At 42.8% G+C, this 144,179-nt stretch overlaps 1 protein-coding gene across 1 annotated transcript; it reads right to left on the bottom strand.

The window, feature by feature from the left end:
- Positions 1–24,034: 24,034 nt before the first annotated feature.
- Positions 24,035–139,820, bottom strand: FER1L6 (fer-1 like family member 6). Its single transcript, XM_058564900.1, has 41 exons — positions 139,784–139,820; positions 136,317–136,402; positions 133,339–133,459; positions 130,652–130,706; positions 130,424–130,555; positions 127,358–127,420; positions 123,734–123,812; positions 122,306–122,462; positions 121,512–121,698; positions 120,317–120,509; positions 117,541–117,893; positions 112,305–112,413; positions 111,063–111,243; positions 106,637–106,757; positions 104,305–104,414; positions 100,866–100,956; positions 97,627–97,746; positions 95,710–95,862; positions 88,508–88,685; positions 83,099–83,223; positions 77,569–77,703; positions 74,542–74,691; positions 66,331–66,441; positions 65,900–66,061; positions 64,529–64,709; positions 62,042–62,268; positions 60,419–60,541; positions 59,113–59,152; positions 57,763–57,878; positions 56,609–56,740; positions 55,565–55,690; positions 52,099–52,226; positions 48,252–48,422; positions 45,590–45,750; positions 43,105–43,247; positions 40,775–40,863; positions 40,214–40,312; positions 37,773–38,014; positions 36,344–36,507; positions 26,773–26,873; positions 24,035–25,427 (listed from the first exon to the last, which is right to left on the bottom strand). Exons 2-41 carry the CDS (start codon positions 136,393–136,395, stop codon positions 25,244–25,246), a joined length of 5,592 nt encoding a protein of 1,863 aa, XP_058420883.1. The 5' UTR covers positions 136,396–136,402; positions 139,784–139,820; the 3' UTR covers positions 24,035–25,243.
- Between the last annotated feature and the right edge of the window lie 4,359 nt (positions 139,821–144,179).

The raw sequence follows: 144,179 nt of genomic DNA, 5'->3' as shown, positions 1-144,179 counted from the left end.
GCCCCTTTCTTAATCAGATTGGTGTTTTTGTTATTTTTTAATTAAAATTTATTTTGAGATAATTGTAGATTCACATACAGTTGTATTTTTTTCATTGTTGAGTTTTGTGAGATCTTTTTATATTAACCCATTATCCAATATATGGTTTTCAAATATTTTCTCCCATTTTGTAGATTGCCTTTTCATTTTGCTGATTGTTTTTTTTTTGCTGTGCAGAAGCGTTTTAGTTTGATGTAGTCCCACTTGTTGATTTATGCTTTTGATGCTTGTGCTTTTGTTGTCACATCCAAAAAATCATTGTGAAGACCAACGTTAAGGAGCTTCTTCCTTATATTTTCTTCTAGAAGTTTTATGTTATCAGGTCATAGGTGTAAGTCTTTAATCTATTTTTTGTTAATTTCCTTCTCCTTTTTGTAACTGTAAATTTCCCTCTAGACACTGTTTTAGCTGCATCTCACACATTTTGATATATTTTTTTCTCATTTGGTTAAAAAGATCTTCTAATTTTACTATTGACATATGGATTGTTTAGGAGTGTGTTTCTATTGCCAAGTACTTGGGTGATTTTCTAGAAGACTTATTGTTATTAATTTCAGTTTTGATTCCATTTTGGACCAGAATATACTCTGTAAGATCTTAATCTTTTAATATGTGTTGACTCATTTTTTGGACATGCATATGGTCTTATCTTGATGAATATTCCTTATACATTTGAAAAGAATGCGTATTCTGCTGTTATCAGTTGGGTTTAAGTTCTATAAATGTCAATTATCTCAAGCTGGTTGATAGTATTGATAGCAGTTGATAATTGTATCAACTACAGAGAGTTAAAAATCGTTAAAATTGTGTTAAAATTGCCAACTATGATTATGGATTTCTCTCATTTTTCTTTTAGTTTGGATTATTTTTGCTTCAAGTGTTTTTAAACCTTTGTGATTAGGTACATACTCATTTAGGATTGTTATGTCTTCATAAACCAATACTTTCATTGTTTACAAGTGTCCCCTTTTATTCTGGCAATACTCTTTATCTTGACATCTACTTTGATATTAATATAACCACACCCGCTCTCTTATGCTTAGTTTTTTCGTGGTGTATCTTTTTCCATCCTTTTACTTTCAACCTACCTGTTCCTTTGTGTTTGAAATACATATCTAATGGACAGCATGTAGGTGGATCTTGCTTTTTAATCCTGTTTGACAATCCCTGTCTTTTAATTGGAGTGTTCAGTCCATTTTTATTTAATATAATTATTTATGTGGTTGGATTTAAGTCTGACAGTTTGCTATTTGTTTTCTCTTTGTCACATTTGTTTTTTGTTCCTGTGTTGGAACTTTCCTAAACTAAGCTAAGGGCAGATCAGCTTAATCAAATCAGGTAATTAAGTTATTAGAAACTTCAGTCCTTGGGAGGAATATTCTATTTTCCATTTACTGTTACCCCTAAGTGGCAGCCCTTCTTATTCTCCAACTAAAAGCCTTGCATAGTTTTCAAAGCCTCCCCTCTTTGGAGGACTGTGCATACCACTTTAGTTCCATCTAGTCCTTTGAGAATCCTAAAAGCCTTACTCATCTCGTTAGGCTCAGCTTTTGCTTTTGGAATCAACAGTCAAACACAGCAGTAAAGGATTTCCAATTCTGGCCCCACTACCCCTAGCTTTGCCAGACCATGGCCCTGTCAATTCTCGTTGCCTTGGGAGCTTTCTGATGCCTTCAAATGGGCATTCTTTTTATTTTTTCCAGATTTTCTTGTGGTCCTCAGAGCTTATGTTGGTTGATTCAACACGACCTAGTCAGTCATTCTTGAAAGCAAAATTCACTGTTATTATTTATAAAAAACCCATTTCAGAGATGTCACAGCCTCATCTGGAAGTCTAGCCTGTATAACTTACTGCTGTATGATCTGGGTAAGTCATTGTCCTGCCCTGAGACCTGAGTTCCACCTCTGGCCAAGACCTCAGACATATCTTGTCCTTCATATGTTTTGAGGGGCCTTGCAGGGGTTAACTCTGAGAAGAGTTTTGTTGTTGTTCTTGCTTGTGTGATTTTTTTTTTTTCATTTCTGTGGAATGAACCCGCTTCATCAGTCATTATGTAATTAAGTTTCTGAGACAGTTAACAATTTTTATTGTCAGGAAGGGTCAATCCATTTGATTTAATCACAGTGTGTTATCAACAGCAAAACTTAATTCTGCTCTGTGCCCATCTCTCTCCACAAATATCATTTATTTTTATTTTAATTTATTTTTTCATAATAATGATTTACCCAAGCCTCTAGTGACATTTTCAGGACATGATTTTAAATGTCACCTGTGATCATGTCCTGTCAGTTTGTTATATTTATATTGTTGTTTTCTCAGGGTTGGAAAGAGTGACATGTGGTAATTTACTTATTCATTTATATATTTTTAAAGAGTTTGTTTGGGGAGACTTACACAGGAAATATACAAGTAATTTTTGGTTTCAATCACCCTAATCTAACTATTTATCATTTTGTGGACTGAAGTTTTTATTTCTTTTTATTAAAAAAAAAAAGGGGGCTGGCCCCGTGGCCTAGCGGTTAAGTGCTTGCGCTCCGATGCTGGCGGCCCAGGTTCGGATCCCGGGTGTGCGTCGACGGGCCACTTCTCTAGCCATGCTGAGGCCGCGTCCCACATACAGCAACTAGAAGGACGTGCAGCTATGACATACAACTATCTACTGGGGCTTTGGGGGGGAAATAAATAAATAAATAAATAAAATTATTAAAAAAAAAAAAAGGAAAGTGATATAAGAAAACAGCCAATGAAAATAGAAGCCAGAGGGAAGGATGGGAGGAGAGAAGCTGGTTGGGAGGGTGGAGGATGCAGTTTGAACGGACTTTGGGAGATAAAATTTGTCATGGAAAGGGCAATGGGCCTGGAGTTAGGAGACTTAGGTTCTAGACTCAGGGCTTCTCCTGACTAGCTGTGAAACTTTGGGTAGGTCTCTTCTGCCAATAGGAAGCTCAGGAAGGTCAGAGTAGGGAGGAGAACAGTTCTGAGCAAGGTCCATATCCAAGGGAGGTTGGGTAGCTCTCTCCTCGGCTAACTCTGAGGGAACTTTCACACAGTAGCTATGGCATGCCTTCTTGGAATGTACTCGAAAATCAATCTACCGGTAACTTCCTACTGCTAGTCTTTAGTTGTATATTTGTGAAATGAGGAAATTGAAATCAATCATCTCGAAGGCCCCTTCTTGACCCTAAAATTTGAATATCTTGAAAGAGATTTTTAAGGCTTGACTCAGCTTTAGGAGCTCTGGGAACCTTCTGAAATTGGTGCAAAATTTCATGTGTTTGTGTGTGTGTGTGTATAGAAGTGCATTTTTCTGGCAAGAGGATTCTTAATGTTGTTATTCAATTCTAGGATGCTCCATGAGTGCAAAAATATGAAGAAACAAATGAGTAATTAATTTAATTATAGTAATTCATTTAATCATAATAATCTAACAAGCATCTTATTGAATATCTTTCCTGTGTTCCTGTGAGCATGTAGATGAACAAGAAGCATTTTTGAGAAATGTTCAGTCATTAACAAAAGTTGTGTTATTTCCCTTGGTGTGTGTTGAATTGGGTCAATGTCAGAAATTCTGGATTCTAATCCTACCTCTGGTACCTGGCTATGACTCTGGCACTCAGTTTCCTCAACTGAGCAAGAGCTTTAATAGAACACATCCTGCTTCTCAGGATTGTTCATTCTGTTGATAAACAGATAAAACATGGCCCTGTATGTTACGTACTGTGCTAGGTACAAGGGAAACAGCTGTGAATGACACTGACAGCCTGCTCCCATGGAACACACAGACTAGTTGGTAAGCTATGGATTTGATTTTCCAGGGGTAAATATGCTACAGTGGGGTTGAGAAGTGGGAAACATATACTATTATTCATCTCAGATAGGAAGCTGTACACATGGCTTTATTTCCTCTCTTTTTCTTCTGTATATATTCAACTGAACCAAGGGCATAAAGAAGCATCTAGACAAATCATGTGCACACCATGCTTCCTGAATACAGAGAGATAAGAGAAATGATAACTGTAGGATTTCTCTAAGGGAGAACCGTGTGAGTTTTGCAGATTGATCTCTGGGCTTTTGGAGATGTTCTGAGACTGGTTTCCTGGAGTCGATTCCTGCTGGGAATTGAAAAGGATTGAGAGCATATGCTCAGACTTCTCACTCAAGATGATGGATTGCGCATGGGAAAAGTGCCCTCATTTCAAAAGCATATAGAAATAATCAAAATATTTTTAAAATGTTCAAAAACATATAGAATCAATAAAAATAAAAAGTAAAAATATGTAACAGCAAACTAAAATAAGATAGGAAAATCTCTAGAAACCAGAAACAGGGACAAATCTCAAAAATCAGTAAACCATCAGCAGTGTGTTTATGGGGGTAGGGGACAATAACAACCTCTAAGAGATAAAGGAATGAGTAAAATTCATTGATTATTGAATAAGAACAGTGATCATGAAAGAAGAATAGGCAGTTAATTTGTTCTTTTAACAATTACACCATTTTGGAGATGGCTGTATGATTAAATATGAAAAGATAAAGAGGGAGAAAAGATGACAGGAAAGATAAGAATGGAGAGAACTGAACAAGAATATACAACATACTTTTAATAAGAATTAAAAAGGATAAAATACTGTTCTGGAGAGGTGACATTTGAAGGTTTTTTGCCTGAGAAGTTCGCAGAACAGAAGAGAGACTTAAGCTCTCAAAATGAAAAAAATCTACCAACTGGAATAAAAAACAAAAACCGAAGAAAACCCCAGATAAAGAAACAAAACAAAACTTAGACACAACGTAGCAGTGCTTCAGAATAATGAGTAAATAAAAAGAAAAAATTAACGGTACCACAGAGGAGAGGCAGATTACCTCCAAAGAGGTAAGAATCACAGTGATACCAACTTCTTGGTAGCCGCATCAGATGCCAGGAGACAATGGAGGATCAACCTCAAAGTGTTGAGGAGATGTTCCTTTAAACCTGAAATTCTTTATCCAGCCAAGTATAAGTGGGGATGGGGGAGCAAGCTGTTTTAACAAGCCTTCTGGGTGATTCTGAGGCACACTGAAGTTTGAAAACCACCCAGCTAGAGCATTTTCTAGATCCATCTACATCCTGGAGAGGGCTTCTCCAATCTGAATGACTCACTGTTAACTCCTTTCTTCCTGCAAATGCCTGGAATTTGGCTTGCCTAGTTTTGCCCACTTTTACCAACACCTTGACTGGGTTATATAACAGGTAAACCATCGTAACCTAAAAGAATGAGATTACAATGGGGTTGAGTTTCAGATATTCATAGGCAGGTTAAGTAGGACAGGAGGGGCTTAGCTAAGATGTGGTATTTGGGGAGCTGAGTGGCTTTCCAGCAGCCACCACATTACATGGGGTGTTGCCTACTTGGAAGATCTGATCCATGGGAAAGTCATCATTGTCTTCCCTCAGCTTCAGTCCCCTTGGAGTAGAGGTTCCTCTGTCTAAGTGTGTATCTGTCTATGTGTGTTTATCTCTTTGCTCCAAGACAGAGCTTGAACTGGAGTTTTGCAAAAATCTGGTATGAGGGGAATGGGACCCACCTGCTCTGTTTTTCAAAGGGTTTATTTTCAGCCTCTCTAGTGGATGCCCTGCAGAAGCTCTTTAGAGAAGATCTTTCCTCCCTGCTAGTTCTAGTGTTTACTGTCTGTTTTTTCTAGGTCTGAGTCTTGACTGAAGGACTTTTGTCATTTTTAAAGTGTTTACTTTTCCATTTGGGTAAAAGGAAAGGAAAATGCAAGTTTCTATCAGTCAGCAGTGGAGAAGTGGTTGAGAACTTTGCTTTTCAATCCTAGTAGACTTGTCTCATTAGGGTCCCATTATGGTCTCAGAGCCCAGAACTAAGAGGGGTGGGTGGAAGGTGGTCTGGGAGCCTGTAGTATCACTGTATAGCATACCTCTCAGACTCAGTCCCAGGTCGGAGACTACCTTATTCATCTCCAGCTCCAAGCACAGAGATGATGGAGGTGACCAGAAAATGCTTTCTGGATAAATAACGGATGAATAAATTTCTCTATTTTCTAGTCGAATTGGTTTCTATGTTTCCCGGCACCTGAGGCAAAATGTCATTCCCTTGATACTTTGCTGCAAATCTTTGGACAGTATCCTACAGTGTACAGAGCACTTCCACGCTCACTGTTTTTGATCGAGCCACCCTGGGGGACTCTGAAGCTTGGAGGAAAAGTGCCTCCCAACTCCAGTCTTTGGATGAAGAACCCGAGTCTTGGATATTTAAGGCCATACATTCAGGAAGTAGCTGAACTGAAACCAAAAATCCGTCTCTTTAGATTTTCCCCTCCGTTAGGCGGGTAATAGAGTAAATTGTATCTTCAGCCATGCTTGCTCAGAAGGAAGGAAATGCTACTTAAATGGAGAGCATAAGATTAAATCACAATTTTAATTCAGAGAAAGTATTTGGGGAGGAATAGTATGACATAGTCTGTATTTTGGGAGAATCCAGATAAGTACTTACAGTGGATGATGACTGAGAAAGGGAGAGAAGTGGAACAGACACTTCTTAAAAATTGCAATACTACCACTGGGTAATCCGAAGATCATCCAGGATAAATTTGGAAAATAGTTCTCATTTTTCTTACTCATTGTTCTGCATCAGTTGACAAATTAGCTTTGCCTCTCAGAGTACACCTCATCTGGGGTACAGGAGAAAATGACCAAAGGATGACATTTTAAAAATGGGTTTTATGGGCCGGCCTGGGGGCATAGTGGTTAAGATCTTGTGCTCTACTTCCGCCGCCCTGGGTTTGCAGGTTCAGATCCTGGGCTTGGACCTATGCACTGCTCATCAAGCCATGCTGTGGCAGGCGTCCCACATATAAAGTAGAGGAAGATGGGCACGGATGTTAGCCCAGGGCCAATCTTCTTCAGCAAAAAGAGGAGGATTGGCAACAGGTGTTAGCTCAGGGCTAATCTTCTTCACCAAAAAAAAAAAGGGGGGGTTTACACATAGACACAGAGACCAGATTGGTGGTTACCAGAGGGGAAGGAGGTTGCGGGGAGGGTGATAGTGGTAAAGGGGCACATGTGTATGGTGACAATGGCAATTAGACTTTTGGTGGGGAATACGACGCAGTCTATGCCGAAGTTGAAATATAATGATGTACACCTTAAATTTACATAATGTTGTAAACCAATGTGACCTCAATAAATAAATAGGTTTTATTATTTAAATTACTGGTCTTTTCTTATTCCTTTTGCTTAAATATAATTAGTTCTTTTTTCTGATGACCATACTACCAATGTTATTATAGAAAATTTGGGAAAAATAGAAAAGCATAAAAAACATAAATATCACCAGTAGTCCCACCACACAGCAGTACTGTTAAGGTGGTGTTGTATTTACATCCCAAATTTTATCCCTACACCTTCAACCCAGTCCACTTATGACTCCAGTTGGCATGAACCCAAGGGTGCACTGGAGCCACTGTAGGGAGAAGCCCTTCTCTTCCTCTCTCCACAGTGCTGTCCCCTCTTTAGCGAGGACACATTTACCAGGGCTTGAGGAAAGTATAAGGTGACCAACTTGTCCCAATTTGCCAAGGACTTTCTGCTTTTCTTAAGGAAAGTCTCATATCTCGGGAATGCTTCGGTCTCAAGCAAACTGGGGTGGTGAGTTTATCTCTGTCTCCTCCTCCCACCCCATTAGCAGAAAGGAAGAGCACTGACTCATCCACTGGAGAGCGGGTGAAAGGCTGGGCCTCAGTAGCCATATTGCTCTGTTGGGCAAGGTTAATATGCTAAAGTCACTGCTCATTCATGTCAGGGCTCTTTCTTCTTGTTGGATCTGTCCCCAGGCACAGTGAGCCTCAAGAGCTCACCATTCTCCATCTTCCTTAGCAGCACCTAACACAAAGAAAGCAAGTGGTGGATTGGTTGATAAGTCAGTCCTGCCATGCCGGCCAATTTACCTTCCATGCAGGGCAGCGGAGGGAAATGGTTTACTGGAAAACCATGACCTTAAGCAGGTTACAGGAACCTTGCTGCTATTGATAAAACTAATTCTCCAGTTCCTGTTAGGCTCCTTGTGTCTATTGTCAACTGGTTACAGCCCAGAGAGAAGAGGAATGAGTAAATCTCCAACACACCAGTGCCTGGCTGGGAAGACCCCTTCAAAGTGATGAGAAGACTAAGGTTCTTGGTGTGGATGCTAGGTTGGGCTTTAGCAAAATTTGGCTCATTATATTATTATGTATAGCTGGTATTCCTGAGCGTGAACTGGGTGCTTTGTGCATTGTGAAATGGGAAATATGAGAAAGATTTTTCTTTGTAGGGGAAGCCAATTGGAAAATAGTGAGTTGGGTTAATGACTTTTGATGCTTGGAACCAGTTGGTGAATTTCCTAAGGGCAGGGAGTGACTCTAGTTGGCAGCGCTGGCTCAGTGAAGGCTGAATCAAGGTCAGTCATTCGAAGATGAGGTCTCTAATTAGACCTAGCCTTGGCAATTGCGAAGCAGGTATGTCAGTCTTTACCATCTTCACCTTCTACTTGCCCTTCTTTTGCATCTTTGGCTCCACCACCCTCCTTTTACCCTACTCTTTATCTAGACACCAAGCACCGTCTTTTGAGGAGCTCTCGTGTCTGAACAACTCTTCCCATCAAATTGACTCATCCTTGGCAGTGTCTTACAACACTAAACATGCTCTTCCCATATGACCCAGCAATCATATGCCTTGGTATTTACCCAAAGGAGTTGAAAACTTATGTCCACACAAAAATCTGTACACAGATGTTTATAGCAGCTTTATTTGTAATTACCAAAGCTTGAAAGCAACCAAGATGTCCTTCAGTAGGTAAATGGATAAATTAACTGAGGTACATCTAGATAACACAATATTATTCAATACTAAAAAGAAATGAGCTACCAAGCCATGAAAAGATGTGGAGGAACTTAAATGCATGTTACTAAGTGAAGGAAGTCAATCTGAAAAGGCTATATACTGTATGATTCCAGCTATATGACATTCTGGAAAAGGCAAAACTATGGAGAGAGCAAAAACATCAGTGGTTCCCAGGGGTCAGTGGGGAGTGAGGGGTGAATAGGCGGAGCACAGAGGATTTTTAGGGCAGTGAAACTATTCTGTATGATACTATAATGATGAATACATGTCATTATATATTTGTCCGAACCCATAGAATGTACAACGCCAAGTGTGAACCCTAATGTAAACTATGGACTTTGAATGATAGTGACGTGTGAATGTAGGTTCATCAGCTGTAACAAATGTAGTGGGGAACGCTGATAGCGGGGAAGGCTGTACATGTGCGGAGTCAGGGAGTAGACAGCAAATCTCTGTACCTTCCTCTTAATTTTGCTGTGAACCTAAAACTGCTCTAAAAAATAAAGTCTATAAAAAAGCAAAGAAAGAAACAAGCAGAACTGACCCATCCTGAGGTCCCTTCCTTCATGACAAAAGGCAAAGATGGATTGAATCCACCCACCTGGATAAGTTCAGTGTCTCGGCAGCTCCTGCCTGTACCCAAGGTTCCCACCCTCCTCTAAGAGCCTCAGCACTGACACTTTCTGAGTAGGAGTTTCTCTGGGTTCTGACTCCCACACTACGCCTTGGCTCTTCTTCCTCTGTCTGGTCTCCCCATAGTCCATCCTTTTGTCTCCTTCTGTGTCTGGGAACCCTTCGGATTCAGGGTCCAGTTGGATGGTCTTCCTGACTTTGATTTTCGTCTCTACTCAAATTTCTATGAGTCTTTTTCTCCACCTCACACCTCCTGGTTTCTGCTCATGCAAATGTCAAGGACCACCAAAGTCAACAGCCCCCGGCACCAGAGAATCCAGCAGAAGCCCAGCTCTGGCAGCCTTCTCAGCCTGCCTGTCCTCAGAGCAGAGAGCAAGGAATTTGCTTGGTTTCCAAGGCAACCATTCCAGGTCCAGAGGGGGAAGCTGTTGAGGGACAGAGCAGTAGGTTTGCCAACTCTTACCTCCCGCAGGGGATGTTGTGGGTCGAGAGGTGAGTCCTAAAGGAAAGGCAGATGTGGATCTAGCTCGTGAGACCCAATAACAACCAACATTTTCCTGCCTTTCTACAACGCAGAGAGCAGCTTCACGTCCATAGTCTCTGTGTTCACACCAAAGCCCTGTGGGCGGGATAGCGTGTCAGCCCCACGGGGAAGGGGATGTTGCCGGCAAAAGAGCCTCAGCTTTGAATCCAGCCATTCAGGATTCAAATTCTAGCCAAGCTATTCCCTAGCTAGGTAACTTCGGCCAGTTACTAAACCTTTAAACTGGGGAAAATGCCTTAGCACAGGGTTAAGAAGATTAAATTATATCATGTATTAATACCCCCAGCAGAGTGAGTGGCCCATTAAATAATAGCTGTCGCTATTATTTTTCAGATGAAACAAAATCTTTAAGAGGTGAAGTCACTTGTCTAATGTCACATAGCCAACTGGTAGTTACGCTGGAGCTCAAATCCTTGTCTACTGATGTCTTATGTTCTTGAAAAGGAAGGAAGGAAGGAAGGGAGGGAGAAAGGAAGGAAGGAATGAAGGAAGGAAGGAAGGAAGGAAGGAAGGAAGGAAGGAAGGAAGGAAGGAAGGAAGGAAGAAGTAATGAAGGCATATAGGTTTTAAACTCTTGAAAAAAGCTACCAATATCCAGTAGATTATCACTCAAGACCCAAGCCACAGGTCCAGGTTTAACATCCTTTGTTGAGCACTCACACTGTGCTAAGAATTTGACTTTCTTATCACATTTATCCTCATGGATGACCCCCCAGTTTGGGACTGTTATCCCCGCCTTACATCCCAGAAGGAAGGTAAGTGTTGATGTAGATCAGGTTTCTGTGCTGTCAATGCCCAGGCTTGTTCTTAATCACCAGGCTGCATGGCCTCTCCCCACAGCCACGGGTCTCGTCCCGGCAGGATTTATGATACAAAGCAGCAAAATGAGACTAAACTCGGAAGGAGACAGAACCCTGGTCCCCAGCGGAGCCAGGAGGCTGGGGGAAGTGGGGAGAGCTGCTCTGGAAGGCCTGGACCCTGTGGAGGACACATTTCTGACCTTCCTACCTCCAGTTTGCTTGTTCTTCATTCATTCTTTCCTGCAGTCCCTGGTTTAGAGGATCCACTTCTGGGGAAAGTGCCAAAATATGGCTGCCAAGGCTGGGGCCCTGCGTCTCAGGCTCCAGATCGGATGAGAAGGATTTGAGCTGAAGCCCCACTAGACAGTTCTGTGGTGCCCTCTACTCCTGGCTTCAGTCACGCTGCCTGGATTTCACTGTTGCCACCCTCCCTCATGTTTTCCAAAGCAGCGTTTCCCCACTGAGGAGTGACATCAGTGACACTAAGGAATTGAACAGTCAGTTGCCGCTTGCTTTTTTATATTCATTCACAGAAGAAAACTTTAGAACAAAGACAAACCATGGGCTTTGTGGCCACAGAGAACGAGATGTGAACTGTGATTCTGCCACTGCTATTTGCTGTGTGACTTTGTAAAAGTTACCTAACCTCTCTGACCATCTGTAAAATAGGAATAATCAGGGAAGTGGGGCTGAAGCCAGGGAAGACCACGCCGTGGTACCACTGTCATCCACTACATCCCAGGACCTGATTCTTGGTTCCGAAGGCCCAGGGAACAGTCGTCGGTGTCAGGTAATAAGGCCTTGGAGACTGTCTCATGCTGATTAAAGCACACACCAGACTGAGGCAAACACCAGAATCCTGATTTATTAGTTTAGAATGAAAAATAGTCCTGTCACATGGACTAGAATGCTCATACTAGCATGATTAACAAGTCACTTGGGAAGTCAAATCTCCAACAGAAGGTTACTTTGGTGAGTATAAAGCAGAGAAGGCAAACTTTGGATAACTTGGGGACAAGATCACTGCACTAATGTAATAAATATTTGTGATGCCTGCTTTATGCCTGTTGTGGGCTGACTTGTGTCCCATCCCCACAATTCATATGTTGAAATCCCAGCCACCAGTAGCTCAGAGTGTGACTGTATTTGGAGATAGGGCCTTTAAAGAGGTGATTAAGTTAAAATGGGGTTGTTAGGGTGGGCCCTAATCCATTGTGACTGGTGTCCTTATGAGAAGAGGAGATTCGGACACAGACACGCACAGAGGGAAGACCAGGTAAGGACACAGGGAGAAGACGGCCATCTGCAAGCCCGAGGAGAGAGGCCTCAGAAGGAACCAACCCTGCTGACACCTTGGTCTCGGATGTCCAGTCTTCAGGACTGTGAGAAAATAAATTCCTGTTGTTTAAGCCCCCCAGTCTGCGGTGCTGTGTTAGGGAGCCCGAGCAGACTAAGTACAACGCCGGACCCTGGTCTAGAGACTGTGTGTGTGTAAGGTGACATATACCTTCACAGAACTGCCATTCTCACGAGGGAGAAATGAGCCCAAAGCAAGAAAACCAGAGCGTCTCTCTGAGGAGGTGACACACGAGCTAAGACTGGAAGAATGAGTAGGAGCCAGTCACGGAGCGAGCAGAGAGACAAATATCCCAGGAGGCTAGAGGCGCGAGGGCAAAGGCCCCGGGACTGCAAGACTCTGATCAAGGTCAAGGAAGAGGAAGGAAGCCAGTGAGGCTGCAGCCAATGAGCAGGGGGAGGGGCTCGAGGAGGGGGTCACGGAGGGTGCAGGGCCAGAGCGCGCAGAGCAGTGAGCCAGCGTATGGAGCTCAGACTTTCTCCTCAGAACAATGAGGAGTCACCGAAAAGTTCGAAGCAGACCAGCAACCTGACTGGATCTATACATTTAAAAGATCACCCTGGCTGTCGTGTGGACACCAGGTGGGAGGTCATCACTGAAGCCCCGGCCAGCAATGGTGGGGGAGAGGAATCGGGGACGAGCAGAAGGATGTGGATCTATTTTGGCGGTCTACCCAAATTGACAAGAATTGCTGATAGATGGAATTTGGAGGGTATGGGAAAGAGTAGAATCAGTCAAAGCTCTCAGGATTTTGGCAGATGTGTACACGGCCGTGTCATGTATCCAGACGGGGAATTGGAGAGATGAATAGATTTGGGGATGGAAGACAGGGAAATCAAAGGTTCTGTGTGATATCTGTTAAGCATGAAGATAACTTTGCCAATGGGAGCAGAATACGTGAAGTCAGTGAGCAAGTCTTCTTCCTGAAGAGCTCTCTGGGTACTCAGACCAGGTTTTAGATCTATCTGACTCAAACCAGCTTAACACAAAACACGCTGGCTAAAGTAACTGAGAAGCTCAGAGGTCGGTGTGTCCTTCAGGCATGGCTGGATCCAGTTCTCTCCTATCTTTCTCTCTCTCTTTCTTTTCCTCTCGGCTCTAAGACGCTTTCCTCTGGGCTGATGTTATCCTCAAACAGGTGCTTACCATAGAATTTCCTTCTATTAAAAAAAAAATGAGGGTCGGTGGTAGTCCCAGGAATGACTCTTATTTACTTGCTTGGGTCACACGAACAATTCTGAATGAATCACTGCACCGCTGGGTTTGAACACTCACTGGCTGAGTCTGGGATTCACGTCTGAGGGGAGGGAGGTAAAGTTTTCTCCACCTAAAACCACATGGACTGAAGAAGGAAAAGAGATGGTTCCCTAAAAGAAAGTGATTCAGAGCAGGTAAACACAGTAGCAGGTGATTATGACCATGTCACCACAAGCCTTGGGTCAAGATTGACTTTATTTTGTTTCAGCCCAGAGGTCCCACCCACTTCTAAGCTGGGGCTGTGGCTGGCCTGTTGCTCAGGGCAACCAGTTTCCTACAGTGGAGGATCTCGCGCAGTTTAATTCTTGAAGGTCTATTTTATCTTCCTTATCCCTGTTTTCTAGAAGGAACTGAGGTATCTGTAAATGAAGAATCTGGCTCCGTGCAGGCCCACAGTAGGCCCTCCATAGAGGGAAGTGATGATTACAGAGATTTATTCCGTGAGCGTCTACTGGCCTCTTGCCACATGCAAGGCTCTGCTCTGGGCACTTGGGATTTGCATTCTCAGCTTGAGCCTCAGCTGGGGGTCCAGTATAGCAAGGCACATCTGACAAATCATGGCTCACACCTGCACGTGGTTCTTTCTCAGGGGACTAAGAAGCCTCCCGGGAGAGAACGTAACTGGGCTCAGAGGGGCAGCACGGAGAGCTTGACCAGGATCACAGCAGCAGTCCTCAGAGGGGGCTGGGTGCAGGTGCAGCGCAGGCCTCTCCGTAGGTTTGTCTCAGAGCCCGACTCCAGTGGCTGGTGCCTGCACCCTCCAGAGAGAGTGGGAAAGTAGACAAGCTGCTCCTCCGCTCAGACCTCTGTTGCTCTGGGACAGAGCAGCCCTCTCCCTGGGCCCCTCCTGGAGCACACAGTGAGCAAGGAAAGGGCCATTGTCCCCTCCTAGCCAGGCCACAGCCCAGCTCTGGCCAGAGGAGCACTCAGCTATTGTAGGAGGGATGGCAGCCCTGGGAAATGGTGGTGGTTCCAGCTGAAAACAAAGGCTTTAAGTCACTTTGCTGAAAATCAATTCACTGAAAGCTAATTTACTAAAAGCCAATTCACCAAATGACCAAATCCCTGAATTATTGGGGAATTTTTATGAAGTTTTAGTTTCATTCTTGCTCCAGCTCCTGCCCTGGCCCCTGCTTGTATGTGAGTGTTGCTGATGGAGGGGAGGGAGGAGGTTCTTTTTTTTTTGCTGAGGAAGACCGGCGCTAAGCTAACATCTATTGCCAATCCTCCTTTTTTTTCCCTTTTTCTCCCCAAAGCCCCAGTAGATTGTTGTATGTCACAGTTGCACATCCCTCTAGTTGCTGTATGTGGGACGCGGCCTCAGCATGGCCAGACAAACAGTGAGTCGGTGCGCGCCTGAGATCCGAACCTGGGCAGCCAGTAGCGGAGCGCGCTCACTTAACCGCTAAGCCATGAGACCGGCCCAAGGGAGGAGGTTGTTAAACGTGAGCTACCATAGTCTTTATTCTTGTGGACCTCTGTCCTCCCTCTGCTCCCAAATCTCGCCCATCCCTGCCTCTTGCCCTGCCCTTCCTCCACCATTTCGACTCAAATGGGTGTGTTTTTCCCTTAAAAGCAATTTAAGGTCATCGGTAATTTTGGAGACATGTGCCTTGTCATTCTGTACCAGTTAAGATTGCTATTGATTGCAAACCGGAGAAAACCTGACTAACAGATTAGCGGTTGTTTTTTCCAGTGTAACAGGAAGACTGAAGAGGACCAGTGCAGAGCCAAGTCTCCTTCATGCTTCTTGATGCACTATCATTTACCTTGGCTTCAGTCCTCCTGTGGAGAGACGGCTGCTGCACCTCCAAGCATCACATCTACATTCCAGGATGAAATCAAGGGATAGGATAAAGGGAAAGAGCTGTTCTACTCCTTTTGTCAGGTAAACCAGAGCCTTTCAAAAGCCCCAGCCAGCAGACTTCTTAATATCTGTCATTGGCCATTACTTGTCACACAGCCACCCCAGTCTTTGCCTCTACCCACCTATCTATTCCTGCTCCTGTAGCTGGAGATGAAATGAGGGTAGGTGAACTGTCTTAGGCCTGGTTTAAGTTTTTATTTAAAAGCTTCTGGGGCTGAGTGAGGGAATAAGACTTTTTAGGAGGCCAAGAACCTATAGATCAAACTGGGTCAAGAGAGTCCTGACTTTGGGGTCATTATTGTTACTATAATCCCATTTCTACCCATCAGTCGATAGGACCTGAGGAAACTCAGTATGCAGGGAGGAATAAGGCATGGTGACGAGTATGTATTGATTCTAGAGCCAGATAAAATGCGTCCAGATCATAGGAGGTTACGAACAGAGAGCACTGGGGCCTGCAGAAGGAAAGGAAGCTCCCCACCCTCCCCGGGGGAGGGCGGACAGGAGCAGAGCATCATGTACGTATGTCTAATGCTTATTTTTAAAACTGACGTCAATGCATTGTAAATTGACATCAGCGCAAATTTATTTCCACTTAGCGGCCACTGTTGCTGCCTCTGCATGCCTGGATCCTAACTGCTGAGACTCCGGCTGAGCTTCCTGAGTGCTGAAGGAAGAAAAGGCCGCTTGGGTGTTTCCTAAGAGCCCCACGTGGATTCTCAGGAGCTGTAAGTGATTCTGATAATGGAGCTCAGGGAAGCCATAAAAATGACGCACCACAATCTGAATTATGTTGTTTTATTGAAAACCAGTTGGCTCATAGTTAGAAAGCAGTTTCATTAAATCATCATAAACATCACAAAAACTGGTAGGCAGAAAATTGGATAATTCTTTAGGGAGAAAAGAGTCTATATCCAGTATATTATAATGGAATAGCTACTGTGTAGGGAATAAGCATGGTTTTAAAACCAAACAGAACTTCCTTATAATTAGCTATGATACTCTAATTTTTTGATCTGTAAATTGGGAATAATCATACCCACATGTGGAAAGCATTACTATTATTCACCAACATCAGCCTCTCCTCTACTTCTGAGCACATGGGGGGTTTGCAGTTCCCTGCTCTCTTGAAGTTGGACGTGTCCACGAGACTTGTTTTGGCCAATGATACGTGAGTGGAAGCGTCCTGTGTTACTTCCAAGTGGAAGCATTGAATCGTCAGTGTTGGAGTCCCACTGTTCTATATTCTCTGACCCAGAAAATGCAGAATTAGTGTTGATATGGACAGTCCATATGATCAAAGAAGCCTGGAATCCTGGGCCAACATGTGGAGAGTTGCTCAGACCCAAAAGCAAATCTGTAAATGAAAAAACTATTAAGATAAACATCTGAGATTTGGGGAGTTGTTTGTTACTACAATATATCCTAGCCTAACCTGACCGTAGACTCTTCATAAGGTCATCATGGGGATTAAAGAAGATTATGAAAATACCTAGCCTTCTGGCTGCAATAAAGAGCTGCTACTAATAGTGGTATGTATTAATGAAGCACAGAAAAACATTTAAAAGGTGATGTTTTCAACAAATGGTGCTGGGAAAACTAGATATCCACATGCAAAAGAATGAAGTTGGACCCTTACCTTATACCATATACCAAAATTAACTCAAAATATAGAAATTTAAATATAAGAGCTAAAACTATAAAACTATTAGAAGAAAACATAGAGGAAACGCTTCATGACATTGGATTTAGTAGTGGTTTCTTGGATATGATACCAAACGCATAGGCAACAAAAGAAAAAAAAGACAAATTGGAAAAAAAAAAAGACAAATTGGACTTCATCAAAATTGTTAAAAATTGCGTATCAAGGGGCACTATCAACAAAGTAAAAAGGCAAGTCACAGAATGAGAGAAAATATTTGCAAATCACATATCTGATAAGGGGTTAATATCCAGAATATATAGGGAACTCCTGAAACTCAACAACAAAAAAACAAACAACCCAACTTAAAAATGAGCAAAGGACTTGAATGGACTTTTCTCCAAAGAAGATACACAAATGGCCAATAAGCACATGAAAAGATGCTCAACATCATTAATCACTAGGGAAATGCAAATCAAAACCATAGGATATCACTTCGCACTCACTAGGATGGCTATTATGAAAAAAAGGAAAAACCCAGAAAAATGACAAGTGTTGGTGAGGACGTGGAGAAATTGGAACCTTTGTGCACAGCTGGTAGGAACATAAAATGGTGCAGTTCCTATGGAAAACAGTATGATAGTTCCTCAAAAAATTAAAAGTAACATTAGCATATGATCCTTCAATTCCACTTCTGGTATATACCCCCCCAAAATTGAAAGTAGGGTCTCAAAGAGATATTTGTACACTCGTTTATAGCAGCATTATTTGCAATACCCAAAAGGTGGAAGCAACACAAGTGTCCATTGATGGATGAATAGGAAAACAAAATGTGGTACATACATACAATATAATATTTATTCAGCCTTAAAAAGGAAGGAAATCCTTACACATGCTACAACATGGATAAATCTTGAAGACATTATGCTAAGTGAAATAAGCCAGTCCCCAAAGGCAAATACTGTATGATTCCACTCATATGAGGTGCTCAGAGTAGTCAAACTCATAGAGACAGAAAGTAGAACAGTGGTTGCAAGGGGCTAGGGGAGGGATAATGGGGAGTTAGTGTTTAATGGGTACAGAGTTTCAGTTTTGCAAGATGAAGAAAGTTCTGAAGATAGACAGTGGGTGATGGTTGCACAACAGTGTGAATGTACCTAACACCACAGAACTGTATAATTAAAAATTGTTAAAATGGTAAATTTTATGTTATGTATAATTTACTAAAATTAAAAGCAAGTAATTTTTTTTAAAGTTGAGATTTAAGAGAAGCTCAGGAACAAAAGAGAGAACCTTCACTTGGAAATTCTAACTTGATTTGGTCCTCCAATGCAGAGGCGCCTCATGACACCTCACGAAGTTCTCCATGGGTTTCAGCTCCAACACGAAGGAAGATAAGATGTCTTCACAAAGGGACTAGTGATACCTGGACCTTTGTTGGTCTGAGGTGAGGTGACTCAGATAAGGTACTGGAAGAAACTGGCTCCACTTCTGTAAGGTCAAGGAAAGCTTCTATGTATCAGTTTGAATTTGGTTCAGCTGCATGTAACAACGAACATCACCACCACCGCCCCAAGTAACTGTGGCTTTGGAAAGATGGAGGTTCATTTTGCTCCCATGTGGAAAAGTCCATAAGTAGTCCATCTAGGAGTGGTTTGGTGACTCCACAATCAGAGGGATTTATGCTCCTTCTATATTTCTGCCCCACTATCCTTTGTGGTGGTTTCCATAGTCAAGGTTGCCTCATGATCCAAGGTAACTGGTGGAGCCCCAGTCAGCACATCCACGATTCAGGTGGGACGAAGGTGGAAGAGGAAATGGCATAAAGGGTCTGTTAGCTGAGTGAACCCCCCTTAATGAGGTTTTCTCTAAGCCCTACCCTCTGAGCTATGCTCACACAGCCTCAGCTACCTCCAATAACAAGAGACTGCAAGATGCGCTCTTTGAGCCCAACATATTACTGCCTCCAGTATAGCTGGACTTCTGTTACCAAGAAGAAAGCAGAAAATGGAGGCTTGGTATGCAGCTAGCAGTCTCTGGGATGTCACGTGCCTTCTACCCTGTCTGCTTCTTCACATAACTAATTTCCAAATCTAAATTCCATGCCTGACTTATAAAGAGCTCAGTTAAATGTCTGTGCTCCAGAGGTTGTTTTCTGCACTGGGGATGGGAGGATGGATTCTCATTACAAGAAGTGACAAAATGAGAAAAGAATGTCAAAAAGATCTGGGTAGCATGAATGGGAGATGCCTTTACATTCTCTTACCAGCAAATGCAGCGGTTCAAGTAAAAAAAGAGATTCAAACACACATCCATGGTGTTGTGTAAACACATTTGAAATGTTTCAGGGGTTGTGGCTGAATCCCTAAGACATGGATGAACCTTAAACAAATCATTGAGGAATCTTCTGACTGGAGGCAGCCCCATCCACCTTTAGTTAATCATTAGGCAGTTAGGGGCAGGAGAGAGGGGTCTGGGTTTGGATCTTAGATCTGTTACACACGAGCTGGGTGGTCTTTGAAGTCCCTGGAACTGTTTCTTTGTCTACAATGTGGGGCTGTTGGGAAATTTGGGAGAAAATATGTGTATTACTTTGTAATCTATAACAGCACTCAGCAAATATTAGTTGTTTGTTACTTAAATAGTAAGTGATCATTAATTTGGATACTATGATATAGAAGACAGTACACTAGACACTTTATAGATATTCCTCTGCCTCTATCCCCAGTGGAGGACAACCACCCACCAACATACATGCCCAAACACACACAATCCTATAAGATGGGTACTATCTTCATTTTATATATCGGAAAGATAAGATTCAGAGTTGTTGAGTAACTTGCTCAAGGTCACACAACTAGTATCTATGCCCAAGTTTCAACGCATTTATCTCAGCCTCCAAAGCCCATTTTCTTTCCACTATTACAACGATTCCAAGAAAAATAGAGGGCTCTTTTCTCAGATTGCCCTTTATAAACTAAGGAGAGCAGAGACACATGTTTTCTCTTGATTTGGAAGGAACTGCTGCTGCATTAAAGGAAAGATGAACTTGAGAAACTTATTTGGAAACTCCTGAGGCGGGAGGAAATGGCAGAGTCCTTTCACAACCAGCTCTGAATGTGCCTCACTGCTGTGCCTGAGAGGATTTTAATGAGTCAGGGAAGGAGGGAATGGATCCTTCCTTTTTCCTGAGACAATTGAATTGTCACTTGAGAGGCTGAATAAAAAATGGGAACATTTTGTTCCAGAGAGAAAAGTGTCTGTGAAGCCTCCTTCTTTTATATACGTAATCATCCCACCAACTTTCAAAGCTCTATTGAAATGACTTCCAAATTGAGCTGAATTACAATTCCCGTGTGATGCTCAGTGTGGTACATAGAATAATGCCTCCCTCTGCCAAAAACAAACAAACAAACAAAAAACCCATATCCTAATCCCCAGAATATGTGAATATGTTACATTACAAGGCGAAAGGGTCTTTGCAGGTGTGATTAAGTTTAAGGACCTTGAGATGGGGAGATTATCCTGGATTATCTGGTGGATTCCATGCAATCATATGGGTCATTAGAAGTAAGACGTTTTCCAACTGTAGTCAGAGGGAGACATGACTACAGAAGAAAGGCACAGAGAGATGCTGGCTTTGAAGAGGCAGGATGGGGCCATGAGCCAAGGAATGAACGCAAGTCTAGAAGCTGGAAAAGTCAAGGAAACAGATTGATCCCAGAGCCTCCAGGAAGGAAGGCAGCTCTGTTGACACCTTGATTTTAGCTCAGTGAGATCCGTATTGGTCTTCTGACCTACCAAACTAAGCAATGATAAATTTGTATTGTTTTAATCCATAGTGTGTGTTGTAAGCTCTTACAGCAGCAATAGAAAACAAATGCACTCGGGAGTGTTACTGGTTGAAAATTTTCTTAGTCCTTGTGCCAGAACATTTCTAAAACACAGATCTGATCCTCTTTCCTCACTTCCCATGTCCAATTAGATTCCACATTCTGTTGATTCTACCCATAGAAATGACACTTGTGACACTAGCTACTATCCCTTGAGGACCAGCTTCATGCGGGCACACGGTAGACACTTGACATAACTTTTCTTCGGTCTTCACAACTCTTGCCAAGTAGGTAATAATTCCGTTTCATCAGATGAGAAAATTGAGACATTGAGAGGTTCAGTGACCTGTTCAGATAGAAATGCTGCAGCCAGGATTCAAACTTCCTTGTCTTCTCTGGTAGGCATCTCAGGTGTTGGGGGGTGGAGGGGTACAGATGTGGGGGGACCTCACCAATGTTCTGGAATCTGGCTCTTCCTCTCCATCCCGATGGTCATGGCCCTGGCACAAGTTCTCATCTCCCACCAGGGTTTGGGCCACTGCTTCTAAGATGTGCCCCTGCCTCTGGATCTCACTCCCCTCAATCCATGGTACACTGTAGGCAGAGCAACTTCTGTAGTACACAGATCTGTTCTTGCCACTTCTCTGCTTAAACCCTCCAGGGGTCCCCACTTTCTGCTGCATCAAGTCCAGCCTTCTTAGCATGGCATTCAAAGCCCTTCACAATCTGGCTCTGACTTCAATCCATCCCTTCACACTCCCCACGTTACAGACCCATCAACACGTTAGCTTTGCATCAGAATATACCATGGACTTTTCATCACTTATATGTATGAATTTTCTCATATGACAGGCAAGGAAACTGTATCAGAGATATAAAGTTAGCTGCCTTAGATCACACAGCTTGTACGAAGCAGAGTCAATACCAGATCCCATATTCCTCATTACACTACCCAGGAGGCTTAAAAAGATAATCTCTGATCCCTCCACTTCCCCCTTCTGCTGCCCTTACTGAGTGAAAACAACCATCCTCTCCTGTAGGGAGGACTTCGGTACCTCCAATCTGTTCTCCACATGGAATAAAAATCTAATCAAGCCTCTCCACTGCTTAAAAATCCTTCACTATCTATTGCCCTTAAAATAAAGACCCAAACCCTTAAGGGTGTGGCCCTTACTTGACTTTCCAGCCCCATCTCAAGACCCTCTGCCTCTTGCTATGATACTCACCCTCTTTCAGACCCGTCCACATGCCTTGCTCCCTCCCACCTCAGGGCCTTTGCTCATGCTATCTTCTCTGTCTGGAGTACTCTTCTTCCTCTCCATCTTTCTTCCTTATCCTTCATCTCCCTTCAGCCATTACTTCCCCAGGAAGACTTCCTGACTGTCATACTGGGTGTGGGCCCTCTGTTACAGGCTATTTCTGCTCCTAGTACTATGCCCCTGTTGGGTCCATCAGTCTGTAATTATCTATGTGCGTGATTATTTGATTTATGTCTTCTCTTTGTCAAACTTTATGCTCCGTTAGAGCAGAGATTTACTTTATCTGATTGTGTGCTTTTGTGTCCCCAGTGTTAATCACAGCACATGGCACAGGGCTAGAGCTCAATCATTATCTGTTGAATGAATAAACACCAACAGGCCCCAGCTGTGAAGTGAATCCTGTGATTTCCATTTATGTGTCCTTTAAGGAAAAGAGCAAGGAAGATACCAAAAGTTTCAGCTACCAGAGACAAAAAATTGGATATCCTATCCTGTAGATTGTTTGTTGTTGCTGCTGGTATTAATTTTGTTTTTGCTTAATTTGGGGGAAAGGATTCAAATGTTGTAAAAAACATAAACAAAACCACTTGAAACAGATTTAAGCTGCAAGAAAAACTCTAATCTGTCAAATGAATAAATTTAAATTAATTTTATTTAAGAACACAAGTAGGCACTCATGACAACTTCTTGGGAAATGGGTTTTCTGCTTTTTAAATTTTTTTATTTTTAAACTGTAATATCTTTAGAGCCAGGCTGCAAAATTAAGCTGAGAACATTATTTTTTTACACGCAGGACAGACCATAAGCGATAACTTATGTATAGAACACCAGACATAGCTGATTCCGAAATTATCCTTGCTTACGACTTCTACTCACACATTCTTATGATGCCATCTCATCTAAAAGTGTTTCAAATGCTTCTATTCAAGGATTTTCAGCATTTGGACATCTTTTGACATCAAAGCAAAGCTGATGAGCTCTATCTAACTTTGAAGGATTTTCAGTTTTTTGCTTGTTTTTATTGTGGATTTGAACAATGTACATTGTTTTGTCGAGAATTAACTTGTTATTTTACTCTCTAGAATCCAGCAGAAAGTATAATACTTTACTTACAAATCTATCCTAAAATAATGCTGTTCTTTTCCTTTTCAACAACACCACAGATGTATGTTGTGTTTTTTCTTAAATCTCGTCCATGAAACACATTCCTTACTCAGTGCTCTTCTTGAACGAACTATAATTTGAAGATAAAACACCTCAAGGAGCTACTGAAATGCAAAATCCATGGTGATGGGGGGCCATGTTTGTCTCTGCTATATCCCTACTGCTCAGCACGTAGGAAACACTTCATAAATATTTTTAAATGAACACATTTAAACTTATATGTATTTATTAAACTTTTTACGTTAAAAGTAATACACATTTTAGAAGAAATAGAAAAACAAGAAGGAAAAGAAAAGATACTGCTACTTAAAGATAATCACTATTAACATTTTGGCATATTCCTCCAGACATTTTATCTATGCATGTATATATATTTTCTTTTTTACATCAAACTGTACAGAGTTTTATAACCTATATATTTTTTTACTTACAATGTATTCAATGTATATATTCCATGCCATCAAGTATTTTTGACTACATCATTATTGGTGGCTGTGTTATTTCACAGTAAGAATGAACCATAGTTTATGTAACTAATTTCACTAAGAAACATTGCCAGTGCTATAAATGCTCAATTTTCCAGCACTTCAGGAAAACATTACAGTTACTGGGGAGTACGCATCTGGGACCAGAATCAATGAACGACACTGTCCAAAATCACACAGAACATGCTTCAATCTTTCTTTGATGAATCAGGAACATTCTAGAATGACTTTCCTTGTGGAAGTAAACATCCTTCATTTTAGAAGAGTTACATATGTACAAGGCTATCTAAAGGAAACTGTAGACGCGGTGCTTCTGGTGTCGAGAGGGGAACCTCCTCAATATCACCAAATGGCCCCTCCTGATAGGAAAAAGTGGTTGCCCTATTTATTTGAGGCCAAACATCCCAATTCCTTTGTTTTCTTATTTTAACTGAGAACACTAGCCCCTCACTTCCACTCCTGCTGGATGGGGTGGCAGATGGAGACTCTACGACTTTGAAGATTAAAGGTTTGCTTTCAAGAAAAACTGACCCCATCTGACAAGTGCATAGAATATTGTTTCTAAGACTGCTTTTGAAACTAATGCATGCTTGAGACCCATGATAGAACCTGCCACGCATTGTGGTAAGCTGTGTTGAATAGTGCCAGGGATGGTCATTCATATCACGGTCTATGGGAACACCATATTTGGTGGGGCCTATATTATCTGGCTTAAGAGAATTCCTACTGGTACCATGGAGCTCTACCCTCGCGCCATACACACATACACAAAATTACATTTCATATTTATAAAATTCCCACTTGGAAATTGCCATAGAGGACAAATCCAAACAGATTTCTCCAGAACCCATTCCTACTACTGAACACATTCTACAAGTGTTGACTTTAATAGGAAACCAGCAACATCTCATCTCTAGACGGGAATTTCAACATTGAAGTATTTTAGGTGATTTATATGAAGTTTTCTCCAATCTACTTTTGCAACCTAAATAAGTGAATATGTTCTGTAAATTGTTAGGTTGAAACAAAGTTAAGATATACGGGACAGGTTAAATATCTAGTAATTTGCTAAGATGTTTTCAATTTATTTGCCGTAAAAACTTTATTTAAAAGAAAGTACTTCCAATAAAATCTCAGACCCAGAATTAAACCTCTTAGAATAAAACCCATTACAGAAAGAAAACATTCACCTAAGTCAATTTGATGTCATCATTGATTACTCTGAAGCAAAAACGTCATTGTTTCATGCTGCCCATGGGCAAAAACATGACTGAAGGCTTTTAAGTTTGTCAGGAGTTGGGGTCGGTAGGGAACGCTCCTTTCCCATCTCCTCCAAGAAGAGCTGATCTGTACTTAGACACAACGCCTTTGGGTTTATCTCCTTAGCACCCCGTACAGCGCCTGCACAGAGCACATGCTCATATACATTTACAGATGAGGAAGAAGAGGGTTAGTAGAAAGGGAAGGTCCAGGTCCTCCATGATCCTTTATGAGCCCACAACGATCCTTCGGCTGATAGCTCCCGGCAAGGTATAGATGAAAAGGACCAGAAAGATGATGAGGATGATCAGAATGAAAGCGATGATGATGTACTTCTTGTAATTCTTCCAGATGAGGTGGTACAGGCACTTGAAGGGGCTCAAGAACCAAGAGAAGGAGGTGTTTGGGCGGCTGAAAGGGAAGCAAGAGAAGATCAGAAAAGGGGCTGTCAACACTTAGGCTTCTCAAGACCTCAGGAAGTATTTCTGACCCCACTTTCTGGAGGCCCACTAAGAGAGGCCTGAGAGCAGGAAAAGAAGACTATGTTGCCTTGAAGCAGGAGCAAGCTAACATTTTGGGCCGTAATGATTCCTCATCATTTTAAAGGTTGGTCTAGAGGAGGGCAAGAGTCTAGTTATAACTCAGCCAGAGGTCTGAGTGCCCTCTGTCTATCTAACCCCAACCAGCTCAATTCCCACCTCTTCCATGAAGCCCACCCTGACCACCCCAGTCCATGATGATTCTCCTCATTCTGAGTTCCAATCTCACTTACCACTTAGCCCCTTTTTGAACCTAACATATTTGTCTTCTACACTCTAGTAACTATTTTATGAGTCTGTGTGTTCTCCCTAAACTGATTGAAATCTTCTGGAAGGCAGAGTTTTTGTCTTATATTTCTTTAAAGTATTTTTTCAGTAGGTACACATTGTAGGAGCTTAATAAGTAATTTTGAATTAATGAATAGCTAAACACCCATTATGCTCCTAATACTATGATCTATGAAAGGTAGGTACAGAGAAGGGACCACTCATCTTGAGACACTTAGGGTCTGGGGAGGGCTAGGACATGTACAATTTGAAAGAGTATTTTGTATACATATTTCATATCTACATATATTTAGATTTTAATCGATATGTAACCATGGCTTAAAATGAATAGGGTAACCCTTTCTGCTAATAATTCTACTTCTGGGAATTTATTTTAAAGTAACAATTTATAAAGGGGAAAGATTTTCATCATATTATAATAATGGAAAAAAGGTAGAAGTGAATTAAATATCCAATTATGTGATGTCAACCAAGTCAACTATGGGCATCAAGTCTATGGAATATTCCGCAGGGATGAAAAAAATTCTAATTATGGCAACAAAGCAAAACTTTTCAGCAAAGGATAAATGAAACATTAAGACAATTTTTTATGCATGATTAGAGAACGAGTAGAGAAAAATTCATGCGTAATTCATATTCACATGAAAAGAATACGTAGAAAAAAATATGTGAAATTATTCTAGAAATGCTTCTGTGGTAGTGTTATAGAAAAGTGCCCTCTCCATTTGCCAAACACCCTGTAATGTTTTTGGAATATTTTTCAATTATAGAAACAAAAAGATACATAGATTGGATGGTGCCTATTGTCTGCCTCCTCGCTTCTCAGTTCTCCCAGAGGGAACCTCTGGAGAAATGCCCCGCATCCTCTGATATGGGGACTGCAAAGAGCCCTCCCCACATCTGACGCTCCCCTCCCTGATTCCACTCACTTGGGTTTGGGCAGGGGCTCTGGTTCCTTTCGGGCTTTCCCAACAGGAGTTTTCTTGGCTTCTTCTTCCGTAACTAGGTGAAACTCGGCTTCGACCTTGCCCTGCGCAAAGACAAAAGTTGCAATTTCTAGCTACAAAGACCTGCTGGGGGCAATGCCAATCTTCTAGAAGAAGTGTTATCATGTGGGAGAACGCCAGGAAGTATTTTGACTATCCTGCTGCTTTAGTTTGAGAAATATTGTTACCTTTCTGTCCTGGGAGAAGTCATTTTTATGGCGAACACTGAAAGCCCTGAAATGATGTTACTGTTGAGTTTTGTGAGAAGAGTGGGTCCTACATGGACACAGACACACGCGTATTCAGTCACATGTACTATTTCACTTGTAATCATTTAATACCTGAAGAAATAATATTAATTATAGGAACTTAATAGTAATCAGAAAGGGGATGAATTCCTTGAGTAGTAGTACCCTTTTGAATCTGCTACCATCTTCCTTTTCTCTGTCAACCATTCTCAAGAGAAAATTGGTGGGTGTGGCCCTACATTTGCCAAATGGCTCTTCTGTCATCCTTCATTGTTTTTGTTGCCCCCATCAATTGTTTTAGAAGCATCCTTTTATTCTAGCACTTCCTCTCTCCTTCTCTTCCCTCAATAAGAAATAGCCCCTGTAGCTTGAAAATTGTGAGTTATGTGCTTCTTCAGAGCACTGTGCCAAAGTTATTGGCAGTGATGTAAGTCTTGGGTTATCAAAGGATGAGACAGGACCTCTGCAAAAGGTAAGAGTCATTCCGTCTTGTTTGTTTATTCATTCACTACTTTGGGGGACCCTCTGTGTGTCAGGCACTGTTCTAGGCTCTGAGGACTTAACAATGATTAAGAAAAATAGGATTCTTAAAAAAGAAAAATAGGATTCTTGATCTCCTGGAACTCCTGTTCTTGGTGGAGGAGACTCTCTCTCCTGCCTCCTTTGGTTTTGTGGATTGAGATTCAAGGTGATAGGAGGGACACAGAAGTGGTATGGGACTGGAGCATCATTGAAGTATTTTAGCACCTTTGATCACTGTCAAAGCTTGTCTTTCTGAATCACACATGAATGGGGCACTACCTGACTTTGGAGGCATGGTTGACTTCTTACCCCAGTGAAAAGATCTAAGATTCTGATGAACCAATAGTCTTGTCTTAACTTACCTATTCACCCTGAAAAAGCCAGAACTTTCAAATAAACAGGTTTGGTTGCTGGCAGCCATGAAAATGTAGACATGGGACACATTAGAGAAGTGAGTATTTGGGGTGAGGTTGAAGCCAGAGAAGAGAGAGAGTGGCATGGCTGTCTGAATTAGTAAAGAAGTGTAGTGGGTTTTTACTATAAGTGAAGTCATGTGTTCTAAGTGGTCTCATCCATTCTTTAGACTAGAACCCTGGCCCAACTCAGAGTGCATTAAATGTCCTATGATCCAGAAATGTTCTTTAAAAATATGTATATATGGAGTCTTTTATTCCTATTGAGAAATCTTGGCCCTATGGGCAATGACTTGCACATATAGGCACTCAGGAAACACTGGAAAACTGGGAAAGAAGGAATAAAGCTTCTGTAGATGCTAGTCTACATAGCAACAGTGGAGTAAGTGTAATATAACTCTAATTGTAATTGCAATGCTTTATTCAATGCCTGTTTTTGTCCCACTTTTGTTTTATCTATCTATTTATCATCTATCTATCTATCATCTATCTATCTATCTATCTATCTATCTATCTATCTATCTATCTATCTGTATCTATCACAGCAATTTCTCCTTTTTATAGATGGAGAAATGAAGCCATAGAGGTCAAATAACTTTCCCAAGGTCACTCAGCCAATAAGCCAACAAAGTGGAATTTGAACCAAGGTCTGTATGATGCCAAAGTTCATGTTCGTTCCATTATAGCAGGCTACTTCCCAACTTAGTCATCCATTTGCCAGATAATTGGACTAGAAGTTTTACAAGGACCTTCCCAACTCTAACATGAGATGATTCTATGATTGTCTTCATAATCACAATGTAAAAGCACTTGTCTTCTTGGGCCTCAGTTTCCTCATCTGTGAAATGGCCAGATGCTCTTTAAAGCAACTTCTGGCTCTAACTTCTAGGTTTCATGAAAGGCAGAGTTAAAGTCCAAGGAGCCCCTGCAAGACGTGATGGCTGGAAGAAACCCAAGAAGCTAGCACACAACTCATGGCAGAGGGGCTTCCAACATGCAAAAAGGGCTTATTTCCAGAGGTCTTTCAGAGGTGACTTAAGCTCTACTGAGCAGTATGGTTATATGGACACTAGGAGCTTCATCCAACTCCTCTATACTTGAAGGAGTGTCAGCTTAAGACTTGCTAACCAGTTGCTGGGCTCCAGAATGTTTGGAAGAGAGGACAAAATCATCAGAGAACAAGTTAGGACCAGAAAGAAAGGATCAGAGCTGCCTCTTGGTTCTCCACCGCTTAATAATAAGCTCAGCTTATCATGCCGTATAACTCGCCCAGTGCTTCTCGCCATGCGTTATTCCATTTAAACCTTTTGACAACCTGGCAAAGTAGACAACATTTTTATTCCCATTTTACAGTTGAGAAAACCAAGGCTTGATGATGTTTGTTAAGTCATGTTACAAAATCAGAATTTGCACCAGGTCCTCTGACACCAAATCCCATCCTCTGCTCTTTTATGTGTCCAAGTTGCCCCCTTTTGTGGAAGAAAAGAAGCAGGCTATTTGTTTAACAATGAATAAATATGCCTGTGACCATGGGCCCTCTAGGACCAGTTCAACTGACCCCATCTTGCCAACAGAATAATTAAGAGTGGTTTTTCAGGAACTGAGAAATGGCCCTTTGTCCTGCTCAGGCTGGTTGAGACCACCAATCCACCAACTGGGCCTGTGCAAATGCCTGATAAGTCACCCTTTTGATGTCAAGGGGCTGAAAACTCCACCCTCAGGTCATACTAACACCACCATTTTGTGACTATGCACCCTATGAAGAGCCATGAAACGTGACTACACTCATGCAGATCATCAATTACCTCACTTCTCTTTATCTCTGATCGTCCAGCTCCATACTTCAGACCACCCTGCCCTTCATGTGACAAATTTTGCACCAAGTCGTGGGTCAAGGAGACTGATTTGAGAGCATTGCCTCCTATCTCCTTGCAGGTAGACCTCGCCATAAAGCTTTTTTCTTTTCTCAAAAGCTGATGCTGAGGGGCCAGCCTGGTGGCGTAGTGGTTAAGTTTGCACACTCTGCTTCTGGCGACCTGGGGTTCACAGGTTCAGATCCCGGGCAGGGACATACACACCGCTCCTCAAGCCACGCTGTGGCAGGCATCCCACATAAAGTAGAGGAAGATGGGCATGGATGTTAGCCCAGGACTAATCTTCCTCAGCAAAAAAGAGGAGGATTGGCAACAGGTGTTAGCTCAGGGCTAACCTTCCTCACAAACAACAAAAAAAAAACAGCTGATGCTGTATTAATTGGCTTTTTATGTGTATTGGGCAAGAGAAGCCCAATCTTGTGTGGTAACACGACTTTTCTGAAATGTTCAAGAGGAGCCCACAATCATGGCCATGGCTCTGGCATTAGAATATGTTTTTGACTTCCATCTAAGGGCTGGCCTTGGATGGCTTAAGGAATATTATAGCATAGCGTAGCGTAAGAATTGAGTGATTAGGATTTGGTGTAGACAGATTTGCATTCGAAACCAGACTCTCCCACTTACAAGCTGTGTGGCCTTAGGTGAGTTACCTGCCCTCTTTCAGTCTCACTGTTTTGAGGATGTTAATAGCATGTCCCCCATAAGGTCGCTTTGAAAAATAAATGAAATAACACACACACAGTGCTCAATCTAGTGCCTGATAAATAGTATGCTCTTAAAAAATTATAGTTGTTACCTTCAACACTATTTCATAGACAGAAACACATAATTTAATGAGAAACATATTCTGCCCGTACAGAAAACACCCAGAGAAGTCCCAAGGGCCATATTCCCACAGAAAAAAATGCAAAGAAAAGGGAGGCAGAGAACATATGCCCTTGGCATAGGAGCCATCAGTTATTATCATAAAGAGCCTTGTCCCTACTTCACTGCCCTGCCCGAGAGGTCGCAAATCACTTATCTGGTATCCCAAAGGCAGCAGGAGGAAGGTATTTATGCACGTATTTTGATAAACGCTGCCCCTCATTCCATATCTCTCCACACAGAGGGTTCCATGCCCTATTTCAATCATCAGTATCCAACCAAGCACCAAGTAGAAGGCTTAAGCTAATAATATCTTCTAAATGTAATTTTAAATCAGAGCAGCTAGAAAAAAATGGACAGTTTGAGAGTCTATCTATTAACCTAGTGACATCCATGGATGGAAAAAAATGATAAAGAAAGGTCCTGAAAAGACTAGATTTGTTGTATTGCGCATGCTATTTATGGGCTTCAAACTTCACCAAGCCTAGAGAGTGGATGCCAGGGCAGGCTGAGAAGTAATTGCGTTCAGGTCGGACGTGCCTTCTTCAGCAATAATTATCGCTTATTAAAACACAACTCTCACTGGTATGAGATGAGATGTTCTCATACATTATTGGTGGGAAAATGTGCTGGCAAAATCCTTTAGGAAGAGGAATACACACATACATACATATTTACATACATGTACACATATACACATACACACATATATATACATCCATACATATGTATGTACATGTGAGTATGTGTGCATTATCTTATTTACTTGTACTGTGGACCTAAGAATTCCCTTCCTGGCTAGCTAAATTAAGGAAATAATTCAAAACTCAGAAAAAGCTTTATGCACAAAGCATAGTCATTATTCTTTTGGATGTTCAAAATGTCCTATTTGTCACAATGTGAGGTCCCAGACTCATTTTGTGTTTTATCTGCCCTGGCCCTGGCGTCAGCCATTTCTCCAAAGATGCCTGGTTTCTTTTAGTAGAAGCTGGTATTTAGAAACCACGGTCCAGGTGCTAGAAGTCGTCTTTGCTACTGGGTGATTTTGCTTCTAGGTCTTTTCACTGAACAGAGTTAGAAAACATATTTTTAAATTCATGAGTCCGTAGTGACACCAAGAAAAAAACACATTTACCACCATTAAAGGTGACTCTTACACCAATTCTTGATTCAAAAATTTGGTAGTTAATGGAGAGAATTAAGCACTTATCTTGTCTTTTTTTTTTTTTTTTTTTTTTTAGGGGAGGTAGTGACTGTAATATATCTCCATTTGATGAGAGAGAACTCTTCTTAAAACATGAATGTTGGGGCCCGCCCAGTGGCATAGCAGTTAAGCTTCGGCGGCCCGGGGTTGGCAGGTTCGGATCCCGGGCACGCACCAATGCACTGCTTGTCAAGCCATACTATGGCGGCATCCCATATAAAGTAGAGGAAGATGGGCACAGATGTTAGCCCAGGGCCAATCTTCCTCAGCAAAAAGAGAAAGATTGGCATCGGATGTTAGCTAAGGGTTGATCTTCCTCACGAAAACAAAAACAAAAACAAAATATGAATGTCAACTAATAAATGGAAAAAGAAGGATAGAATTAGATAGATAGACAATAATAGATAATAGATGGATGGATAGAAAGGTGGATAGATAGATAGACAGATAAATAGATAATAGATAGATAGATAGATAGATAGATAGATAGATAGATATGGATGGATGAATGAAAAGAAGGAAGAAAGGGTTAGAAAAATCATTTGCAACACCAAAGAAATAATTAAATTAATCAAGATGATCACTGGTTGAAAGGCGGTAGCAGAACAGGAATTTCCCACAGTGCCAAAGTGTCACTCCACTGGTTATTTGTTAGTAGCAAAAGAGAAAACATATCTTTATAATGAAGAGATCTCACCAACGTAATCAAGTGAGCAAACACAGCATCACTAATAATGAGGCCATCTGACGGAATGTGCCTTGCCAAAATGATTCAATATGAAGTAAACAGTATCATGTAGTGAGTATTTTTGCCAAAAAATGCTTAACCTGAACGTGATAAAGCTGTTGTACCTAACTTGCAGTTCACAGGAAATACGGAGTATAGAGAACAAGATAGGCTACCTCATGAGAAAACCAGACAAGTCAGGCCTAGTCTCATCAAATAGTTAATGTCATAGGGGAAACATGGTGGGGGACTGTTCTAAAATAAAATAGACCAAAGACGTAGAACCAAAAGCAACACATGAACCGTGACCGAATCTTGTTTCAAAAAAAGAAACAGCCGTAAAACACATTTTGAGGGCAATAGGATATCCTTTTTATAGACAGAGAAATAAATAGGGTGTGGATATCAGATTATATTAGGCAATAATTATTAGCTTCTTATATGTGATGATGGCATTGTGGTTATGTAGGAGAAGGTCCATATTCTTAGGAGATGCGTGCCTAAGTATTTAGAGATAAAATGTCGAATGTCTACAAGTTACTCTTAAGTGGTTCAGCCAATACGTATGTCTGTGTGGGCTATATCCATATACTCACATATATAGACAAAATAAATATAGCAAAATATTAACAAGTGTTGAATCTAGGTGGTAGGTATATGGCTGGTCATTGTCCTATTCTTTCACCTTTTCTGCATGCTTAAATTTTTTAAATGAATAAATGTTGTGGAAAAACACAATGATTAAACTATAGCATTTCTACTTTGAGAATACAGAGTTAATAATAACATTGATAATATAATACAGGGGAGTCCTCATCACAACACTGAGTAAAACAAAACGAATAAGGCACTATTTTAATATGGAATGATCCCTACTATGTAAAAGAAAATCTACACAAATTGGAGATAACCAAAACATCAGCAATAGTTTTCTTTGGGTGGTGTGCATACGGGCACTATTTCTTCCTTTCTACATTTTTGTGTCTCTGAAATTTCCTATAAATGCATATTATACCCTCTGCCTTAAAAACAATCTTCACAGGAAAATACCTCGCCCCTCTGCTCCTGGAGAATCTGACTTTGTCACATGCTATTTAGATGATCTGTCTGTCTACCAGGCTCCTCAGCTAAGCTGTGAACTTCTGGATGGCAGGAATGTGTCTTATTCCTTGTTGAACCTTTAACTCCTAGTGTATGAGTGTGTAGCCATAGTAAATGCTGACAATTGTTTTTCACACTAAACTGGAGGCACTGAAACCTCCCTTTTAATTTCAGTTGTCGATGCTCTTGGGAGTTACCTGGGCTACCTAACTGTCGACTTGTGCTATTAACACGTAATAGAAACTTCCTGATCTCCATCTCCTAAAGGAGTGATTTCTTTAAAGGTTGCTTTTAGTAGATAACACATATAAAATGCATAGTGCAATGCGTCTCATGAAGAACATGTTCAATACGTATTCCCTTTCCTTCTCCCAAGGGTACTCATTCGTTTGCAATCCCACTGGAGCTGTTTTTCACTTATCTGAAGACAGCCACATTCCATACTAGGAGCTGTGGGGTACAAATGTCTAAAGTATGCTGCTTGGGTGGACAGACAGGCAGCTTTAAAAATAAGCCTGGCCGGTGGCAGTGTCCACGGACAAAACTCTTCTGGTTGCTGGTGATTGGAACAAGAGGACAATGACGCTCTGAGTGCTCGTTCAAGGAACAGGAGGGGAGTTCACGCCACAGAGGTGGCTCTCTGTGCATTTGTGTGTGCATGGTTGGACTGTAAGCTCTGTATGACTCATATATTATTCCCAGGGCCTATCATTTAATAGATGCTCAATAAATATTTGTTGAAAGAAAAGGAGAAACAAATAAATGACATGGAAAATAAAGAGTCAAGTAGGATCAAATGGAATAACGGGAGGGGCCTGAATATTTGGCAAACCATAAAGGGCTATAAAAATGTAATGGATGACTGCTATTATGTAACCATGCACACATAATCATTTTATAGAAACAGGAATTATGTCAAAAGGTAGGAATTTGGATTTTGGGACTTGGCAAACCCCATTTCCCAACATCATACTACATTCTGGCAACTCTGACCAGCGGGTGGTTAGCCTTTCACACGGGGATATTTTGTGCCTCCGTGCTGTGCTCAGCATGGTTCCTCCTCTTGGAGTAGAAATCTGCCCTCTTCCTCATCTAGAAAATGCCTTTTCATCATCCTTTGTTCTTGAAAAATTCATGCCTTACCCTCAGAGAGAATTAGATCTCTCCCTCTGCTCTCTTCCTTCCCTGTGTCATTTACACTGACTATTTCAAGCATGACTAGATTGTTGATACATCTGTCCCTCTCATTGAGCTCTGAGCTGGTTGAGGGTAGAGGCATGCTGACTTTATTTCTGAATTCATCCATTCATCAGTCAGTTCACTGATGGAGCATCCATTATGTGCTAAGCCGTGAAGCCCGACACCGAGCACAGAGGCCGCCATGTAGTAAACCCTCAGTACGTACTTGGGAAGACCGGGAAGAGCGAGCCTGCCTGGAGCCTCGTTCTCTTTACCCAATCTCAGCAATCAGGGGGGATTAAATAGAGAAGGGAGGGAAGAGAAGAACTCCCAGAAAATATAATAAAACTAGACACCATGGAGTCAGGCTGGCAGCTGCCATTTACATAGTCAGGTTCAAAGGCAATCCTTGTCTTGTACCTACCAGGCCCCTAGATCAGAGAGAGAAAAACAGGTCTCTATTCAGACTTGCTACCAGAGGGTCCTGGCACGGGTGTGCTTTTGTCACTGGGCACAGGAGCAGAGGGGGGAACATGGGCTCCCCAAAAGAAGGACAGCAGCAGAGAAAGGAGGTCACCTATGCAGCCTCAGTCCCTTTTCTCAACCTCACCAATCACATAAATTGTCCCTTCTCCTTACAGAGGAGCAATGAGGGGGCTGAAAGAAAGGGCAGAAGAAATTTTCTTCCCAAACGTGAAAGGTCGGAATTCCTAGGGTGAGTGCCACACAGTATGGACCAATCTGGTGATGCAGGGCAGGGCTACATGGCTCTCCCTGCCATCACTCTGTCGAGGAAGTGTTTTTTGGTGAGGAAGATTGGCCCTGAGCTAACATCTATGCCCACCTTCCTCTATTTTGTACGTGGGACACCACCACAGCATGGCTTGATGACGGTGTATTGTCCGCGCCTGGGATTCAAACCTGCGAACCCCAGGCTGCCAAAGCGGAGTGTGGAAACTTAACCACTATACCACCGGGCCAGCCCTCGAAGAGGTTTTAAAAGGATGGATCACTTTTTAAATTGAGTCTTACATTTGAGGGTAAAAGGATGAGGCAGGTACACTGAAATTATACCTTAGTCAGGACTTTATGCATAATTTCAGAAAATGTTGAAAAAAAATTAATGCCAGGGGCATAATTTTTTATGCCAAGAAGTTAGAAAACCACCCTGACAGAGATAGGTATTAAATCAAGTATGCTGAAATATAGAAGGCTTAATGCATTTATAAAGTTTTCAAAGTCCTTACTTCTCAGCGAAACCTTTGCCTTAAAGCACTCTATGTCATGTCAAGACACTTGACTTGAAATTCAAAACATGACTCATTTAAAGAGCATGATGTCCCCTGCCTGCCCCCCACCCATCTCCTACAGCTGTCACTTACTGTGAGTTCTTTACTTTTAGCAAAAGGCCACCAGCCCCGCACACGCTTTTGCTGAAAGATGGAGATTTTACTCTCCTCACTTGCATCTTCAAACTTGGAGAGATCACAGGCTTTGGCAGACTTGGCTGCTCGGGGAAAACTATTGAGGTTCATTTCCAGGGAGCCTGTGAAGAGATGCCCATGACAGTTACGGAAGGGCTTTTAAAATCAATCACCACCTTCATTCACCCATTCATTGATTGATTCATTCATTCACTATTCGTTCAATCAGCACCACGTTGGATCACCAGCACGTGTTAGATATTGGGGTACAAATATGACTGAGACATGTTTAGTGCCCTCAGAGCATTAAAAACGTGGTAGCAGGTAGAAGACAGGGCAGAGCTACAATAGGTAACTTTCAAGCCTTAGTTTCCGGTGTCATAGCTGCTGGGCATCTCTGCTCCCTGAGAGCAGTCTGGATTACTTGTCTATCCTCTGAGCTTTCCCCTGCATTAGCATAGATCACCCCATGAGAACTTCCTCCTCCCACCTTATGTCCCTCTCTGAGTCCACTAAATTCGTCCAGGCCAGGGCCTAAGTCTTACTCTCTGTATAGCTACTCTCCAGGACAGAGCTAACCTAAGATGCTTTTTCAATGAGTGAATACAAGGCAGCATATGATAATGCTATGAGAGTGTTATATATATCTCTCTCTCCTTAATAACTTTTCCCTATTAAAAAACTAATGTTTGTTGATTATGAACATTTAGAGCATGCACACAAGCAAAAAAATAAGAATGGAAAAATTTTCCATAATTCCATCCCCAGAAGTTGACCACCGCTCTAAATATTAGTTCTTATTTCTATGTCAGTCTTTCTCTCTGTCTCTTTCCCTCTCTATCTTTTTCTGCTATACATATAAACACATATTTTACAGAGAGGAGATTTTCTTCTATACTCTTTTTTCACTTAATGCATCCTGTATAACCTTCCAAGTCATTAAATATTCTAACATTTTTAATGGCTTCAGGGTTACACCTATTGAAGTGCTTACTATGTGTGAGGCACTGTGCTTAGTTTTTAAATTATCTTATCATATATATAGCTCCCAACACCCTCTACAGTGTGTAACATTACTATCCCCATTTTACAACTGAGGAAAACTGAGGCACAGAGTGAACCAGTAATTAGCTCAAAATTTAACAGCTTCTTAGTGGTAGAGCAAAGATCAATTTAAGTCTGTTTGAATATGTATCTTCCACCGTATGGATGCGTCATAACTGGTTCAGCCAGTCCCCTATTAGTGGCTGTTCAGAGTGTTTCCAATTTTTTGCTGTCATAAATAGCACTCAAATTACTATCATTACAGCTAAATCAAACCAAGCTCTCCAAAAGCTGAGACAAACACCTTCACATTAACATGAGCTGGATGAAGCCACTGGCTTACCCAGAAAGTCATCCGAGGACAGCCTTTCGAAATCCCAAACCTGGAGCACCAACACAGCTGGCGTCTTACACTCCATCTTCTCTAAGGAAAAGATATTCTCCCTCTTGGTGATGACCATTTGCTTCTCAGCCGGCAGATACTGGAAGGGAAACAGGAAGCGCCAGTTGAAGTTCCCCTCCCCAGTCAGGGAGTTGTAGTGCACGTCCGTCTCCTGCTTGTCGTCTTCCAAACCCTTTATCCACCTGAATAAAGAGAGAGAGAGAACTAAGCACTCAGAGTACCTTACTCAGGCATCAGTATGATCAAGAGTGATTTAACTAGTTTCAATGCGGTCATAGTTTTAAAATCATGATGTAGTTAGATTCACATAGAAGTTTCCATTGAATCTGAAAGAGGAAAATAGGGTCAAAGAGTCTGAAAGAGAAACAAGAATCTCATTCCAAGCCAGGTTGGGGAAGTGATCGTGTAATCAGTTTCCTCTCACCCTGGAGGCTGTCTTTGTAAGGGGTGCCAACTACACCTGAGTGCTAGAACAAGATTACCCACTACAGGAAGGTCTCTAAAATTGGCCTGCTTTAGACCTGTGATATCAGGCCTGTGATTGGCTGCCTCTTCTCTGGGTCTGGGCCTCAAAAACCCAGGAGGCCTATGTCAGTACGGCATGGAGGATATGAAGGTTGCCTGCACCCAGCTGGGTTCCAGTCTGAAATTTACTGCTTACTAACTGTGCAGCCGTAGATAAGATATCTAACCTCTCTGTGCCTCTGTTTCATCTGGAAAATGGAAGCACTGATAGTACCTTGTTCACAGGATTCTTCTGAGGAATTATATAAGATAATATCTATACAGTACCTAGTGTACTCCTAATTATATCTAATGTTATTTCTTCTTAGTATTATCTGCTGTTCCTCTTCCATCCCCAGAATAAAGTAAGCTACAATTAATATATTTTCCCCCTAGTACTTTATCTATTAATTATTGAGAAAATAGGTACTTTGGATTCAAACTAATTGATAACGCTAACCCACTTGCTTTCTGAAAGCAGACATCCCTCCCCCTGGGGCTGAGGAGGATAAAGACCCTTGTCCCCCAGCAGAGCGGGTATGGCAGCTTAGAGCATGGAAGCAACCATTTAGCTAAAGATGGTGCTCACTCAACCAATACATGTGCGGCATCCGTTACGAGGCAAGGAGTGAGCTAGATGCTAGAGCAGTAATGGGGAGCAAACAGAGAAGATTTTTGCCTTCATGGAGCTACAGCTATGGAGGAAAAGGGATAGAGGGACATGGGTGGGGTGGCAGAAGTTACCAGAAAGAGATGTGCAAAGGCCTGATGGAAGAAGAGGTGATGACACATTCTAAGAAGGGAAAGAAGCTCGTGTGGCTAGAGAGCAGAAAGTGAGGGGAGTATCAATCCAGGGAGATGAGGCTGGAGAGATAGGCAGGGGCTAGTGATATGGGATATTTTAGTACATATTAGGGATTTGACCTTTGTCCAGAGAAAATAAGACGTGATTAAAGGGTGTTAAGTACATACTGACATGATCAGATTGTGTTTTGAAAAGGTAACTCGTGTTTCAACAAAAAGAACAAATTATTGGAGGCAAGAGGAAATATGGAAAGATGAATTCATATGATATTAGGATTTCAGTGGCCCCAGCAGGAGATGATGCAGGAAAAGATTATGTGTTGGTGTGGTGGAGATGGTGAGAATGGACATGCCAATAGCTATTTGGGAGGTAAAAAGGACAAGATTTAATGGCATGCTAGAAAAGGGGGAGTCAGTGAGGAAGAAAGTTTCTTGTTTGGGGAAGGCAAAGAGCCAGATGAGGCTGAGATGAGTTTACTACTTCTGAGATGAGTTTTGTCTGAGGGTACACGTTTAAATCACTTTTGCTTCTGATTTTCTACCACTTCATCCCCCTCCCTGACCAGGGACTAAAAGGAAGCCTACAAAGGCATCTGTATCACAGCCGAGATGTAAGAAAGAGCTACAAAATATTTAGTTTCCTGAGTCCCAGGTTGGTATCTTTTTTATCAGTAGAACTAGCAAAGGGGAAGTTCTAAATTTTAGCTTTTGTATTAGTCTTACAATCTTCTTAAGACAATCTTTCATCAACAGCATTACATCTTTCTACTTCCTTCAGTGTAAAGGTATTTTGAATGTCACTCAAAAAGTTTAGGTATCTAACATTTATCTGAAAGAGATGTTTATATAATAAAATTTCCTTGCAAAAATATTTTCATAAGATAACTCTTATCAAAATGACCAAATAAGACAAATATTTCACAAAGAAAGTGACCTTAGCTAACAAGGTGAGTGAGATGGACTCCTTTTGTGGGATGTGGGTGGAGTATCTTTTATGAGGCATAGGTTTGGTTAGGGGTTAAAGAGGTGAGGAGGGGAAGGGAAGGGAGGATGGAGTTTGTTGATGACCTTACCCTTTAACATAAATGTCACTTGATTTTTGTCCTGTGAAGATATTCTCATCCTCTAAAATGACATCTTCAGTGTTCCAGATGGTAACTCTCAATTCATACCTGGGGATAAGGGAAGGCAGCGTTAGGTTGAAGACCTTGAGAGGTGAGTCAGCTAGTGTCTATGTGATTCTAGTATTACTTTGAGTTTACAAGCTTCCTCAACTTTACCAAGTCCAAAAATGTCAACACTTAAGGTCTTAGTTCCATCAAAACCAAGCGTCCTAGCTGGAATCACCAAGGACATGAATTTCTCTGAGGAGATCCTCCTTCCATTAACCAACATTTTTCAGTATGTTGAAGCTCAGTAGCCCCTACCATAAAACAGGGGCCATCATTTCAATCACCACCACTCCTACCGTCATTACTACCCACTCCCTGCTGTAATTGGCCAGGTGGAAAATGAGGTCTGATGATCAGGTGCCAGTTGATCAATGTAATGTATCAGACACCAGATCAAAGGTCATGATCTTTTAGTCTGCCTCCGTGGTCTCTTCCCCTGAAGATGGGTTACAGCTGACCTACCCTTTGGGTTTCCTTGGTGAGATGTCAACAGGAGGTCCAGGCTGAGGCATATCTTTGGGAAATATGTCCACCCACATCTGCAGGCGGCCCTTGTTAAGAAAAGAAAATCTCCTTTAGCTTTGGGGGAGATTACCATGGGCAACTGACCATTCAGGGTTTTAACAGATCTTTTTACTACAAAAGGATATTAGGTATATATAATGTAATGTAATATAATATAATGTGGATATTACCTATATGATACATGTTTAGAATATTTGTTGACAAAGACAGAACTTACATTTTTATTAAAAAATAGTCAGAGCATATATCAAGAGCAGGGGAAGGGCAAGCAAACTCTTAGTGCACCTACGACGTGGTAGACACAGTGCTATGCACTTGACCAGCATCAGCTCATTAATTCTCCCAATATCCCCATTGGATAGATGTTGTTACCTACTTAGCAAGTGAGAAAACATCTTGCCCATGCTTACACAGACAATATGTAGAAAAGTCTGGATTCAACCCTTGTCTGTTAACTCTAGAGATCCTGCTTTTGCTACAAACTCCTAAAAATTAAAGAGATAATACTATCTGTTAGAAGTATCATGCTTCATTGTTTCCAATTTAACTTCACATCATCCATTTTCTCCATTAATGCTCACTCCAGCCACATTTCCATGTTACACATGAAGAAACTAAGGCTTAGAGAAGTCAAAGAAATGATCTGAAGTCCTGTGGCTAATTAGTGGCAGAATAGGGCCTCCTATTCATTGCTTTGAAGTCCATACATCAGAATTTACCCTGTTTCAAGGGAATTGAGACTCCACGTGGGGAGAAGTTCCAGTGGAGTCCATGCTCAGCTCTGTTGTATGCATTCTAAGTATTCCGTTAGTTCAGGCAAGAAGGTGAGCAATCAACAAGGGATGGGATGGTCAGGGGAGATTTTATATGAATGAAGTGGTGCTTCAAATAGAGTGGAAAGGATTTTTAGGATTTAGGTGAAGGAGGGGGTTTGGCTAGACAAAAAAAGGAGATTTCCAGGGAGAGGAACAATATAAGCAAAGAGTTAGCATTTGGGAAGAGAAGAACCAATTCAATGGAGGATCACAGTCCTGGGGTCTCTAAAGAGACATTAACATTCACCTTTAACCAAAAAGCCACATCTGACAGGCAAAATGAAAGATGCCAGTAACCAAAAGATTTCAAACATGTGGTAGTAAATTTCAGGAAACGATCATAAGCTTCCACATCTGTTCAAAGTTTACCCTTTCAAGACACACCCCGACACATGCTATCACTAGGTTTACACCCCAACACAGCTGGGACAGCAGTGTGGGTGTTCCTGCCCCATCATAGTCAAGCTCATGTGTTTTGCCCAAGCTACACAATAAGTGAGTTAGGAGCTAGGGCAGGACTAGGGACTCAAACCGCCTGGGTTAAATCCCAGCTCTACTACTTACCAGCTGAGCAACTTTGAGCTAGTTACTTAAACTCTCTGAACCTCAATTTCTTCATCTTAAAAGTGAGGATCATAATAAGTACATCATGAGGCTGTATTGGGGATAAGGGTAAGGTGACCCACACACTCTTGTTTGTCTAGGAAAATCCTGGTGTGTGCCCCTTGTACCAGCTTAATTATTAATAGTGCCCTTTTTCACTCTCAAAATGACCATAATTCGGATAAACAATTCTAGGCTCAACATAATTAGGTGAGATAATTTATGTAAAGGGCCTAGTGCATAGAAGGCTCTTAATAAAATTTATCTTCTCTTCCCTTCTAACTCATGACTCGGGATCTCTAGTTATTTTTTCCATATGGCTTCTTCTTGCCAGTTGTTCAAAGGAAGCCACCATCTATTGCTTCTCAGGGAAAACTAGTGGGCTGTGTGGTTACTGATAGATTTTGGACAAGGTCTTGTGCATGACAGATGGGTTTTGAAGTTTCTCAAATGTCAGGATTCTTCCAAAAGAGTTTGATAACTTGAATCACAAAAAGGAAACAGCACTAAATTCAACACTGATTCTAGGGCAGGGTTTTTCAACCTCAACATTATTGACATTTTGGGCTGAATAATTCTTTGTTGTGGGAGGGCTGTCCCATGCAGTGTGGGATGTTTAGTAGCACCCCTAACCTCTACTCACTAGATGCCAGTAATATCCTCACCCACTTGAGAAAACCAAAAATATTTCCAGACATTGCTAAATGTCCCTGTAAGGGAGAGAGGGGGCAAAATTGTCCCTGGTTGAGAACCATTACTCTAGGGCACACAAGATTAACTTTTAGGAGGAAAGTCACATTCCTTGGGGATGAACACTCCTATTGGGTCCAGAACTATCTTGACCACTACCTGCTCCATTCCTGGCTTATCCTTGTGGTACAGCGGCCGAGTTTCTATGTGCTCAGGAACCAGCCTACATCCAACCTCCGGGATATCCTCCCAGGAGCGTAAAACCTTGAGGGCTAAGTGCTCATAAGACTCCACCCTTTCATCTGCAGGGAAGAGAGAAAAATAAAGAGACTTGTCTGATGTGTGTTCCTGTAAGGGGACAGTGATGGCCTGTCAGATGCATTTTTAAACACTCTTTTAACGTTTCATTTAAATACCGAGGCGAGGGAGAGAGAAAAGACAGCAAAAGAGAAAAAGGACAAAGAGAGAATGGAGAGAGGCAGGAGTAGAGTGGTGGAAAGGGGAAAGATTTTAAAGTTAAGAGAGGAGGAAATGAGATGGGTCAACAAGAAGACCCAGAGAGCAGTCACGGTTGTGGAGTGTGGAACTCCATTCACCCCTTGAGTCAGATTCCCCCGGTCTATGAGTCACAAGCGTGGCTTCAAGGTACCAGAGAGGGTATGTTTCCTGGAGATATAAAACTGTAACACCATAGTGTGAGAGGGCCTGGGGAGTCAGGGAGGCCCTAAATAAGGTAGTGAAATGGGAGCAGTGTGTTCATAGATGTCTTTTGTCTTTTCCCATTATTCCTTGGGATCTCCTTCCTACCAACACCTGCTCGCAGGAAAGGTTCTTTGATCCATCATTTTACCAAAGAAGGTAGTTCATGATAAAAACTACCAGTAGAAACAATATTTGCAAAATCAGGCAAAAATTGTTGAAGGAATCAAATCCTTTTGACAAAGTTTAGAATGGCCAAGTTTGAGAAAGGAAAGTTGAACTTGGTTTGAAAATAAATGGGCCACAAAAGAAATCTCCCAATAGCAATAATTAGAATCAGTAAAAGTTGATAGAGATGAACAAGAAATCAATGAACCAAATCTTTGTTATAAAGTTTAATCAATCAAGAATTGATCCTGATGAACATAATTCAGATTTTTGGTGTGAAAAAAATGGTAATTGTTTAATCATGAAATCTAGAATATTGACCAAGGAACTAAATACGCTTAATAGAGTATATTGTGAAAAAGCATCTTTCTAAACAGAAATTCATCAACGTGTCGTTAATTTTTGTTTTGTTGTTAGTGCTGTTGAGTCATTTCAACTCCTAGTGACATGTACAGCATGTACACGTACAGCAGAGGAGAACCCTGCCTGGTCTTTTTGTGCCATCCTCTCTTTCCGGCACTCAATCAGACAATGCTCTGCTGCTATTCATAGGGTTTTCACGGCCAGTTTTTTTCAGAAGTGGGCGGCCAGGTCCTTCTTCCTAGTCTGTCTTACTCGGGATGCTCCACTGAAATCCATCCACCATGGGTGACCCTGCTGGTATTTGAAATACCGGTGGCATAGCTGTCAGCATCACAGCAACACACAGCCATCACAGTATGACAACTGACAGATGGGTGGTGTGGCTCCCTGACTAGGAAGTGAACCCAGGTTGCAGCACTCAGAGCACCAAATCTAAACCGCTAGACCACCAATGTCATTAATACGCTATCTAAATGTCAATAACTGCATGCAAGAACCTTCAAGAAGTTGACAGGGTAAAACCTTCAAAATGATGGAGTAAAAAGAAATCTTGGCTTCAAAGTGGTGGGATCAATGTAACACTGTCAAAACATCCTGCCCCATGTCCTTAATTGGGCTCTTTGTATCAGAAGCGCTGTACCATACATACATAGGCAATGTTTAAGCATCAAATGGACAAGGGTAACAGTATAAGAATTGTTCTGTATCACTAAAGTGACGTAAAGATGTTTTTTTTCCTCATCCTAAATTTATGAAAGCCTCTCTGAGATCTTCCTGGTATGTCCCATGATGCTCAAAGGGAAAATCTACTTCTTGGTGTTGAAATAGGAGAATTGTTGGTATAACATTTATAGGGGTAATTTGGGTCATGTTCAATTATTTATTTTATATAATATTCATTTAAAGTTATAGCCTACTTTCTGACACAACAATTCTAATTATGTGATCTATTCTGTAGAAATATCAGAAATGTGCAAAAACATGTGTAAGGAAGTACATGGTAGCATTAAGTGTCTCTACAAAAAATAGACACAATGTAAATAAATGGCACAGCCATAAGATAGAATATTATCAATGATCATTTGAAAGATGAAAGGAGAATCATCATAATCTATTGGAAATAGAAAAGGCAGGGTACAAAACTACATATGGTATATTTACAATTCTGTAAAAATGTGACATATTGCACACACACACACACATACAGACTGTAAGGAAATACACCAGCATGCAGCATGCTTATCTCTGAATCTGGGGATTATAAGTGATTTTCATTCTCCTCCTTTCTTTTGCATATTTTCTACCATGAGCATCTTTTACAATAGATGACCCACTGTCCCCCGCCACAAATACCACCAGAAGCAGGTTTTTCAAAAGAAGAGCAACGTCAGCAGGATACATTGTGGGGAATTACCAGTGTCCTCGTCAGTGAAAACTGTTTTTCCAGAAAAGACCTGGTTTCCTATCTGTATTTTCCCAGGGAGAAAGTAGGGTCCATCCAGCTTGTTGTCTTTGCAGAGCTTGGTGAGGATTTCGGTGGGTTTGGACGTGTCTCTCCAGGCATTGTATCCTTCTCTGAAAAGTGGAGGAAGGACAGGGAGAGTGAGGCCTGGCTTCTCCGGGGAGGACACATTCAAGGTCCCCATTAAAAGGGCCACCTAAGTATGCTCTGTGGTTTCCTTCAGAGTTTACTCGCCATTCTGTATACCTGGCGCTGGTGTTTGGTCTTTGTTTTTTTGTTTTGTTTTCTCTCTTTTCTGGTCAATACCCTTGCATACGTATACTTGTATGAAAGGCGTGACTTCTGAGTCACTTGACATAAAAATCCTTTGCAGGTAGTTTTGATTTTTTAAAGAAATGTACATTTTTAAAAAAATTGAAGTGAAATTCACATAACATAAAATTGACGATTTTGAAGTTGACCAATTCAGTGGCATTTAGTACATTCATAATGTTGTGCAACCACCACCTCTCTCTAGTTCCAAAGAATTTTCATCACCCCAAAAGAAAACCCTGTACTCATCAAGTGATTACTCCTTGTTCCCTTTCCCCTCAGCCTTTGGAAATCACCAATCCGCTTTCTGTCTCTATGGATATCTTTGCCCATAGTTTTCGTTCTTCCCTAGCAGAATAGCCATTTGTCTGCTACTTACTCTAGGAGGAAAGCCTAGCTCATCCTTTCAATTTCTCTGCATCTTTCCTCTCCTCTGCTCCTCCCGATCTCAAATCATATTGGAGACTCATGACACAGGCAGAAAGTCTTGAAGTGCCATTTCTCCAGTCAGTGATTTTCCTGGTGGTGAGTTTCTAAATCTCTCCAACCCCTTTTTCCCTAAAAACTAGCTAATTGGTTAAAAATTATTAACTTGTCATGAATTGCTCCAAGAGCCATGACCAAGATAAACTTGGATTTCTCTGCTCATTGGGACACAGGATTCATCAGAATTTAACTTGGTTAAGCACTTAAATAAATCAAAACATGGCTAGAAAGCAGTTTTCCTACATTATGCCAGAGATATGAGGATCATGAAAAGCTCATCCAAGCCATGCCCAGAGCCACACACAGGCCTCCCCAGAAATAGGTGCTCTTGTCTTATTTTTAAAACTTTTCAGTGAACAAAGGTTACATCTTCCTTGACTAAACTATTCTGCTCCCTGGTAGTTGCACCTTCAGGAAATTCTTCTAAACAAAGGATGCACCATGTCTGCCTGTGGCTTCCTTCCCCGACTTCAGAGTGAGAATAGCTAATCTTCTCTGAATGGTATCCTCTTGAGAGTGATGTAAATAACTCAGGAGGCTTATACATTCACTATAGTCCAAAAACTGAACTGGCTTTCTAGGCTCAGAGAAGAGCAGGCCAGCAATAGAGACTTGTCTGAAAAGCATAGAGGAAACAGACACTTAGACGCTGTTAATGACAATCTAAATTGGTACAACCTTTCTGGAGAGCCATTTGGACATGTATATTAGAAGTCCTTAAAGCATGCATTCCCGTTAAGGGGATAATCCATGCCTATGGATCAATATTGAATGGATTATCAGAGAGGTGTGCAATGGCTTTTGTACGTGAAAGCTCATAGCAGCAATATTTATAATAAAGAAAAAATATGTAAATGCCCTAAAGTTCAGAAAGACAAATTGGTTAAATCATTTCATAATAAATTCTTATGATGGAACACCATAGAGCTATTAAAATAATGAGTTCAAAGAATATTTAATGACGTTACAGAATGCTTATGATATAAGGGTAAAGGTAACAAGCAGCTTACCAAATTGCATGGATAGTATGAGTCCAACTTTGGGAGAAAATAGCATAGAAAAGAATACCAGAAGGGAATACCTAAGAATTTTTTACATAAGTTATCTCTGGGTGGAATAATTTGAGCATTATTTGTACTTTCTGTATTTTCTCAATTTTCTACAATGAATATATATTATTTTATATTCAGGGAAAATATTTCTGAAATTATATCATGGAAATCTAATGAATGTTTTTGTATGTTCCTAGCTAAAATGTGTAAGATTTTTATTTTTTCTTAAGATATCAAATACAACATGCTTTTAAAAAAATAAAGCTGGTAGTCTATATTTTTAAATCAAGCAGAAGTCAAAATCTTTGTAACGAGTGAGAATTGAGTCTACTGTTCCTTCATTTGTAAGATGAGGATAACACCTTAATGTGTTTTGAGAGAACTGAATGAGATCCCCCATGTAAAGTGCTTGGTATATCATAAGCACTCATGAGTATTAGTTATAGTTAACTGGGATATTGGCATTTGTATTATAGTAATCCTTCTTCTGCTAGCATCATTCTCCACCAGGGAACTCTGCCCATCAGTCCCAGCTAATTGAGTGAACACATACAATTTCAGCTCTTGACTCTTGAAGAACCTGCCCTGGTTCTAAATTCTAAATCAGTGCCAATTCCCCCCCGAGTGCAGTGTACAGTTCCCCCAACCAGCCCTGCTGACATGAGATATTAAAGCTGAGCCATGGCTGGCCTTCCCAAAGCATAGACAATCTGAGGCCGCAGCCTCAGAACACCAACAGTGTCTCCATGGGAGAAAGAACTTACATCTCATACTGGCTCTGTAAGCCACAGATGGCTCGGTGTTTGCTGTAGAAGCGGTTCTCCAGGTCGATCCTGGTCTCGCCAATGAGGTCATCTGTCCCAATCATGTCATGGTCGTAGATCAGGACGGAGAGCAGGGACTCCTTTGGGAATGTGGCTTGGATCTCAAATGACCTGCAGTCCAAGTAGAGGCTTTAGGAGTCAACAACATTTGGCGACACAAGGCACTTTCCCAGCCTCACTTTTAGCTGGACTACGGTTCATATGAACTCACTAAACACTCAGAAATTCAGTTAATACTTAGTGGATATTCATTTGGTTTAATTTTTAATTGAGACACAATCAATTTCCAAATCCTTTGTCAATATCCAGTGGCCAATAATATCCTCTTTCTTGGGCCATGTCTTGTAGTCTTCAACTAAGGCAACAGCAAGATGGAGATGAAAAACCTTGGGTTTTGATCTCAAGCAGGACTGATTTCCACTTTTGGTTTGAATCAGCCACTTCCTGGTTATAAAACTTTGGGAAAATTATTTCACCCCTCCCAGCCTCCTTATGTGTAAAAATGTCCTCTTTTTAATATAGCACAGTGGTTAAATACGATGTTGTTTATACAAAGCACACATTTTACTTCCAGGCATTCAACTAGTGCCCAATAAATTGTCATTCCCTTTCCACTGTTGCTTCATCAGGGAATACCAGCTGAGTTTATTTTAAATGAAAATCCTGTTGAAGATGGAAAATCATAAAAACATAGAATTGCAGGACTGGAGTGCTCTCTCTGCAAGATTCTGAGCCCCTTGAGAAGAAGGATCTTCCTTTTTCATCTCTGTATTGTTGGAGCCCGCACTTGGCCTGAAGAATGCAGACACTTAATAAATGTTTCCTTGAACTGTAAGGGACCTCAGAAATTACCATATCCAACCCTTCACTTTACAGATGAGGAAATTGAAATCCAGAGAACACAAGTGACTTGCCCAGGATCATAAATCAGGCTGAATCGGGATAAGTGCCAGTTTCCTGACTGCTAGTTCCATGCTCTCTCCATGATACCACACTCAGGCAAAGTATTGAAAGGCATAGCAATGCTGTTGGATTTCCTGTGTTAATGCATTATCCGTGCTACTGAGCATCGGAGAAGATAATTAAGAATTAAATTTTGAGTAAAACCCTGCATTTTAAGGAAATGTCTTTTTGAAAACAAAATAAGGACACACCAGTATTTCTACAGCTGTTCCTGAGTCTGGCTGCCCTGGGACAAGATCTGGTGGGCTGGTCTGGGAGCAAGGGACAGAGAGGAGGTGGGGAGGGAGACCGGGGGGCCCATCATCTCCCTGCATGTCCACAGGCCTGTCTGGGCTGCCGTCCTCACAGTCAGATCCACTTAGACCTGACTCTCACCTTCCGGTGTGGCAGGGACTGCCATCACAGCACAGCCAGGGCCAATTAACCCTCCCCAGAGAGAAAAAAGCAGAGATGCTTGACAGCTCCAGCAACTGTAACTGTCTGAGGCAGCTCTAGTAGGTCAGGGATATGGCTGTGCGGAGAAGAAATTTGTGTCTTCCATCTGAAGACATAGTATTGCTTTCCTGGGGCTCCAAGATTTGGATTCCAAACTGTAACGATATTCTAGACGCATCTCACAAGGAAGCCTCCAGCCACCTATCTCTGAGATTGGCTGTCACCATGGCTACTACCACCAAGGAAGGACTTATTAAGTGTCTCACTGCTCCTGGCAACCATGACAGAAGACTCAATTGCTCTGGTCCATCTCCCCAAGCTGTGTGCTTACAGATTAACCTCTCCTGAACTTTCACTGGAGCTGTCATGAGAAGAAATACCAAAAACAGCCCACCATGGTTGGACTTCCAGTCACCCAGGAAAAAAGCAGGCTTATACTAACCTGTGTGTCAATGAGATACTATCTATAGATATGGTGGTGGTTTGAGGCATTGTGGTTATTAAGAAAATAAAGAACCACTAAAGTCTGCAGACATATTCTACTTCAGGATGACGTAGAGTGACAGGGCCCCATTAAATCCCACTGAAAACTGACAGAGGTGTGTCTGTCCATCTGTTCATTCATGAATGCATTCATTCACTCATTCTACAAATACTTATTGAGCATCTGCTCTGTGCCAGGCACTGTCCTAGGTGCTGGGGATGCAGCAATGGACAGTCTAGACCAAGGCCCTGCTCACATGGAGCCAGTAAACACATAAATGTATCAATTCATGTCAGAGGCTATGGAGAAAAGTAAAGCAGGCCAGGTGCCAGGGCATCGGGAGTGGAGCCTGTGACATCCTCACACTGGGAGGTGGCAAAGAGGGATTCCCCAGACCCCATTTCAGGCACAAGAGCCCTCCACTCTCCCCGCTGGAACACTGAAAGATCGAGCCAGCAAACCCATGAGTAACAATTAAATACACATCCAACTACCCGTCCACACATGGAGGGCTTCTGGAAGAGGCTCTGCAATGCCAGAGGCAGGAAGGAATATTCCATCATCCTCTTCTTTTGTTTACCACAGCCATAAACAAGGGTAATAAAGACAGTCTAATTCATGGCACTGTGGTGAAAGTAGCTCATAAAAAGTGATTACAAAGCACTTGGCAAAATGAAGTGCTAGTTACCTAAATGGCAGGTAATGATAAAGGTCATCTCTGGATCAGGGAAGCAAGGATAAGTTTCCCTGGCACCTTCATTTTAATCATTCTCATTAATCTGAACAGGCAAGATCATTTATTGCCTCATTTCCTCGGGAGCAATAAAGTGTAAGAGGCTGGTGCTGATCAAATGTCAGAGTCCAAAGTGATCACAAATGTGTAAATGAATTTAAATGAGGCTGATGAAGATTTCTTCCCACGCTCCTTGTTACTCAGGAAAAAAAGAAATTAAATACACTTAAGATGTATGTGTCGCTGAAATGATTATTAAGGAGGGGAGAGGAAGGAAGCCAACGTATTTTGAGTATCTACTATGTGCTGGCATAGACAATATGCTAGGTGCTCTACATATTTCTAAAGGCATCTGAGAGGTAAGTGTCACTATTGTTGCTTTACAGGTGAGAAAAACTACAATCAGAGAGGTTAAGCCACCTGCATAAAGTTACACAGCTTGTATGTGGCAGAATGAAACCCAGGTCTGCTTGACTCCAAAGTTGACGGCCGTCGGGCACACAAACTCAAGCAGGGAACGCGAATGTATGAGATCCTCTGTTAGAAGACAGTTGGGGGTGGTAGGATTGCTGTGAACTGGAGAATGCCTACTTCACCTAAACATACACAACTGCAATGGGTTTTAACACACTTTGCAGGAAAAGAAAACACAAGTTGGGGATGCAGTTCAACTTTTTGACTTCAAGAGGTCAACTCAAAGGAGCTGCAAAATGATGTGATGGAAAAGTCCCCTTGGTAGGAGACAAAAGACCAAAGGTCTAGCCCCTTTTCCTCCACTCATGAGCTGTGTGAACTTGAATAAGTTTCTAAACCTTTCTGGGCCTTGGTTGCCTTGTTCGTAAAAAGGAAATCTCTCTGTCCAAAGGCAAGAGCTTGAATCTGATGACTGTTCAAGGTGCCTCTTAAATTTAAGGTCTAGGAAAATCATTATTGGAAAACCATGGGCACGAAGATCACCATGTACCACCAAATTCTGGAAGGGAGCAAGCAAAGAATTTGGCCCTCCTCCATGAATATAGGTTTGGTTGGCCGCTATCACCTGCAGAAGTCAGCATTTAACCTCCTGTCACCATTTACCCAGAGACAGACATGTATACACACCAACTTCCCACAGAAACACAGCAGGAGCAAATGCAGAGAGGACAATGACCCGAACCCAGATGGCCACTGACCTTCCAAATATTGGGTTCAGTTGTTTGGGGATGTATTTGTCCCGGTCTTTGATTTCGGTTTTGCCAAGCTTGATCACAATGTAGGGATCCGATTTGCCATCTGGATCAGCTGGGCTAAGATTAAATGCCTGGGGAGGAAAAAGAAAATCTCTTTGGTCCAGTGGTTCTCAACACCGGCTGCATACGGGGATTACCTGGGAGTTTTAAAAAATACCGATGCCTGAGTTCCATCCACAGATACTCTGACTTAATTAGCCCTGGGCTTTGGGATTCAGAAGGTCGCTAGATGATTCTAGTGTGCAGGCAAGGTTAAGAACCACTGCTTTAGCCTCCCCATTTTGCTGTTAAGAGAAAAGTTATCAGCTTTGCCCAAGTTCAGCTTTCTCTGTAGTCGTCTCTCTGGGAGAATGCAGCTCTTGGCCAGAGTAATGAGGAATATGCTCGATCAGGAAGAAGAAGGCATGGATTTGAGTTCTAGTTCTATTTCTGAGTAGTCATGTGACCTTGGGCAGGTCATGTCATCTCTCTGAGATCTATCTGTAAAATCATGCAGTGGACCTGAAGGACCCTCCCAGAACTAATGGGCTCTAAATCCATGAGCCCATCAGTCTTGCATTTAGCACCAGCCAATTAAACAAGGATCTGTTTCTCAGAGTGAAGTCTGATTCCAGACAAGCTGGGCCCGAAACCATCACAAGCAAACCCTTTCTAAAGGAAGGCCAGTAGGCAGCTGGTGAGGAATAACACTGAGAAGATGGAGAAATTCTGCAGGGATGAGAGCTGAGTAAGAAACAATCCCATCCTACAGATAGAATGGTAGAGGCACACATAGCTATATTTTCAAAGATGTTCATTAGAGCATTGTTTAATATCTAAAAATTGTAAATAATCTCTGTGTCAATTACTTAGGGAGAAACTCAATCCAAAATAGTCCTTTCCCCATTTACTCTCGTCACATCACCCAATTTTAATTCTCTACATAGCAGTTATCTCTGACATTCATCTTATCTGCTCCTTTGTTTATTTTTATACCTTCTTAATCCCCACACCACCCTCAACTAGTATATAATCTCTATGAGAGCAAGTGTACTATCTGTCTTGTTCATTACTCTATCTCCTGGACTTAGAACTGGGCCTTCTGAATATTTGTTGAATGAATGAATGAATGAATGAATGAATACTACATTAAGTCAAGAAAATGCTAAGTGGTTACTAAAAAAAATGAGGAAGACTTATATGCACTGATCTGGAAAAATGTCCAAGTTATATTTCTAAGTAAGAAAATAAAATAGAAGATCAATATGTAACGCATGAAGCAGAACTCCATTAAATAAATACCTGGAGGTAACTGTAATCAAGTGTAAATAGATATAGACGTGTTTGCATACACATAAGAAAAGGAAGTTATTTCTGGAAATGGAATTACAGAGGTGGGAAGATTTGATTTCTTTCTTTATGTAACTTTTAAGTAGTAGTATTTTTTACTCTTTCGGTGTCATTAAATTAAAAGATTTTTTAATTAACTTATTATTTAATTAAATTTTAGTTTAAGAGAGCAAACCACACAATCACTATTACTAGAAATGTCAATGAAAAGCATTGACTGTCCATAATTGCAGTGAATTTATCCTACTCCATGAAACTCAGGCCACCACCCTCTGACTCTTTGTTTGTTCAAGTCTTCCCTGTCTTCAAGTTCCAGCCCAAGCCTTCTCTCCTCCATGCTGCTCCCTGAGCAAGAATCTCGTCTGCATTCTTGGCGGTTTGTCTAGAGGGTACTGGACACATAAAAGGTGTGTTGTAGATATTTGCTGAATGAATAAATAAATAACCATCTTTCTCTACTCTCTGTAGTCCAAAAAATTTCTCCCTCTCCTTCCCACTGTTTGTACCCTCTATTTCTGGACTCCCCAAACTATGTCCCACAGAACCATAGTTCTGCAGGGTTTTCTGTAGGGGGGAAAAGAATGTAGGGCAATAAGTTTAGAAAATGCTGTTAAAGATTCAACAGTTAAATAGGTTTCTTTGCTTCTGGAATTCTCAGAGTCTTGACTGTGCTAATGAGCTTTGTGACTCTCAGGGAAAAAATTATTATAAGCACCATTCCTCAAATTTATTTAAACACATGGCCCATTTCCTAAAAATGCATATTAATTATCTCTCCCAAGACATCAGTGACCTCCTGAATAAAATTTTGAAAAGGTTAGTCTCATTGTCCCGTGGGTGGGTGTTTAATATGGAATACCCAGCATTGCCAGTGATTCTTTACAAGTACTTGTAATTTATCCAAGTAGATTGTGACTTCCTTGAGGGTAGAGACTGTGCTTTTTTCATCACAACATCCCTAGTGATCAGAACATGCCTGGCACATGGCGTTTGTGGCAATGATGTTGCTGCTGATGAAGGAAACATCAGAAGTGTATGATGGAAAGGGAGCATTTAGTTCTCCCTAAGCATTAAAGAAGAATAATTCTTCTTTGTTTTATGCTTTATTTATGTTTCTAAAAAAGAATGTAGACAATTTAAGCAAAGAGTTAACATAAAACAAGACTGCTGCAATTTAAAAAGATTATGAAAATCAACTCCAAGTTCAGGAGATGAAAACAAACAAACGAACCACAAAAGTTCAGCAGACAATTGCTTTGAGCGCCACATTTGGCCCCAAGCTTCCTGGCAATCAGGCCTATAAAATTCACGACTCAAGTTTAGTGCTCTTGTTATCAGAAAGTAGGAAGCCTAGGGCAGCTTTTTTTTGGAAATATATTCGCAATGAAATTTCTGACTGTGACAGTGCAGAGGCATAGCCACCAGGGGAGGATTTCACAGTGGCAGCTGCAGTATTCAGCCCTGGTTCTTCCCTCTAACTGTCTTCCCTGTGAGTTTCCTTCTTCAGTCCTATTTGGTTTTCTTCCCAGCTATGGGGTGACCACAGAGAGCAAATAAAGCTACACAGAGCAGTCCTGTGTGCCTGGCAAGTATTTTGCTTGAGTGAAAAGCCAGCAAATGTCCATGTTATTGACCAAATTTCATATCCCCTGTTATGGACTGAACTATGCCTTCTTAAAATTCATATGTTGAAGCCCTAACCCCTAGTGTGACTGTGTTTGGAGACAGGTCCTTTAGGGAGCTATTTAAGGTTAAATGAGGTCATAAGGATGGGGCCCTAATTCAATAGGACTGGTGGCCTTATAAGAAGAGGAAGAGACAACAGAGATCTCTCTCTCTGAATGATGTGCACATAGAGGAAAGGCCATGTGAGGACACAGCAAGAAGGTGACCATCTACAAGCCAGGAAGAGAGGCCTCACCAGAAACCAACACTGACAACACTTTGGTCCTGAACTTCCAGCCTCCAGAACCGTGAAAAAATAAATTTCTGTTAGTTTAAGTTACCCAGTTTGCGGTATTTTGTTATGGCAGCCCAAGCAGACTACGACAACCCCTCAGAGTAGACAAGGATGGCTCACCGCAACAATGTACACCCTGATCAGGACTTTGACGGGGTGGTTGGGTGGAATCCCTTGCTGGATTCTCAGCTGCCCGCTGTCCTCGAGGCCGGAATCCTCGGGGCTTTTGTAGATGCAAAAGGAGCCCTGGAACAACAAAGCATGACCCGTTGGAACAAGATGGTCATGTGCACCACCAAAAACCATAGAGGGCATAAGGCTGGAAAATGAGCACAGCCTGGGATCCAACAGGACCTGGGTTGGTGCTACCCTTGCCCTCTGGGTGTCCTCAGGCAATTCATATAACCTGCGTGCGTCTGAGCTTCTTCATGGTACATCAGTGAATCGGTGTTGGTACAGTGACAGCCTCCTCCCAGGGCTGTTATGTGAGGAACGGGCATAGGAGCATCAGATGGGATACTGAGTGCCTCTTACATGTGGGGTACTGGACCAGTGCTTTCTCCCATTATCTCGTTCTATCCTGACTGCAGTATTCCTATTTTCAGATGTTGCAACCAAGGCTCAGGGAGGTCAAGTACTGTTCAAGATCATGAAGCTAGTTAGTATCATTACTAGGATTTAAATCCAGATTGGCAAACTGCAACACCCATGCTATTTCCAACACAACGCTGCATATAAAGGACCCAGTACGCAGTAGGTTCATGAGTGTCAGCTACTACTTTGTGATGATGATACCATAAGTCTGCCAGATGAAGCATTTGTGTTGTTTGATTAGTTTAATCATCCAACTGGTAGGTTTGCATATCTCACGCATTTGGTAGGTCAGGGGTGGGAAGAGCAAAGTAAAATTCAGTGATTCTTTTAGGCGACAACTCTGTCTCTTTATATTCTGCCAGAATGAGTTCCAATCCACTCCACTGGCCACAAACCAAATATCTCAAAAGATATGGGGCTAGGTCTTGTGGGGTTCTAGAGAGGGTCTCGTGTGAAGATTGAGGATCTTCCATACACGCGTTCCACACCACCATCCCATTAACAGAATTGAATCATATCTGACATGTATGGATAGGAGAACCAAATAAAAGGGTTAACTTTGGAACCTGCCTTAAACTTTCCTATGACTCGGTCTCCGTCAAGGCCGTGGTCATCCTCCGTAGACTTGCCTCTGAAGAGCTCAAAGGTTTTCACCCAGTCTTCAAAGTTGTTGAATTCACTTTCAAGATCACCATCATATATCTTTAGGGAGAAGAGAGAAGAGTGTGCTTAAAGGAAGGAAGATCCAGGATCAACTTAATGAGAAATGCCAAGATTCTCCACAACCAGCCCTCATATGTGTCCCTTGGAAAAATCTAAGAGGCCGCTATTAATTTATCTTTACCAAAATAAGAAAAATGATTGACTCAGCATTCCTAGAACTAACCACTACTCTGAAATTGATAAAACTTTTTTGATAAATTTTGAAATTCCAAGAAGTATAGCTAAACCAAAATTTTTAAAAGTGTAATCTAGAAGTAGAAATATGACAAAACTTTTTATAGTGAATTGGTGTCATTGGCTGTTGGATAGAGATTATAATATTTTGAGGAAATTTGGATCAATAAAGGTTAATTAATCATCTAATTCTTAACACACAGAAGGTAATGGAATATTAGTTTTTATCATATTGCATATAGACCTGAATTTTCTAAGCGGGAAATTATATATACACTTTAGAAATGCAAAATTAATTTGAGTTTTAGGTTTGGTAATATAATTAAATTACTTATTCAAATTTCCTTTCAAAATTGCTTGTCCATATTGGTTATCTAGATACATAATTTTCATACTCCAAATTTTCATCTTCATAAATATGCCTCTAGCTAATAGCCTCTGGCTAATGTTAAGATTGGTCTGACAGAGCTGACTTTAGAGCTAAAACTCCTGCTATTTTGAGTGTGTACACATCTGCATGATGATGCCAAGCTCCAAGAGGTGAGCCAAGGGGAGCTCATACACTGTAAATTACCTTGCTGGATCCAGGCTAAACAATGTAAGTTATAGCCCTTCTCAATATGAGGATGTACAGAATGGAAAATTAGCAAGCTCCATTGTCTTGGCTTGTATCTTTGTTAAAGCTTACTTCTCTGCATCAGTGATTATAATGAAGACAAAGTAAGTTAATTCAGACAAAGGCATTACTAGGGTTGACTGAAGCACTAACAGAAACCCCTTTCTGAGCTTCCCACCTATTCATGGCTAAGATGGCTGAGTCCACATACTTGCAAGACGGCCAGGTTGGGAACTTCATCTTCTTTGCGCTTCTTCTTGAGCATTTTGTCTTTCTTCTTCTTTGGACTATCTGCTATATTCACCACTACCTCGTCTGGTTTTGCCTCTGTGGATATTTAGTGGAAATTGTTAGACTTCTGTGGCCGTTGAGATGAGAAGAAACCAAGTCAAGCTCCTTCCTTCCCTTTCCTCTGCCATGTGTCATGACCCTTCTTTTTAAAAAGAAATCGTAACATTTTGCTGTAGGATTGCCAAGCACAGCCCTGTAGTCTGTGCCCTGCAGGACCGGAGGAGATGCCACTCATTCACATAGCGATGCAATGTCAACAGATCCCCTGGGGCTGGGCAATGTGCTGGCCTGTCCCAGCAGATGTAAGAATTCACTAAACTAGGCACAGAGAGGGTGAGTAGTTTGTCCAGTCATCCAATTAGCAGAAAGCAGACCCAGGATGGTCTGACCCCAAAGATTTTAGTTACATTCCCTCTCAGATCTGTTTGGGGACTCACGATTCATCTAGTTCAAGAATTGGAGGTTCAAATATGTTAAGGGTCTTCCACAAAGTCATGAATGTAGTTAGAGGGATTACTCAGTAACTTTTTAGGAGCAGGCTCTAGGAAAAAACCACCTGAGAGAGACTTTTAGCTCTGCTATTTTCTAGCTGTGTAAACTTGGGCAAGTTACTCAATTTCTTTGTACCTCTGTTTCATCATCTGCAACATGAAGACACTATTGCTTGAGTCGTGGGGTTGGTCTTAGAATTAAATATGCTAATTAGGAGTGACCTGAGGCACTGAGCTTGGCTCTGGTTTTCCTACCTCTATCAATGTCACCTGAAACAGCACTGGCCGCTTGGTGTTACTGCTGTTTTTATGTCAAGACCTACGGTTGACTTTAATCAAGTTTGTGGTCATTTCAAGTCCCAGGCCTCTTCTGTTTGAGCTTCTGCCAAACCAGATCTACTCAATCCTTGTAAACTGAGTCTTAGAATCTCAATCCAGTTCACCTCTGTTAAAGTTTATCATGTTGGTTTGGGCCTGTCATCCCAGCTCGCTCCTATTTTTACCCTGCTGTTTCTACATTAAGACCGTCAATGTAGGGACACGAGCCAAAGGGTTGATTTTAGCACTCAATGGGATTCAGGAGACCTGGGATCTGGTCCCAGTCCAGCTCAAATCAGCTACATGAGCTTTGCAAAGTGTTGTCACCTTCCTGAGATTGCTTCTTCACTTGGGAAATGAGGGAGCAGAGCTCTAACGTACATCCCATTGCTTCCATTTTATCATTTTCTCACCCAAATGGCCTAATGCTATGTTCAAATGCTCCCAGAACAGCAACTTACCTGTATTGCCGTTTTTCTCCTTGGGATTGCTCTCTTTTTCCTTTGAGAAAAGAAGGAGACAAGATTATCGACACTATCATGCTTCCTTGAGTAATCCTGACTGTTCACAGGTCTAATTCAATTATCTCAGCCCTCTGCATTCTCAGAGATGCCATTTTAAAAGAGTATGTGAGTAGTCCCCAAGGGAAGCCTCACTGTAAAGACCTAAGTGCAGTGTGATGCCCTGCCCTAGAGAAGAGGTGCCCACACAACCAAGAAAACTGCCACCAAGATGTAGATGTCCTTGTCCTCTACGTGCAGCCTCCTCTCAGGCACTGGGAAAGCTACTTCTCTCCCCACAATTTTTCCACCTCCCTGGAGCATCACCTCAGTCTGTAAGCATGAGTTTTACCTGGTGGCATGTTGGGTTGTTGGGTTTGTCCCAGGGATTGGGAGGTTAGCAGAGAAAGGAGAAAGGGCTGAGTCCTCACCAGAAGTGGTAGCGTCCATTGCAGCAAAAGGAGGGAGTTTGGAGGCAGGGACTAACATTTAGGTTCTTTATATAAGTATATATCAACATTCATGGATAGTCCTAGATGAAGAAACTATGGTCTTTCCAAACTAAAGAATCAGAAGAATTGAATTTAATGAATTCATCTTTAATTGAATATTCCTATTCAATTAAATATGACAATAACATGTAACTAATTTTCCTTTCCTTTTTTATTCGGCGATGAGAAGTCTTACCAAATTCAGCCAGTGAGCTTTTGCCTGAATCTTCAGACCCACTCCCCACTGGTTCTCCAGCTTTACAACTCAGTCCCTTTCTTGTTCCATGTGCATGAGGCCCTGCTCTGGCAACCTGCTGATTATTCCCATTTTCTAAGGCCAAGATCTCTGCCTTTACTTCAGTAGTTTCCCATATAAACTTAGAATCCTGCTGGAAATCTGGGGCCCTTTGACCTAGGTATCTCCAGGTGCAGCTAAAGTCCCCATTGCTGATGTCACCCTGCCCAGAGACCCCATTTCTCCTGGCTGGACCTCCCTGAGTCTGACTGCCAGGCAAATTCTCCAGATGCCATCCTTCCAGCATTTTCAGGCTGGAGCCTGTGTCCTAGGGCCAGCTCCAGCCAGAGGTGAAGATTTTGCAATTCCGGATCCCTGGTCTGTCCCGGGTTTTTACCCTTTCACAGCTAATAGAACCACACCTGAGTAGGACGTACCTATAGTAGAATTTAAAAGAGGGGTAATGTGGGGTTTGGGGGGCTAGAGGGTGCTATGTTTTCTTATCCAGTCCCTTGACTGTCCCAGCCAAGGGAGACCCTACCTTCTGTGCTTTCTTCAAGGAGGCATAATATTTAGACCACCAGTCAATGACATTTTCAGCAGATTCATCTGCTATGGTCCTCTTTCTCCTTTTAGTAGACCTCCGGAAAGATTTCCTGGGATCCTGGCAAGGGATGAGAGATGTATTATTAATCAGGCCTCATGGATCTGCTTGCTGGTGGCTGACCGGTTTACTGAGGAGGAGAACATATAGGTGCCCTCTGGGAGGCGGACGGAGGTATCAGCAGCTTGTGTGGTTGTGGCTGTCTGTACCACTTCAATAAATGAAAGTTCAACAATCTGTTAGTCCATTCATTCATTTATTCAGCCAACATTTACTGAGCAGATGTGAGATATTGTACTTGACATTGGGGATGTAAGGGAAATCAGACAGAATCCCCACATTTGGGAAGCTGGAGTTCAGTAGAGGAGACAGGCATAGGTGGTATAGTAGAAAGGGCATTAGTTTCAGAGAGACTTGAGTTATGAATCATTAAGCAATTAATACAAACTTTATGATTCTCAGTTTCCTCAACTAGGGACAATAATACTTGCCTACCTCACTGTTGTGAGGATTAAGTGACATAATGTAGACAATTCCCTTTTAGCATCATTTCTGATTTGAACAGGTGCAAAGAAATAAACACATAGAACAGAAGTGATGGGGGATAGGAGAGGCAGTGACGGATGTATGGCAGAAAGGGGGCATTTGTGGGAGGTGACAGTTGTCCCATTGGAGATCGTTTATGCAAGACTCATCATGAACCTGTCATCCCTTCGCTCTCTCAGACTTCTCTTAAGTACCTACCTATGAAGTGCCACGCACTCTATGAAGTGCAGAGGATACAGAGATGTTAAAAAAAATTATCTCTGACCTGGTAGGACTCATAGCTTTAGGGTGGCATCAACCACTTAAATTGAGAATTCTAACCTAAAGTGGCAGGTTCAACTGGTGGGATGGAGAGAACCCCGTGAGCTGTCATAGAGGGTCATGTTGCGCATGTATGAGATGGGAACGGTCTGAGCAAACATCCATTAATCATCTTATTCTGCTTTTTATTTAAGCCTTTACCATTTGCTGGGGAGGCAATCTCTTAGGACTTTCTTAAAACTGCTTTTTTCTTTGATTCAATTGATACACCAGGATTTTGCACTCAGATTTATGATTTAGAAAGATTACTCGCATCCTTATTTTATGGTTCTTTGTATATTTGTCCATTTCTCCTTCCGGAATCTCAGCTAACTGGGGATGAGAAGTCTCATTTCTCTTTAGAATCTTTTTGACCCCATATGACCTTGTACAAAGTAAATCTTTGCGGAATAGGCCTAGATGAGGAAACCACTGTCTTTCCAAGCTGATGAATTGGGAAGAGTTTATATTCAATTAACTATTACTGCCACATTGACTAGCACTTTAATTTCGTATACATTGATTTATCTGCTTCTACAACAATGCTGTGAAGTGGGTATCAATATCCCCACTTTACAGATGAGGAAACCAACGCTCAGAAATGTGAAGTTGCTTGCCCATGGTCACACAGCTGGTAGGTGGGAGAATTAGTCTAGAACCTCCAATATAAACTCTAATAAGCCTTGTAAATATAAAGAGGGGCTACATTCTGACCTTAGCTTTTCCATCCTTTGGTGGCTCCTGGGCTGCAGGTTTGTGTTCGGGTTCCAGCATTGGGGATGAGTCAGGGATGTCAACCAGGCTGGCCTGCTGAACCTGGGCAGAATCGGGTACCACTGTGGGAGGTGGCTCAACATCCACATAGATGTGATCTGGTGGGGGCTCCTGGGCGGAGCTGAGAGTCCCAGAGGGCTCAGTGGCTATTACTGAATCTGAAACAGCTGAAACAAAAGCACAGCAAGTCAGGCAACTGGCCTGCAGTACAGGGTGGTCATTTCAGGGACCCAATACTGGGAATCAGGCAGATCTGGACGCAAATATGGCAAGGTCCTAACAGCTCTGAACCTCACTTCCTTATTTATAAAATGACAGTAAAAATACCCGTCTCACTGGGGAATAAATGAGATCATGAGGTAAGGCAGCAGGTGCATAATAGGTAATCAATAATTGGGTGTACCTATTGATTTCTCAGAGTAATTTTAAATAACTGTGGTCATAGGGATCCTGCTTATCAAAGTTTAGCGCACAGCTCCTCCGTGTTGATTGTCTTCCCCTAGCGTGTTAACTTGGGGAAACTTGGAGGCTCCAGAGGTCTGCAAACTCCCCAAGTGTAGGCAGAACTCTGGGCACATGAGTACATGTGCTTGACAGGGAGCAGGGGGATGTCCCTGGACTTTATGAGATTGTTAACTGGGCTGTGGATCCAATAAAAAGGTCATAACACTGTCCTTTCCTGCCAAGAGTCCTCTTCATTTTGTGCTGTAGAATTCAGTACTTAGGAACATTTTCCATTTGGGAGTCTCCACAGCTGCCATGGCCTCCAGAGTGTCTCTTTCCCAGTTGCTGACTTTTCAACAGCGAATTCAACCCAACAAACACTAAATAGGCATGTACTCTGTGCTGGGCTGGGAGAGATCTGTGGGACAGAACAGAAAGCTCAAAAATAGACTATTGATGTATGACAACTTGAAAAAGACAGCAGCACAAATCAACGAGGAAAGTTAATAGACTCTGGGGAAAAAACGATGTACTATATGGAGAAAAATGTAGCTGGATCCCTACCTTAAACCATACACAAATGCATGTAAATTAAAAATCTAAATGTGAAAGATAAAAACATAGCACTAATTGAAGAAAATATAAGATAAGATCTTTGTGACCAGGGGTGAGAAAGAGTTTCTTAAATAAGATCTAAAAGAACAAACCATAAAGTTTAAAATTGGATGGATATGCTTACATCAAAATTAAGAATTTCTGCTCAAAGCTGGGGACCCTAGACAAGGTTAGCAGTTATCAGACTGGGAGAAGATATGAGCAATATCTATAACTGACAGGATATTAATGTCTACAATATACAAAAAGGAAAATTAAAGGAAACACATAAAACATGGGCAAAGGATAGGAGCAGTCAAATCACAGAAAGGGAAACGGAGATGGCAGCAAGCATCTGAAGAGATGTGCAAACTCAGCAGTAAGCAGAGAAATCCAAGCTAAAATAAAAATGAGATACTACTTTATACCCAGAAGAGTGGCAAGAATCAAACACTAAACCAAAACTCAGAAAGTTAGATAACAGCAGGTACTGTTGAGGAGGAAAAGGGGGCCCAGATGCAGCAATGCTAAGAATGTTAAGACTGGTGTGGACGCGTAAACCGGCACAGCTCTCTGGAGCGCCCTCTGGCAGTACTTAGTGTAATTACATGTGCACCTTCCCTGCCTCCCAGTGATCTCACTCCCGGGTGTATATTCCAAAGAAATTCAGACACAGGATCCTCCCTCGGGGAACACATGCAAGGATGTTCATCACAGCATTGTTTGTGGAAGTGGGGAGTTGGAGGCAGCCTGGGGTCTAATACAAGGGGAAGGGAAAAGCAAAGTGGGGTGTAGATGCAGCAAGGAGTGGTAACAATCTAGTGTACACACAGCAATATGGATGGATCTTAAAATATAGCTCTGAGAAGAGTAGGAAACCAAACGCAGATTATAGCCTCATATCATGTATGTAAATTAAATGGATCTATATTTTACAAGGATTGGTGGTGTGGGGCCCACAGTGGGGAGGGGACTGGGAGTAGGGATAGGGAATAAGGCGTACGGGGAGATGGATATAATGAGAAGCCTTGAACAGACCAAGGATGATTGCACAGCATGAACTGAGAAGTGCAATTAACTCAACTTCATGCACCCGAGATCCAAAACAAAACAAACTGAAGCAACATCAAGCAATGAAAAATGTCAGGGAGCAGAGGTGGGAGGGAGCTTGAGTCCTATTTTTAAGGAGGGCTTCTTAGAGGAGTTGACCCTGATGTCAGTCTTAAAGCAAGAATCTGCAGCTAAAGAAGTAGAGGGGACTGCAGCATGTTCTTCAGAAAGAGCCGCTTGACTGTGGGGCATCTGCTTTGTGCAGGGTCATACAGCAGACACCTGCAGGCACCACGGCTTTGCAGTCTGCAGCTCCAGAATCTAGGAGGAGGGTCTTACCTTCGCCAACGTGGGTTCCGTCTGCCTGTGAGGTGAGAGCAAGGGGCTCCCTGCGTTTACACAAAAACTGCTTCAAGCAGTTGATGGTGTAGGTGCCCACCAGGGTGCTCCGCCCGAAAGCTCTCCAGTCCACCACGCAGATGCTCAGGGGCGGGTGTAGAAACTCGTTCTCAGGCAGCTCCTGGGGGGAGAGGCCAGATGAAGTGAGGGCACTGCCTGGGCTGGGCCTGGCTGCTCACACCCTGCTGACCCGTCTGGGGTCAGGACCAAGGCAAGCTGGGCACTCATCCTTCTTCTGTCCCTGCCTTGTCATTCTGTCCCTCCAGGTCACCCCTGTAGCTTGCTAGAAGTCTGGAGCACTGCCTCCCCAAGCCAAGGAGTAATTACCCAACATATGAGGGATGGCACTAACAATTCATCCCAGGTCTAAATTGCAAAAATCACACACTTCTAAATTCTCTACAACAGTAGTCTCCAATCCTCTTATTTTGTCATTATTTATCAGCAGAACTCTCATCTCAAATGAGCGTTTACCCAGGCCCGAGATATAAAACAGATAAAAGCTGAGCCATTTAAAATGGAGCTGAGGGTGAGAGACCAGCAACCTGCCCACTTGTTTCCCCCAGTGGCCCCTGAGGCTCAGTGAAGCCCAGTGTGAAAGGCTGGCAAACATTGCTCTCTTTCCTTAGTTTTAGGCTTCTCTGATTTAGAAATGTGTCCATTTGTACTAACTGGCTTGGACAAAGCAAACTTTTTCTTCACAGTTAGTTCCAAATCAGAGCACAAAAAAGTATGTTGAAATATTGAAATAAACAAAAGCACAGGTGTCAAAAAACATCGCTTCAGAAGCATAAATTCGCATGTAAACTACTGACATGCTGTGTACAAATCAATTTTTAAAAACCTAACCATTAAAATAAGTTTTGTTGGTGTACCTTCTAGCCAGTGGGAACTTGCAAACTTTAGCGTGTATCAGAACTACCTGGAGGGGTTGTTAAACTGGACCCCAACCCACAACAGTTTCTGATTCAGCAGGACTGGGGTGGGGCCTAGAGAATCCGCATTTCTAACAAGTTCCCAGGTGATGCTGATGCTGATGAATTGGGGGCCACACTTTGGGAACCACCGTCAAGCTGCTTTGACTTACTGTATGATCTGCACTTGAAACCTTAGTAAACAAAACAAAATAATAATAAAAGTCTATGTTCTCTCATTCTGAAATTCTGGCTTTTCACTAAATCAGATGGTCCTTCCTCGGAGGTGGTGGACATCTGAAACTCCAAAACATTAACCATGCCAGGTTAATGAAGGAGTGGATGCCATCCTCGGAAAGGAAGGGAGGGAGCTGGGGGGAGAGGGAGAGGCCCGCACCACTTCGAAAGCGTCTGACTGGACATTGAAGTTTGGGTTGTTCTTGTAGCTCTGTATCACGCAGGACTTGACTCCACGTCCCCCACACTCGATGAGGACCTGAGGGCGATCCACTGAGAGGAGCTGCACCTTCTTCATTTCTCGGACTCCCCAGAAGAGAACCTGAGGAGGTGATGAGCAGAGCTGTCACTCAAAGACCCAGAGAGGAGCCAGCATGCACGCCCTGGATTAGGTGTGGTCAGGTCAGACATGCTGCCTGAGAACTACAGTATGTCCTTCCAGGAAAGGACTGTGCAGTGCCTTGAGGGCTCCATCTCATCAACTATGTCCCCTTCCCATCCCACAATTTCCTCTTATAATGCAGGCATGTGTTGCAATGCACCACCGCCCCTTAGTCCCAAAGAACAACTCGACCCTTCCCTGTCACATACCTCCACTCGGTATTTACTCAGCACTGGCCGAATGTTGGCAGGAACTGGGTAGATCTGGGTGACATCTGGTGGGTCAACGGGAGGGAGCCCTTGCAGCCCAGAGTCAGGGACCTACCACACAGAACGAGTGCTGGTTAGAAGGTCGGGGAGAGGCAGGGAAGACTAATGGGGCCACAACATCACCTCCTCTGTAAGACTGTCACTGTTTAACAACAGTAACATTTCCAGCTTTAAATGCAACCAACGCAATGCATTTTACCACGTTGATGTATTAACTGACAAATGCATTCATTCACAAGAGTAGTGAGCATTTACGATGTGCCAAGAAGTTAATGTTAATAAGCTTTCGGTAAGCTCATAATACAGAGGGGAGAAAAAAAGACAAGTAGATAGATCCTCACAACCGGGATAAAATGACACGGGAACCACAGCAGCGGGATGGAGAAGGGGCTCTGATCAGACTCGGAACCTCTGAGACTTCACTATTCCCCCACTATGCCTACTACAAAAAAGACTCATATTTAATCAAATAGAGGCTACGTCTTAATCAGTGAAATGGAAAACGTAGTCTTCTGAAGCCAGACCTCCAGGATGAAAAGGAGTCATTTCCTGTGCATTTGGAGTTAATGAAACTGCAGGACAGTCATTGTGCTTTATTGAAATCTCATACAAAGTCCACTAAGGAAAGGGTCTTTCTCAATGTGTGTGCCATCCCGCACTGCCTTCAAGACCAGGCTCAACACGTACATCTTTCAAGAAGCCGTCCCCGATTTGATCCCAGCCACTGTGGCCCTTCTCCTATCCTTCAGTCCTTGAAATGCAACGTGTCCTCTGTGGAGGCTGAGTGTAGAAATCAGTGGACTGAGCCTGGAAACCAGTCTCTGCTGTGTAACCCTGCATGAGTCCCTTTCCCTCTCTGGGCCTCAGATATTGGACCAGATGACCCTTCAAGCCCTCGGGAGTCAGATGTTCTATTAAACATTGCTTTGGGGTGTTTGTCTGACTTGGCCGAGAGGAGGTGTTCGTTTACTTCCTTTCATTCTCTAAGCCCCTCAAGCAATGCTCCATATCCAATAGGTTCTTGATAAATGTTTATTGGCTGACTGACATATTAGCTCCATATGCTCAAAACAGCCTAATTGCTCATCAAAACCTGCACACCACAAACATATCACCATTTCTTTTTCACAGACATATTCTAGTTGGCAACAGCAGAACGTGGTTAAGCTAATTATAAGAGAGCTCAGAAAAAAAGACAGCAGACACAGCGAATGCCAAATGGGCTCGAGATAATGAAGCTGCAGAATGAATCAGACAAGATAAAGGAGCTGAGAAATGAGAGTGTATGCCTAAAGGAAAAGCCACAGAACAGCTGTGATGGTGGCACAGGAGGCTGCCTCTGGACGTGCTCTTTAGAAAGGACCGTATGTTTGCTCATCCTGGGGCTGCTGAAATGTTGACCTGGGAAATGCCCTGGAGAAGTTTTGTTCCATAAGTGCCTGAAAGATGCCCTTAAAAATTCAACACAGGCCTTGATGGATCTCACATGGTGGAGATTGAATGACTTTGCGCCCAGCCAAGATGAAACTTTTTCACAGTGAAATGGATCGGTTGCTGGCTTATAAAACTACATGATGTGTGGTCACTCAGCACATGGGGCCAGGGGAAGGATAAAGAATTGTTGTGAAGGCAAAATGGTAAGAATTGGGGTGGGCAGGATAAGTTGGTCCAAAAGCCAGACTGCTCCAATATCCCAGTGGAGACAAAATATCAGGACCTCAAAAGAGGTCCGGCTGCAGGGCCAGGACAAGGGACCGGGGGTGCAAAGTTTAAGGGGACGCCATTCTCGGGGTCATGCATGACCCTAGGCCCAGCCCTGCCCGTTGGAAAAATACTCAGAAGTCTTTCTCCTTTCTCCGTCTCCCTCAGCCCATCATCTATACATGTATTATACCTCTTATCCAGTACAGTGGGTGGGCACCAGTCTTGGGCTCCATCACTTACTAGCTGTGTGAACTTGGAAAAGTTACTCAGTATCTCTGAGTCTCAGTTCTGTCGTTTGTAAAGTAAAGATAACAATATCTAGTTCGTAGAGTTGCTGTGAAGAATTGCTGAGACAGCGTGCAAAGTACTTGGCACACTCTCTGGCGCATAGTAACTTCCCTAGGAGTGAGGACAAACTGGGAATTGACTGACCCTTGCAAATATCAAAGCTCAACTTCAAATCATCTTAATCATCAAATGGATTCAGACGATCTAGGATTGCTGGTGCCCCAAACCACCACAGAAGCAAATTTAAATTCTCTCTCGAGGAAAACAATATCAGCTTAGGCTCAAATTTTCTCTATATATTTTATATGAATAAGTGAATACATTTATTTGAAAATATTGTACTGAGATTCGACTCTGTGTAAAATATTATTGTTGGCTTCCGTGTGTGACCTGGAGATGAATCTCACACCCCACTTCCAATCCATCAGCCGATCCTGTGGACTCCACCTTTGAAATATATCCAGAATTCCCTCTCTTCTTTTCCACAGGAGAGTCTTGATCCAAGCTTCCAGTTCTCTAATCTGGATTACCTGAAGGGCCTCCCACTTGGCATCCCTTCTTCCCCCCTTGCTCCTTCAACATATACTCAACTCAGTATCCATTGTGTTTCAACATCAATCCGACATTATGCTCAAAATACTCTCATGGCTTCCCTTCCTTTATAGAGTAAAAGCCAAAGTCTTCACAAGGCTTCACGTGATGTTCTTCCTCCGACCTCATCTCCTACCTTCTCCCCGTCGTTTACTCGACTCCAGCCACACTGGCTTCCTTACTGGTCCTTGAACATGCCAGGTATACTCAGGCTCTAGGGTCAGGCATTTGCTGTTCCTTCTGCGTCGAATGCTCTTTGCCCAGATGTCTGCATGGCCCACCCCCTTCTTCCCTTCAAGTCTTGACTTAAATACTCACTTTCTCAGTGAGGCTTCCCTGGATAGCTAAAATGTCAACCCCCAACACACGTCCTCTTCAGATCTCACATCGCATTATCTTTTCTCCTTAGCAATGATCACACCACTGTTACATTGCAATTTACATAGTACCATCTTATCTCCTCTTCACTAGAATATAAGTCCCATGAGGGCAGGGAGCTTTGTCTGTTTATTCACTGAAGAAATTTTAGGAAAGTGCCTGGTATATAATAGACATTCAATAATATGTGTTCAAATACATGAATGAATGAGTGAAGCAGTCTTTGCCTTCAAAATATTTACAGATTAATGGAGACAAGCCTGTAAATAATTGACCTTACCATAGCGTGAATGACATAGAAAAAGAGGCAAATACTGTAGGATGCAAGAGGAGAAAACATTTAATTTGACTGAGGTGGGTGTGGGGAAAGCTTCCTGAAGGAAGCATCTCTTGTTCTGAACTTTGATGATGACCATTTTCCTAAACAGGTCAATGGAGTGTGGAGGTTGGGGTGGATGGAGTGGGAAGACGTTTTGAGTGGAATAACAGCATGCCTAAACGCAGAGGAGTATGTTTGCGTGGTGAAGTCACAGATCAGAGTAGTCTGGTGTAGAGAGGCCATAGTGTATGTAGAGCAATATGCTGAAAGATGAGGTTGAAGAAGGATTCGAAGACAAATTTTGGGAGAACTTAAATGTCAAGTTATAGAAATTTGACGTTCTCCTATGGGCCAGATTTCTTTTCATGAGATACGAAGAGTTATCATGTGAACAAAAATGTAAAGTTTTATAGTCAAAAACGTTTGGAAAATATTAAATTTCAAAAGGATTTTCTTTATCCACAGACTTCTCATTTGCCATGGTAATGGCATTTAAAATCCCCAAGAGGGATATAATATGAAGAATTTCTTAAACTTTCTTTTCACTGTATTTGGAGGGACTGTATTTGGCATTCCAAAAAATAGACTTTGAGAAATGTTCCTGGCAGCAAGAATGGGGAGCCATTGGTGATTTCTCAAGAGAGTGGTATGGTCTGCCCTGTGTCCTGGAAGGAATGTGGAGGATGAAGTGACTAAGAAAAGATTAGGAAGCTAGAAGACCAGGAAAGAGGCCAACGCAACAATCCTGATGAGAAATGGAGTGTCTAGGAACAGCGAAGATGAACAGTCAACGGGCTTGGCCTGGCTATGGATATAAACACAGAGTGAAGAATTAAAGCTGCGTCTGAATTCTCAAGGAGAGTGTCTGGGAGAACAGTAGGGCTAGAAGCCAGGATTGGAAGGACAGGGGCCAGCTAGCTTGGTTAAGAAGGGGAAATGGAGATAATGAATTCAGTCTGGGGCATCAAAGAACCCGGGTACTAAATCCTTCTTCTAGACAGAGAAGCGTTTCAGTAATGGAGACGGAGAAGCTGAAGTAAACCATCCAGAGATGAAAACTGAGAGCAGCTGGTGACAAATGAAGGCATTTTCAGCTCCCGTCTTCTGAGCATGTACGAGATCCACATGCTAAGATAGTTGCGCTGATGATCAAATTACTTTTTGAACAAGTAATCAAGAGAAGAAGTCCTAATGAAACCCTAATGAATTGTATCTCTTAGCCTGCTTACCTCTGACAATCCTTCCTCTATTAACTCAGCTGTCAGGAAGCAGCAGGATCTCGCCTAGGACACTCAGCTCAGTGTGGAGGGAGGGAGGGAGGATGAAGATGAGACCATGCAGCCCAGAGAGATCTGAGGCCTCAGAGGCCCGAAGGGATCAATCATCCAGCCCTTCATTGATGGATTGGGGAACTCAGGCTCAGAGCACTTCAGGGAGCTTCATATGTGAAAAGAGCAGTTCACTGGGTCCAATTCATTTAACCTTAAGCCTCAGGTTTCTGACACGTAAAATGGGAGTGTTTTACTAGATCCAGTTTTCCCAAGTTAGCCTTTCCTCTATCACCTTTACCACCTGTACTATTATCCAGTAAACATTTTCATTAGATATAGATTTGTTTTTAAAAAGGAAACTTCATGTGGCTAAGCAAAACAAGTACCACTTGCCATAGATGGAAAGTAACTTTAAAATGAAAGCAAAACAATGTTATTGGAATATGTCATGGGAAACATTTCTTGTGTGTGTGTGTGTGAGGAAGATCAGCCCTGAGCTAACATCCTATGCCAATCCTCCTCTTTTTGCTGAGGAAGACTGGCCCTGGGCTAACATCCAAGCTGATCTTCCTCCACTTTATGTGGGACACCACCACAGCACGGCCTGACAAGTGGTGTGTCGGTGCACGCCTGGGATCTGAACCTGGGCCACAAGCAGTGGAGTGCCAGCACTTAACCGGTACTCCACGGGGCCGGCCCAGGAAGCATTTCTTAAACTTTCTTTTCACTCTATTTGGAGGGGCTGATGTTCCAAGAAGCAGACTTTGGGAAACATGTCTGTAGGTATCATTGATCTTTTTTATAGGCACTGAGCCTGAAGCCTGTACTCTTTCTTAAAAGGGAAGGTTCCAACTTAGGTATTATAGATAGATGAGCATCAAACTAGACTTTCTTCTAGAAGGAGTCAGAAGGATCAAAAAGGGCAACACTCCATTTGTGACAATATGGATGGATGTGGAGGGCACTACGCTAAGTGACGTAAGTCAACAGAGAAAGACAAGTACTGCATGACCTCACTTATATGTGGAATCTGAAAAAAAACACAAACTCATAGAAACAGAGAGGAGATTGGTGGTTGTCAGGAGCAGGGAGGCGGGAAAAACGGGTGAAGGTGGTCAAAGGGTACAAATGTCCAGTCATAAGATGAATAAGTTCTGGAGATCTAACGCACAGCCTGGTGACTGGTTAACAATACTGTATTCTATACTTGAAAGTTGCTGTGAGAGTAGATCTTAAAAGTTCTCACTACACACATACCCACATGCAAAAGGTAACTATGTGAGGTGATGGATGTGTTGATTAACTTTATTGTGGTGATCGTTTTGTAATAAATATAGATATCAAATTATCCTGGTGTACATCTTAATCTTATAGAATGTTATATGTCAATTACGTCTCAATAAAGCCAGGAGAAAAAAGGCAAAACTCCCTTCATATAGATTCAAAGTTATTTAGTGCTCTACCTGGTTTTGACCTAAAATCACCTGGATTCTGACCAGAGGAAAGACTAGACCAGCTGGTTTTGAAGGTGACTTTCAGCTCTGACAGTTCATGTTTCTGTGCAACACACATCTACCTGGCTAGAGCTGCTTCTATTAGACTCTCACCTGGTTTATCATCCTTGAACCCTAGAGCCTAAGATTTATAAGACAGATTTTTCTAGTCCTCCCCTCCTCCCCTGTTAGGCTGCAACCATTGTCGAGCTGGAGCCAATGGCTGAATTCCTGCTACTCTATCCCTCCAAGAGCTCACCCAGCTCCAGTTCCCCTGACAGCTCGCTCTTTCTCCAAGGCAGCTGCTCCAGCCCTAAAAGTTCTTCTTTAAGTGAAGCAAAAACCAGACCACAATCAAAGTCTGTGATAGGATGGGCTTAAGAACTCATCACTGGGGCCGGCCCCGTGGCTTAGCGGTTAAGTGCGCGTGCTCCACTACTGGCGGCCTGGGTTCAGATCTTGGGGGCGCACTGACGCACTGCTTCTCCGGCCATGCTGAGGCCGGGTCTCACATACAGCAACTAGAAGGATGTGCAACTATGACATACAACTATCTACTGGGGCTTTGGGGAAAAAAAGGAGGAGGATTGGTAATAGATGTTAGCTCAGAGCTGGTCTTCCTCAGCAAAAAGAGGAGGATTAGCATGGATGTTAGCTCAGGGCTGATCTTCCTCACAAAAGAAAAAAAAAATGAAGAACTCATCAGTGTAGTCTTGTGTGCCTCTCAGGATGCAGACACGGGCAGAGTTTGGATTGAATACAAATGCGTCTAACTCCACAGCTGTCCCCTTCCTCAGTATGCTCTGCAGCCTCTCCAGCTCCCAGGGGAATGGCTATACCTGGATTCTAAGCTCTGATCCACCACATTAAGCAAGTCATTACGTTTCTACCCAGCTCATTTTCTTCACCTGAAATAAATAGGTGGGACTAGACATTTTGCCTTAGGATTCTATAGTGTAATAATAATAATAATAAAATAGGTAGCATTTGTTGAGTGTTTATTCCATGCCGGGCACTTTAGGTAGATTGATTATCATCTCCATTTTGCAGGTGAAACATGAAGAGATTGAGTAGCTTACCCAAGGTCACACACTAATAAGTGATGGGCATGAGATCCATACCCTTGGGATCCAACTTGAGCGCCCTCCCTCTTCCTCATTTTGTATGTGTTAGGAATGCTTGCCTTCTAGTTTCTCTACCAAGTGAGATTTTTTTTAAAATTAGGGTTTCTGAAAAACAGGCTTACCTATAGAGGGACTGGTCTGAGCCAAAGGTAAAGTGCCGCCTGTCCTCCTGATGCCTCAGGGAATGGAACTTTCAGTCAGGGAGAGAAATCTCACTGATATAGGGCCACCTGGTCACTTCTTTTCCAGGTCCTCTCCCTGCCTCATTTGGTTCTCCACTGAACAACCAGACTTGAGAGTCTCACCTTCCCTCTCCAAGTATCTTGCCTTTGCTTTCTGAAAAGTCTTCCTAGACACATGTTCATAAGTTCCCCTACATCTTAGTGGGACAGACTAAGAGCTCCTCATCTTTGGGAAACTTTGTGATACAGTGCAAGGTGCAAAAGGCTTTAAAGGTCTCAGTTCAGCTCTCAGCTCAACCACTGACTAGCCACATGAGGAGATAAGTCAGTTAATCGCATTAATCCTCAGTTTACTATCTGTAAAATGGGAATCATAATACCTATCTCAACAGGACTGAGAGAGGTCTAGTGTGATGGAAGGCATGTGAGGCAGCAAACACAACACTGAGAAAATGATAAGTGCCCCCCAGATGTTTGCTCTCTTCCTCTTTCATATCCTCTCATGGTCTATATGGAGCTCAGGGTCTTCCACATAGGGGTGTTGAAGTATTGTTGGCCAAACCCATAAGGATCTTTCATGCTGGGACTCTGACTTGTAGCACAGGGGCTCTGAGAATAGCCTGTGTCACCTGAGCTCTTAAGTGGCATCTTCCAGATCCCCAGAAAGAGACACCTCCAGACACAGATAGCAGGAAGAGACCAGGCACAGCTGCATTGAAGTGCACTTCCAGTGAGGCCGCATCTCTGGCCAGGTAAAATAGACACACGTCTAGTGCAACTGACACTTTCTGGCTCACTTACCTCGAGCAGTTCAAATACAGCAAGAAGGTCCCCTCCAGAGAGGTTCCCACAAAAGATGGGGTGATAGTACAGCGTGGGGGGCTCATAGTCCTGGTCAGCTAGCTTCACAACAGGAGCAGCCACTGTGGCACCCAAGTATTCTGGCTTCCCCTAAGGCAGAAAAGAAATGAATTTTTGTTGCTGGGTGTTACCTACCTGGTTTTGATCTGCATCCATGTGATTTTTAAAATAATCTTCACAAAACTGTCAGCCTCCATGTCTCCCACTCACTACTGTCTCACTCTCTTCTTTCTCCAAGCTCTTATTATCCTTTTCTGTAGGTTTGGGGAGCAATGCAATCTATTCGGGCTCCCAGGAAAAACTCTAAGAGGGTCATCTTAGGGGCTTCCTGGCCCAAGTCTATCTCAGATGTTCTCTCTCTCCTCAGAATATTGAGCTCAGTTGAATAAAGTTAAAATCACCTCAGGTAGACTTGAAGGGGAAAAGGAGAAACAAGGTGACACCAAACATTCCAAAAGATCTCCAGGGCAGGGTGCCATTGTGGTTGGGGACATGAGCTTTGGAGTCCAGGTAAACCTGAGTTGGAGTTCCCAAATCTACTACTTTCTAGATCTATGGTCTTGGGCCAATTATTCAACCTTTTTTGAGCCTCATGCCTAAAAAGAGTTTGTTAAAAATACCTGTTCATTGGGCCATGAGGATTAATGTAATGATGTTTGTGCTTTGCACAGTGACTGGCACCCAATAAGTGATCAATACATGGTAATATGATGATGGTGACGATGATGATTAAGGTCAGTATGTTTAAGTGACACAGCAGTCCTACCCTATTTTTCTTGGTAGTAAAAGAGGATATTAAAATATCTTTTTACATATGTATGTATATGGGCGGTAAGTTCCTTTAAGAACTATTTGGGTGCCATCTCCCCACACCTAGTCTCAGGAGCCTGGGTCCACGTTCCCCCAGGAACAGCACGGAGCTGGAGCAATCACTCTGCTTTGCTATTTATCTCAGGAACTGCTGGAATGTAAGCTCCATGCGGGCAGGCTTGCCTGCCTTCTTCACTGCCATGTCCCCAGGTAGAGGGCAGGCACTCATTCCATGTTTATTGAGTGAAAGCTGTTGGATAAATGACCTCCAAACTCCAAGGAAATTGCCCACATCCTCTTCCTGCTGAGGCTGGGTTTTAGCAGCCTCACTGCTTCATTGCCTTTGGACTCATGAACCAGCACTTGCATTCCTGGCTGTAGAAGGAGCTTGGTTGAGATGGAAATGGGATTTAGTTCATTCACACTTGAAAACAAATAAAGCTGTCTCCTGGTATCCCATAGCAGAGTGAGATCTGTTCTGGGTATGGGTGGAGTTAGGACAGCCGGATATGAAAAGAGCAATCTGCTGTGTAATTACTTTGTCCATGATCCTAGCTGGGAATTATTAAGTAAAATTAGCCCTGGAAACAAAAGAGTAAACATAAACCCAAGCAATCAATTTCCCAAACATAAACTCATTTCTCATAGAGCCAGCAGATCCGGTGCAGCCGAAGCCCACAGGAGGAAGCAGAATCTTTTGTGTGTCTACATGTATCTTTCCAGGAGGAAAGCGCAAAATGTTTTATTTTCTTTCTGTCCTACATTTCCTTTTCCTTTATGTGACAATGTAAGCTTGACTTTTCTGTGAAGGGTTTTGCTCGGGGTGGTGCCCTGGAGGTAATCACAGAATGGGGATCTAGAAGGGGTTTGAAAAGCCAAGGGACAGCAAAGGGAAATCCATGTAGTCCAGCGAGCGGGTTTAGGAGGAACTTTCAAAGATGCTTGATTGTTGTTATTGGTTATCAAATGAAAATCCTTAGGATTGGAACCATGTTGTTAGGGACAAAATTGAACAGATACTTACTTTGTGGCCTTCTCTACAGAAGATCTGTACATATGTACAAGAGCAGAACTCAGATTCCATAAATATATACATCTAGCCCCAATTTATAAATGGGGGAACAGGGCCCAGAGAGAGTGACATAGAGAAGCAGAATGTGCATGTCTAAAGGGACACAGCCACACCAGCCACTCCCACGTGTGCAGGTAAGGGTGGATACAGGAGGCTAGGATCAAGTCCTGGCTCTGCCTCCAGCTGGCTGTGACGTTGAACAAGGATCTGGCCCTTCCGGGTCTCTATTTCCTCCTCTAGGAAGCAAGAGGGGGCTTCCTGCTCTCCAAGGTCCCTGCTCACCCTCTGCAATTCTCCCATCCCAATTTCCTCCTGACCTTGAATCAAGGTCAGAGCTGCCAGATGCTCTGAGGACGTGAGGAGGCTTTATAAAGGCTTCTTGGAACAACTGTACTTAATATATCGGTGCTTCTGCAATCTCCCGAGGAGGGAGAGACATCAAAAAAATTAAATAAACCTTTGCCTTTTATTTTAGACTTCTTAATTCAAAGAAGAAGATTTGCCTTAGTAATTTAAAAAAATCTTCCAGTAAGCTTTTGAATCTGCCCAATGTTTCAGAACACAGACATCTTCAGACAGGAAGAGGTTTGGTCAACATCATAACAGAAACGGGATAGAGATGAATGCATTGTTTCAGGGCTTGGAAGCAACAACCAAGAAAGAAAAAAGACCCAGTTAAGAAGGCTGAATTGATGACAATATCCATCCATTTCCTTCCAGCCAGGCGAGATCAGTAAACACCTCCTGTTTTCAAAAGGCATGGACATTTTTATTAAGAAACAATGAGACATGGAACTAGCTGGAGGCTGAATACAACTGCGGGTTGCTTTTTATAATTATGTTCCTGAAGAAGTGTGTGTCGACCACAGTTTTGTGAAGCAGATCCTATTTGAATTGCGATCTAAAGGGAAATCTAAGTGAAAAACCCTTTAGTAAAGCAAATGACCATCACCAATTCTCCTGGTTCTGTAAATCATTGTTTTCCCAGGTCAGGATTGCCTCCAGGCACATCTAGAGTCCTGGCTGGTTAAATAAAGAAAGTTAGTTGGACACGGCATTTTTAGCACTGCCCTGGGGACACTCACCACCGCGTCACTGTCGTACAGCTCCACGACCACTAAAGGTGGGGACTCTGCTAGCTCCTTCTGGTCTCCGTACAGCACTAAGTCATTGAACAGCAGCATCTGGTTCCAGGTGGGAGAGAGGGTCTGGGAAATGATCTGGAAAGTGGGGCGGAAAGAAAAACAGAAGATCATGCAATTGGGTTATAGGGGGTTCCAAGGTGCAGTCATTCAACATTTACTTATGGGGGGCAAAAAGAACACATCCTCATCATCACTGCTCACTCATTCAACATTCAAGCCATATACGACTATGTACTAGATGCTGGGGGATGCAGATTCCCTGCCCTGGAGCAGCTTTCCTAAGTTTCATGAGTAGAGCCCCTACAATGATTAACACTCTATTTGCATACATACTTTCAACTCAATCCTCACAGTAGTGCTGTGATGATAAGACTAGTACTTCATTAAGTACTTCATTGAGTACTGACTATGCGTCAATTGTTGCACTTCATGTGCACTATCTCATTCGAACTTCATAACAATTCTGGGTGGTGGATAGAGTTATGTACTCCCATTTTACAGACCAGGGAATCGAGGCTCACTTGTCCAGAGCCAGCAAGCGGCAGAACTGGGATTCAGTCTGAATCATCTGGCACCAAAGCCCAGGCTGCTAACCTCAACCACTCTCACCAAGTAGATGCTAATATTATCTCCATTTTATGGAAGGGCAAACTGAGGATGGGGGAGATCTAGTGATTCTTCACTTATGAGCAAATAAACTTTTGTCATTAAATAGTCTAAAGCCTGGTTTAAATCTAATATTCCTTATATGGAATTCTACTGTTTTATGGATATTTATTTGACTGCATTGAACTGACCAGGGTCAGTTACCTCACTGTTTTGCATGACTTCTTTCTTTCTATCACAGCAAACTGTGACATTGATAGTTGGCTGCACCCATTATACAGATGGAGAAGCCAACGGACAAAGAAGGACAACAACCTGCATAATTGGTTCAGAGCCATGAGTGTCTCACCTAGAAGTGGTTCACAGCCCCCCTGCCAGGCCATGCAAGTAGTACCTTCAGAAGGGAGGGGGTAGCTGGGCTTATGTCCTCTATGCCAGCTTCACAGAGCTAAAGGCCGGGGTTGTTTCAGGATGGGTGGACTCTGCGCCTGGGCAGAAATTGCCCCATTAATATGTGAGGCCAGTCCTGGAAAGAGGCCACTGTCACATTTCCCTCTCTCCCAGGCTGTGCAGGCTAATGGGTGATTTCACAGGTTAACAGACAGCACAGCGGATGCTGGTAACTGCACCCTTACCTCTCACCGTTCACTCCAGGAGGGATCGGAGAGAGATCTGGCCTGGGCAACTGCTTAGGCTCCAAAGCCCAAATAAAACAGTTGGCTCAGAGTTTAACATCAAGAGCTGTCTCCAGTCACAGCATTAAATCATTTGCACTGTGGTCATGAAAGAATTTTTATTGCTCTTCTTTATGTGATTCATAAAAAATATTGTGTATCCCACAATTTCCTTCCTTTCTTGCTTTTTGTTTTTACAGTATTTTATGTCTCAGACACAGTGAGGTTTTTGACATAACATTTCAGAGGAAATCTTAACTTTTCGGACAGGAAAAGAATGGCTTCAACCAACCTATGAACAGGAGTTATGGAGTTGCAATGCAAAGTCACTCTGCGTCGATTACTGACATCATAAAGAGCCATGTGTTCTTCTGTTGCTTTTAAAAATAGAAATGTGGGTCCAGCCTGGTGGCGCAGCAGTTAAATGCGCGTGCTCCCCTGCGGTGGCCGGGGGTTCACGGGTTCGGATCCCCGGCGCGCACCGACGCACCACTTGTCAAGCCATGCTGTGGCGGCGTCCCATATAAAGCGGAGGAAGATGGGCATGGATGTTAGCCCAGGGCCAGTCTTCCTCAGCAAAAAGGAGGAGGATTGGCATCGGATGTTAGCTCAGGGCTGATCTTCCTCACAAAAAATAAAAATAGAAATATGATCTCTTTTGTAGCATGCACCCAACGGTGTGACACCAAAGCAATTTTTGATCCTCACAGCATCTTTCTTTTAGAAATATTTTGATGGCTTCCCAGGCACTTTGGGCCATAAATGCCACTTGATAAGAGTCCAGAGGCCAGCATTCATTCATTCATTCATCATTCATTCAACATATATTTTTTCAGGACCTACAATGTGCTAGGCACAGTATTAGGCACTAACACAGCATCCTGTGCATAGCAGGTGCTTATCAGTTATTTGCATGAATAAATGAGTGGGTATTGACCTGTCCTCAGAGTTGTTCCCATGAGTAAAAGGACCATGTGGCCACCTTGAAGAGGTGCTGAAAGGCTCACCCAAACAAAAATACATTCTCTCACTTTTCTGTGAAGGTGCCTACAACTAGCCTCATTTTTTTCAGGGCTTCCTTAAGGAATTATGCATTATAATCTTGTTAAATGACATTACTTGGGAGATTACGGTAAAACTTAGCTAACATTTTGAAGAAAGAGCAAGATACCATGGATGGAGCAAGGCTTAAAATCAGATACCCCTGGAATGGAACCCTAGTTTCATCACCTTCCTTATATCCAACTTGGGCAGGTGATTTAACACCTCTGAACCACAGTTTTGCTCATTTCAATGGGGTTAGCACCTCCGTTCTAGAGTTGTTATGACCATTGTCTGAGATAAAGGGTATTTAGTGCCTGGCACACAGTAGGCACTCAATAAGTGCTTGTACCCCACCCTACTCCACTCCACCCTGCCCACACTTTTTTAAATAAATGAGTAAAAAATTTACTGAACACCTACCATGTGCCAGTCTTGGTGCACTGGGAGACTCGTGTCTAACAAGAGACCATCTGTGTCCTCAGGACTTAGCATCAATCTGATTGTTTGAATCTCAGGCCCCACGCTTTCCCCCCTTTAAGATCCTCTCCTTCTCCTCTAAGGATCCCTCTGTGCGACTTAGTCCCTCTTCCCTTCTAACCCCAAAACCTTTCTCTTTGGGAGTTATCTATCTTTTCCTTTATCCTTCCGTCACCACAAGGTTTCCAAGTCTCATGTCCTCAGTGACGTCTAGAATAACTGGATTCCCTTTCTGAAATATTTCAGGCCATTAAGCCACTTTATAGGGGATTGGTTTGCAGGACCAGCCCTTCAGAGACTATTCTCCCTGAGCTCCATGTGGTCGGTTCAGACGAGTGCTACCAGCTGACCGGTGGAGCTCACCCATGACGGCTGGGGCCCCCAGGCTCAGCTTCCCTGTCATGAAGAGTGCAAGAGGGGGGCATGTCACACGGAGGGACCAGTCCCTCTGAGACAGCACAACACTGAAACAGGAGAGGGAAACCGGAACCCTTTCTTACCAAAATGGAAGCAGCGCTTAAGCAAAGTAACTTTGGAATTGGACCAACCTGGGTATCCATCTTGGCTCCACCATCTTCTAATTAAATCATCTCTAAGCCTTAGCTTCCTCCTCTGCAGAATGGAGACGCTAATAGCACCCACCTTTGGGCTGCAGTGAGATGTAGCAAACAATGCATATAAAATGCTTAGCATCATGCCTGGCACGTGGGGAGTTTTTAATAAATGACAGCTATTGTTGTTAACGAGAATTAGGTGGTTGGTTCAAAAATACAGAGGCAAAGTCCAGGGCTCAACAGAACCTGTTTTCTCTTTCAAATGATTATTTGATAAACAAATGCCATCTGTTCCTTTGAGATATGGGTCTAAATCAAATGAAGATACTGTATGGTGATGCAAAATAGAAGGATAATCACATGGCAGCCCAGTGAGCTAACTCAAACCCCCCACCCCACCTAGGGCCCTGAGATCACCTGAGGACCTGGAATTCCACAGCTGTGGCAGGCAGAGGAGGTTCCCAGGGGTCCCCCTTTGAGAATCCCCCTTGCTGGTGGGATTTCCACCATCACTGGTGGAAAGCCTCAGTGATGATAATAACAAGCAGTCACAAAGAAGCTGTTTTAAGCAAGGCACTGTCCTGAGTGTTTTACCCTCTGGAGGTATAAGCAATACCATCATCCCTATTTTACTGGTGAAGAAATTGAGGACAAAGAGGGTTTTGCTTAAGATCACATAGCCAATAAATAGAAGATCTCAGATTTGAACCTAGGCAATGCAGATCTAGAGTCTGTACTCTTACGTACCACACTATGTACTACCTCTCAAAACAGGAAGGAGAAAGCAGGATGGAGTCCTCTCGTTTTCGTGCTGATTCACTAAGTGAGGACGGAGTGACCTCCCTTCTGAGGTCTCTCTCAGCTTCCCTCCCAGACAGAGCTAACCCCTCTCTCCGCGTGGTTCTTGGAGGTGCAGCACTTATCATAGTGCAGCCAACTGTCTGTCCAGAGGACTGCCTACCTCCACACCCAGATCACACGCGGTGCAGGAGCAGGGTCTGGTATCCACCTCCCCCCATTTCCCCCGAGCCCAGCACGGGACCTGGCCCAGCAAGCACTCTGCAGGTGCTGGTGAAATGGACCAGAAGCTGGTTCACATGATGATCTTGGTCTGCGAGTCATAAATCAACACGCAGTCTCCCAGGTCGCGGGCCTCACTTTGGAGAGAAATGTCAGCCCTCCTCACATCAGCCAATGTATTGGCCACCATTCATCAACCACTTTATACACTTAACTTTTCCCTTCTTCACAATGGCCCTATTTTAAGATGACAGACTGAGGTTTAGTGAGTAAATGCAGCTAGAAAGTAGATGAATTAGAATGTAACCTCGGGTTTCTTTGTGTCCTCTTTGTCTTAACTCCCAGAGATGGGCAAATCTTTTCCTGAGCTTCTCTCTCAGAACAATGAATCCTCCGAGGACAGAGTAAATCCTTAGAGAACACGATCTAATGAGAAAAGCAGCCTCGTGGACTTTCACTGATTAGGAGCCCTTTCCACATTTCAGCACTCAGTGTACAGGAAAGGGAGAAAGCACAGAGGAAACGGGTATAGCTCCATCTCCATTAATCCCACAAAGTCCATTAGGAATAGTATTTTCCAGAGGGAGACACTGAGTTGCAGAGGTGTTGAAAGTGTGCAAAGTCCTCCAGCAGGTAAACACAAAGTGACAGTGCAAAGTCTAGGGCATCCTGACCACAAAGCTGGAAAACTTTCCTCCCCACTAAGACCCCTCAGTAAAGATTGGATCCTAAGCCTCATGTGGGCTGTCTGTGTGCTGTTTTCTCATTTGTTCATTCCCCACTGAACATGGACTTGTGCCTAGCACTTCTGCAGGCGTTCAAGGTGCCAGGTTCTGCTTTTCCTCCTCATCTCTCTTTCCCTCCCAACCTTCCTTCACCTCGCATGCTTGCTCTCTTGGCTTCAGGACATGCATTACAGTGAAACAACAGACTTCCCTGTGTTGGTCCCTACTTGCACACATGCTTTTGTGTCTGAAATAGCCGTGTACCCAGAGACACAGGTATTTACAATGTGCCCCCATTTTTTCTTTCCTGGGGGTCTGCTGTGCGTCGGCTGTGGCTGCGGGAAGATGGCAGGTGGGCTTCCCTAGTTACCTTTGTGGTCTGGCAGTGGGAAAGGAACGTGACCTTGGCAAAGGGGTCTGAAAGTCCGTTGCTGTCAGCTGCGATGAGGCCCCGGGCTTGGTACATGTGCGCTCTCAGCTGAAAGACATGCCGGTCTGTGGACAGATAATGGAAAGGGGCAGGCATTAGTGGGCTGTCAGGAACAGTGTGTGCAATTGGGTGTCTGTGTGTGATGCGCGTCTGTGGGTGTATCCAGAGACAGACAAAGGAGACCACGGGCACCACCCGCCTCCGAGACTGAAATGGCAGCAGCTAAGAAGGGGAAGAGGTCGTGTTTATGGGTACATTGGAACCAGCCATTCTTCTTGGTGTTTTCACCACATTGTGGGTTTTTAATCTTCATAACAACCCTGTGAAATATATACAATTATCTCCATTTTCTAGATGAGGGGAATGGCTCACAAAAAGGCTAAAATACTTTTCCAAGTTTGCAGAGCTAACAAATGCCAGAACCTGGATTTCATTTTTATCAGATTCCAAAATCACCTTCTCTTTCTAAAATACCACATTTTACTTCCTAGTAATTCTGTTTCCACTGGCATGTGCGTGCATGTGTGTGTGTGTGTGTGTGTTCATGTGTGAAAGGGGCTGCTCCACAAATAGTTTTTGCTTTAATAAACTCAATAAAGTCTTGAATCATCTATTCATCCATTCTTCCATTCAGTCAGCCAATGTCATTTTGAGCACCTACTGTGTACCAGGTACAGTTCTGGTGTCTAAGGATTCTGAAGTGGATGAGACAGCCCCCGCCCTTGGGGAGGTCCAGGGAGAGGGCAGAAGGTAAGACGAGCATGTCAATCACAGTGACAAGAGGCCAGGGCTAAGTGTCCTGTGAGAGATGCAGGCAGAGGACATGAGAGGTTGAAGGCAGAAGCAAACACGTCTGCTTGATGAGATGGGACGCAGAGAGAGGGCCGCAGGTGGGGGCAGACCAGGGTTCAGTAGGGGAATCCCAAGTAAGAGTTGAGTTAATCATATTCCTTATATGGGACTTGATGATCATTATTCCTTGCAAAGCCCTCTTGTTTTTCATATTCACTTGCTCCCTGTTACCCCCTTACTCATTCCCATTCCCTGTCTCTCCCAAAGGCATCTATTAGACTGTGTTCAGTATACCCGTGTTTTTGTGTTGATGTGGGACTGGGATACAGGAACTCTTGCACACCAACTTGACTAGCGCTACTAAGTTTATTTAAGGGTGCGAATAGCCTGCCTACCCCCAATGCCACACCTAGGCTTATGGCACCCACGTCCATATGGGGACTCCTAAAAATTTCCTAACCCTCTCTGTGCCTTAGTTTCCTCATCTGAAAAAGGGGGGTAATAATAGTTCCTCATACGGGATTGTAGGGGACTGAAGGGCTAAGAAGGGTGCCTGACACATGGGAAGAACTTTAAAAGTGGTGTGAAATTAAGGATAGAACTACCATATGATCCAGCTATTCCACTGCTGGGTATTTATCCAAAGAACTTGAAAACACCAATGTGTAAAGATACATGCACCCCTGTATTCATTGCAGCGTTTTCACAATAAGCAAGATTTGGAAGCACCCTAAGTGCCCATCAAGGGACAGATGGATAAAGAAGATGTGGTATATATACACAATGGAATACTACTCAGCCATAAGAAATGATGAAATCCAGCCATTTGTGACAACATGGATGGACATTGAGGGTATAATGCAAAGTGAAATAAGTCAGAGGGAGAAGGTCAAATACCGTATGATTTCCTTCATTAAGTAGTAGATAATAACAAACAAACACATAGAGACAGAGATTGGATTGGTGGTTACCAGAGGGGGAAGGAGGAGGGCAAAAGGGATAATTCGGCACGTGTGTGGTGATGGGTTGTAGTTAGTATTTGGGTGGTGAACATGATGTAATCTATGCAGAAATAGAAGTATAATGATGTACACCTGAAATTTATACAATGTTATAAACCAATGTTACTGCAATAAACAAAAAATTTTTAAAAAATAAAAGAAAATAAAAGTGGTGTGAAGATGCTGGTGTGTCTGTCACTATTGCTCATTGCAACGTGACCTGTGATGGTGGGCAGCTGGGGGCAACCTGGGCGTCCATCAGGGAGTGGACAGGAAAAACGTCAGGGAACTTGGTACAGCAGTTAGAAGCAATGGATTTGAGGTATACAGAGCGAAACGGATGGATCTCAACATTACAGAGCTTAGCAGAAAAGGACGAAACAGCATGAGATGCGTAACAATACTGTTTACGTAAAATGAGAATATGTGCATACAAAAGGACAATTCACATTCACCAAAGCACATTCAAAATAAAAAGGGGTAGACTCCAGGGGAGGTAGCACTGCTCTTTGAGCAGATCCCTAAAGGGTGGTAGCGTTTGACAAGCAGGGATGGAGTCAGCAAGGCTGTGGAGAGTTTTCCAACTGGCTGGAGCAGGGTGAGTAAAGACTAGGACAAAAATGCCAGGCCACACAGGGGACACGATGTGGTCTAGTTTGGCCAGAGTATGAGAAAGTTGTGTCCATGTTGCCGTGGGCCCTCGAGGCCTGAATTTCACCGGTAATGGCGACCTCTTGAAGGTCTGTGCTCAGAAGCTGATGATATTTGAGCAAAGCTTCAGGGAGCTGAAACTGTGAGTCTAGTATGCAATGGACAGAAGTAGAGATGCTGGAGGAGGACCCATAAGGAGACCACGCTGACCATCCAGGTGGCCAGATCCCGTGCAGCGCTGGAAGGGATTGAAATGAGGAAGGGAAGAGAGAGACATTGCAGCAGTGGGTGCTCCAGGACTCGGCTCCTGACTGGCAGGGCGAGGAGGGGCAGGGGAGGAAAAGGATGCCAAAGTCAGCCCCTTACTTGACTGTCATGAGGACTGCGCGTGTTTCCGTCCCTCTACCCCGTGCCACTGTCTGCCTACATGGGGACCAGCGTGGAGCCTGAGAATGTAGCAACCATAGCAGTCCCACTCTGAGCCTGCAAAGGCTTTAGAAACTGGAACTCTGCACACTCCCAAATTAAGTCCAGATACTTGCATTGCAAGGTGCTTAAAGCTCTGACCAAGTCAGGGGAACCAGAGCAGTGATTCTTCAGACTCAATTCCAAGTCCTCCCCCCAGCCCCATCTCCACATACACCAAGAAAAACCCTAAAGTGGACAAGCTGGGACCCGCTGAAGAGAGAGCCTTAAATTGGCGACAGTGAACAATGGACTGTTCAGCAGATGGTTTAGGAATTTCCTGACGGAGTATATGTCTAGAGAGAGCCCTCATGTCCCTTAACATGCCACATAGTTCGGCAAATTCCTCAGCTGGGGGTGAACTTGGAAATGGCTCATCCCCTGAGAATCAGCTGCCCCTGAATCGATCAACTCCAGAATTTTAGCAGAGGTCTCAATTGCAGCCACACAGGCAGTATGCTGCACAACTCCAGGGGACACCATTTATTTAGTCTAAATTTTTGTTTTTCTGAAACCTTGAGTCTTCCCAGCTCTGTTCCTTAGACTAATAAAGTCAGCCTTTTCTTTACTCTCCCACTTTGGTGGCCCGTCTCTTGTGTTATAGCTCATTGTCCATTTGTGGTTATTAGAGACGTGTCTGGTTGCCCCCACTTGAGGGCTGGACCACCTTTCACTCATTTCTACATCCCCCACTAGTCTTCCCACTGGGCCTGCCATATGTAGGTGCAAAATAATTATTGTTTGAATGGATTTTTTTCTGAAGCATAAAATGACTGAAGAAACAAAATTCTCCAGTAGGTGTGGAAGGCAGCCAAAGCCATCAATGTCAGTGCACAGCAGAGAAAGTTTGTTAGGTCACTCTGTGAAAACAACATGCTACAGAGGATCAGAAAGCTTTGGCAAAAGTCTTTGCTCTCCTCTGAACTGTTAGTAGCTGGGACAGCAAATACGTTGAGTGTGTTGGGTCTCTAGAGATAATGTCTATAGAAATAAGAACATAACTTGATGTGGATGTTTTTCACCCAAAGATGAAACTCTCTAAAGACAGGATGGAAAGCAGTAGAAATAAAGCAGGGGTTGGAGACAGTTTGCTCCATCATTTACTAGCTGTGTGATCTTGGGCAATTTCTCAGCATCTCTGATACATCCTTTCTCTATCTGTAAAATGAATAAGCCACCCAGGGTCGATGCGAGAAATAAATCACATCTTACATATAGAATATAGGGCACGATGCTTGGCACAGGGTGGGGCCATGCATTTTCCAAAAAGACAAGGCTAAGCTTTCCTTGCTTTTATGCATTGACACTGGGCACAGAGACCATGAGCTGAACCATTGGATAAATATCTCCAGAATCTTGTCTTCTCTAACTATTGAGCCAGTTAGATTCCACTGGCAGTCAAGGTCAACCAACATCAGAGGAGCCTTGTGCAACACAGGAAACCTGGGTGTATAGACAGTTCTTCAGTGTTTCCAACACTGACTCAATTCAAAATTCAACTTTAGGTGAAGTGAAAATAAACCTGCAATCTACTCCATTTGAATTCAGCAGCAAGAGATCCTGCAAATTGAAGCCATTTGGAAATGGAAAGCAAAACGCAACTGTAAGGCATTAATATTTATAATAAAAATCAAAATTATAAGAAAATGTAAACATGATGGCACTCATAGAAAATATCTACAGAAGAGAAAGGATTACATGAAGTATGTTGAATTTCTAAAAGCAGCCAATTCAAAATGCAAGCTAGAGAAACATGAGTGACCTCAGAGATATCGTTCTCATTGCATCATTACTAGGAAATGTAAATGCCTGATGTTTATAGGTCAAAACCTCAATGCCATGTAAAAGGAAAATCTGCTTTAATTCCACAGGTCATATCAGCATAAGAACTTACTGACATTTCTTTAAAAGATATCTTTTGCTTAAAATGCAAACTCAACCTACAGAGACTGACTACAAAGAAACTCAAGTTGTTTTCTCTCCATCAACAAAAAAATATAAATTTTTATTCCAGATTTGTTTAATGAATTCACTTTATTCTTTTTAGGTTTTTTTTTTTTTTTTTTTTGGTAAGGAAGAATGTCTCTGAGCTAACATCTGTGCCCACCCTTCCTCTATTTTGTATATGGGACACTGCCACAACATGGCTTGATGAGTGGTTGTAGGTCTGCTCCCAGGATCTGAACCCAAGAACCCCCGGCTGCCAAAGCAAAGTGCACAAACTTAACCACTACGACACTGGGCTGGCACCCCGATTTATTCTTTTTAGATGGGATGTTGGAAGGTAAGGAAGAAGATTTAGAAACTATATTAAAAGAAGGCAAATAAGCTGATTCTAAAATAGTATGCAAAACAACTCATGCATGCCACCCTCCTCACTGTTTTCTCAGAAGCCCACCAGAGACACCTAATGACTCTCTTTGCCCTGTGGGTATCCTACCTTGATAGAGCAGGTTGGCTGGGGGTTGATCAGCACCAGCCACTTTGGAGGACTTTTCTGCTTCATAGCCTGCTGGCAAGTTGTCCCAAATGGCACTGGAGTGTCTGGTGGAGCCCAGCCACAGGTACACGTCGACTTTCGCTTGCACTGACCAACCAGCCAGCCGTTTTCCAGGAAGCTGGGGAAAAGTTACAAGGAAGACCACCTCATTAGTAGGAGCGATTACGTGTCTCACTCTTTGAGAAAAGAGGTCCTTCCTGGGGACACGCTTGGGAGTGTGTTCAGAGAGTGGTTCTCAGGAGCTCATCTTATACCTAAATGAGAGCAATGACCCCAAGCTGTCACGATGCACAATTCCAGAGGAGGATCCAGGGTTAGTGGGGCTTGAAGCACAGGCACTGTGCTAAGCACTTCTGAGCCCTGAATCATTTAAACCTAACAGATAGTTATGGTTATTGCCCCCGTTTTATAGATGAGGAAGCTCAGGCTCAGAGAGGTTAAATAAGTTCCCTAAGATCACTCAGCTTTTAAGTGGCAGAGCCAGGACTCGAACCCGGGAGAGAAGATTTCCAGTCTAGACTCCAGACTCTGAACTCCCACAGCTTGCCTCTTCCAGCACTGAGTTGAAATCTCCCTTCTCAGAACTTCCAACTGCCTGGAGTTCCAACCACAGCTTCTACCCCATTGCTTCATTCAGAACTCAAATGCTTTTTCTACAGGTCAGGCCTTTGTGTACTTGAAGGAACCTACATGTCCTACCATGTTCTTTCTTCCTAACTAAATGTCTCTAGCTCCTTCATCCCTTACTCATGCAGCATGTCCAGATTCCCTTACTACCCTGCATACTTTCCTTTGAATGTACTCGGATTTGTATTTATGTTTACGTTTGTTTGAATTTGTGTGTTTACATGCATTAGTATGTGTGGCGTGAGTATGTGCATGTGCATATCTATGTGTGTGGGTTCACGTGTTCTCAAGGTGTGAAGGACACAATTCAGTGTAATGTGGTTCCTTTATTTCTCTACCACCAGGATTAGGGGAATCCTTGCCCCCATCTAAGGAGTCCCAGGTCCCAGACTGGGCTGCGTTCAGCGTTGCTGGCAGGGCCTTCATTCTGAGAGTGGCTACCTCTCCAGATTTTGTTGACTCTTTTAAGTGCCTCTTCTTAGTGTTTCTTAGGGTTTCTTACCAATATTTTCCCCTCTCTTCGCACCACTTCTTTCCCATAGAGAATCACAAAATCCTACTATGAGAGGCTACAACTTGCTCTGACGATTTCCAAGGCACCCATGGAGAGCCCCTGAATCCAAAATTGAGCGTGGGTGTTCGTCTTTCCATCTTGCTCTGTGGGTTTGCTAAATGGGTTTTGAGCAACTCAGTTCAGCAGCTATAAGTGCCACAAGGCCTTGCTTAGGAAGCGGAGCCAAGAGGGCTTCCCAATGACCAAGACACAGACTTGGCCCCCCATCCGAGAGCTCACGTCTAGACAAGGAAGCCGACTTGCATTCACGTACTCAAATGCAAAGTCAAGTGGAAGAGAGAAAATGCTAAGGGAGCAAAGAAGTACCAGCAGGTATTTCCATCCTTTCTTTAAGACTCAAATATTTAGCAGGGCTTTCATGGGTACCTTGGAGTTGCACCAGCAGAGAAGGCATCCCAGGAAGAGGAAAGTGTGTGAACAAAGATGCAGGGGCGGGAACTAACAGTGGTAACACGGCCTAACCTTTACTGAGTGCTTAGTCTGTGCCAGGAACGGATGTGCTAACAGCTTTCAGAAAAGAAAGAGCTGGGGTAGACAATGACACAGACAGGGCTGAAGAACCCCGCTGGTTATGTGGAGGAGTTCGGATTTTATTCTTTAGGGAATGGAATGCCATTCCTTAATCAGTTTTAAAAACGAAAAAGATCATTTTATTGTTGGTAAGGACAACCGCTCTACAAATTGTAATTTTTAAAACTGTAACAAGACAAATAATCCTCAATTCATCACTTCTATAATGATGATAATAAGAGCTAAAATGCATTTAGCACTTGTTCAATAAAACAAACATTTGTTGAAAGCCTAAGGCTATTTTCTTGTAATAAAAGCAATCCCTCAGCCATTTATAGACACCAACAGGACATCAATTCACAGAGGCCAAGATTTTTGTCTGTCGGTTCACGGTGATGTCCCCAACTCTTTAAAAGAGTGCTTGGCACCCAGGAAGCACTCAGTAAATATTTGTCAAATTATTTATTTATTTTTCTAATAATAATTTTATTTTACATGTGTTGAACACTTACATTGTCCCAGGCCCTGGTCTAACAATCTTCCTTATGTACAGAATGTTCTATTGCTTACATACTATTAACAAGCCGTGGGTTATCATTCAACTTCATGATGACTATAAAGTAAATACTCTTATTATGTGTATTTTAAAGATGAAGAAACGGAGATTCAGAGAGGTTAAGACAATTGTCCAATGTCACAGAGCAAGGCAGGGATAAAGCCAAGACTTGACTCTGCTCTACCTTGCTCCAGAGCCCAGACTCTTAGCCAGTGTTTCTCCCACACTGATATGTGTATCAGTATGTGTGAATTGCCTGGGCATCTGGTTAAAATGTAAATTCTGATTCAGTAGGTCAGGGGTAGAGTTTGAGATTCTGCATTTCTCCCTGTTGGTGCTGATTCTGCTGGTCTGCAGACCACGGTTTTAAGAATTTAAGTAGCAAAACTTAACTTACTGTGCTGCATTGTCCCAAGAAGGTCTGATATCCTTTGCTTCTTAAAGGAAAGTAGAAACAAAAAGCAAACCCAAAAAGCATCATTCATTCCTACTGCTATGAAAACAACGTGCGTGTGTGAATTCATGGTTAGAACCAAAAACTCAGCTAACATCTTGTGAAAGTGTTATACAAGGACCACCGCTGAACTCCTCAGTTGGCAGTTTTGCATCTTTTTAAAAATACACAAATTGAACTTGCTTGGAAGACAATGGAGAGTCTCTCATTTAAGTATCCAAGTTGGACTCGTGCAGCGTTATTGAGTACCTTCCTAGATGCTTTCAGAAACAGCATCTCATTATAGCTTCACATGCACTTCCAGCCCATTTTTATCTTCCCCTGTCTCCTCTCTTCCCCACTCTCCTTTCTTTCTCATGTGCTCCTGAAGCCTGACCAATCACAGCAACTTCTCTCCTTTTGACAGTAGCGTGGTAAGGCAGAAAAAAAAAAAATAGAGAAAAATAATTAAAGAATGCAAAAGTGCACCAAAAACTATGATTATCAAAGTATAAAAATTGCATGAGACAAAACGCTAAAGTCTTAGCCTCTCCCATGCCTCATCCACCTCTCTCCAAGATCCTAGTGCATGTCAGCTGGCTTAAAAGGAAGAGGAAATCTTGGCAAATCAGAAAAAGGAGAGAAGATAATAATTCACACCAATTGTGTTGAAGTTGGTCAATCAATACTAGTAAGAGAAAGGTTTGTGTGTCTTGTAGAGGTTTCATTCTGTGGCAAGATCCAGAAGGGTGTCTTTCAGCCACCACTTTCTGCTGCATCTGAGGGACAGCTGGATGGAAAGCTGGAGCCTGGAGAAGAAGAGACTGGACTCAGAGGTGTGGGGCAGAAGATAGGATAGAGACAGAGACGAGACTGAGAAGGGGCCTCTGGAGTCCGCCCGGGGTGGACTCTGCAGAGTGATAACTCAAGGAGAAAAGCAAAGGAAGATTAAGCGCCGCCCCCTGGCTGGGCTCTAAGTGTACCCAGCTCCTCTCATACAGTTTCCTTCTGGTAATGAGTGTCCTTTTCCTCCCTGCGGCCACTAGGGGTACAGTGGGGATGAGACTGAAAGGAGAGAATTCTGCTTTTTCGGATGGTGGATTGGGCTAAGCTCAGCAAATTCTTTTCCAGCATTTTCAGTAGCATTATGCATATATTTAAATTAGAGAAAAAGAAAGATCATGGCACCAGGCACCCTGAAACCCTGGTTGCAGTCACAGATTTGCTATTACTTAACCATGTGACTTCAGATGAGGAACTTTGTTTCCTCTAGATTAATATTCCCCAAAAGGGGACCCCAGGAACAGTAGTTTCCTAAAATTTGTAGATAGCTATGCTGGGACTTCCAGAACTTTCTACTAGCTAATGGGCACTGAGAAACTCAAGAGAGGGAGACGACGGCAACCTCCCAAATGTGTTTGAACAGGGGATGTTTATGGAGCCACTCAAAGGACAGCCGTCCCATAGAATAAACTTTGAGGAAACTCTGGCCTAGAGAGTTAGTTACATTCTACTCTTTGTCTCACTGCACTTCCTAATTCCCAGCTACAAAATCGGAGTGGGGGGCAGGTGTGTGAATACCTTCGCTCCCCAGTATAGCCCTTATTTTTTCAGACTTAGCCTTTTGAGGAGCAAGGGGCAGATAGAGGGGTGGAGGGAGCGAGTGATAAACAGGGATGACAATCAAAACAGGAATGAAAATGGTTTTGCTAAATCATCTTATCAAGATGTTTCATCCTGTCGGTTCAATTGAATTCAGCACAATTTAGCAAGCTGTCACACAAAGCAATCCCCATGGCAAAAGGAAATCCAGATAGAGAAGTAAGCCAAGGCCACAGAGAAAAGGTTCTGAATTCTCAGTTATGTCCATCCTCTGGCTTTATTTCACAGCCGTTCTTTGTCCTAATTTTAAATAATACCAGGATACATCAAAATATTTAGGAGGGAGTAACTTGACACTGATTTTCTAGTATTTTTAGCACAGGGCCTTCTGAAATGATTTGCTATTTTTAAGATAAACGTTTCTTGTGACCCCAGAATTCCTTAGATGGAGAAGGTTCAAGAAAAACCCTGTTGGGCTGACCCCATGGCTTAGCAGTTAAGTGCGCGCGCTCTGCTACTGGTGGCCCGGGTTCGGATCCCAGGTGCGCACTGATGCACTGCTTCTCCGGCCATGCTGAGGCCGCGTCCCACGTACAGCAACTGGAAGGATGTGCAGCTGTGACATACAACTATCTACTGGGGCTTTGGGGAGAAAAAAATAAATAAATAAAAATTAAAAAAAAAAAAGAAAGAAAGAAAAACCCTGTTATTTGTGACGAATAACTAGGGTGAAAATTTCTTTTTTCAGTTACAGTTTTACAGGGGTGGGTTTAAAAGTCATTTTACACACATGACAGGAAATAACATACAGAGCTACAAACACTCCACTGGATATGAAGGGGGCACACAATTCCAGAAATGCCCTCCAGATGTTGGATGCCCATTTGTTTGAATGCCAGCATTTATTGAGTGATTACCGTGGGTGATGTACTCTGTGTGTTTGCTACATGCATTTGTCCACTTAATCCTCAATACCATCTCCCCTTTGATGGATAAAGAATAGGAGACATAGAGATGTGACGTAACTTGCTCAAGATTACACAGCTTATAAATATTAGGCTAAATTGTATTCCTCTAAAATTCATATGTTGAAGTCCTAACCCCCAGTACCTTAGAATATGACCTTATTTGAAAATAGAGTCATTGCACGTATAGTTAACATGAGGTCAAACTGCAGTGGGTTCATAAAAGAATACCATGTGAAGACACACACACAGGGAGAACGTCATGTAAAGTTGGAGTTATGCTGCCACAAGGAACTAGCAGAAGCTAGAGAGGTGATTCTCTGGCACCTTAAGAGGGAGCATGGCCCTGCTGACACCTTAATCTCAGACTTTCAGCTTTCAGAACTGTGAGAAAATAAATTTCCGTGTTTAAGCCACTCGGGGGTACTTTGTTACAGCAGTCCTAGTTAACTAATACAAATTCCCACCCAGATTCACTTTATTTCAAAGCCCATGCTTTATACCATTACTCCACACCGCCTCTTCTATCTGCCACATTTGACAATCACATCTACGGTAGACTCTAGCAATTGGATGGCGTCTGGAGGCCATCTAATCTAGCTGCCCATTGCCATATTTATAACAAGGGACAAGGAGCACATCATGGACCTCCATTTGGGGAACTATTTCCCTGTAATGGCTATCGTGGGGCCTTGTTCTATCCCCTGGCAACACACACAAACACTCAACCCATCATCCATGTGGTAGCCCTACAAACATTTAAAATCTCTATCATGCCATGAAATCTTCTCTTTTTAGTTATGCATTGCTATGTCTTCACCTATTCCTCGCATGGCATGGTTTTGAGCCTTCCCACACTCCTTCTGAGGCAGTAGAAAAATAATTATATTATAGCAAGAAATCAGAACTAAAACTGGCAGAACAGCCTACTATGAGTTGGGAAAAGCTAATCAGTCTATCCACACACTCTAGTTCTCAGTCATTGGTGAGTGTTAATTAAGCTTTTGGACAGTTTTTTCTCCATATTTGCTCAAGTCTACTTCTTAGAAAGAAACTTCTTTGTAGTAGAGGTAAAATACCCAGGGTCTCCAAGAAAGGCTCAAATCTTGATTTAGAGACAGCAGAATCCATCCAGAGATTGTGCCAACAAGTATCCACTCATGAGCATCAGGGGACCCTATCTTGAAGAAGGACACAAGGACCCAAGTTGAAAAGACTCATATTTTCACAATTTAAAGTCACAAGGAATCCTATGGAATATAAACCTCTCCTTTTGTAATTTTCTTTGAAATCTTTTTTTTTTTTAGGTGAGGAAGATTGGCCCTGAGCTAACACCCATGCCCATCCTCTTCTATTTTGTATGTGGGACGCCGCCACAGTGTGGTTTGATGAGTGGTGCGTAGGTCCACACCCAGGATTCAAACCTGCGAACACCAGGCCACCGAAGCGGAGTGCATGAACTTAACCACTACACCACCAGGCCAGCCCCCCCAATCTGTTTTTAAAATATAGACGAACTCATGTGAAAAGATACCACAAATTACACAAGAGAAAATGTAGAGAGGAAACTAATAGAAAGATGCCCATTCTTTCTAGTAATCAAAAAAGTAAAAATTAAAGTAACCTTGAGGTACACCCATTAGAGTAAAAAAAAGTCTTATATGTGTCAGGCGACATAGTAATTAGAAAACTGGAAAATATTCAGCCTCAAGACAGTCTATGAATCACAATTTGAATCAAGAGGGGCAACGTGTTCCAGCTGCTCTCAGACCTTTGAAAGTTTTGAGGGGGAGTCCACGATATCGACACACACTAGGAATGCTAAGCAACCCAGGAAAAAAGAGAATTTTTGAGTCGAAAATAGCGCAGACTTACTTTGAGGAAATGAGTTTTGATCATCCCACAGTGTTTACCCATCTGCTCCCTGATGGGGGAATAGAGCAGGTCCTTGGAGGGGATGCGGGCATACGCCACTTTCTTGTTGTTGCTGAGCATCCAGATGAAGACATCAGGGATGGTGTGCTGTGGCTGTGGGAACAGAGGGGAATGGATTTGAGAGGTTGGTGTTTAACAAGTGCAATTTCAGAGTTCTCCTATCCTGAAACAGTCCCCCTTCGGCAAAACAAATTCTAGGACTTAAACCATCTAGGTACTTAAACATCTATGCAATCAAGTTAAGTTAAATGTAGCTTCTTTGAGAAAGCCTTAGGTCATGAATTACAAGTACATGTAAACCCCACATGTGAAACTCTCATTGTGCTTTCAGGATATGCAAGTTAGATCCATGATTTGGCATCTTTGATGGTCTACTTTTCTCCATCTGTAGAACAAATATTTTTCTACACCTTCCCATGGATTTTTTTTTTTTTTGGCAATCTTGCAATAATGATTTAGCCTCAAGCCTCAGTGCTCCTAAGAGCCTGGTAACATTTCTAGAATATTCAAATAAAAAAAAAAATTCATGAAGATCTTTCCATTTGCTCTTAAAGGAGAAAAAACAATTCTACAGGGGACTTGATACCTAAAAGATGATTGCCAAGTATTTTAACTCCATTTTAGGTGGTTATTCAGGAGAAACAACTACATTGCTCAGAAAATTAGATTTTAAGTTGAGCTAATCAAGACAGGAGTTGCAGAATTCCCTGCCAGTAAGCCCATTATGTTGTGAATGTTTGAAATGCACATTTCTGAGCAAACATAGCTATCAAAACAAAAGGAAGGTATGTTGTTATAAAGTAGGCTTTGACATTCCCAGGCTGGAAGCAGATCTCTGTCTGTCTAACTCCATAACCCTCTGTGTAATTGATACCCAAAGAGGGCATCCCTTCTCCCTTAATATGGAAACAGAAGCATGGTGTGGAGGTTTTCCCGGCCACAGAGTTGGCCAGTGACAGACCTGAAGATGCCTGGTTTGAACCTTCTGGGTGCTTATTGAAATTCCTTTGTCTACTAAAGTGACTGCCTGTCTCACTCTTTATTATGCCTCTAGGGAAGGATTGATTTGCAACAAGAAATACAACTTTTGAGGACAACAGAAGCAGTAAATCTGTACCTCTCTCTGAAAACTTCCCACATGAAACCCAGTATCTGACAGAAGCAAACATGAACGCCTTTTTATTTATTTGTTTATTTATTTATTATTTTTTTGGTGAGGAAGATTGGCCCTGAGCTAACATCTCTTGCCAATCTTCCTCAACCAAAAAGAGGAAGATTGGCCCTGAGCTAACATCTGTGCCAGTCTTCCTCTATTTTATATGTGGGACACCTTCACAGCATGGCTTGATGAGTGGTATGTAGGTCCATGCCCGGGATCCAAACCCATGAACCCTGGGCCACCAAAGTGGAGTGCGCAAACTCAACCACTACGCCACCGGGTTGATCCCATAAGGGCCTTTTTAAGATCATTCTAGAAGTCACCAAAGATACTGTTTACAGCTAACTTGAAAATGAGAAGCTGTTTTGACTTTTACTGGACATGAGTTTAAATCTTCTTATAGTTGAAAACTTATCAAAGTTACTGTAGTTATTTTGATTTTTCTTGGGTCCATTAAGGAACATGCTTTTTATTTCTGCTGAACACTCAAGCTTTGTAAAACAAATCAATGAACCTGTACATGTGCAGCTTAATTTTAAAATCTCCTTTCTCATCCCTAAACTAATAGTGCCTGCTCAGCTCAGCAGGGTTTAAGAGAAAACATTACTCCATGTTCCAACCTTATCAAACATTCACACCTCACTTGGACAACATTTGGTCTAATCTTCCAAATGAGGTTTGCTTTTAGAGTTGATTACCTCATCAACAAGAAAGCGGATTTTTTCCACAAAGTTTTGGGCTTCCTGGATCATTTCATCAAGAGATAACTTTTTCTTCTGCTGCTGAATGATCTCCTTGGCCTCCTTGACCATCACCTCCTAAAATAAGACAAGAGTCAGTGTAGATCTTTCTAGAAATCTGGACAACAAGCACTGATGCTGGAGAATCCTGAAGGTGCTTTTAGGTTTCACATCGAGCCACTCATGAGGCTGTTTCAGAGTCTGCCACTTGCATGCTGCCTGTTTAATAGAAATGTCATAGGACTATGGAGGCAGTGAATATCATCTCATGTTTGTTTGACAGATGAGAAGCTGAAGTCCAGAAAAGTCAGAGGTTTGTCAAGGTCCCAAGGTCTGTTAGCCAGGACCTAAATCTAGGCTTTCTAATACTTAACAACAACAACAATCATAGTAATAACAACTAAAATGGAATGAGCTCTTCCTCTACCCAGGCAATGTTCTAACTGCTGTATTAATCTTCTTTACTCCTCATAGCAACCTTACGGGGTAGGTACTATTATTCCCATTGTACAGCTGAGGAAGTAGAGTAATAACTACTGAGAGGCAGAGCTAGAGTTGACCCCAGCTAAGTGTAGAGTCCACGTCCTCAATCACTGCTCTCACCACCTCTTCCTAGAGGCATGGTGGATGCTTCCAGATCAAGTTGGTATCATTTGAGAAACACCACCACAGGGCTCTGTATGCATGTTTGGAACATCCAGAAGTGTTTATTTTGATTTATTTACTCATCCCACATTTATATGCTTAGGAAAAAACCCAAACACTTTGCAGTGATTTCTAAAGTCCTGCATGAGTTGGCCCTGCCTGCTCTCTGCTTCATCTCGTAGTGTTTCACTCACTGTGCCGAGGCACACAGTCCTCAGGAGGTCCTAAAACATGCCAAGCTCGGTCCATCCTCAAGAGTGGTGTGCTTGAGTTTCTTGTTGCTCAAATGTTCTTCCTAGACTCTGTACGGCTGGTTACCTCTCAGACCTCAACTTAAATGACACCACTGCATTGCATTCCCCAACATTTCCTGATTACCATGACCTTTTAAAATTTCCTTCCTAATCATAACCTATAATAATTTTTTTATTTGTTGTTTACCTCTCTTCTGTCTTCTCCACTAAAATGTAAACTTCACTAGACAAGGACCTCCTCCGTCTTGTTCTTGCCTTGTATTCTCAATGTCTGGCAGAGTTCCCGGCACATAGCAGGTGTTAAATAAATGTTTGTGGAATAAATAAACCAGTGAATCAATAAATTCCTGGAGGACAAGCCCCAAGTACTCACAGCTTTGTGTTCCCAGCTCCTAGCGCAGAGCCTGGCACATAGGATGCCTTCTGTACCTGTTGATTGGAAGAACTGAATGCCTGCTATGCACCAAGCACTATCTTAGGAGCCAAGGCCTAGGACATGGGGAGGACACTTCCTTCCCCTGAGACTTGGACAATTTGGTGAGGTGAAAGCAATATATGCAAATAACTAAAGTGTGCGGAACATCATAGGACCAGAGAGGGGCAAAGCTAGGTTTTATGGATGATATGACATTTGAGCTGAGTCTTAAAAAATGAACACAATTCCTCAGGTGATAAGAAGGAAAAGGACAGTCCAGACAGAGGGCACAATTACCTATGAAGGCACACAATCAATGAGGATTAAAAATTGTTGGAGCGTAAATATATGGGAAGGGATTAATGGGAGGTGAGGCTAGATACTAGCTTGGAGTCATATGATGAACAGCTCTGTATATCACGCAAAAGGAATTTAGATTTTATCCTGTGAACAATTGAGAGACTCCAGTGATTTTTGAAGCAGTGGTGACGTAATCAGTTTTGTGTTTTAGAAAGACCCTTCTGGTTGTGGTAAGGAAGATGGATTGGAGGAAATCTACAGCAATAATCTAGGCCAGAGGTGCTAAGACACTCATTTAGGCAGTGATTCTGGGGATGAAGAAGTTGAGAAGTACCAGAGTCTTTAAGGAACAGAATCAACAGGGCCTGGGGTGGAATTGACTGTTTAGGGTGAGAGATAAGAATTCAAAGTCAATTCTTAGGCTTCTGGTTGGAGCAATAATGTAGCTGGTGGTGCCAATACAGGAAGCAAAACAAGTTTAGGTGGGAAGATGATGGGTTGAGTAGGATATGTTGAATTTGAGGTGCCGTGACACAAGCAGGTGACATGTCCATGAGGAGGTTAGAAATACAGGTCTGGAGATAGGAGATAGAGCTGGGACGCTACAAAGATGTTGAAATTGTGGACTTGTTTAGATCAAGAACTATCAGACACTGAGAAGACACTGGAGCTCTCTGGGCAATACGTAGTGGAGGGACAATGCAGAGACAGGGAAGGGCAGTCAGGTGCTGATGGAGAGCTGGGGTAGGAAGAAGATCTTATATATGCTGGGAATCTGGCTTCCCTTGGATAAAAGAGGAGTGCACAAACCTTCATTTGTTATTCTGGAAAGAAGCATGAACCATGAATTTGGAGACTTGGGTTTTAGTCTCTAGACTATGATTAACTAGCTGTGACATTTAAAAATTTATTTAATCTCTCTGGGCCCTACTCACATCTTTAAAATATCCCTGGCCAGCAAAACACTCAGTAATTTTCCTTTGCAGAATTATCATAGCCTCATACAAAATGTCCCCTGGTGCCATTGCTGGAACTGAAGTTTCAAAGTGAGATAATCCAGGGTCTAACTTGGTCTGGCATTTCTCAGTCTTCACTCATTCCACAGGGACTGAGCATCTATAAGGCATTCAGCACTGTGCAGGGTCTCCAGGACACAGAGAGTATCAGCTACTGCCCTATTCTCAGGAAGTGCTTACAACTTTTAGCATGATTCTCAATGGAAAGAAACCAAAGAGAGGAAGAATAGTTATTTCTTTTGGTCTATCAGTTTGTGAGGCAGAAGGTCAAGTGAAAGAGTCTACAGCCTTTGACAAAATATAAATATCAAGAAAATGAACAAGATTCATCAGAATAGGATGTAGGACTGGTGAGCTTCTAGCTCATTCTTGTAAACATTCAATAAATGCTAGTTCCTTTCCAACTCACCCACGTATTCTCTTCTCACTCACGCCTCTACGTCGCGTAAATATATAACCTTTAGAACCTTATCCTCATGTGGTCTGTGACCTATGCCTCATCCATGAGGTTTATTTTTAAAGCACATGTTTTAATTCTGCTCCAAGTATAAATAGATTTTCACATACCAGCTGCTGCCAGCAGAGTGTAAGTCGTTTCTTATCTAAAGTGGTTTGGTTCAACATCTTGCGTTGCTTTTCTGCTTCAGAGATAAAGGCACTATAAGAGAAGAATAACAATTTTGAAACCTACTTAGTGAAAATCCATTTATGTAATTCCAGAAATTTGCAAATATACTTTCTGCCATACAATGGGAAAGTTGATGAAGCCACAGAACCAAGATTTTTCATTTAGGATTAAGCAATGATGCACTAACTTTTCTAAGAGACAAAATGAGAATTGGAAATGATGCTTAGAACCCACATTAGTATTGGGGAATAGATGTTTGTTTTACCACATCTTTTCAGCACGTATCTAGTGTGATTGCTCTCCAAGTTCACAATAAAAAAACACAAAATAATGCAGTTTTCCTTCATCTTACAAATTTAACAAATTTCACCAAAAGATTCCTGAAAAGTTGTATGTAGAGCAAATATTTTAGAATTAATAGTGGGATATGTCTTCACATTTTTAGAACTGTACAAAGGACTGAGCAGTAACATTTCGAGGGATGAAGTTAAAAATGTATTCAATAGGAAAATGGCAAAGGTTATGAATACAATCGAAGAAGAAATATAAATGGCTTTAAAACTTGGGGAAATAAGATATTGTCCTCACTAGCGATAACTTAAATGCAAATTAAAATCTATACCATTTTCACCTATGAAAAAATGGATAATATTCAAGATTGGCGAAGATGTGGGGAAATAGTCACTCTCCTCCATTGTTGTAGGAGAGTGGTTATAATGTTTAAGAGGGTATTTTATAGCACTTATAAAAATTTAAATGTCTATATAATTTTTTCCAAAAATTGCACTAGAATTCTACTCTTCAAAAATAACTGAAAAATGTTGTAAGAGTATGTTTACACAGTAACATTTATTGTAGCATTGTTTATAGTAGCAAAATAAATGGGAACAACTTAAATATCAGGGACTCGATAAATATGTTACACATCGCGCAATTGAAAATTGAAGACAAGTATCACCTACTGCTGTAGAAAGATGCCAGTGATGCATGCTGAGTGAAAAAGCAACCTGCTGAACAGAGTATGTCATATTTGTGAAGAAATATCATATTTTTATGAATGTGTGTGCTTGCAAATGCACAGGAAAAAATTCAGACGGACAACTCAAACTCTTCTGTCTGGATAGTGGGATTGGAGAGAAAATTGAGAACACCGTTACTTTGTACATTTCTGTATTTTTTTTTTTTTTGGTAAGATGAGCATGTAATAGTTCTGTGATGAAAAAAATCAATTACAAAAGAAATAAAAGGGGAAGTCTAAGACTCCACACCTCCAGTGAAGGGTCCTACATCGGACCTCTGCCTACAGCATTTGGAGGCCTCATCAGAAATTCTCTTTGGGCGTACTAGTCAAGTTACATTTTCTCTTAGCTTTTAAAAAGAATAAAAAGGATTATATTTTGAGAAGGCATCTTTGCCTTCCTTTGTCTACCTTTCAGAGAGGTGCAAGGAATTCCATTCTATTCCCAGGATGGATCAGACCAGGGAGACATGGTGGACACTTCTGACTTTGATCTCTCTCCCTTCCTCACAGGGTGAGAAATCATTGATTCCCTCATCAAAACCAAAGTAAATGACCACAGCACACGTTTCTGTCCATTCTTCATCTTTCAGAACCAGCCTGCTACTGGATGTGGGCAGCCTCCTCACCTCCACGTGGCAAATGCTCTATCCCTTCCCGGGGGAAGTCCCAAAGTCCAGCTGCTCAACCACAAATGGGTGGGGGGACCAGGAAGCCCACCTTGACCTCGGGTCCAAGCTGTTCTCTCAAATCCAGGTTTACCGAATATAAAACTAACATTTTGATCTCTGTCTGACCCTTATGAATAATTTTTCAGTTGGTTGTAAACTTGAAGAGAAAGGGAAATGAATATCACCCTAAGTAACCCCCAATATAGAAAAGTTATTGAGCTATTAAATTTGCCCACAGTTTCTAAAAATACGGAATCATGAAGCTTTTTAAAGATGTTTAAAGGGAATTGCAGGCGGCACTTAGCTCACAGCAGGAGTAGCACCAATATATATATTGCTTCTATAATGACAAATAAAAAAGAAATAAAGATAGAAGGAAAAAACTACTTATTTATTTCGTTGCTCTCCTTTTTTTTTTTTTTTTTTTTAAGTAAAAATGCTTGCTTGGGTAGTCGAGAGATTAGGACAGACAGAATTTATAAAGCAGAACACTCAAATTTAGCTAGTTCCTGTCTACTAGTTTTTGCCTTCCATCAAATGAATCTCCACCACTTTTCCACTAATTCCATTGTGACAAATTCTCATTTTTGCTTGAGTCTTGACTTAACTAATTTCAAGTGCTAGTCCAAGTTGTTTGCTTAGGCGGTAGGCGGTCTCTGAGATGGTCCCAACGATCGCCACCCCCTGCTATTCTTGCCCTTGTGTAATTCTATCCCTTTGAATGTGCACTGGACCTAGTGACTTGCTTCTAATAGAATACATCAAGAGTGATGGGATGTCACTTCCAAGATGAGGTCATAACAGATGGTGACATCCATCTCGCTGGCACGTTCTCCCTGACTCTTCCCACTTGCTCACTCCAATGAAGTCAGCTGCCATGTTGCGAGAAGTAGCTTTGAGAGGCCCATGTGGTAAGGAATTGAGGTTGACCTCTGACCAACAGCTAGCAGGGAACTGAAGTTCTCAATTCAACAGTCTGCGAAGAACTAAATTCTGCAAATAACCATGTGAGTGATCTTGGAAGTGCATCCTTCCCAGTTGAGCCTTGAGATAACTGCCACTTCAGTCTAATGCCTTGATGGCAGTCTGTGAGAGGCTCTGAGCAAAGGACCCAGCTAAGCCCCACCTGGACTCATGACCCACACAAACGGTGAGGTAATAAATACTGTGTGCATATAAGCCACTAAATTTGGGGGTTATTTGTTATTCAGTAACAGGTAACTAATACACTGTATTTTTAAAATCTTTTATTGTGTTGTCTACCTCCTGGAATAAGAATTATTAATTGGTTCTTATTAATGTATTATATGAAAAATTCTATTAAATAGTATTTGCTATAATGTGTCCATCTAATTGTCAGATACTTGTTGAGTATCTACCAAATGCAAAGAACCATGCTGGGCACTAACGCTACTGGCATTTTTCTTGTCTTATAAAGAGTCTCTGCAGTAAGTCTTTCTTCTCTTTTCTCTTCTCTTTTTTCCTTTGCTTTATGTTTTAGTTGTTTAAGTGTCAGGAAGCAGTAGTGAGCCGCGCAAGTGCCAGCTAAATTGCTTAACAAAGCAAAGATGGATATAACACTATAAAATGCCCATCTGAATGCATGAAAAATGGACTACTTTCGAAGGTGATTAAAAGCCGATTCCATAGAAGCTCAGCTCCCCGTCTGCCAGCTGTCTCTCCTGGTACCTGCTTTGACTGATGAAGTCATTGAGCACCGTCTTCACTTTCTCCTCTGGTGCACCAGATTTGTCCTCTGAAATCTTGACCAATTCTTCTACTTCTTCTATGCCTTCTTCCTGAAACAAACCACAGAGGTGGAGGGATGAGATGTGGGAATGAGATGCTGTAGTGGAGATACTGATTGTAACATCCCAGAAATAATATTTAGCTAATTTTTTGTTTTGGAAATGAAGAAAGATTTCCCTCACTTTCTTGTGCCTGAACTGGGAAATTCTACTGAATTCTAATTTTGAAATTTCCTTTTCTTAACTGGAATTGGTCCAGATGCAAGTCTTCTCCTATGTTGCTCAAACTCATTGTTTCTGTTGCAGATCCATTTCCTAACTGGGTACCATTTATTCAGAATCTAACATGGGAGGAGACCTAATGTCATGGGAAATATCTAACAAAGTAAATTAGATATAATTATGATAAACTTCACAAGTAATGTTCAAGTCAGTTTGTTATAGGAATATAATCATGTTGAATAATCCTTGAAATTAAAGGGCTATCAGTTCTTCTGAGTATAAGAGTTTTGGGCTCAGGGGACAGGTTGTCTATTGCAACGGCTATATGCTTTTCATTTTGGGCCTAAATTCTAGCATTCCATTCAGTGGCTTGGAGGGAAATGGCATCCAAGGGGTAATGTACATGTTGCTACTGCTTTGCTAGAATTTACAAAAACTACATTCTCTACCACATGGCTGGGGACATGTTTCCCTCTTTCCCCCTTCATTCTAAGAACAGGCAACATTGAGCTGTGGTTAAAGATTTAGGCTTGCCGTTAGACTACCTGCTTTCAAATTCAGGCTCCATCACTTATAAATGTCTAACCCCCGATACCCAGTTTCTTCATCTATGAAGTCAGATAAGAATAATGCCACCTATAGCACCATAGGGAGGTGTGAACTTCCTCAAACACGGCTTGGTGCCTAGTAAACTTTCAATCACGTTAGCCATGATATGCCAGCATGGCAGGGGTCCTGGCTCTGAGAAAGGAATTAGAAAAAAGTGCCAAAGGCTACTATGGCCTCTAGGAAAAAAAAGTCTGATATGTTTTGTCAAGATTTTTAGAAATAAATAATCTATTTTGTCTGAAGGAGAAGCAAGACCCGCCTCACAAGGAGAGTGTGTGGCCTCCAGATGGCATGACACCAGACCAGGCCTCCACGACTGCTTTTGCACCCTACCTCCGTGATGCCCGGAATCCCCACGGCCAGAGGCAAAACTTCGTTTTACATAATTAGAGACAGGATACAAAGCAAACAGGAGAGAGAGATCTGTTCTTTCCTTACCTCAGGTTTTCATGGAGTGAGAGGGAGAAGAGAAGCGTCATCTAGTGAGGCATGGTGGGACAGAGAGGACGCCCCCTTGAGATGTGTGGGGTGGAAAGAGAAATGTGAGCACAGGAGAAAAGGAGTCACAAAGGGAAGGTGCAAGATACCAAAGAAGCCGAGTCCCCAGGTGGTCTTTCCTCCCTGGAGGCTGGGTGGACAACCTAAGATCTGTTCCATATTGGCGCTGTTTTAAACACTTTCACACATTCAATTCCTCAAATAATTCTTTAGCCCCTCACAGGTGCCAGGTATTATGCTAGATGCCATAGAACAGTGGGAAACGAAAAAGAAACACGCCAATACGTGGTAAATTATGGAAAGAATTCTGAAGGACAAGAACAGGGTGTTATGGGAGAGGACAAGCAGAAACTTCTTGGAGGACTTTTGAAACTGAGCCACGGAGGCTTCCTGGGTTACACAGGAGAAGCATGGAGGGGAACAGCAGCCCAGGCAGAGCAGACAGCATGAGGCGCCTATGAGCCAGAGAGGAACTTGGATTCTTTCAGAAACCCAAAGGAGACCAGTGTGTTTGGAATAAAGTAAGGAGGAAGAGCATGTAAGAGACATGGCGGTGGGGCCTGATCTAGGAGGCAATTGTCCATGCTGTTAAGGACTTAGGATTTTATATTAGTTGAAGCCAGGAACTACCAGTTTTGTGAGAAAGTTGTCACTCTCCTGCCCTTTGGAGATTAGGAAAACGGCCTCTCCCTAGGACCTATAACAGTAAGATGCAGAGCAAGGGTTTGAATTTGGATAGTTTGATCTAAAGTCCAGAGATTTTGCAAAATGTATTCTCATTCCCCTGGGTCCACGTGGTAGGAGCCATGTGTCCTCCAAATGCAGCAGCCTCGATTTACTTGTATTTAAACTGAGACTAAAACCCTCTACGGAGTGGGTAAAAAAAATCTCCTTTGCCCCCAGCTTCCCAGTGTTCAAATCCATCACCCATCAGAGTCACCTACCAGCAGGTCCGCCATTTTCTCCAGCATGTTGGACCAGTGCAGCCGAAACGTCTGGTCTCCCCAAGAACTGATGAAGTAGACACAGGGCTTCTTGCCCTCAAATGGCAAATAGTTGTAATTCCTGTGAAAACATGTTAAGTCTGGAAGTTAGCTGGCAATCAGTATTTTTTAGGCAATTCCAGCCACATGTTCATATTTTGTATGTTCTGGGTGGGATGGGAGAGGGGCGGTGACAAAACAATCAAATTATTAACTCCATCCTTAGCCTATAGTTAGTGGCTCATGAACAATAAACAATGAGCAATTCTGTGGCTACAATGGAAAGGTACTAACAGCTACCACTATCAGACCCAGGGCAAAGCTTAGAAATGATCACCAGAGGGCAGGATTTATCAGGGAAGCTATCCTCAAGCAGGAAAGTTTTAAACTGAGAGAGGAAAGAAAGAGAAAAACTAACATTTTTCCTCTAATGTCTATATGCTAGGGACTGTGTAAGGATCAGTTGAGATAACAGATGTGAATGCATTTTGTAAACTGAAATTTCTAGAAAAGTGTAAGAGGGTAGTAATATTAACAAGGACGGAGGCACATGCCTCAAACTAAACTTAAGCATTCCTTCCGTGGCTTGCCGTCCATCCATCCCTCCATCTGTCCAATATTTACTGTTGCCAGGCATTGGTGCAAATAATGTAGGTGACTCGCTTGGTTAAGAAAGAACCAAAGGGATGACAAAGTAGCTAGAAGAGAAGATGTGGAGCCAAAGGGAATGTTTGAGTGTGACAGTTGGATACGCTTAAATGCTGATGAGAAAGAGATAGTTAATAGGATGAGATGAAGACAGAAAAGAAGGAACTAATTTGTAGATTTCGGCTCCCGAGAAGGAAAGGGATGGGTGTGAAGGCGGGTAAGGCGGGAGAGGGGTAACAAAAAGTTGAATGTCCTTGCCTAATGACAGCTATGTTCTTAACTAGGTTTTTCCCAGCCCCACTGTAGTTTTCCCACAAACGCCTGGCACTGTGTGAAGAGAAATGTGGAAGGAAAGCCAAAGCAAAGCTCTCGGAATGGGCATGATGGGACAGGTGGCCCTGATAAATGTAGACAGCGTTTGGAGTCACACAGCTATCGATGCAGAAGCGGGAGGACAGAGAGAGAGAAATCTTTGTTTCCATTCCAAAAATCTAAAGAGAACTTTAGCCTGAAAGAATGTGTGGTTGTTGTTTTTAGCTCTCCAGCCCAAATTTCTTCTGGAGACCATAAAATTAGCAAAGGTGCCCCATGGTCTGTTCTGCAGAAAATAAATCAGCAGGCTTCCATTCAGAAGAGAAGCCAACAAATTCTTGGCAGAAACTGAACAGCAGCAAGAGAACAAAAAAATAAAATAAAAAAGGTTAGAAACCAAAGTGCTCTTTCTTTTATCTCTTTTAAAAATTATTACGCTGAGAATCCAGCAACTAAATGAATTTCCACTCAACATTGTACGTTGTTCCAAAGTTTCTTCGGTTTGGATTGTTTCGTGCTAATGGTGTTCAAGGCCTTTGTCTCCTTGGTTCACAGGGTCTTCCTAGTCTTACTGGGTCTGCATGGACTAGGATGCTGTGGTTTCTCAGGCAAACTGCAGTGCAGATGGAGGAGAGCAGATGGGAGAGCACGGCGTTGCCAGTGGAAAGAGAAGACCGCCAGTTTGAATGGCTGCCCTGACACACGACCAGCCTCGTGACTTTGGGCAGGGGTAGGCCTGGAATCCTGAGAATCAAATGATGATCCGCCATTGGATGTGCTCCAATCTCATTCCTGAGCTCCAGAGCAATATATAAATTGTATGTGAATGCACATGCTTTGTAAAACGGGAAAGTTCAGAACAAACAAGGTGGTATTTTAAGTGCCATGTTAAACCACCTGTTAAAAGATAGTATTTTAATGGAGGCAACAAATAAATTTTGTGCGCACATGTGTGTGGACACTGTGTGTGCGTGTGCATGCATGTGTGTGTGTGTGTGCACACATGTGTAGGGGTCTATTGTAGACGTAGAATCTTCTAATTCAGCTGCTGCCACCCTGGCTTGCCACTATGTGGACAGAGCCTCAATATAGTGACTGAGGAATATACAGAAAGCCCCAAAGCACCAGCATGACTTATTTTGTTCTCCTCGAGCCAGCTGGCCAGCACTAAGATGAGGTTCATCTGAGGGTTCCTTGAGACCTCGCATCTCCTCCCAAATCCTTCCCACACTACATCCCCTGATATCCCCACCAAGTCAACAATGGGCTCATCCAACAAGGTGGGGGATGTTGTCACTGCCTGGTCCCAGTGAAAGGGTAGAGACTCCCTCTGAGTAGTCTCAGAAAAGTCTCCCGGAGCTGCAGATCCACTTATAGGATCTACTCATTGATGTCTTCAGTTTTGAGAATGGACAGAGAACCATTAAAGGATGGGAAAGTTTGGAGTTCTTATTGGCGTGTGTAAAGGAGGACTGACAACCAATATGGCTGCCAGGGAGCCAAAAAAAGACCCTCAAATAGGTGGTCCACGGAACGGAGAAGGTGGTCCATGGGAGGGACAGGATTTAGAAAATATAGGACATGCTCAAAAATGAGAGGACAAGCCCCTAAGATTATTTTCACTTACTCCTTCCTACTCTGTCCCAAACACTCTCTCTCCATCCCTTAAGCCCTTCTCATCCTTTAGGATACCACCTTTTCTGTGACCTTTCCCAACTCTTCACCTCTTCCCCAGGCAGCATAAGTCACCCATCCCCTCTCTCTACTCTGTAGTACCCCATACCCAACCCAGTTATAGCAATTCCTTAACTCATTCGGAGACAGTCATGAGCATCTACTCTGTGCGAGACAGAGATAAGCAGATGCCCAGGTGAGTCAGCACAGTCCCTGCCCACAGATTGCTCACAGGGTAACAGGGAGACAGACAAGTAAAAGCATCTTAGTGCAGTGTGATTAGTGCTTGATGGAGATGAGAGTAGAAGTCCAAATCAGACTTAGGGTTCAGGAAAGGGAACTTGGGCTTCATCTTGAAGGGTAATGGGAGCCAGCAGTTCTGAGGAGGGGGCTTGTTGCATGGCAGAGGGAAGAGCATGTTCAAAGGCCCAGAAGCAGCAAACAATAGGATACATTTGGGGAACTGCCACGGGCGTTGTGTGGCTGGAGGAAAGGTGGAGTTTGGGGAGTGCCTGGAGATGGCGGTAGAGAAGTAGACGGCGATTGAATTAACAAGCTACGGCCTCTGAAAATAATCCTGAAAGCCACAGGCAGCCAATGAATGATGTCAATCAGGGAAGTAACTGGTTCAGATAGACAGTTTGGTGAACTTCTTGAAGAAGATCCAAGCCAGGTAGGAGGATTTTTAAATAATCCAGGCCAAAGATGCCGATGGTCAGAATTAAGGAAATGGCAATAGATATGAGAAATACTTGAGAACTAGAATTGACCAGACTTCATCACTGATTAGATGTGGGCAGGAAGAAAAAAGAGAACAGTTGACAACTTTCCAGTTTGTGGCTTGGAGGATGCAGAGAATGGCAGGACCAGCCCATGAGATGGGACAAACAGAGAGGAGCAAAGTTGTCTGTGCAGAAAATGAGCCTGGTGAATAATTCGTGGGACTCCCAAGTGAAGATGTTTGGATCTGCTGCTCTGGAAAGAGAGCTGTCTGGGGAAACAGATTTGGGAGTCCTTGTTATCCGAACAGTAGTCAGTAAGCCATGGGTGAGTGCTCAGAGAGAGCCTGTGGACAAAGAGTGGAGAGATTGAAGAGCGCTCACCAAGTGGTCCCAATCTCCTCCCATGTAAACAGGGAGAGCAGTGTTCTCGTATGAGAATCCAATGAGATCATAAAGTTTTTACTCATAGCACAAGGCTCAGAAGACTCTCACTATGTGCAGCTTCCCCTTCTTCTCATAAATCACTTGGTTGGCGCTTGACACGGCTTTCTTGAAACAGAATTCTATAATTTTACTTCTCTTCTCATGTTGAAACGTTACACGGATTAAAGATCAGTGAGGGTGTATGAAGGTGCCCCAGCTCTTTTCTGAAATGGTCTTTTCCAGTGGCTGACAATTGTTTTTCTAGTTCTTCAGTTTGTGGCAAAAATAAGGTAAGAAATGATGTATTCAATGATTCCACCAAATTGAATTTACATAATAGCACAGAGCTCAAACAAATATAACTGTTAATAGGGTTTGGATTGACATTTTAAATACTGACCTTCCTGCCTTGTTATGCTTCAAAGTTATAGTAAAGGGGGCTTCGGATGTGCTTATAATAACCATCATCATTGCTCTACCCTTAAATGAATTACCTGGATGTGTCATTTGGAGAGTTGTCGACATGTCACTAAGAATTTAGTAGAGTGGCTCTTACCATGTTGCCCCTGCTCTGAGAACCCTGGCTCTTCTCCCCTGCTCTCTCCTACCTGTTCCCTTCTGTCACAAGTGGCTTCTCTGGGTGAGTGGTGGAGGCCACAGGGAGGCCATCATGGGCTGCATCCCCTTCTCCTCCGTGCAGCAGTGGAAGCTTGTCTTCTTCAGCTGATTCAGCTGACTTCTTCTTACTCCCGTGATGGGACCCTCCATCAGTCAAGTTCCCAAAATTACCTGTAGAGGCAGTAGCAAGGGGAGAGAGGCCAGGTGTCAACAAGCAGAATCAGGCTGCTCGGCATAAGGGATCCAAGTTCATGCCCTCCCAGGGCAGAGAAATTAGATCTCAGTATGAAGAGTGATGGTCAGAACAAAGAAATAAGATTGACAATGTCAATGAGCCATCGTCTACATCTATCTTACATTCTCTTTGGTAAAAACTACTTAAGTTACAAATTAACTGGATTCCATCTCCATTTCCTTCTGCTCCTCTGAAGGACAGCTTCCCAAATGTGAATCAAGACCTTCTCCGATGGAATGCTCTTTCTTGGAAAAGTTTTCCCAGCTGTACATCAGCCCAGGAAGATTTCCAGGAGTTATGATAACAGTACCTACAATATGCATGGCACTTTGCACGCATTAACTCATTAAACCCTTGCAACAGCTTTACGAGGAGTTATCGTAATTCCCATTTTGTAGATGAAAAAACTGAGACCCAGAGAAATTAAGTGAGCCTAGGGGTAATGGAACCAGGATTCGTAATCCAAATCTGTCTGAATCCAAACTATACTCAACCCGTTTTTCTAAGTATGAAAATAAACCTATCCCTTATATATTTTTGTGTGTGTGTGAGGAAGATCAGCCCTGAGCTAACATCTATGCTAATCCTCCTCTTTTTGCTGAGGAAGACCGGCTCTGAGCTAACGTCTACTGCCAATCCTCCTCCTTTTTTTCACCCAAAGCCCCAGTAGATCGTTGTATGTCATAGTTGCACATCCTTCTAGTTGCTGTATGTGGGACGCGGCCTCAGCATGGCCGGAGAAGCGGTGCGTCAGTGCACGCCCGGGATCCGAACCCGGGCCACCAGTAGCGAAGCGCGACCACTTAACCGCTAAGCCACGGGGCTGGCCCATATCCCTTACATATTGACACAACAGTGAACAGGAATTATTCATTTCTTCCTAAGGTGCAAACCTCCACCAGAGCACTATCATCTTCATGTAAGGCATGAATTCTTTTATTCAAGAAGTAGATATGAAGCGCACACATGTGCAGGCACTGTGTTTGTCTGCACTTACCAATAGAAACTTCAAAGCTGATGGGTTTATCTCCAATCTTCCGGTCAATCATGGTAGCTTCGAAAAATGCTCCAAAGAGTAAAAATTCCTCATATTTTTCTGGCACGATCTATAGAAAGAAAAAAAATATTAGAGAAGCCTGGCTCTTTTTTTTTTTTAATCACCAGGAAGCTGAATTAGTGATGCTAACCTGGTCCAGGGTGATTCTTAGGCATTTGAGTCTCAGTGTCAGCCTGAAATGGCGCATCATTTCCCCACTAATCAGACAGGCAGGAACCAGGACCGACAAATTACGAATCCAAATTCAGCCATTTCTCTAGAATCATGTGGTCTCAGCCTCTTGAGAGTCTACCTTACAATGAAGTCTCCTTTTATTTTAAAGGCTAAGCTTGGTATTTGTAGCTTTCTAAGATGCTGTTGGTGAAACCCAGGCTTGGGATCACCTGCTGGTGAGCAGGCATTTAGAAAAGAGACAGAGTCACAGGATTAAGCCCTTACATTTGAGCATAGTTTTATGGATTATACAGGGCAGTCACATACATTATGTTTGTTCCTCTTAACAACCTTGAGAGGTCAAAATTTGGATCATTCCCATTTTACAGATAAGGAAACTAAACTTGAGGTTGAGTGTAGTAACTTTCCCAAGTATTCTAACCACATACCCAGTGTTCTTTGAATTCTAACACGTTTTAACCCAATGGCTTGGTGTTAACTCAAAGACAGACTTCACCCCCGAAATAACACAAGCATAGATAAAAGGGGATGCAGGGTTGGGCATTTGCATGAGCATCAGCCAATCAGGAGCATACAGGATGGGCTATAAGCACGTGGTTGCTGCTGTGAGGGGTGCACAGGTCCCAGAATCACTACTGCTTTTACATTGAAAAGGCCCTTAGAGTTCATCTGCTCTAACCTCCACCTTTTATCTGAATAAACTGAAGCTCAGAGAGACTAAGGGGCTTCCCAAGATCACACAGCAAGTTAAAGTCAGCCAAGATTTGAAGCCCGGTCTCCACCAAGGCTGCCTTCTCAAGGAGCCTACATTCTGGAAGATGGGACTGTGACAGGTCACAAGGCAGGAGCCATCTGAAGGTAATATAGAGCTATTTGCAAATGACTCCTATTGACGCAGAACAGGCTGATGGTTCAGGGAGCAGATACAGCTAGGACAAGGTGACACAGCATCACATTTCTGAGCAACGAGGTTGAATGAGCTGGAGCCATACAGTCTGTGCTTCTTGGTTTTATGGTTGGATTTATTAAACTCTACAGTAAAAGCAATGAGGTTCATCCAAGGAAATAAAGCAGTTGTGGCTTCAGAGATTAAGAGCCCCATTCAACCAAGAGCACTGAACCCTGTCCCTCAGAGAGCCAACGGATCTCAAAAAGGTGAACTTCCTTCACACAGGAGCCTCCCGTGCTGTCAGCATCAGCAGGAAATGTTTCTATTGACCAGAAAATGTCGGACAGGGTGGGGGTCCAGTGCTGGATCTTAGTCACAGAGCACACACCCCTCCCACCTGCTGCCACTGGCTATAAACCAGCCACTTATCTCCCCTTCCTGGGACCAAGTTTACTCTCTGGGAGGAGATTAAAAATTCCTTGGAGACCTGGAGGGAATATAGGTCACGTAGCCTGGAAGACGGACGGCAGGCTCCATAGCCAGACAAACCCTTCTTCAAATCCCAACTCTGCTACTTCCTAGCTGGTTGATTTTGGGTAAGTCACGTCCACTCTCTGGGTGTCATTTTCCTTGTCCTTGAAATAAACATCATAATAGGGCCTACAGGGGGCAGAAATGAGATCATCCATGTGGAGCACCTAGTATAAAGCCTATACATACAAATGCCACAGATGGTAGTCATGATAAGTATTTCAACAGCTTGGAATTCATATCTCAATCCTACCCATCCTTCAAGGTCCAACTCAAATGCCTCTTCCCTCTGGAAGCATACCTTGACTCCCTGAGCTGGAAAATTGTTGATGGTAATGTTTACCTAGCTCTCGTTACATGTCAGATGTGGTATTAAGAATTTTACCTACATTATCTCATGTAATTCTCATAACTACCCTAGGAGGGAGATATTTAGATTATACCCATTTAAAGTTGAGGACACTGTAGTCCTCTGAAAGATTAAGATATCTGTCCAAAGTTATAAAACGTAACTAATATTTATTGAGGACTTACCATGTGTCTTTCAGGCTCTCTTCTAAGCACTTTGCATGTATTAATTCATTAAATCCTCACTATGAGCTTATGAAGTAGAGCTTATTATTGGAAACAAGCATAAAGAGCTTAAGTCCCTTGCCCAAAGATTCAAACAGAGGCAGTGTTCCTCCAGAGGCTGGCAGTAACCGCTGCACCATGCTGCCACGTCTTAAATCAAGCTATCTCACGTGGAAGACCAAGCATTTAATCATTACACTTCACTCACTCCATGAAATAATAGCACTTTATCATACCTCCTTATTGCACTTACCACCTTCTACTCCCTGTACATTTATTTTGTATGACTTCCTTCCCCTTCTATACCATAAATTCCATGGAGTCAGACTCTATTTTTATTCCTACCAATGTTTAGGATGGTGTTTAAACAAGAAGCTACTCAATAAGTGTTTACAGAATTTAAAACTAAGCACATCTATTAGATTAGCTATGCTCTGTGACAGTTTGGCACAGGAAAGATAAGCTTTGATGGTGGCGATGAGGGTAAGTTGGAAAAGCCAACCTCATGGTACCTCGTTTGTGAGCATATGCAGTGAGAGCATGGCTGCAGCAAGGGGGATTGCAGCTTGAGGACCTGGAGAGCTAAGAAAGAAGAAGATGCTGCGAGAAAGGATGACACCACGTTGATGAGGGCGAGCTCTAAGCTGTTGAGGCTGTGAGGAGGGTAGATGCCCAGTGTGGTGGTTTTCAAATATGTCCGCAAATGCTTGGAAAATTGTCCCCTCAAAAGGTGAAACATAATTACCCTTCCTTTAAGTGTGGACTGGACTTAGTGACTCATTTTTAACAATTAGAATGTGGCATAAATGTCAGTGTGTGACTTCCATGGGTTTGGTCAGAAAAGGCATTGCAGTTTCTGCCTTGCTCTGTTTTGGGTCACCCTCTCTGAGGGCAGCCAGCTTCTATGAGGACACTCAAGCAACCTCTGGAAGAGTCTGTGTAGTGAGGAACTGAGGCCTCCTGCCAACAGCCAACAAGGAACCAAGTCCTTCTGCCAAAAGCCGGTGAGTGAGTGAGACATGAGTGCACCATCTTGGAAGTGGATCCTCCAGCTCCAGTCAAGCCTTCAGATGACTGCAGCCCTACCAACATCTTGATTGAAATCTCGTGAGAGATTCTGAGCCAGAACCACCAAGCCAAGGTATTCCCAAATTCCTCACCCACAGAGAAAATACGTGTTTGTTGTTTTAAGCTGCTAAATTTTGGGGTAATTTGTTATATAGCAATAGATAACTGATAAACCCAGCAAGAAACTGACAAGTTTCTTGAACTTCTTGTTTGTTCGAGAAACAAACAAGAAGTCACAATGAAGAAAGGAGGAAGAGAAATAAAGGTTTGAATGATAACTGAATTTTACCCCTCTCCTCCACTTTCTACACAATAGCCAAGATGGCTCCTGGCCTTGTAGAAAAATGCACGCTCTACTCCACATAAGTTCCAGTCACCCTTTCTTTCTGCTAGAGTTTATTTTTTCAGATGGCTTCAGAAAAATATCTTGAAGATATTGACTTGGGTTAAGGAAATCTTTACTAGCCCCTTTCTACTTAACAAGCTCTGTTTAGAGAAGAATGCCCAGGGTCAACAGCAGGAAAGATGGTCACAAGGACAGATACAGGGGATATCAGCTTAGGTGGCTACTAAGCTACCCATAATTTCTGGCAAAGCCCAAAAAATGTCAAGTTTCCAAAGTTGGCATATATTCTGAAGAAACATACATCAATGTAATCACAATGTCGATTCTAACCACAACAAACTGACAGTACACATTTCCAGAGAATATTTGCCAATACACAAGTTCAGAGGGGGAGCTGGAGACATCCACAAAATACCCAAAGTAAGTCACAAACAACAGAGTGGAGAGCTCTGAATAGCTGTCCACTGGTGGTGGGAGCAAATCACAGTAATGCCGGTAACATCAACAACAGCAAATGGATTGCCTGCTTACCATGTATGTGCTAAGAACTCTGCTGACCTTTTATCCTCATGAGATGCCTATGACAGAGGGACTATTACTACCCCATTTTGTTGATGAATAAACTGAAATATGGAGACATGTTAGCATCAGAGCCGTGAATAGAACCAACCCCCAAGATTTCCAACCCCATGCTCCAATCTCTCCCTGACACTGTTTCTTAAGATTTATTAGATTCCAGCAGTAAAAATAAGTGGCTCTTCCAAGGCTAAGGTGACTCGCATGCTACAATCCTTCGGTCTAATCTCCCCTAGGAATGGACAGCTCTGAGAGACTAGCCATCACCTCTCTTCCCCACTCAAAATGACTGTCTGGTTGACCTGAGAATCATACTCCCAGAGGCAGAATCATCCAAGCTTAGAGCTGAAATCCACCCACCCCTACAACCAACAAAACGAAGTTTTTTCATTTGCTTAACTACAAAGTACTATTGCTAAACTAAACAGTTGAGAGGATGTTCACTGTTTGTATTCATCTTGAAGCTCCAGCTTTCTTTCCCATAATACAGAACTGGGCTGGAAAAATGCTAATGTGCTTTATGTTGAGTAATAAGAAAAGATAAGCATCCCCTTCAGTTGTGATTTCCCCACAGGCTTGGGGCAGGAGAACAGGTTTCTCAATTTCTTGTATCCCAGCTTGTCACCCATTCTTCCTCCCTCATCCTACGTTACCTCATATCCAGAGCATACGCTAAGCTAACAAAGCTAAACAAAATTAGGCCACAGATACAGTTCAGTCCACCACACCACCACCCACTCCCACCAGCTCCCCCAGAGCACTTTCGTTTCTCTTTTACTTTGGTTTCCATGGGAATCTGTGTTTGGAGGAGCGCTGAAGGAATTTATCATGAGCAGATGGCTGTGATGTGTGCAGGAAGAGGCAGAGGACCAGCCCTGGAATACAGGGCTGAGCCAATGCACATTTTGCAGGGGGAGTGGGCCTGTGCAGGCCTTTGGGAGCCTTTGGGAGCCTGTGGCAGGTTCTGTCTCCACTCTGGGCTCACCTCACAGGTGCAGTGGAGCAGGGCTCAGACCTACCTCCGGGGGGACATCGAAAGGTTCCACCTCGACCTCTGTTGAGTTGGTTTTGTCTGAAGCCTGCTGGGGTTTTCCATCATCCGTTTTGTCACTCTTGTCTTTACTTGAGCCTTTGGAAGATTTGGAATCTTTGTCCTTCGAAGACAACTTAAGCCCCTTGAGCGCCTTGGAAAATTTAGACTCCTGTGCCCCTCCCGAGAGGATTTCCACAGCAATTTCTACCAAGATTCTGCCCCTGAAAGATACGCCTTCTCCGAAGCCTTCATTCAATTCCTGGTAGTCATCCATCAGACTGTGGTTTCTGGGTGAGCCATACAGGTTAATCCAGGCAGGTCCAAAGGTAGGTAGAAAGCCTAGAAAGATCCCAAGCTTTAGTTGCCTGGTTATGTTTCCAGGTTGATTATTTTTTGCTTTATGAAAGTTGTGCACATTAATTTAGAAATGTAGAATATACAGAAAAGACAAGAGAAAATATGTACAGGATATCCTGTCGTCAAAGGACAGACACAATGACCATTTTGCTATATTTCTTTTTAATCTTTCTTCCATGTATATGTTTACACTCGTTCACTTATTGTAATAATACTATGAATGTTGATGTGCATCCTCATCTGTTCATTCATTCGTGAAATGTTTATTGACTCCCAACATGTGCCAGGCACCAAGCTGGACACTAAACATAGAGCCCAGAGGAGAATAAAGCAGATACAAACGTTAAACAAATAAATATTTACATTCTAAATGCTATGAAGGAGCTATACCTTCTGCTGCAAGAACATATAACAGGCTGACGTGGCATGGAGAGGAGTTAGGCAGAGAGAGGAGAGAGAAGAGAGAGTTCTGGGCCAGAGGGCAGCATACAGCAGTTGGAAAGGAGCTTGGAGATAGAAGGAACTGAAAGAGAAAGCTAGTGTGGCTGGAATGCAGAGAGTGAGCTGTGTGAGAAGAGTTTGGAGAGGTGAGCAGGTCTTGGGGGCCTTGGCAAGGATTTTGGTCTTTATCCTAGAAATTATAGGAATATTTCAGAGGGATTTAAGCAAAGATACGACATAATCAGATGTGCGTTTTAAGATCACTCTGGTTGCTCCGGGAAGGGTTATAAGAACGGATGTGGGCAAAGTGGTTCGAGGACCACTTCATCATCAAAATTGAAGACGTGAGTGGCTTGGACTAGAGTGGTGGTAGAGGAGATGGAGAGAAGTAAGTGTTCTGAGACATGTTCACAGCGTAGAACTGACAAGACCTGGTGATTTTAATTTACAATTAGCATAAGTGTTTTCCTTTCTTAATACATAGCATCTGGGAAAATACACTGTCCATGTGAACATCTACTTGGCAACAGAATGTTCCATTTTGACAAGCAGTACAGCATGGCAGTCCTGAAGCTTGACTGCCTGAGATCAAATCTCAATTCTTAGCTCAGCCTTCTCAAGCTGTGTGACCGATGGCAAGTTAACTTCCATATGCCTCAGTTTCCTCATCTGTAAAATGGAGATGCTAATAGTACCTATCTCACCTGTCAGGATTGTTTGAGATAATATCTATTAAGCACTTCACATATGCCCTTAGGAAGTGCTCAAGAATATTTGCCATTACTCTTAATAAATATATGTATCATAATTTGCTTAATTTCCTCATTGTTGACAAATAGATGTTTCCTTACATTTTACAGTTATCAATAGTTTTATGCCTAAATGTTTCCTCCTCCATTCCCCCTCATCTCCCCTAGACTAAATTCTATTGCTTGCTCCTTTGAGTAAATTTTAAGAAGTAGAGATATTGTGTTAAAAGGGGTAGAAAGATTTTAGGGCCCCTGATGTCTCTTTTTAAAACACTGTTATACATCTCCCTGAATGCCATCAAGATATTCCTGAAAAGCTATGGGTAAAACATGTTTACATCTAGTTGAGAAATCTTGTAGATAGGTGGATGTGCTTTCTGGATAAAGCAATCCTGTGGCAAATCCATCCATTGTATGAAGAGTCACACAATAGATCTTTATTGAAGCCTTTCTACGGTGTCACTCTGTGAGGCGCATAAAAATGTGCAAATCTTGCTCTCTGCTGAAGCCAAGCCTTCAGTATATATGTATATATGTACACACACACACACACACACATAAAAATATATACATCAATTAACACAAATTTGTAGTGCAGAGAAAGATTGCCTTGGCATTTAAAGGAAAGAGGGTTTGTTGGAATATTTAGAGAATTAGCACCTACTGACCTAGGTTTTGTAAATAAAGAGCCTCATACTGGATGGAAGCTCTTTCTCCTGTCTCGGTGGATTAGCTGGGACTCTCCATTCCCTCCCTGGCTCTCTGAGGGCACAGTCAGCAGCACTCTCCTGCAATACTCATGCTCTCGTGCTCCTATCAGTGAGTTGGGGGCACAACTTTTTTGGGACCATTTAAACATATAAAAACCATTCTTAGCTTGTGAACCATACAAAAATAAGTGGCGGGCCAGATGTGGCCCGTGGACCATAGTTTGCCAACCTCTGATCTAATCTAAACTTCTTTTTTCAATTAAGAAACCTAAGGCCCAGATAGAGGAAGCGACTGCCTTAAAGACACACAGCGATGTTTGTGGAAGACCTGGGACCGAGACCAAGCCTCCTGGCTCCCAGAGCTCAGCTCCATCCACTGCCCTGACCACAGACCACACAGAGCATGGAAGGTGCCTAACACATTGCCTGCTCCAACCATCTCGTTTTAAAGATGAGGGCTCTAAATCAATCATTTCGAGACCCTATTCCATGTCAGAGGCTGTACCTTTATCTCCATCCTGTTCATCAGAGATTTTCTTCAGGTCGATGAAATGGGTTGCCAGCGCTACGTCATTCATGCTGCCTTCATCCCACACCTGAATTTTCACCCTCCGACACAAGGGAGGGAACATTTCCTTGAAGACCACCTGTTCGTGCCACACAGGATCGGCACAGTTCTTCTGCACCGTGGTTCGCCCCTAAAAACAAAGCCCGGAGGACGTGAGCCATGGAAGGAAATGCAAGAGGCCTTGCACTCACCAAAGAAAACTCTTCAAACCAGCTGGAAATACAAAGTGAGTTGCTAAAAACAGTGAACCCTCTTCCACCCCAACACCCATGAAAATCAGCTACACCCTGCAAACATTACTGATGGCCTACTCTGCACCAGACATTGGGGACAAAGGTGAGTAAGTCACGGGTCCTGCCTGCAGGAAGTTCTCATCATCACACTGGGGTTGGAGTAAAAGAAACACCTGTTATGAACAGGAATTGTCCCATGCATCTCCAGGAATGCAGCAGATGCAGTTAGACCCTGAGTTCATGTTTTATAAAAGTAAGACCTTGTGCAAATCACTTGCCCAGTCTGGACCTCAGTTTCCTCGCCATAAAATGGAGGTAATGTCCAATATGACCACCAAAGTGGTCAAGTCAAAAATACTCCAATGTTCACTCCGCCAAGGGGAGGGGTCAGGGTAGGCACATATTTTAAGGGCAGAGGCAACAGTGTGTCAGCTGAAGCTCCAAAGTCCAGCCAACCAAGATTAAGCTCTGACCATGTGCCTAGGCCCTGGTACTTCCAATGGCTCTCGAGTAGGGAACAGAGATGTCCAGACTTATATAGGACAAGGACTAGCTGGGGAGACTGTGGAGCAGATTGGGAGGGGCGTGGCAATTCTGCAGGGCCTAGGGACTGGGAAACAGCTCAGAGAAGTAGCCAGAGGGGAGGAAGGAGGCCTGTCTGCCTGGGTCATAAATCATGATCCATCTATAGCTCCTTTCTGTGGCCTCCAATGGAGAGTGAGTGGGTAACACTCCCCTATTTTCCTGTCATGTGACACAATGACTTTCGTGACAAGCTTTCTCTCTCAAGGCATTCCCTAATCTTGGCTTTAACTTAACTACATTTGACTAGAAACGTCCTGGATAAAGATCAGAATCCTGGCCCAGGCCTGCCAGTATTAGTGATAATGGTTCCTCACCATCTGCCCGGCAAAGGAGACCTCCACGAAGGGATCCACGAGGTCCTTACCGTCACCCACAAATGCTTTGGTGACATTCGCCATGATGCTGGAGTTCATTTTGGGCAACCCTTCTGCTTTGTAGAGTCTCACATAGAATCTGGCCCAGGGTCTCTCTGATGGAAACCCTTGAGGGATCAAAAGGTTCCTTGGAGGGAGAAGGAAACAAAAACAAAAAATGAAAAAGTGTTCTGACTTGAAAGAATAGAGAGAAAATGTAGAAGCAATTTGGAGGCAGAAAGAAAGATCCTGATATAGGAGAAAAATCTGAGAAGATTAGGATTCATTGCTAAAATGTGCTTCCTTCCCAGTGTTAACGACAGCAAAAGGTATAAATAGAGTGAATGCCAACTCGTTCAGGTCCTGGAATTATAGAAAAAAACGCACCACTCTGCACCTTAAAAGAGGTGCGTTAAGTCTTCCAACTTCACAAACCAGTGTTTGCAATTATAATTCCTTCAAAGAAAACTAAGCTAAATTCAAATAAATTAGATAAGATCAGGAATAGCTTATCTATTACAGGTTATTACAGGAAGACAGGCTGTTCTTGTCCTAGAAGCTGACTTCCCCAAAAATAGTCATGCCTTTGATAAGAAACATCTTGGTGCCTCTGATAGAACAGAATCCCAAGTGATCAAGCCGTGAGCTTGGCCTATCTCATGTACCCAAAAAGAAGGGGAGGGAGGGAGGGGAAAGAGACATGGAAATTGGGACCTATCATTTCCATTGCATGGCCCTGGATGGACCTGTCTCACTTTTCTATTTGCTCCTCAGCATCAGAGGTTTTGGGGTTGGTCTTTATGACGTCGCCTTTCCCAGTCACGCTGATGTCACACTTCAGGTACCCCTTCGTGCCAGTCCTAATGTCGCCAGGGTCTGTGAGCAAGGCCCACTTGTCACAGAACTGATGACCTGTAAAAGTGTCCTGACAGTTCAGAAATCCTGTACAGACGAACCCAGTAGCTCCACCCAGTTCTCTCCCACATCCAAGGCCTCCCTAGGAGGGGGTAGCTCATTGTGGTTATTTCCAAGTCTCATGCTTCCTCCTTCTCTACCTTTCCCTCCTCTCCTTTGCTTCCCACCCACTTCCTCTTTTCTCCAACCTGCCACAGGTATTTGGGAAGCCTTCAACCTAGTGGAAATCACCTAGACAGGATTCTAGCTTTGACCAGATAGGAGGATGTTAATGGATTGTAGAAGTCACATATTATTTCACAGGCTGTAAACGTGGCTCATGGATCTTTTTGTTTGGCCTACACTGAGAGTCCAACCTTCAAAATCTCTGACAAAACCTAGACTTCTGGCTTACCTAAAAAACATTTATTAGATCTGGCGATACAGAGGGCACATTTCCCCACAACAGGTGGTAAAGCAGCTGAGTAGACACTACTCCTTCCATATGGGTCATGAGCCCTCCTGTTCCCCACAACCTCCATCACCCCTTAATGTATTAAACCCAGCCACTGCACTCAGTTATGCCCACTGCCTAGCCCCCTTAGGGTCATGTGAGGTGGAATCACTGTTGAAGAAAAGGGCCTTTCATGAGAAGATCTATGTTGCTGGCTCTGTTACTTATTAGCTCTTAACCTCGGACAAATTACTTAGCTTCTCTAAGTTTCACTTCCTTATAAAGCAAGGATAATAATAATTATTATAGCAAATCCATTTATGGCATGCCACAGTTATTATTCTGTGGTGCGTTCTATACTAAGCACTTTACGTATATTTATTAACTTAATCTCCAACAACCCTAAGAAGGAGGTACTATTTTACCCCCATTTTTGAAAGAGGAGGAAACTGAGGCACAAAAAAGTCCAGTCATTTGCCCAAGGTTGCGCAACCAGGAAAGAGCAGAGGGGAATGTAAACCTGGTAATCTGGCTCCAGAGTCCATATTCTTAATTTCTACACTCTACCATCTCTCCTGCTTGGGTCTCACAGCACTAAATTAGACAGAATTTGTGAGAATAAAAAAACTGCTCAGAAGTATGGACATACAAGATAATTTTAACATTAGGTTGTAAACTTTGAGGAGAAGAGCCATGTCTTGCTCAACTTTGTATAATTGGTGCTCAACGTTATTGAACGAATGGTTAAATGGAAGTGTGAATAAATGAGTTGACCTCCAGGTGTGGTAGACTGGAGAAGAGTTAGAGAGGGATACCGGAGGCGATGCTTTCTTACCGGGTTGATTGTACACAGTCCCCAGGTCTACTTTGAAGGCGCCAATCAGCACGCTTCCTATCAGCTTGTGGTGAAGGACCTGAGGGGAGATAAGGCAGTGAGACCAGCAGCACTGGATTTTTTTTTTTTTTTGAGGATATATCTGTTAAATGGGTTCATAACACCTCCAAGGGAATTTTAGGTCTTGACCCTTGTCTGGCATTCACTCTCGACTGAAGCATAATGACGTTTGGTCATCGAACCTCAGCGCTGGCTGTAAAGAGTGTCCAGAAGTATCTCATCTGTACCTCCTCCTCCTCGCAAGTTTTCAGCTAATCCTCTATTGAAGGACACCTAACAAATTTCACTGCCTGAAAGGCTTGGGGTTTTGTTCTCCAAAATGGTCTTTAGTGCAGCCTACCCTTCAATACCCATCTCTGCCTGTTGAAACTCTACCCATTGTTCAACGCCTAGAGCAAATGTTGCCTCCTCCAAGCGGCCCTCCCTGATCCTCCACAGCTGAAAGTGTTCCCCTTCTCCCCTAAACTCCCACACCCCTTTGCTCACAACTTCCTCAGAGAACTCATCACGTATTGCCTTGAGCAGTTTTGGACATGTACAATAGTTAGAACAAGGGAGGTGGTCATCCTCAATATTTTGTCTGATCAGAAGTCAGCAGAGTGCCTGGCTGGTGATGGCAGCACATTTTAATACTAATGTTATAAAGACGAGCATGTTCTGACCAAGGTGACAGAGTTGGTGCCAGGTTTAGAAGCCGCATTGTAGGGGAAACTGCTAAAGAATCAGGAGAGTAGTTTAACTTCTAACCCAGAAAAGAGAAAGCTGAGAGGTATTGAGGAAGGGCAATGGTAACTTAAGTGTCTTCAAATCTTGGAAATACTGCCATCTAGAAGAGGGAGTGTAGTTCCCAAGTTACAAGAAAAGAGATGTCAGCTCAATATAAGGATAATTTTTATAACAGAACTTCTCAGCAATGGAATGGGCTTCCCTAGAAGTAGTGACCTCCCCATCACTGGATATAATCAAATAGTGCCCAAGAACCTCATGTCATGGAGGTGGTGGAGAGGGATTCCTGCACCAGCTGGAAGTTAGACTAGATGGCCTCTGAGCTCCCATCTAACTATAAAATTTGAAGAGTTTCCTGTTTCAAGGACAGTTTCCTACTTTCTTCTACCCATCACATGGCCTTGCTCATAATAGGGGTTCAATAAACATTCAATGAATTAATGAATGATTGACCCATTGAATGATGGATAAATTGCAGACTTTTTGCAGCTTCTAAACAGCTCCTTTTGGCAGAAGCAATAAGAAACGATAAATTCAAATGACTTCAAGAAATGAAGAAATGACAGCCCATCCCACCTCCCTTTCCACTCTTTCTTCCTTGCCCAAACTTTGCAAGGGAGTTAGAGAACTGAGGGACAGTCAGGACAGCTTGGTTTGAGTAGAGGACTTATTTAAGGCCACGCGCACAAAATTCACTTCAACCCTCCCATCCCCCAAGCTTGCAATTGCTAATGTGGCTTCCCAAAGACCTGAGCCAGAACACAAGCCTGACTCAAGCTCTCTTCTCAGGTTGAAGGCATCTGGGTCCCTATGGGCACAATGGGTTGCAAGACCCCCCTATGGATTTTTAAATAACACAGGCGGCCTCCTCAAATCACCCACCCAGTGTGAGCGCCAGGCAACCCTGATGTGGTCAAGCGTTAGATTACAGCAACTCTGGAGAGTGTCACACACAGAGGACTGGGGGCCCTGTGTGCCTGGGGCCACTGTCAAGGGAAGATGGTCTTTGAAAACAACAGGATCTGCTACAGTCTGGCTGTCCCAATAGCATCTGCTTACAACACTCCCTGCTTCTTCTCCCACGCTGTATTTATTCTGGGCATGCTGACTTTTAGTTCATGGACTAGCAGAAAACTTGTATTAAACGCTCCCCTCTCAAGAGGAGTTTTCCCTTTAAACTCTGGTCTCTGTCCCTACGGGTCTTTTAGGGACCCCAAAGTAGTCCCTTCTTCCAAGTTAGAGGAACAGAGATAGGCAATAGCGTTTTTGATCCTCTGTCTAGAAATTCACTTGCCCCACAGAGAGTCATGACCCTTGTTTACGATACAGTATAAAATCTAGCTATTGACTGTTTATCTGCAATCTGGGCTGTCCTTAGGAGCCTGCTGTAAAGCCGATCTCCCAAACGGGTGGTTGCCTGAGCTATGCAATGTACCAAAGTCCTGGGCAACACCCTAGGTCCCAAAATATCTCCTTCATCACTTGTCATCATGCCTGAAATTCAAACACGAAGAATGTTTGGCTCTTGATGATTTTTCATTCTTCAAGAGTCACATTCTTCAAGTGCCCCTGAGAAAGATAAGATCATACTTCCACTATTACCTAAGCCTTATATATAAAATGTACTAATATAATAATATGTACTAATATAATAATATGTACCAATATAATAATATGTACCAATATAATGATATGTACTAATATAGTATAATATACATAATAAAGATGAGTGGGTTATAAGGACAGACAAGGATGTCTCCAAGACAAGTTTCACCATCTCCACAATTCTGATTAGAGTTGGTGTCATTGTTGAGGAAAACATTTCCTCATTCTCCACATATCTTATGTTGGCACGTAAAGTAGGAATTCTGTCCTTTCAGAACTATTTGGGAAAGAGCACTTACCCTTCAGCTCCTGACCCCTGCCTCTTTCAGGCATACACACCCTCACCACCCTCTCCCTGGGAGAAGCAGCGATATCTCAGACTGGTGACATAGATACAGTCTGTCATCCACTGGTCTCTGTCCTTTACTGAGTGGTGTGAAGTGGGTAGTGATCCATTTGGCCTGCTTTTCTCTCATTTGGACTAGTACAGATTCAACATGGCACTTTCCCTTCCTACTCCTGTCCTCCATGTGGCAGGCCAACTTGGATAAGGCACTGGCCAGACCAGGAAGCTCTCTCTGTCTCTACTCTTCAGACCAGACCTGTGGAGGCAAGAATTCACCTGGCAGCACTGAGGAAGGGTCTATGCAGCAGACCCAACCCCCTCTGGGCAGGTCCTGAGGTCTACACTCAGAGGCAACTATTAAGAAGCCAAATAGCAACCACTTGCTCCAAATCACATTCTCTGACCCAGCATTGCTGATATATTTGGTTCCTTACTGATTCTTTTTCCTATTTCTCTATCTATTATCAACTAGGAGGAGAAGGGATGTGATTAATCATCATTATTGAGGATATCACCCCAAGAAAGAAACACTAACATTTGCTTCGTAAAAAGAAAGAAACCAACTCAAAATGGCAATCCATTAAGATGTCATTTGAAGCATATGTTTCACATTCTCACACAGTAAGCTACACAATTCAATTCATGATGGCTTGATATTAACTTGCATCTTGCTTCCAAGAAGCGTATATTTTCTTGAAAAGGCTTTCCTTCCCAAACTCCTTTGCACTACGTATTTCAAGTTCTATCCTGTTGGTTTCAAACTCACCAACCCACACTCACCCTCCCAAATCTATTCATCTCTAAGCAGGCTGGGTTTTCCAAAAGAGTTCCCAATGCCTAGAAACTCTCCTACCTCCCCTCACTCTCACCACCAATGATATACTTACTGAGATTTTGATGATCTTGTCAAAAAGGTGCACTTGGGGCCCAATGAAGTCGAAGACAAAGTACTGGAAAACATAAAGTTCATTCTGACCATAAATTCTAGGCTTGCATCTAAGAACTCTATTTCTGGAGCAGATGCAGATTTGTATCGTTCTAACCAATTGCTGCATGGCCCTCAATGCCATGAATATACTTATCAATTGATTGGCCATCCTGTATTTAAGGTCATTTAAGTTATTTTCAATTTTTTTTTTCAAATACAAAAAGAGGCCAACAACTACATCGTTGCACAGGACATATGTGAATGTGCCTCTAAAATGGACATGAGAAGTAGAATTGTTGGGTCATGGCTTACGTGCACGAAAATATTTAGTAAATAGTATCAAATTTCTTTCCGAAGGGGCTAAGACAATTTACGTTCCCACTGGCAGCATATGAAAATAGCCGTTTCTCCAAACCCTTGCCAATCCTCAATAATGTCAATTCTTTTAATTTTTTGGCCTATATATAAGGATGGATGAAAACCGTAACTCAGTGTGGTTTTAATTTGAGGTGAACTTGATTAAAATCTAATTTTTTCAGGACTTTTCAGTTTCAAACATCCCTGTGAAATTCCCAAGATTGACCAGGAAGAGAATGAAAAGAAATTAGGGAGAGAGAGATTTCTAATTTTAAGAAAGTGATTGAATTTTAGAGTTGAAGAAATTACCTAGACCAGTCTCTATATTCTACAGATAAGAAAATTGAAGACAAGGATTTTAAAGACATGCCTAGAGTCATACAGCTAGTTATTGCTGGGCCTGGGATAAAAGCTGAGTTCTCCTGAAGTTATCGCACAAGGGGTTCAAGTACCAGATGTTTCACCATCTGAACTTGATCGAGGGCCTCCCCGACGTGAGGTTGTATGCTCCTAAGATGTCGAAAATTGGAGTGGTGTTTTGTTGCGGGTTGTGTGTTTTGGGGACTGGTGGGGATGTGGAAGGCGGGACTAGGAAGTTGTTTCATGGATTCTTTGTTTTGTTTTTGAGCTGCAGGGTGGAGGAATGACCCTAAGACAGCAAGAGATGATCATGACAGCAGTAGGAAAGGGAGAAGTGACCATTATAGCCTGCTGTTGAAGGGCAAAATAGAAAAACCAAAATGTAGATACTGAAAGATGTCGCCGTATACTATAACAAGAGACTTTCAAAATGGTGGTCCTTAGGTATCAATGAAAAGTTACATCATGTTCAGTGTCCTCTGTTTAAGAGAACAAGATTTCAGGAAGTTTTTCATATATATGTTCAAACTTTTTAAGCTTTGGTGTTCAGAATTTCTTTTATGTGCAAAATTGACTTACATGAAATTCTTCATTCTCTGATATATAGGATGCTGTGGGTTCCTTTGGATCAATAAATTAGTTTCAATGTTTATTGCCTTCTGCTGAGTTTCACATTTCAAACTCAACTGCCTCACACACCTTCTCTAGACCTCCAAGCCCACACGCATTTTCCTAGCTAGGAAATGTTCCCCAGCCCCTACTAACTGGTTCCTTCAATCTCTGATGAACTTTGGGCTTGAAAATTAGGGTCAAAAGCTGTAACAAACATTGTTACTTTAACTTCTGTGTTTTTATTTGATTTCCTACTGATTACATTTGGGCCCAATTTAACATCATTTAGATCCATGACTTGAATGCATAAAGCAAATACTAATTATAATAACTAACAAATCTGTAGAGCTTCGCAGTTTTAAAGCATTTTCACGCACATGTTTCATATCACATCCATGCCAAAAGATGTTATAGGGGTGGGGAGTGGAGCAGGAAGGAGAAAATTGTCACTTTCACTCACAGTGAAAGGCTCAGAGGCAGGAGCGATGAAGAGGAAAGGAGTTAACAGCTCAAATGGGATTTGGGTATTTTCTGTTAATTTCATTATCCATGCTCTTTCTGCCTTCCTTTTCAATTACCACTCCCATTAGGAAAATAATTAAGAGTTTACTGCATTTTTTGATAAGTCACGGTGTCAAAGTGCATATAGAAAAATAAACACTCTTGTACACTGTTAGTTGGAGTATAAATTGTTACCTCTTTGGAGGGCATTTTGGTGATATCAAAATTTTAAATGCATATACTCTTTGCCCCAGTTATGCCACATAAATACTATAAATAGTAGCCAAAGGCTGAAAAAAAATTTAATATCCATCAATGAGAGATTGACTCGTTTAGTAAATTAGTGTGGCAATGCAATGGAAAACTCTACAGCAATGAGGGGAAAATGAAACTGAACTCTATGTCTTGGTCTAGACTAATCTCCAAGATACATTGTTTTGTGAAAAAACAAGGGCCAGGACAATGTGTATAGAACACTACCATTTGGCTGCAGTGTTTATTTGGATTCCTGCACACGCCAGGAATATCTCTGAAAGGGTACACAAACGCCTGGTGAGAATGGCTGCCTCCAGGGAGGGGAACTAAGAGATTAGAGATCAAAGATCAGAGGGACACATATTTTTCACCATATATCACTTTATACTCCTTGTATCTTTTACCATTTTTTTTACTGTACAATCTTTTTATTTTACAAAGAGAATTTAGTATGTACATTTAGAAGCTTCATGTCTCTCTCTGATGTTTCTCTGTATAATTTTTAGACTGCTTAGAAAAATGTGACTGTTTCACTTTCCAAGGCAGCGTGCCTGTTTCAAAATTAATGATTAAATTTCCAATGTCTCTGCTATGCAAAAGAATGTATATCTTCTCATTAACCAACATCCAACACATTTATGGAATATAAACCCAGAGCTTATAATAGATGAAGATGAGTTTATAAGAGATAAGAAAACGGGTCTATTGAAAACATAGCAAGGAATTTAAAATCAGGACAAATTCCTCGCCTCTGCTTTCCATTGCCCTTTTTGTTAAACTTTAGAGGGCTGTTTATAAGGAGGCTCAGAGAGTTTGCCACAGGCTTAGATGAGTCATGGGAAGCAGTCATGAAAGGCACGGCTTTTTGGCTGAAAAATATCACGGTGGTGGTGAAGAATGTTGGTGCTTGTTGTGGGTGTTGGCGACATCCACGACTTACTTCATTGTAAAATGGGCTGTTGGTTCCTTCCTTCACTGTGCTTTGCTTCTTCTCATCCCCGATCTCAATGGTCACAACCGGGTCAATGTTCTCACCCACCAGCTGGCGGGCCTCAATGATGGTTATGGCAATCTACAACACAAAGCAGCACGTACACACTCTGGACCTGGCGGATCATTCACACAAGAAGAATTGGAGGACGCTGGGTAGGAAGAGTCAATGACTTACTTGATAATTTTGGGATCTGACCTCCCCGTCATGGATCTTAGTCACCAGTTTTGCTCTATTAAAAGAAAGTTGAACATATTTATTTCATCAAGTAAGAATAGACTTTAGATCCATAAGCCATGACCATATTTTCCCAGGTATTTCTAAGTGCTTTTATTTATATCATATCACATATTCTCTTTATATCTCTGGGGGACAAGAGTATAAATGGACAAGTAACTTAACTGTTACACGACTCAGTTTCCCCACCGTAAAAATGGAGCTAATAATAGCACTTATCATATAAGGTGACTGCTACAACTAAATGATATCATGCATGTAAAGTTTTAACCCAGTGCCTGGCAAGAATAAACGTCAACTCTTATTATGAGCATGATTATCAGTACTATTTATTTTTTATTTTATAGAATGAGAAACTGAGGTTCCCCAGCAAGTCAGTGGCAGAGCTGGGTCTAACTAAGGATCTCCTCATCTCCCGTCTGATCCTATCCACAGGACCACTTTGCCATTGTTGGTAGATATAACGATTCTGAGTTTCATGATTGCTTTTGAAAGAACTGGTAAAAGAGAACATTGCAAGGAACGACCAAGATGCCATCTCACTGAGATTTCACATTCCAGGGGATTTCGTTTATCTGGACTGTCATAAGTAATTGAAGACAGATGTGCAACACCTGGCAATTTAGAGACTGGATAATAGTAGAAAGAGATGAAGAATCCCTGTTGTCATGGAAGCCGCAACGAGTGGGAAATGAACTGAGTTTGAGTTCCTATTGAATTTTATTCTCTTGCCTTCCAGCAATACCATCTTGCATTCGACTTCATTCCATTTCTGCTGATTATAATTGAGTCCAGTAGAGAACATAGTAAACTAGTAAAAATTGCAAGGCTTTGGAGTTGGGCTGATATGAATTAGAATATTTGTTTTTCCCAATTTTGTGACATTAGCCTTAATTTCCTCATCTGAAAGTGGAAATAATAATTCCTACCACATAAGGTTGCTTTGAGGATTAAAGGAGATAATGCATGTAGGAAAGGGTAGATATCAAAAGGTATAAGTTCATTAATTAAATGGCAAATTCATACTGATCATTTATTATGCGAAAGCTCTGTGCTAGTCTCAGACGAAAAAGAAAGATGAATAAGCCATCATCCCAGCCCTTGCAGAGCTAGCAATCTATCCAAGGGAGGGGGGACCAAAGCATACAAAGAGCGAAATAGTATGTGCAAAACTTGTCTTAGAAAATGCGATCGAAGTTCAGAGAAGAAAGAAATTCCTTAGAGGGAGGGTAAGCAACAAAGATTGCACTGCAGAGGTCAGATTTGAATTGAGCATTAGCTGGTGGGTAGAATTTCAATTGATGGAGAATGCACTAACCAAGGAGACAGAAAAAGGCTACTACTCCTTACTTCTCTTTCTCCTGCCTTCCTCCATTCAGTGCTATTATCCTGGTGAAATAAATAAATAATATCCTTTAAGAGATTCCTTATTATAGTGTATAGGTGCATACAAGTTTCATGTCTTCTTTTAAGGGTCATCATCTGAGTTATCACCTTCTCTGATTTCCATCTGTCTCCCACTCCTCTCTGCTCCTTACACACCTACACTGCCATCCTGTCACAGCCCAGTAATAACAGCCCAGGATCTGTCACACAGGGAAGCACTAATTTGCTTTATACAGAGTAACAATTCTGAGGGTAAAAATAAGGGATGGGCACGAGGAATTACCATGAGTAAGAAATTGACGTAAACAAATATGGTAGCCTGAAAACATAGATAGCTCCAATTATTGGGCTTCCTTGTATCCGTGCTCTTTGCCCTGTAACTTGTAATCTCTCACTCTGATGTGGGCTGGCCTTGTGACTTGCACTGGTCAACAGAACGCAACAGAAATGACTTTTGGCAATTCTCAGCCTAGGCCTCAAGAAACCTAGTTAATTCTGCTCTTTCTCTTAGAACTCTGCCATCTCCACCATTGGAACAAGCTCAGACTAGCCTACTGGAGGATCTGACACCATGTGGAGGAGGGCCCAGTGGTCCCTGTTGAAGCCATCCTAGACCAGCCTACCACCAGCCAACACTCCAACTAGAATCAGCAAAGCTGTCACATGACCACAGACACATGAGTGATGTATCTGTGACTGTCTGGAACCAGTAAAACTATCCAACTAATCCATAGACTCATGAGCAATAATAAATGCTTATTATACCAAGCTGGTGAGTTTTGGAGTTATTTGTTACACATCAACAGCTAACTGATACAGCAAATCTCATGCAGAAGGCCAGTTTGATCTGACTTTTTGTTGGGTAGTATAACAACCACCTTCTCATCGGGGCAAACACAAAGCTAAGACATCCAGCACCTTGATGAGTTCAAGAGCAGGTGAGGGACAGCTCCTGAATCTGTCTCCTGTTGCTGCTGTCATTCCTGAACTATGAGGGACAAGAGGACCCTAACTCAGGGGATTTAAGACTAGAAGCTGGTAGAACCAGGACCCTGGCCTGCTGAAGGCTGACCAGTATCAAGAAACCAGCACTGCCATAGAGAAAGCTGAGGGGACACAGAGTTCTGTCTTCCTGCCTTAGACCTTTGGCTCCTGGTAGACGGTGACTAGGGGTGATTCTCCTCTGTTCTCCTGGAGGCTGCAGGGGTACCTGATCCATGGGAGGAGCTCAGTGACTGTACCTTCTCTTTGGAGGACCCGAGGGGACAAGAGTGATAGACACATCGTCAAAAATCAAATCTCCTCCTGGTCCTTCCTGGTGAGAAGGTCCCTCCTGTGGGGATTCTGCTTCATCTTGACCATCTAGAGAAGCAAAAAAGGGAAGAAAACACAGTTAAACGTGACACACAGAGGTGATCTGAGCCCCTACTCTGCGTCCAGCACTGCACCAGTCACCATAAGGGGTACAAGGAGACTATAAGACGGTCCTCACCAGTATGAAACTTAGTGTCTAATTGGCAGAAAAGCCGGACACCTATCTTAATTTTTCTAAAAGATATGCATCTTCTGTTTACAAAAAAGAGTAGACTTCTACGCATAGTATTGTAGAAAGAAAACCGGATTATAAATTTAAAGACAAGTTTTCAAGTCATGACCTTGCCACAATGGAAATTTAGATGAGTAAGTTGTTCCCTCTGACCCTCATTAGCAAAATTTAATGAGGATAAGAATCACCTGGGAAGCTGCTAAAATGAGATTCCGATTCAGTAAATCTGGGGTGGGGCCCAAAATTCTGCATTTCCAACAGCAAGGTCCCAGGTGAAGCCATTCCTGCTGTCTGAGGGTAGCAAGCTGTCCTAGGTTGAATAATGTTCCTCAAAGATAATGGATCCTATTCCCTGGAACCTATAGATGTGACCTTATTTGGAAAAAGGTTCTTTGCAGATGAGATTAAGGATTTTGAGATGAAGAGATTATCCTGGATTATTCAGATGGGTCCTAATTGCAATCACATGCATCCTTAGAAGAGGCAGGCAGAGGGAGAAAAAAAGAATGCAATGTGACCGCAAGGCAGAGACTGGACTGATACTGCCATTACTATTTGTTGAGTAAATGAATGAATGGATGATCATAAGATGTACCCAATAACTATTTGTTGGGTAACTAATTAATGGATGGGTTAAGGTAATTGGAATTTTAAGAAATTAAGGCATAGTTACTATGCCTCAAAATACACAGATATAAGAGCCAGAGACTTTGAGAATCTTCAAACATTTCACCCAGGAAAGCCCTAACTTCTTTTCCAAGAAGGAAAGACCTAAGTGTACTCAGTTCTGTAGACTTCGTTTTGTCCGTCTCCTACAGGGCCCGCCCATGGCCAGCAGGATGGATGCTATTTACTTTCTAGGAGGAGCCTGATTCCTCTTCGCCCTGTTTGCTTTGTGGGCTGAAGACTGTAATTAGAATGAGCCTCTGAAATGCCTGTGGTTGACTGCTCTAAATCTCCGCCAGCTTGCTCCTTCCTCCGCTCACAGTCAGTCAGGGCTCCTAACTGGAGGCTGACCCATGGGGTAGGAAAACCCAGGCTCTGGTGTAAGCCTGACGCAGGCTCTGGGGCCAGCTTCTCCACTTATTAGCTGTGTGTGATTTGGGGCAAGCCACTCACCCTCTCTGAACCTCTACTGTAAGAGAAGGACAAAGGAATCTACATTTCTGAGCCATGAATGATGTATGTCAAGTAAAAAGCAGGAAGGACTTCTTAAATGTGTCAGAAATATTATTATTTTTCATAAGATCCTTGAGGGAAGGGACTGCGTCTATTCAATCTTGTGTCCCCAAGACCTACCGCAGTGTCAAGGACATGAGGAAAGACCCCAAAGCCTTTTCCACCCACTCTCTGATGCTTTCAATTTGACTGAATAGATAAGTACTTCTATTAAGCTTTAAGCCTCGTCCCCACTTAAAATGTAAGGCCTCTCCCATCCCACCCAAGGTTAACTCTTAATCACTATTATCAACACTTCAGTATGAATGAGTTTCCACAATTTTCTATTCTAAGATTAGGTTTTACCTGTGGGCAAGGAGTGGAGTTGGGGGGGAGGCATAAGGCTACAGGACACCTGCAGTGAAGGAGCCCCCCCCAACCCAAGGAGACAAGAGGGGTGAGGACAAAGCAGACCCATTGCACCATTTTGGTTTAGAAATGGTCCAGAAAGCTAGCCTTGAACTGGTTGTTGTCAGGGCCACCCAGCAGAAGTCTCCAGGGGACACCCCAGACCTGTCCATTGGAACCAATTGATCCTATCTGATTCAATAAACATGAGTGTCTACCTAATGCCAGGCCTGGCCTCTATTGGCACAGTTCACACTGTAACTCGGGGCTTTGCTCTTTTGGAGACGGAAGTAGCCCATTCTAAGGGCAGAAATTCAGACAGCCTGGATTTACACCCAAACACCATTGCTCCCTGGCTCTGTGCCTCCCACGCTCAGGGCTGGCTTCATGAGTCTGTGCAGCCCCACAAGGTCCCTGGATCAGAAGGACCTCGTCACACTTGGCTTAATGCTCCACTGTCGCCATCAGAAATTCTTAATAATTGCCTAACAACGGCTTTGTATTTTCATTTGTCACTGGGCCCTGCAAATTCTGCAGCTGGTCTTTCCCACATTTTAATGATCTCTCTGCATCTCTGTAACCTCATTTGTGAAACTGGGATGACAACACCTACTGGGAAGATGCTGGAGGGGGTAAATGAGGCAATATAGGCAGAGCCTCCCCCATAGCAGCTGCTATCCTCACTCTTATTTTCAAAGTCTCACTTGATCCTCCCGTGGCTCTGAGGTCAGCCCAGCAATCCACGTCATGCCCATTTGACAAAGGGAGAAACTGAGACTCAGAGCTGCTGAGTGACTGGGCTACAGAGAAAATTAGAACAGAAATGGGAGCACGAGTCCTGTCACTGCCTCCTCATGGGGTCCCCTTCCATGACCCAGCAGGTGTCCACCCCACCCATGTTTGGCCCCATGACCAGATGACCAATGGCGCTGGGGCAGACTGCCTTGGGCCTGCGCCTGTGATCGGCAGGATCTAAAGACCCAGCAGGCAGCACATTTCCCACCTCGTTCCTATGGAGAATGAACCCCATCCTCATCCAAGGAGGGGTCCCTTCTGTGAGGTGCATAGGCTCCATTGTAGCAGTCAGTTCCCCGCCAAAAGCCTCACCTTGGGCAGCCTTGTTGGCCAGGACTAACCCTTTCTCTGCTTTGTTCTTCTTCTTCTTCTTCAGCTTCAACCCAAACATCCCCTTTCTGAAAAGAATAAGAAAAACTAAACAACACAGTAGTAACTTTGAGTCATGCAGACATATTAGGAGAAAATAAACACACACACACATTGAGTTCTCCTGGAAGCCAACCAGCCTCCTCATCTACCCAAGATGCAGGTCAAAAGACAAGTGTCCGGATGACCCAATGAGCTCTCCAGACAGCTCAACTTTTGCAGAAATCATGAAAACCCCATCTGAATAGAAATCATGAGGTCCACCCAAAGCCGCACTTAAAGGAGACATGATGCAAATACTAATGGCAGTAGCCAGTATTTCTCCATTTCTCCTCATTCATCTGTGCCAGGCACCCAAAATGAATGACATTGTTTAATCATCACAGCAATCCTCTCCTACCCATCTTACAGATGAGGAGGCAAGGCCCAGAGAGGGTAGGTAAGATCTCTAAGGTCACACAGCTCTGAGCATCAGAGCATCCACTGGAACCAGGTCTGCTTCATTTCAGAGTCCAGGCTCTACCCACCGGTCAGCCTGAGACTGCTGGTTACCCTGAGCAGAGTGAACACCTTGTCCAGAGCCAGGGTCCCAGACCATCTCCAAGGTCAAGAGGTCCTGGGGCTTACTGAGGTCACACCGTAAGTGCACAGCTCAGCTGACACAGGGTACGAGCCCCAAATGTCAGCTGCTATTATTACTGTTATTATTAGCCATGAGCTGGAGGTCGTTTTGGGGCCTCCTTCTCATCCCAGGAAAGGGCCTCAGTCTGCTGTCTGTACCTGACATCAGGAATATTCCGGACACTCCTCCCGAGAGAATCCCTTGCTGGAGTTGAGGGCCTGAAGAGCACCTGGCTCTGTGTGGAAGGATGGAAGGTCACAGTGCAGAGGAAAGTCCTGGCCTTGAGTCAAGCAGGTGGGGTGGCCCTTGGAGCAGGAAGGAGGAGGAACAAGGAAGGAAAGGAGAAGAAGGGAGGAAAGAGCGAAGACTCAGACCCTCTCAGTGAACGTTCTGCGGTCCCAGAGCAATGGCAGAAAAGAGGCGGAAGCATGGAAGTTTTCCATGTTGCTTACATACTGAGGACTTGTGAAGGGGCGGAGTGCAGTAGCTAAGATCAGGAACTCCACCGTCAGACTGCCCGGGTCCTAATCCCAGCACTGTCTTCGTGACCTTGAACAGGTCACTCTCTAAACTTCAGGGTCCTCATGTGCAAAATGAGATAACAAATGTAAAGCATTTAGCACAGTATCTGGAACATACTGGTTGCGCAGTAAATGTTAGTTATTCTTGTTATTATTCTAGGGATAGGATTAGGACCAAGGAGTGGGAGCTACTAGGAGACAGATGTATAGTCAATTTACTTATTTATTTGTTTTCTTATTCTGTTTATATCCTGTCTTGATCCGGATGAGGAATTAAAGATCCCCCCACATTGGTGCCGTCTGAACTCATTAGACGGCATTGGGTGGGGATGTGTTCCCTGTTCCTGGAGGTGTGCAAGCAGAGGACTGAGGACTCCTGGTAAAGGATGTTGTAGAAAGGACAAACATCAGAAGTGTGGGACTGGCCTAGGGGACCTCAGAGGTCTTTTGAGACCCTGGAATGGAAAGTAGAATGGAAAGAATGGGCTCTGGAACTAGCCAGACATGGATGGACTGGGCAAGCCACAGTATCCCACTGAGCCTCAGTTTCCCCATGGGTATCATGGAGATAATAATAAAGTACTTACTTTACAGGATTGTTGTGAGAATAAAAGGAGGTGAAGTCAGCAAAGCACCTAGGACAGTGCCTGGTGTATAGAAAGTGCTAAAAAGGTACCCTTCTCAGAGGCGGCATCTTTTCCCCTTTGATTTACCGTCATCGTGGAATAAGAACATCATTCTAAGTCTCCCAGGAATCTCGGGAGAATATACACAAGGAGTATTCCTCTTGTCTGAAATTTCTTAAAGGAAACATCCAATAATAATTCTTGCCAACTTGTTTTCAAAGGAGAGTTACCAAGCAGAGGGCCCAAGGCTAGCAGCTTCCAAACTCTGAATTGCCATTGTGGTCCCCAACTGCCTACTGCTGTGATCATTTCACAGAGGCAGAATCTGATGTTCCTGGGAACTTGGCCAATGGGCTCTGCAGACTGTTTGAAAAGGCTGAGTTATTTCCATCAGCAAATAGGAAGTTGCTACTAACAAATGACAGTATCTACCAGAGGGAGCCGTAAGTTTCCTTTAGGATGCTGACATCTTCATGGCCGATGGACTCAGCTTTCTGAATCTCCCATAGGGCAGCCTATGACTGAGGCATTGAGGCATACCCAAAGTTGCTGTCACGGGAGGGGGAAGAGAGACATCCCACCTCTTACAGTCAGGCACCTGCCCCTCTGAAGCCAAGAGCGCTTGGCCCTGCTGTCCATGAGAGGCACCCAAGGAAGTTTAAAAGATAATGAGGTCCACAACCAGTTTTAGAGATTTTCCATTGATTTGAGGAAGAAGCAGTGCTGAGAAGCCCTGGTCTAGGCACTGCTCAGAACCCTCTACAGAGTAAACCGAAGACACCTTTCAGTAGATGCCCAAAGGATTTACAACCCGCTCAGCTCTCTTGGGTGGGTTGGTGTTTGCTTCACAAATACACAAGGGTGTTTGCCTGAAACCCTGAGTCAGCGATCAAGGGCACTCCCAGTGTGACTCTCAGCATGAAAAGCCTTCTTGATGAAAATCGATTTCCCCTCCTCAGCCCCTTGACGTTCACAGTAGAGAGAAGAGACAGCTCACCAGCCCAGAACCACTGTGCCACTGACAGACTGGGCAGCAGAGAGTGAATTGGTGACACAAGACTCAGCTCAGGGACCCGCTTGAACCCACTTGTTGGCTCTAGAATTGGGAGCTGGACGCTCAACCCAGAGAAGCATGTTTCATTCACACATGACACAAGGACATTTCTTACCCGATACACAGCATGACGTTAAAATAGGAAACAATGTTTGTAAAGTGTAAAACATGCTACAAATTATTGTTGACAAGGAAATGTGCTACAATATTCCCCGGAGTGAGTTTGAAATTTTTAAAAATGTATTGACACTCATTATGTGCCAGGAACAACATTTTACACACATTATCTCCTAGAACCCCCACAACATCCCACAAGACAGATGCCATTAGTATCCATTTATACAAACAAGAGGTTGACAGGGTTTCCAGCCAATATATTGGGATCAGCCAGTGAATCAGGAAGACTTACTTGGTAAGTCTCCAGAGCAATTGCCATCCCACACCCCTCTCCGGTTTGCCAAGGATTCCCGTATGGTCCCCTCCCACTTCACAAAAAGGATGGGGCTCTCTGGTTTAGGATCTATTGAATTTCCTCCCAGGACCACCCCAAGATAAGTGAAGAGACACATAGAAACCCCCATACCAACCTGGTCTCCTCAGGGTGAAAGCTACCATGACTCCGATATCTGTATCCAAACAATAAGAATAGTAAACAGTGCACGTGTTAGACTTGCTTCAGCATTTCTGTTCAAAGCGGCATCCATCCCTGCTGAACCACAGGGCCCACTCTGCCAGGGAGGCAGCCAGGCTGGCACAGAGAAAGAGGAGCTGGACAATCGGAGTTTGGGACTCATCTATACCACTTTCTAACTATGTCACTGGGGCTGACCATGGGACATCTATGAGCTCCAGGCTCCTCTTCTTCAGGAAGCATTAATAAAGTTAACTCTGCTCTTCTCATGGTGATGTTATGTATATGACCTCACTGAGCCCTCATGCTGAACTATGAAGAGCTGTACAAATAGCTAATTTTATGTCATGTCCACGGCTCAGTGGTGCCAGGATTAGGAAATGGCTCGCAGCCAGAGTCTCCATGTGGTTTTCCACCTGTGCCACAAGATTCCCCTTCTGGAATCACCTTTTCTACCTTCAGTGTGGAAAAGAAGAAGCTCAGGTTGAGCGGTCAAACATCAAGTTAATTGTGTCAAAGGGTGTGACCAGTCCTGGCCCCTGCTGCTCTCCTCCCAGCCCTAGAAGACACAGGATGCAGATTGCCTGTGCACCTCACCCTCCAGACCCAAAGTCATAACACCTGGTATGGAAAAAAATAACAACTTTGACTCGTTTCTGAATTTATTTATATGAAAACTTTTATAAACTATAAAAAAAATATTATATTTAGCTCTATATTTAATAAAATTCCTTTATCCAAAGAATAAATTTCATGTAATCGGGTCTATCTTAAAAACAAAACAAAACCAAGCTTTACCACCATCTTTATCCAAAGATCCTTGGGTAAATTCCCAGCTGCCTGCTGGGAAATACCGTCTTGGGCATATCCCATATGTGTACTCATCCTACTTCTAAGACTGGGGTATATTCATTAATGGCAAACCACCAAATGTAGAAACAGCTGTAACGTGGGTTTTCACAGAAGATTGTTAAAATATAAATCCATGTGACATCCTGCCTTGTCAAGACTCCAAAACTTTTCTTCCTCTCTCCCCATGATCTTCCTATCACAACTTACCTGTTCGACATCCTATTTCTTTAGGGTAATGATGCTGAAATTTCACGGCACATCAGATTCATATGGAGGAGCTTTCTAAAACTGTTCCCCACACTGTGGCCAGAGTCCATCCCAGAGAGTCTGATTTCATTGCCAGCGGTGGGGCCAAGGCTCAGTAGTTTTTGAAGTTCCCCAGGTGATTCTAATGCACAGCAGTGTTACTAACATCTGTGTTAAGTAATCAGTGCCAGTGAGCTGTCCTCGCAAAGAGAAGGTTTACATTTTTTAAAGGAAGTTCAAAAGATAATTTTTTAATCAAAAGGAACATTGAAATTTAGGATATTTTAGAGTACTTGGTGGATATATTTGAGTAGGCTGGAGTTTATCGTTCATCCCTCACCCCTCTTCCATTAAACCCCCATCCTAGCAATTAGCCCACAGAATTGGTTGCCTTCTCTATTTATGCACAGGATGAGCCCAATCTTGGAGGAACTGAGTCCTTCAGTTTGAGAGAGAAGGATCAGTCCTCTATTGGGTCCAAAGTGGCCCAGGCAATGGCCTGAATGGATGGGGCATTGACACCCAATCTCCTGGGAACTGGTTTGCTCTTGCCTACTGAAATTTGAAATCTCCCACCTCATTGTGGTAAGTGGATGTTTCTCTGTTAGTTCTTCATTTTGTACATTCCAGCCCCATCAGCTATCATAATGAGATTCAATTTTTTTTTAATTTTTTTAATTTTTATTTATTTATTTATTTTTCCCCCAAAGCCCCAGTAGATAGTTGTATGTCATAGTTGCACATCCTTCTAGTCGCTGCACGTGGGATGCGGCCCCAGCATGGCCGGAGAAGCGGTGCATTGGTGCGAGCCCGGGATCCGAACCCGGGCCGCCAGCATCGGAGCGCACGCACTTAACCGCTAAGCCACAGGGCCGGCCCTCATAATGAGATTCAAACGTCACCAACTCAACAGACCATCATTGAGAACTTTGATATTTCATCTGCAAGAATCAGCTGAGTCTAGGAAATGCACCTCCAAGGATGCTAATGAGTCCCTCTTCCTGTGGTTTCTCTGAACCAAGGATGACTCAGGAATAATTCTGAGCCACATCGTGTAGAGCCAGCCCAGGTTAAGCCAGCCTCTGACAGCCCTTCAGAGATCTTTGCTAAATGTCCAAGGGCAAGGTGGTAGGAGGGTGCTGCTGTAGGTCTGCCCCAGGAAAATGGAGGCTTTGTCCTCGCATCCATCTCGCCTACCCTGCAGCACACTGACAGTGCCCACTATTGATGCCATCGTCCAAGGGTTGGGGGAGCCTTTTTCAACCTGTGGCCACTGGCCTCCATCCTCTCCTGCTCCTCTTCTTCTACAGCTAAGATTAGCACACGACTGGGTTGGTCAGAATGCAAGGAAAACAGAGAAACAAATTTTGGCAGATTGTGCCAATGACTCAATACAGTTGGGGCTGCTGGATCCTCCCCAGCCCCAAACTTTCTCTTGCCTTAAGAAAACATTCATTTTTCCTATTTCATCCTCTTTATATTCAGGTTAATCAGAGCCCTGATTCCTGTTCTCCTAAAGACAAAAGAATCAACTTCTAAGCCAAAATTAGACACGAGCAGCATCCCAACATTTTGAACAAGCAGCTCTCTCTCCCTATGTTCCGGCTTAAATGAGTCTTCAAATTCCCACCCTTTTTAGGCTTTCTGCTTTTCTTTACTCCCTAAACTTTCCTCCTCCCATATACTCCTTGATTATCTTTTGGCAGAATGATAAGAGTATGGCATCCATTGGCCGACATTCCTGTCTTGGGTAGGGTTAAGGGCCAAGGCTCCTATTCCCACGTGGTGTTCCCTTCTCTGGCTCTACCTTCCTACAGAACATTTGGATTCTACTTTCTGCCCCTGCTGCCAAGTGGAAGGCAGTCACTGAGCGAGGGCTTCTCTCCCTGCAGCTGGGTGGGTGAGTCCATCTGATTCAGTCTGGACTCCAACCCATACAGCTTCCTCCAATCTAGCTTTACCAGCAATAAAGGTGATATTTTGATCCCTATTTGATGCCTAGGTCTATTTCTCAGTGGGCTTTGAACATAACGGGAAAAGAAAAGGGTATAGTTATAACCTCAGGGACAATAATAGACTGACGATTAACAGATATTGTTACAAGTGAGAATCATTAAGCTCCTTAATGGGTAGAAGGTCTATGAAATTCCTTCTGAACCTTATTTTTTGGTGTCCTGGACATTGAGGACAGGAGAATGGGTGCTGTATTACATTAAATAACTACCTCTGTTGCAGGATTCTCAGAGCCTGTAATATGCTGCTATTCATTGTGACTCTCCAAGAGGGTAATACGGTATTCAGATTTTTCTAGAATAATTTGACTACACCTTTATCACAAAACATCTAATAATATCTTAAAGAACGTTGTTTGGGACCCCTAGAGAAAGAGAATCTTGGCATCTTTTAGGGTTCTTTTCTCTTTTAAAACTTTTATGAGGTGAGCAGTGATTAAGTAAAAACCGTTGAGGAAACAGAGAAGCCAGGACGTGTCTCCCATGCGTTCCCTCCTCTACATCCACACTGCTCCCGTTCTAGTTCAGTACTGAGTGGCCTTTCTGCTTCCATTCTCTCTCTTTCCAGCAAACTAGTCTCCATTCTGCAGCCACCTTTGCAAACTAGAAGAGCAGAGAACTTCCTTAATATGATAAAGAATATCTACAAAATCCCTAGGGTTAACATCACACCAATAGTTAATATCGAAATATTTCTCCCTAAGATTAACAAAAATGAGACAAGGATGCTCACTATCCCTCCTTCTGTTCAGCACTGTACTTGAGGCCCTTACCATTTCAACAAAGTTTGACTATTTGAATTAATAAGTGAATTTAGCAGGATATCCAAAAACAAAGTCAATATACAGAAATCACTTGTACCTCTTCATACCCAAAACAAAGAATCATAAACAAAAATTGCAAATAAAAGTTATTATAATAGCATCGAAAATTCAAAAACTTAGGAATCAGTGTAAGAAATTGACCTCTACACTGGAAATTACAAAATAAGATAAATTGAAGGATATTCCGTGCTCACTGATTGGAAAATGCAATATAGGAAAGATGTCACACTTCCCCAACTTGATTTGGACATTATTACTTACTATATCCACTTTGTGAAAGTTTTCAAGCTCTACATTTATGATTTGTGTATTTTTTTTTGTATATATGTCATGCTTCAACAAAACGTTTAATTTTTTAAAAGCATAGATTTGGGGATCCGAAGTCCTGGCTTTGAGTATCAGCTCAGCCACCCGCTAA

The sequence above is a fragment of the Diceros bicornis genome, chromosome 21, assembly GCF_020826845.1.
Source record: "Diceros bicornis minor isolate mBicDic1 chromosome 21, mDicBic1.mat.cur, whole genome shotgun sequence".
In the NCBI taxonomy this organism is placed as follows: domain Eukaryota; kingdom Metazoa; phylum Chordata; class Mammalia; order Perissodactyla; family Rhinocerotidae; genus Diceros; species Diceros bicornis.
Note: the sequence above shows the minus strand (reverse complement) of the source record. Positions and strands in the feature narration are given on the sequence as shown.

Bases quoted from the DNA above. Each gene is read 5' to 3' on its own strand.
- FER1L6 (XM_058564900.1), bottom strand. From the start codon at position 136,395: ATGTTTGGGTTGAAGCTGAAGAAGAAGAAGAAGAACAAAGCAGAGAAA. The intron at 62,269-64,528 runs GTAAGACCCTCC...CTTTTGTTTCAG, and splicing joins CGGAACCCACGTTGGCGAAG to CTGTTTCAGATTCAGTAATA. The intron at 57,879-59,112 runs GTAAGTTGCTGT...AAATATCCACAG, and splicing joins GGAGAAAAACGGCAATACAG to AGGCAAAACCAGACGAGGTA.